The sequence below is a fragment of the Schistocerca piceifrons genome, chromosome 6 (genome assembly GCF_021461385.2).
Source record: "Schistocerca piceifrons isolate TAMUIC-IGC-003096 chromosome 6, iqSchPice1.1, whole genome shotgun sequence".
NCBI classification, from domain to species: domain Eukaryota; kingdom Metazoa; phylum Arthropoda; class Insecta; order Orthoptera; family Acrididae; genus Schistocerca; species Schistocerca piceifrons.
In genome coordinates, this window is record NC_060143.1 from 134,280,674 (window position 1) to 134,424,852 (window position 144,179).

Here is a 144,179-nt window from a genome sequence, read left to right on the forward strand (position 1 = left end):
TGACCAAGGTAGAGACAATTCTAATGACGCAGCTAGAGCACTGGCTACTGAATTTGAGACATATGCTGTTCGACCAGCTATAGCTACACCAACTTCATCAACTACTACTGCGGGAATGGACCACCTTCCACTCTCTGCTACACTACCTACATCACCTGGTAATTCAAATTGCTTTATCATTTTCTTTAACCATTTTGATGACATGGGGCCGCTTCACAGCTGTTTCTATCAGCGGTAGCCGGCCGTTGTGGCCGAGCGGTTCTAGGCGCTTCAGTCTGGAACTGCGCGACCGCTACGGTCGCAGGTTCGAATCCTGCCTCGGGCATGGATGTGTGTGATGTCCTTAGGTTGGTTAGGTTCAAGTAGTTCTAAGTTCTAGGGGACTGATGACCTCAGATGTTAAGTCCCATAGTGCTCAGAGCCATTTGAACCATTTTGTCAGCGGTATTCCTTCAATGCTTCACTGTCATCACTGGCATTCATATAAAACAGCTTTACCAGCAGTGCACATTCTTCTCAACTGTTTCCACCATCAGTCACAAATGAAGTCAAGCGACAGACGGCGAGCTGACGTCAAAACAGGAAACATTTCTCATTCTGACTGCTCACAGTGCCGTATTTTCACCTGGTGGCGGAAACTGGGACTACTATTGTTTCATCATACTCCGATTAAAGAACATCCTACGATGTTTCGGCTTCCTGCACTGTATACAAGCGGCATTGCAGCAATCGGAACACGTAATTTTAGTTATAACCACCTGTTACTAGCGCAGTCGTATACTGAAAACACAGAGGTACTTATGAATAAGCTTTTATTACGATGTAAAGTTGGACCAAGGTGCTGTTGAGCCGGTGGTCGTAAAATTTTGGGTCATCAGGTTAGCTGTAATTCTGATTTGATGCGCTACTTGCTAGACTCGAATTTAGCGCGACTGTGGTGTACATACCGTAATACCCGGCAGAGACGGCGGGGAAACTAATAACGTCTGTCGAGCAATCCAGAGCCGCTTATTGCTGCTGGACCGGTGCCCACATTTAGCGCTGCGGAGCGGTTGGTTGTCGACTCGACTCGCGCTACTAAATAGGCACCGCTCCACCACATGCTCGGAGACAGTGTGGCACTCCTATACAAAGCCCCGCTTTTTCCTCCATTTAGTTTCGTAATTTTTCAAATGCATTCCTTACTTTCCTACGTCTTAATTCCGAGACGAACAATTTTCTTGCCTAGCACTGGACTGCCACATTTAGTGGACTCTATTTTTGCAAGATGGGTCTTCTTATTTTCCATGCAACTGCGTTCTAGAAGCTGTCACATATTGTACCCCATCATCCTAAACCGTGCTGCATCGTGCCTCGAAAGAAATGTTGCGTTGCATTTCTCGAATACTTATACGTAACCAGCTATTAATTTAACCAATATAATAAGAATCAGTCTTGCACTTAACACTGGCGAAATTAGAGAACGTGCACAAAAGGTCCTTGCGCAGTTAAAATTCCGTAGTTGGCATTCTAGAATAAACTAAAACGTAGATCTACTACTCCATGTGGAGTATTTCGTTCTACAGCCGAATACGCACTGTTTTGATAGTACACAGCAGCAACCAGCTCCAGTTCCTTTTCCGCTTACTGTCGCTCATAATAGGAGAGACGTTTTGAAAGTAAGTTTCGTCATTGTGTTACACACAAAAACTTTATTGCTAGAAACAAATATACCATGGCTTCATGAACTAAACACCTTACACTGTTTTTCTACACAGTCATCACCGACACAGACATTTCTCGTAGCGTGCTATCGGTCTGAGGAAACCACTCGGGTACAGTTTGGTACCTTACTGTGCAAGGAATTGTCGCACAGCCTGTACCACCTCAGCACTGGTTTGCAAGTGACGTCCCGAGAGTGGAGAGACGACCATTTCAGCTTTTTTCCTCCACATTCTGCCTTCCTTTTCTCAACATGCGGCACGTGCGATTAACCCTTTGACAAATGACTTCGCCATACAAGGTCAGTACGCGTTTGTGAATAAAGGACACACTATTCCCACGGGCCCTTTCGTGCCGGATAACAGCACGCACTTCCATTGGTGACCAAGTTGTCAGTACACCTCTCTCTACCAACGTGACGTGTACTCGAATAATCTCGGACACGCTGGTGTGCTGGAACACTCTCTTCTTAGGCGCTCTGCACGTGCCTACTTCTCCTCCTCCACTGCTCCTGCTTCCATCAGTGAACCAGGAACGTCTGTGGGTTCATATAGCGCTTCTTTGTGTCACCTGCCGTACCATATTCTCTTTCAAAAACAACGACGGATCCCATGTTCGGAACGTCCGTCGTAAAAGAATAAAACAAAATACCATTGCTGACAGCAGCATATAATATGATGACATTAGAACTATAATATAAGGGAGCAAAATGAGAAAAAAGACCTGTCAGTTTCGTGAACAGAGATAACATAATATATTTAAAAAAAGCCTGATTAATTGCAGATGACAAACAGCAGATAAACTGCAGCTGTATAGCAAATGTCAAACAGTCATATAGACATCAGTATACGTTACAAAGGCTGTTTTTTCTATTAATAATTTTACTAACTTTACTACTATAATCTCAAAGATTATATATTATCATGTAAAACTGCTTTACATGGTATTTGAAACAGACTAAATGAATCCACTGATGTTGAAAATTGACCGAAACATATTTGCGCGGTAAACAAAAAGTATGTGTGTTCGTTCAAGGTAGAACCATACGCCCAAAATCATGTATTACGAAGTAAGCCCGGACAAAAAGATAGCTTCAGCCACAAGATAAATATTTAATCATCCTATTTTACACATGGTTGAAGCACGTGCCGATGTAGATGTTTTTTATGGCAGTGTCGAGTGTTTGTGGTATGTGAACTCCTCCAGCAAGCTCTTACAATTTTTTTCGTTCTTGCTCGGCGCGACAGCGAATTCGTTTGGCCCGCTTCTCCGTAACGACGCTTGGCACGTCTTCTTTCTTGTGGACATTGACAAATCTATACACATCATGAGCGTCACATCCACTCACGACCTACTCGTCTTATTATTTCCACCAGAGAGTGCGTACAAGAGAGCGTAAAGAATGTCGATCATATGTGACTTTTAGTTATCCAAAGAACTTTAGGATATAATTCTACTTCAGTATTTACATTTATATTTTGGTCCTTTGTCAAAGACAATAAAATAAAATGCACACATCGCCGAACACGAAAAAATGCAGTCTACATAAGTATTCAGTATGAGTCGCCTACAAAGGAAGAAATCATGTCCCACACGATTTGTCGCTGCCAAGCAACATAGCTCGATTAAACTTGGACCATACACAGAAAGAACTGCTATATTATAGCACAAAAGGTAACTGAAAAATATATGCACGGAGACGAACCGAAATGAAATTCAAATGGCTCTGAGCACTATGGGACTTAACATCTGAGTTCATCAGTCCCCTAGACGTAGAACTACTTAAACTTAATTAACATAAGGACATCACAGACATCCATGCCCGAGGCAGGATTCGAGCCTGCGACCGTAGCAGCCGCGTGGTTCCGGACCGAAGCGCCTAGACCCGCTCGACCACAGCGGCCGGCCGAACCGAAATGACACTTTTATTCAAAGACAATAATTACTCTGAAGCCATCGCAGTTCATGATGGTTCCATGGACATTACAAACGATAGGACGTCGTTGTTAATCGGATGTTTCATAACCACTGACGGCAATGCATACTCTGTAACGTGCTTCCCTGGTAGCCGCAAGGTTGGTAGGGAGTTACTGTGGTAGGGCATTCCATACCTCCACCAGTGAGGCTGGCAGCTGCTTGTTGGTCATTGATGCATGTGGACGTGCAACAGTACGTCTCCCCAACGCTCCAACACTTAGTCGACGGGATTTAACTCAAGGAAACTGGCAGGCCAGTCACTCGCCGAACATCGTCCCGTTGCAAGCGCTCTAGTAGTCAATATGTTGTTTCAGCTGGGTGCAGCACACGTGGAGATACTTGTGGACTCTCTTCAATACCAAAGCCATTATCAAGGCTAGAGGCAGTGTTAAACGGCAGTAGTGTGACGTCTCCTGGGCGAGAATAATTATTATTTGTCCGTCGAGCTTACAATGCTAGATATAACGATGCAGAGTGCCCTTACAGTGGCGCGGTTTAAACCGTAATGGCGGGATTCTGTCATCTTGCCTCCAAATCTTAGCACATTACACAGATATTTTTCCGTAAATCATTATGTCACTGCAGTCGTTTTGACAGTGGTGAATGGCCTGAGGACTTTCTGGCACAGTAATGATTCCATTACCGAAAAAAACAAGGGACCAATAAATGCAGCGAGCACAGGACACTCAGCCTCATTTCACATGCAGCCAAAGTGATGTTAAGAATAATTAATAAAAGACTTGAAAAAGTAATGGAGGAGAATCTTCGCGAGGAGCAGTTTGGCTTTAGACGGAATACGGGCACCAGAGATGCAATAGGGCTCCTACGAATCTTGGGAGAAAGGTTTATTGAAAAAGGAAGAGACCTATATATGTGCTTCATCGATCTAGAAAAGGCATTTGACAATGTGGTTTGGGACAAGCTGGCGACTATAATGAGGGAAAAATAGAGTGGACTGGAAAACCAGAAGACTTGTAAACTCATTACATCTTAATCAAAAAGTTTCAATTAAAGTGAGAGGAGAAAGTACAAACTGGATAGGACCAGGAAAAGGAGTAAGACAAGGATGCTGTCTATCACCCACACTTTTCAACCCCTACTTGGTAAATATGATTGACCAATGCTCATTAGATGACAAAGGCGTAGAAATTGGAGGAAGAAGAGTAGGGTGTTTCAAGTTTGCTGAAGACATGGTCCTTCTAGCCACAGGGGAAAAAGAATTACAGGATTTGGTGGACACCATTGAAACTAACGGAAAAAAATTTGGAATGAAAATTAACACAAATAAAACAAAAGTATTGGCCCTAGGAGGAAATAAGGAAATAAAAATTATGCTGAATGGAGAAATACTAGAACATGTGCAAAATTTTAAGTATCTTGGAAGCAGGATAGACACCGACTGGAAGAGCACCACTGAAATTAAAACAAGGATAGCAATGGCAAAAGAGGCGTTTTATAAGAAAAGGAGAATCTTCTGCAGCGGTCTGGAAAGAGAACTCAGGAAGAGACTCGTAAAATGTCGTGTGTGGAGTGTTCTTCTATATGGCGCTGAAACATGGACTATGAGGAAGAAAGACAGAGAAAGGCTAGAGGCTTTTGAGATCTGGACATGGCGGAGGATGAATGAATAAGTTGGATGGACAGAGTAAAAAATGAAGAGGTATTGAGAAGAGTGGGAGAGAAAAGACGGTTACTAGATGTAATACAGAGAAGAAAAAGAAATTGGTTTGGATATATATTAAGAAAGAATGACGGGCCGATCAAAACAGTTTTAGAAGGTTACGTAGAAGGGAAAAGGAAGCGAGGAAGGAAGAGATACTGGATGATATGATGGACGGTACAACATGCAGCAGCCTTAAGAAGGAAGCAATGGATCGCATAAAATGGAGAGGCAAAGGTCCTGCTAATATAGCAGATAACTGGTGATGATAAGTCGTCTTCTCTGGAACGTTCGCATACACTTAAGGAAAGTTTACTTGCCAGTTAAAAATACTGCTTTTGATATCTATGTTGATGAAACTATCTGTGTTTAGACATTAAAGCCCCTGAGTGAACTATCATTTGCCGAAAATCTTGTTTTCATGTCTTGAACCGCTCAGGGAATAAAAGTGACTTCACATCTTACGTGAATTACCCAGTAGAACTGAAGACTGAGCCTAATCGACTGAAACTGGCCATCATCAATAATACGTGAAATCAAACACTGATGTACCGATTTTTAATATAAGTTACACAAGTACGTCAGTGAAACTTAGTAATTCAAAATGTACTTTGCCATAGATTGGCACAAAAAAAAGTGCTGTGTGTATGTAACTGTTGAGAGAGGTACATCTACATCGACATTACGCTAGTCACCGTACGATGCGTGACGGAGGGAACCAAACACAACTACTAGTCATTTCCTTTACTCTTCCACTCTCAAATAGAGCGAAGGAAAAAGGACTATCTATATGCCTCCATATGAGCCCTAATTTATCTTATCTTTGTGATCCTTACGCGAAATGTACGTTGGCAGCAGTAGAGTCGTTCTGCGGTAAGCTTCAAATACCGGTTCTGTAAATTTTGTCCATAGGGTTTGTCAAAAAGAACGTCGCTTTCCCTCCACGGATTCCCATCTGAATTCCCGAAGCATCTCCGTAACACTTACGTGTTGTTCGATCAAATGGCTCTGAGCACTATGGGACTTAACATCTGAGGTCATCAGTCCCCTACAACTTAGAACTACTTAAACCTAACTAACCTAAGGACATCACACACGTCCATACACGAGGCAGGATTCGAACCTGCGACCATAGTGGTCATGCAGTTCCAGACTGAAGCGCCTAGAACCGCTCGGCCACCCCGGCCGGTTTCTTCGAATCTACCGGTAAGAAATGTAGCAGCCCGCCTCTGAATTGTTTCGATGTGTTCCTTCAATCCGGACTGGTACGGATCCCAAAAACTCTAGCAGTACTCAAGAACGGGTTGCATCAGCGTCCTACATGCGGTCACCTTTACAGATGGACCACTCTTTTCTAAAATTCTCCCAATTAACCGAAGTCGCACATTCTCCTTCCCTATCACACTTCTCACATACCCGTTCCATTTTATAACTCTTTGTAACGTTACACCCAGGTATTTAAACGACATGACTATGTCAGCTAGTAATACTCTAACGGAACAATACAGGTTTGTTCTTCCTACCGGGCCGCATTAACTTACTGTTTTCCACATTTAGAGCCAGCTGCCATTCATCTCATCAACTAGAAATTTTGTCTAAGTCGTGTTGTGTCTTCCTACAGTTACTTCGACATCTTACCGTACACCATAGAATCACCAGTGAAAGAAAACACAGATTGCTGCCTACCCTGTCCGCTAAACCATTTATGCATCTAAAGAACAACAGCGGCAGTATCGCTCTTCCCTCGAGCAGTCCAGCGATACCCTTGTCTCTGATGAACATTCGCCGTCGAGGACAACAACCTGGTTCAAATGGTTCAAATGGCTCTGAGCACTATGGGACTTAACATCTAAGGTCATCAGTCCCCTAGAACTTAGAACTACTTAAACCTAACTAACCTAAGGACATCACACACATCCATGACCGAGGCAGGATTCGAACCTGCGACCGTAGCGGTCGCTCCGTTTCAGACTGAGGCGCCTAGTACCGATCGGCCACTCCGGCCGGCCAACATACTGGGTTCTAATACTTAAGAAGTCTTCGAGCCACTCTCATGTCTGTAAGCGTATTCCATATGCTCGTAACTTCGTCAACAGCCTGCAATAGGAACCGTGTCAAACGCCATCCGGAACTCTATAAATATGGCATCTGCCTGTTGCGCTTCACCGCTAATTCGCAATATATCATGTGAGGAAAGGCAAAGCTGGGTTTTGCATAAGCCACGCTTTCCAAAACCATGCTGATTCGTGGACATAAGCTTCTCAGTCTCAAGGAAGTTCATTATCTTCGAAGTGAGAATATTTCAATAATTCAGCGGCAAACTGCAGTTAGGGATACTGGTCTGTAATTTTGCGCGTCCGTTCTTTTACCCTTCTTATAAGAGTCGAGGGGCATGAAAGGGAGGGAGAGAGACAGGGTTGTAGCATCTCCCCGGTGTTATTCAATCTGTATATTGTGCAAGCAGTAAAGGAAACAAAAGAAAAATTCGGAGTAGGTATTAAAATCCATGCAGAAGAAATAAAAACTTTGAGGTTCGCCGATGACATTGTAATTCTGTCAGAGACAGCAAATGACTTGGAAGTGCAGTTGAATGGAATGGACAGTGTCTTGAAAGGAGGATTTAAGACGAACATCAACAAAAGCAATACAAATGCATAGTCTAATTAAGTCGGGTGATGCTGAGGGAATTAGTTTAGGAAATGAAACACTTAAAGTAGTAAAGGGGTATTGCTATTTGGGGGCAAAATAACTGATCATGGTCAAAGTAGGATATAAAATGTAGATTGGCATGGCAAGGAAAGCGTTTCTGAAGAAGAGAAATTTGTTAACATTTAATATAGATTTAAGCGTCAGGAAGTCGTTTCTGAAAGTATTTGTATGGAGTGTAGCCATGTATGGAACTGAAACATGGACAATAAATAGTTTGGATAAGAAGAGAATAGAAGCTTTCGAAATGTGGTGCTAGAGAAGAATGCTGAAGATTAGATGGGTAGATCACATAACTAATTAGGAGGTATTGAATAGAATTGGGGAGAACTGGAGTTTGTGGCACAACTTGACTACAAGAAGGCATCGTTTGGTTGGACATGTTCTTAGGCATCAATGGATCACCAATTTAATACTGGAGGGCAGCGTAGAGGATAAAAATCGTAGAGACCAAGAGATGAATACACTAAGCAGATTCAGAAGGATGTAGGCTGCAGTACGTACTGGGAGATGAAGCAGCTTGCACAGGATACAATAGCATGGAAAGCTGCATTAAACCAGTCTCAGGACTGAAGAGCACAACAACAATAACATACGCTGGAGTCACCTGAGATATATCCCAGTAGCTTGGGACTTTTTGCTGGACGAGAGAGTCACGATACATGAAAATTAGCTAAGGGGCCAATGCTGTAGAGTGCTTTTTCTAAAGGCGTCCTGAGACCAACGTTTCACACACCTATTTTAGTAGGGGTGTATTATTTCAAGACACACAAAATTTTTTGCCTTATATCAACGACGGATCAATAAACATGAAAAATTGTAATATAAATATCCAAAACAGGAGCTGTTAATTTTAGTTGTTGTGTTGAGATGGAAAGATTGTCATCAGATTGTATATCACAACACCAAATCCATATAGTGATTTACTAACGACTACTAATGGTTTGCATTGTGATATAGGAATACTATTCTTTATAACTGACACCATTTCAATAAATTAGTCATATCTGTAAAACTAAAAGCCTGAAACGGTGTTCTCGAGAGATCGCTTGATGTGATAAATGTAGACAGTTTGCTAGTTTGAAGTCAGAGTGACGAACAGGAGATAGGAATGGTAGGAAATTAAGTCTCCAAAGACTGCGTTCTTGGGCTGAAATGTTAAAGTTGACGGAGAAACGTAATTCAGAGCTTGAAAAGGTTCTGTAAATTTTAATAAGCTCCAGGTCATGAAAGATGTTAGCAGCAGTGGATAATGAGACATGTCAGCAATTGCATGAAGACCAGTTGGAGCGAAGGTTTCCTATCTTCATGCCAGCAACGTGTATTTTTAAATATTGCTTTCACGACGTAGAATTTGGGAGTTCCGTTTGTACTGTCTCTTATGAAAGCAAACGTCTCTAATTCTTTCGTAGCCTGCTGTGAACGTGCTAATTGTATATCTCGCCTGAATTTAGTGCTTATCTAGGTGGTCTTGGGGAATGCCTGTTATGGATAGATACGTTCATCTTCTAACTTTTACGGCTCACTGGTTTTGACCGCCGGATAGTCATACCCCCTCGCCCTCCTCTTCATTTCTTCCCTGGCTAATTGTTCAAATCTTTCTGTAATTTCCGGTACGTATTAGTTACCTTTTCATCTTTTATTACCGCGCCTACCCACAATTCCTCGCTACGACAATCGATGTCCAAAAATTACATGTCCGAAACGAGAGAGACTGCTTTGCTTCAGCAACACGTGCTCGTGACAGAGATGAACGGCATCAGCTAGGCCGTTGTCCGGTGCAGCATCTGCGTCGCTGAAGCATGGCCTCAGTGGAATGTCATGTTAATGACAGCTGACAAATGTCATGTCGCATTGCCATTCGCCGGAAGATAATTGGAGGCACGGAGACAGCGCTCTGTGGCTGGTCAAAGATCCAAAATGAAAAGAGGCTCTAAATTATAGTGGATGTTTAAAGAATAAGTGCCACCTGACAACAGACCGCTGAAAATTAAATAACTGTGAAACAAAAGCACAAAAGCTAAAAGATAACCGGAGGTATTCCGTGAACACAGCGTGCATTCTTTTGAAACGGTCTGCATTATGAATTGGTTTAGGCACAAATGATGTAATTTTTTAAGAAGATTAAGTGAGTAATGAAAAATATGAGAAATTTCAAGAAAAAGTGGTAGATTAACAGGACATCTGAATATATAGTTTGCCCATGGGAGGGGCAATAGTGTTCATACGTGGTAGGGGAAGAGATTTATTATTTTATTCTCTCTCGCTATAATGGCCATACAAAGAGGAAAATGAAGACTGGAGTTAAATTCATTTCGATGATGAAGTCATTAGAAAAAAAGCACAAACTCGTTTTGAGAGAAGATAGGGAAGGAAATCGGCTGTGTCTTTTCAGTGGAACTATCTCAGAATTCGCCTTAAATGTTTTTGAGGAACTCTAACATGGATGGTTAGATGGGGGATTACCGAATACGATTCCTACGTTTTGTCAGCGTGCAACTTTGCTTGATTCGGCGATACAGTGTTGATTAAAGTCTTTGCGAATTTCATTCCGTGTACTGAGTTAGACAGCAACTACACCTCGCACACAGACGCGTGAACAACATACGCAGATCTCACCATTAGAGAGAGGGCCCGCAGTTGGGCTCAAAGAAGCCGTTTGCAGTAATGGGCGAATCGCTTGACATCTGCATAGGAGCGACGTCACTCTTTGCAGGAATGGGTGAACCATGGACGAACGCATCCTCAAGAACGAAGCGGTCGACTTGGAGACGACAGAACGTGAGGAAAGAGAGGCAGGATACATCATCGCCATCATCATCTTCATCATCATCATCGTCGTCGTCATCTTCGATCCGAGGTGTAATTGGTGCTGCAGTGATCACAAAGACCGTCCATAAGCGGCTCACAGCAAGGGGGTTGACATTAAAGCCCCCATCGCGCCGGCCACCATTGATCTGTGCGCACCGATAAAGCCGTCTGCAGCGGTGCCTGGTGCATTCGGCCTGGCATATGATTGATTGAAGTAGAACTGTCTTCATTGATGAGTCCCTCTTTGAACTGATCCCCGATGACGAGCAAAGATGTGTCTAGCGACGCCCCAGACAGTGGTGGGAGACCAACCTTACTGTCACTCCCCATGCAGCCCGACAACCAGGAGTAATGGTCTGGACCCTCTTCGGTTGTCATCTACGGTATCCTCACACCACAGCGCTACGTCAACTATACGCTAAGCTCTTGTTGTTCTTCTTGGGAAGTTCACCGGATCTCACCCCAGTTGAGTGTTTCGAGCATTATGGGCAGGGTTATCCAACCAGTTCGGGATCCTGACAATTTACCACACCAGTTCGACAGATTTTGGCACGAGATCTCTCTTTTAATCAATGCCAAGCCGAATAACTTCTTGTATAAGGGCCACTGACTTGCTGAATTTGTGAAGCACTTTCACGTGAATAAATCATGCAATTTTTCTGAAATTGTAGTCATTTGTTTATCTGTACATGTACATCACATCTACTGATTTCCGTCCCATTCGGATAAATCCTTCGTTGTACGACCTTTTTACTTTTCTCAGTGTATTTGCGTGCAACAATTATTACTCTGAAATGGTAAAATCGTCTTTTTCGATAGCAAAGTTTTTTTATTGACATATGGCCAATTACGATTCCTCATATTCCATGAGATACAAAATATCTGGTAACGACAGCACGCTAATTTGAACTGCAGTATCGTGAGCAATATTTTTCTGTCTCTGATACTGCAGTTCACACTGATTTGCTATATGTAGCCAAATATTGATATGTGAGGATGGTGCACTACGATTTGAGTTTGGCTATATATTGATGAAAGTACTTTGCCTTCGAGACGGAAGAAAATTTATTACTAATCCTTACTCTTAGCACATAAACTGTTATAGTAAATTTATTTGCTAGTACTTTAATCTATTTGAAACATCCAGAACTGGTTTTTAGTGCTGGAGCTGTTCTGAAACTGTTATCGCAGTGAAAACTCATTGTGCTTTGGAAACCTTGGCTATACTACGAAAGTTGACGGAACGTTGACTGTAATATTCAGTAGCCTTCTTTGGTAATGTGGCTGCAGTAACATGCAACATACGCCCGTAATGTCTGCCAACCTTGATCCGTAGCATCTTCGTAGACAGTTGCACATATGGTCTGTAGTATCATTACCATAAATGCAGTTTATATATCCTGTCACTCCAAAAAGTACAGAGTCTGGATTAATAGAAAATAAACATTAGTATTATGCTTTTAACGCTTCAGTTGTTCTACACAGTATCATCCCAACCCACCTGAGTTCGACGCACAGAACGTTGATACAGGTACTTAAAAGTATCAGAAAAGTCCTTCTTTGGGGTGTTGTTCAATATTGGCTGGAATGCCGGTTATGGCGTCAAAGCATGGATCCTTCATGTGAAATCCTACACTTCGTCGTTTTGTGGTAGGTTCATTTTGATAACTGTAATCTCGTCACCCCCCCCCCCCCCCCCCCCGCCCCGCTCCTTCTTCATGATGATTATTTCCAGAAAAAAATTATCCGCGTTTTTCATTTCATTCAAGTGGCATCAACAATCCACGATTCGAGATGGTTCAAATCGCTCCAAGCACTATGGGACTTAACATCTGAGGTCATCAGTCCCCTAGACTTAGAAATATTTCAACCTAACTAACCTAAGGACATCACACACATCCATGCCCGAAGCAGGATTCGAACCTGCGACCGTAGCAGCAGCGCGGTTCCAGACTGTAGCGCCTAGTACCGATCGGAGAATGTCTTGAGTACCTGATTTTGAGACGTTCATTTCGTTGCACCAGTGTGGTTTGTGCCACCAACGTTGACACGCTATGGCCGCACGTCCACTACCTAAGACTGCCTGTTCACAACTGATCGGTCGAACGTACTGGACCGCTTACCGTTGTTAGTTCAAGCTGCCACCGCAGCTACTGCGCTGACGTTGCCTGTTTTTTAGTGCTGCCATGTGTTCTTTGAATCTAATCTCAAATGATCTGTCTGTCTGACCTATGTAGAAGCAGTCACAATCCAAACATTCAATTTTGTACACGTCTGTGTGATGAAGTGGGTTTCGTGTGCTAATGTTGTGGGCTAACTTCCTTCCAATCTTGTTGTCTGTGGTAAAGGGTATGCTTATGCCTTTTCGTTTGAAGACATTCAAAAAATCATAACACAACACACACAAATGTCATACTAACAAATGTAAATCCACCTGATGATGGAGGTTTAAACCTTTGAAACGCGTCGTGGAGATAAATAGTGACAGTAACAGTAAACTTGTTGTTTCATTTAATGTTAAATTTTATTTTAAATTGTTGTTAAGGATGTCTTGATTTGTGCGTTTTCCTACGGCTAAACCCTGGTATAACCAAATCCTTTTTGTTAGGTGGCGAAGTGCTAATGAAAAATTATTGGAAGTTCACTTGTGTTTACAATTTTGCTACCACATTTTTTTCCTGACTTCTTCCACTCCCTCTTGTTTTTTCTGGTTCTTCTTCTTTCACTACTATCATCAATACAGCCAATCACCTCCAACACCAGCACCGGTTCTTCTTCTTTCACTACTATCATCAATACAGGAATAATACCATACAGAAGACATTGCGCATCACATGGCACTCCTCCCATCTACGTTACGAACAACAGCTTTAGCTCTCTTTTACTGCCCCATCTGACTTAACACCCACCCACCCCCTCCACCCTGCCCCTCACATCAAGAAAATAGACATCGAAGTACATCACATAATGCAAAGTATTTCGGGCGTGCTTAAGGTCTCCCACCTTGTGACTAACAGTCCTATGTCATATACCTCCACCATACCTGCGACGACAGCAAGAACTTCTTACAAAATGGAGAAAAATTCTAAGTAACCAACGACTATGTTTTCATCATTTTTCCGATTACATAAATATCAAAAGACTCCGTTTTAGAAAACCACAGTTCACGGAAACCATAAGCCTAGAAATCAACAATTTTGACGTTGTGCAACACTGGAAGAGAACCTGAAAAGACACGTTTACTGCGGATTTCAAGAAATTCCATGTTATTTTACCTCCTAAGAAAATCTTAAACACATCTCCGAAGTGGGTCTGTGGAGCATAAAGACAGACAACCCAGAACATAGGGCAGAAATGTTCATTAGGAACTTACACGGGACATTTTGAAGACTTCCTAAATACGGTATAAATTTTACATAAAGTAATGCTAAAGGCAAGCGGCCATTGTTATAATACGCAATATGAGGGCGAGTCAAATGAAAACCTTAAATTTGAAATAACAAATCGAAATTTCGCTCCGTTATCCTGTAAGTTGGCAAGCGTGCTACAAACAGCGTGCAGAATGGCCTGTAGGTGGCAGCATAGTGCTGATGCACACGTATCGCCGCAGTATCATTATAAAGATGGCCGCCCCACTTACGACTAGCAGCAAGGTAGAACAGCGTTCTGTTATTCGGTTTTTGCATAGTGAAAGTGTGAAACGTATTGAAATTCATCGACGAATGAAGGTTCAGTACGGTGATGCATGTTTGTCACAGCAGCAAGTCTACGAATAGAGTAAGAAGTTTGCAAATGGTGTGACGTCAGTGAAAGATGCTCCTCGTCCAGGTCAGGCACAACGAGTTGTGACTCCACAGAACATTACAGCAGTTGAAGCCATAGTGAAGGAAAACTGCCGAGTGACACTGAATGACATTGCAACATGTTTACAGCTGAGTCATAGGTCAGCACAGCACATTGTGCATGATGTGCTCCAGTTTCACAAAGTGTATGCAAGATGTGTGCCATGGGATCCTATTCCTGAAATGAGAGAACGATGTGTTGATGCTTGTGAAGAACTTCTTCGGCGCTGTGAACGAGAAGGTGATGGCTTCCTTGCAAGAACCATTACTGGGGACAAAACCTGGGTTCACTTCCACCAACCGGAAACGTAGAGAGCGAGCGAGGAATGGCGCCATTCCTCATCACCAAAATCAAAGAAGTTTCGAACAGAACCATCAGCAGGGAAGATTATGTTGACCCTCTTTTGGGACGCAAAAGGCGTCATTTTGGAGCATTACATGCCTAAAGGGACCTCTGTCACCATTGCATCATACACAGATCTCCTAAAAAAATCATCTGCGGCCTGCAATCAAATTAAAGTGACGTGGATTGCTGTCAGCAGGTGTCCTTTTGCGACATAACGATGCAAGGCCACACACTGCCGATACAACAGTTGCAACAATCACAGACCTGCATTTTGAGTGTCTTCCTCATCCACCATACTCACCAGACCTTGCCCCAAGTGATTTTCATATGTTTGGACCACTCAAAGATGCAATGGGAGGAAAGAAGTTCCGTTCTTATGAAGAGGTACGCCAAGCGGTGCATGACTGGTTGCGCGGACTACCCAAAGAAATTTTTTTCTAAAGGAATTTATGCACTTTGTAAGCGCTGGAGGACTTGCATTGAGCGTGGCGGAGATTATGTTGAAAAGTGATACAGCTTTGTAGCACTTCTGCACAATAACGAATATTTAAAAAATTATTTAAGGTTTTCATTTGACTCACCCTCGTAGTTCTGCGTACAGGGCGACTGGGTCGCAACGGTAGAACACCATGAAAGGAATTACTTTATTGCTTATTTGACGCGTTTCGGAATTTATCCATCATCGGAAATCTACAAAAAAAAAAAAAACAAAAAAAAAAAACATATACAAAAATATTCTACAAAACATAGTAATGGATGGCTGTAGCATTCCACTATAAATCAAACGCATGTTATAAACTACAATACACCTACCCATGGGCTATTGCTGCACGTAGATATACGTTTCCCGTCGCAGATGATTGTACATGAAACAACGATTCTCAAACCACTGAAAAGATTTTGCAGAGTGCCAACAGACGAAATGTTTTTGCCACTAGGTGACATTACAGAACATGAAGTGCTGCCAAGGCGCAACAACTACAGTATATTTATTACACCTTGTGTCTAACTGCTGTGAGCCAAATTATAATAAAATAAATGTTTTCGTTATACAAATGGCAGAGACATTACAGTGATTAAAAGTTTGAAAAACGTATCACGTGGTGCCACACATCGTCAGAAGCTACAACAACTGTGCAATATGAGAAGTGACTTATTCTTAAAATACGCAGTATGAGGACGGACATATGCCATGAGTTTTAATATAAGCAGTAAGAAAGGCGAAAGAGAAAACAGTATTTTCGTTAAAAGTAGGGCAGACAGTCTGTCACAAGGTATATTAAATGTACAGTAGTTGTTGCGCCGTGGCGCCGCTATGCATTTTGTAATGCCAACTATTGTCGTAGAATTGTACCAACTTTCCATTACCCTCATCATAGAAGACAGCCGCCAGTACTTTCCGCCAATTCTCTACGCTGGCCTACAGCTCGTTGTCTGTACCAAAATGTTGTCTTCGTAGCTAGCAGTTCATGTGAACAGAGATGGAACTCAGAGAGAGAGAGAATTACGGGCTGTATTGTGGGGAATCAGACATTTCCAATTGACAACGAAGCAGGAGCATCTTGATTGCCCCTGAAGAATGCGGCTGAGAATTGTCTTGAAGAAGAAACCGCGTGACAGTTATGTAATGTTGGCTGCATAGCATCAGGCGAAATTTCTCACCAGGCCCTCGTACTTGGCGGGAGACACTATTTTCTAGACATCTTTACGCGCACAGTGTGAGCTCATAAATGAAAAGAGCGACGTGATGCTATCTAGGGTCATACTAGAGACACTGCCCAACACATCTGCTCAAAGCTACATCGGATTTTCATAGTAGTTTCCATTTCGAAAACGATCGGAACTACTTTCTAGACACCCCTCGTAATTTGGGTCACATATACGAGGGCTGTCCAGAAAGTAAATTACGATCGGTCGCGAAACGGAAACCACGGTGAAAACCAGAAACATTTTATTTGCAACAGTTAGGTACACCTTCTACCTACTTCTCTACATAGTCGCCGGGCCAACTTCGAGTTTTTTCGTAGTGTTGTATCAACTTTCCAATATCCTCGTCATAGAAAGCAGCCGCCTGTGCTTTCGGCCAGGTCTGCAGCTCGTTGTCTGTCGAAAAATTTTTTTTTCATGGCCAGAGGTTTTTGTGAGCAGAAATGAGACTCAGGGGGAGCCAATTACGGACTGTATTGTGGGTGATCAAACACTTCTCATCGGAAACGCTGCAGGAGCGTCTTCATTGCCCCTGCAGTGTGTGGCCGGGAATTGGCTTGAAGATGGAACTGCTCGATAGTTGTGTTATTTGGGGTGCATGACAGGCGAAATCTCTAACCGGGCCCTCATGCTTGGCGGGAGACGCTATTCCCTACGCATCTTTACGTGCTCACTGTTCACTCAAAACTGAAAAGAGCGACGCGACACGATTGACGGGTGTACTAGAGACACTGACCAACACATCTGTGCGAAGCTTTACCGGATTTTCCCAGTGGTTTCCATTTCGCGGCCGATCGTAACTTGCTTTCTGGACAGCCCTCGTATCTCAATTATAGTGGATGGTGTAGCCATCCAGTACTACGTTTCATAAGACTTTTGTATCCGACTTTTTTATACATAGATGATGCACAAATTTCGAAACCTGTCATTCCTCGCCTGATGTTTGACTTTTACCATTGCGACCCAGTCAGCTTGTTCGTATTTCCTAAATACGATCCATAGTTCAGTTAACTATATTTGTAACCTAGATGTTTCTTTGGAATATTATTCTCAGTTGTGTTCGTTAATGAGACAGCCGGTAATCATATAAAAGAATTCTCGGTCTTCTGAAAATCCGGCGACCACGATACGGCGAGATTTCTACCTCGTGCGGAATCGACATACAAGAGTGAACGAGAAGAAGCTGTCGGTTTGGTGTGAAGTGTGGGCGAGGACAGAGAGCGGCGGCAGACGTCGGTCACGGCGCAGCGCCTGCCAGCTTTGGCAGCAGCGCCGCCTCGCGCCGTTTCGCCCCAGTTGTCGGCACGTGACGGAATGCGACTACAACCGCCTTCCAACTGGCAAATACTTGCACTAGCAGCGGCGGCGGTGGACTCAGCATCGTCCTCCGGCTCGCGTGACGCGGTCGCCTCTGTTACCTTCAGAACCACGGGCGGAGTTGCCTGAGGCAGTCCGACGTTGTCCAAGATCGAGGACTTCGTGTACAGAGCCATTAATTCACCGGTCCTTAGCTACAAATTTCAGCTGGAAAATCTGACGGCCCGTCAGCGATTGACTGTATCTCGCAGCAGCAGGCGGATAGGTAGGCAGAATAGCATACCCGATACCACAAATAACGTTCTAGAAAATAAGACTATTGCAAATATTCCATTCGCTTTCAAAGCTCTATATTTTCCCAAGTATTCCATGTACAAATGTGATTGATCTGCCACTCTTCCTTACATACTCCAAATCGGTTATACGTAGATGTAATGTTAATGATATTTTCCTGTCTTTGCTTTTTGGAAAATAAATATATCTTTTATTAAAGCATATTACAAGAAACGAAGTAACCTTCGTGGACTTTAAAAAAGCATATGACTGTATCCATCGACCTTTAATGTTAAAGATCTTAAGCAATTTGGGGCTCTATACAGAATTAATAAAACTCATAGAACTCATATTAACTATTAAAAACAGTCTTGATCAGGATTTATTTATCAAGGTGACCGGTTTCGACCACTACTGTGGTCATCTTCAGACTTACAAGTTGTATACAAAGCTTTAATTAGAGGGCTACATACATTAAAAAAATACATAAAGTTATAGAGCTATAAAACGATGAATTACCATTGAGTAGGAACCTCTTTCTGTTGGAGAATCACTACTGGAGAAACCAGTGCACGTCTTACTATATATAATGGAGGCTCCACCCACTTCTGACTGCATGATGTCATTACTAAACAATGAGTTACAAGTCGAATTACAATTTAAATTTTTTTTAGTTAAAAGAACATTGTCAAGAATTAAAAATAAATACACACTAAACTTAGCTTATTAAACAGCTATTGTCAATTGAGAAGCGTTAAAAAATTTTAAATATGTAGGAAAAATGAACTTCGGTTTGGTAGTACATGGGTTGCCCTCTCAAGGCCTGTTAGTGAACCATTTGGAACCACTGGTTGCCATGGTGAAGTTGGACGCCGTTGCAAAGATGAGGTACCAGGCTTCTTTCCACTGAAGTTGTTGTAAAGTCGATAGTCGAACTTGTGGTTGCCATGGTGAAGACAAACACCAGTGCAAAGATGTGGCAGCAGGTTTCTTTCCAACGAAGTTGTTGTTGCAAAGTGGAATGGCGAAGACTGTCGCGTTAGACGATGTATTATTGAGCAGCAACATGTCTTTATTGCAACGATTTTCAATGAGTAAGCTGCAATAATCTGTAGCTGACATTTATACTACATGCTGCACAAATACGATACGAAGTAGTTGTCCATATATATGAAATATCGTCTATGAAGTTGGTATCTAAATTACATGTGACAATTTTTAAAGGCATTGCTATTCCTCAAGTTATGTGCCAGTCTTATAAGCAAATAAAAATAATGAAAAAGGAAGGAATTTAAAATTATAAAATTATGAGCCATAGTGTCAAAAATAAAAGGATGTGAATTAGCAATGTGCAGTCTAAAAGCATATAAAAATTCACCTTAATCAACACTATATCAAAAGGCAAGTACAGGGAGGAACTCTCTGAGCCATTCATCATAGAAGCAGGTTTAAGACAAGGAAATTGCTTGGCACCCCTGCTGTTCAGCTGTGCTTTAGAATACATTATGAGGGAATGGTACAAGACTAAACCAAAGAACATCCAAATTGGAAGACCCAAAGGCAACATAGGTTTAAATTGTCTAGGATTTGCTGATGAACTTGCTCTCTTGTGCAACAGTATTCAGAAAACGAAACAACAAGTTATATCGCTACAGGAAATAGCACAGAAAATTGGTCTTGGAATATCCTTTGAAAAAACAGTCATCATGTTAACTGACCCACCACCCATAAACAAAATTGCCACAGGAAACCGAGAAATCAAAATTGTAGATAAATTTAAATATCTTGGAGAGATCATAACATATAACGTCAACGAAAATCCAACATGGCATAACAGAATAAACAAATTGACTACAGCACAATACACACTACTGGCCATTAAAATTGCTACACCGAGAAGAAGTGCAGATGATAAACGGGTCTGCCGGCCGAAGTGGCCGCGCGGTTCTAGGCGCTGCAGTCTGGAACCGCGAGACCGCTACGGTCGCAGGTTCGAATCCTGCCTCGGGCATGGATGTGTGTGATGTCCTTAGGTTAGTTAGGTTTAAGTAGTTCTAAGTTCTAGGGGACTGATGAGCTCAGAAGTTAAGTCCCATAGTGCTCAGAGCCATTTGAACCAAGATAAACGGGTATTCATTGCACAAATATATTTTTTTAGAACTGAAATGTGATTACATTTTCTCGCAATTTGGGTGCATAGATCCTGAGAAATCAGTACCCAGAATAACCACCTCCGGCCGTAATAACGGCCTTGATACGCCTGGGCATTGAGTCAAACAGAGCTTGGATGGCGGGTACAGGTACAGCTGCCCATGCAGCTTCATCACGATACCACAGTTAAGGCTACGGGTCGTAACACATCTGAAATGTAACATCCACTGTTCAAAGTGCCGTCAGTGCGAACAAGAGGTGACCGAGACGTGTAACCAATGGCACTCCATACCATCACGCCGGGTGGTACACCAGTATGGCGATGACGCATACACGCTTCCAATGTGCGTTCACCGCGATGTCACCAAACACGGATGCGACCATCATAATGCTGTAAACAGAACCTGGATTCATCCGAAAAAAGGACGTTTTGCTATTCGCGCACGCAGGTTCGTCATTGAGTACACCATCGCAGGCGCTCCTGTCTGTGATGCAGCGTCAAGAGTAACCGCAGCCATGGTCACCGAACTGTTCGTGCAGATGGTTGTTGTATTGCAAACGTCCCCATATGTTGACTCAGGGATCGAGACGTGGCTGCACGATCCGTTACATCCATGTGAATAAGATGCCTGTCATCTCGAGTGCTAGTGATACGAGGCCGTTGGGATCCAGCACGGCGTTCCGTATTGCCCTCCTGAACCCACCGATTCCATATTCTGCAAACAGTCATTGGATCCCGACCAACGCGAACAGCAATGTCGCGATACGATAAACCGTAATCCGACCTTTATCGAAGCCGGAAACGTGATGGTACGCATTTCTCCTCCTTACACGAGGCATCACAACAACGTTTCACCAGGCAACGCCGGTCAACTGCTGTTTGTGTATGAGAAATCGGTTGGAAACTTTCCTCATGTCAGCACGTTGTAGGTGTTGCCACCGGCGCCAATCTTGTGTGAATACTCTGAAAAGCTAATCATTTGTGTATCACAGCATCTTCTTCCTGTCGGTTAAATTTCGCTTCTGTAGCACGTTATCTTCGTGGTGTAGCAATTTTAATGGCCAGTAGTGTATCACCAAGAACATCTACAACAAAAAGAGCATGTCAATAGCAACAAAATTAAAAAACTACAAAACAGCCACCCAACCAGAAATAACATACACAATTGAAACCATCTTCAAAATATCTAACACAGCACAAATAGACAAAATACTCAAAATAGAGAGAAGAATCATCAGAACGTGCATCAACAAATCGTGATGGACACTGGAGAGTAGCAACAAATAAAACAGTCTACAGGGAAATAGAACCGATAGTGAGTGCAAACAGGAAGAAACGCGTTTCATTTTTCGGTCATCTAATCAGAACACCATAGAACAGGATCATCATGAGAATAATCGAAAAATTGTGGAATAGTAAGTGCAACATTAGCTGTATTACAGAAATCAAGGAAGATATGGATGAGCTACAGATTACATTGGAAGACTTAAGGAATAAAACTGGCAAAATCAGGAAACTCACAGACAAACAAACCAGACTGCAAACGAGAATCAACAAACAGACAATAGAGTGATTTCCGATGAAGAAAGAAGGATGAAATCCGAGAGATTGAAGAGGAAACTGAAAAATTGTTTGTATAAAAGAGGCTAAAGTGGTCCACTGAAGGCCATAAAATGTAAATAATAATAAATTATAAAGCCCTACATGGCTAGGCCTTCCAATTTCCGGTCATCTGTAGCTTATAAGTCAAGCTGTATGGCTTACGCCACAAACCTCGTGTCACCTAGTGGCTAGATTGTCAGCTTATGTTGCACTGGTCACCGTAACTAGCCAGTGTCATCTTGACATGCGTCGGAGTAACATGAATCCATGTTCCTCGCATGTAGCTCTTGTTCGTAATTTGATAGGTATTTTTGTATAACTTTCTTGCAAGTATCTGGAATATTTATGTAATGACTTTTCCAATTACCAATCTCTCTCCACTCTGTTATTTGAGGTTTTATAACTTTTTCAGATTATCTGATGATGATTAGCCTGTATCTAAACGCATCATTAAAAAATGTATTCCTTTATATTTTTCGTAGTGTCCACATTAGCAGTGTTTCAACGGTTAAAAATGTGGCTGATGCATGATCAGAGTTGTAAACTCAACAAGTTTGCATTTTGCGCCCTTCAGATATTCTATGAGCACCCCCCCTCCCCCCCCCCCCCCTCCAGGTCAAACGACACATATCCAAGCGATAGTCAAGCTCGTGACATACCTTACGTAGCAACATTCTGCCAGTGGTTGTAACACGAGCACTGATACGTTATTTAAGGTATTTCCGTGTTCTCTGGCAGTGAGGTTACGTAACCAAGGTCCTTAATGTAGCACAAAGGAAACAGTCACAAGACTTTACGTCGGGCGGCCTGGGGGGCCAAGGGAGCAGAGCCACATCACATTCACCGATTCGGAGGTTCGCCGTTTAGGTAAGACTGATGCTCCAGTGAAGGTTTGTTCCACATCGTTTGAAGATTAAGTTCTTGGAATAAGTTGTGGAAATAATCACAACATATCAAGGCAAGAGGTACCCTTCACAGTCATCTCACAGAAGAGAAACGAATCATACTGCTTCTTCTGTGACACTGAACAGTAAACATTACCTGTCAGTGAAACTCGTTCATGCGCCACAATTTCATGAGGGTTTTCAGTGGTGCACACTCTCACACGTCCACAGCTCGTGGTCTAGTGCTGCCTCTGGATCACGGGGCCCCGGGTTCCATTCCAGGTAGGGGATTTCCTCTGCCCGGGGACTGGGTGTCGTGGTGTCCTCCTAATTTCATCATCATCATTCGTGACAGTGGCTAGATTGGATTGCGAAAAAAAACTGGACTGTGTAAAAATTGAGACTTTGTACAGACGCTGATGACGGCGCAGTTAGACATCCCACAAACCAATCATCATCATCATCATCAACACTCTCACACTGTGGCTATTAACTTTTCCACATAAATGGAACGACTTACATTTCTCAAACAAGCAAAAACTCTAACCTTGCTTTATCGCCTTTTTGTCGAGGCACTTCATTCGTAAGGTCAACGATCGGCAAAATGGAAACGAATATATCATATATAGTAGCCCTGAACGTAGCCTAAGACTTCATGTCTTCAATGTGTCGATTACTAGTCGCAATACTTTAAATAGAATTTTTTACAATAGCAAACAGTAAAAATTCAATATCACTGATATCATGACACAGTCCTTTACCCATCTGTGTACACTGATGTAATCAGTCGGAACGTTATGACCATCTAACTTTGGAACGGGTAACAAGCGGCGCGCGTTGTGGCAAGGAGGCAATGAGGCTTTCGTAGGTCCGTGAGGCAGCTGGCACCACATCTGCACACACAACTCACCGAATTCTCATAAATTCATGAGAGGGGCCGATGTCTTCTGACGCCACGTTCAATCACATCCAAAATATGTACAATCTGGTTCAGATCTGGAGAGCTGCGGGGTGGGGGGAGTGGGGGGGGGGCAGCACATCAATTACAACTCGGCAGTGTGTTCCTCGACACTCCTGCCCTTGTGACAAGGCTCATTATCTTGTTGAAAAATGTCGCTGCCGTTGGCAAACATGCTGGTCATGAAGGGGTGTACGTGGTGTGCGACCTGTGCATGACACTCTTTGGCCGTCGTGGTGCCTTGCTCGAGCTGCATTGAACCCATCGATGCCCATGTAAATATTCTCCAGAGCATAATGGAGCCGCGGCCAGGTCTCCGTCCTGCAGCACTGGGTCAAGGATCCTTTCCACTGTAAAACGATAGATTCGCGCACTCCCATCGGCGTGCTGAAGAAGGTATCTGGATTCACCAGACCATGCAATACTCTGCCGCTGCACCATCATCCAGTGCCGTTGGTCACGAGCCCATTCCAATGGCATTTGACAATGTCATGGTGTTAACGCACCACGCATGGGTCGTCCGCTGCAGAGGATCGTCGTTATTGAGATGTGCTGTTGTGACAGGAAGCAGCAGGGTCATAATTGCCAAACATACACACCTTGTGTTAAACAATGTTTATTAGCTTGCACAATTCAAATACAATAAAATCCATCAATTTAAGAAGCAAAAAATTTTTTCTTAAACCCCTGTTGAAATCGGCATAACAAATGCATAAAACAGTAAGAAAATTTCTGTTGGTGTAATTACTTAATACACTCGAGACTTGCCAAACTCTGAACCCGCAAGACTATCCTGTACAATGAATTCTCTTTTGCAATATAAATTCATAGCAAGGTAAAACATTAAGGCGTAACATAATGCACACAAGTAACAATAAGGGAAAGGACTTGAACGCACGGTAGTGAAGACACTGGACACACGAACTTCTGACTAAGGGATAACCCAGTTGACGCCAGTACAGGTAGGCGTTAATTAAATAACAAACAATTGGCACCTAAGCATTCCCTGAGGACATACGCAAATGAAGCCCTCCTTTATAAAAATTAAACCTCACAATTAGGGTACAAGGTAAAAATATGATAAAAATGGCTGATATGGGAATACAGAATTAATAAGGGAGAGCCTCCAGCAATCTGATCGGGCATTAATTACAGAGTGACCCAGTTTTACTAGTTTAAATTCATATTTCGAGCGAAAGCTGCATCCGCCAAGGTGGCGGAGGAACGAGCTACAAAGTTGAACGACCTGACAGAGCCAGGAACAAAGAGAACAGCAATACTCCAGAACGAGACCGAGACAGAAGGCCAGGAACCTGGAGCCCGGTCTAACGAAACACAGTTCCACTGACAACGGCCAAATCGTCAAGCCCCGGTGCCACGTCCCCTGGTACCGAACGAAATACACTGTGGTCCGCGCAACTGAATCGTAAAACATCTACAACAGCACACTTGAAATTGCACATTCATGTTACATAAAAGAATAAAACATAACATTCAAACAGGAAGGCCCATAAATTTTTTTAAACTCAAACCTTAAGAATTCTTTTAAACACTGCAATACACGCGTAAATAAGATTATTACATGAAACATAATAGCTACAGCTGAGTATTATCTTCCATGGAATAGTATTTCGTTATTCGTTAATTAAGGTGCAAATTTTGGTACTTAATCACCAAGGTTATCACAATTTTAGATATGCCATCACTCAATAATGAGAAGCTCACCGGGTGTCATTGCGTCAAGCTGCAGATCCGTCATCAAATGATCTAGATGGAAAGCCCAATCCCGAGCCCCTTTACCATGTCACGTGCCATATAGCTTTGACATATCAGACTCGTCAGTGAAGACAACATTAGTTAACCAATAACAAACATATATAAGCACACAATTGCACCTGTTAAAATGGAACACACACCATATGCCCAGGAGAGCGGTTAATGCCAGGCGACGCTTCGATAAGCTCTTCTTCTCAACATGCACTGCGTGGCGAGAAAAGCCAAACACCACGCCTCGTGCCGGAACTGAAAGCCTTTCCGCCGTCTCCAGCCGCAGCACTCCGGTAATACCACGAGTAGTTAGCATGCGTACCAAGTAAGGGCCAATCTCGCGACCGTGTTGTAACCGCAACCGACAGAGCACACAATGAGAGCTGCTGCCTCGACGCTGCAGTCTTAAACAGCTGAACCTGCGATGAACAACCGACTCGCGGCCGCCCAAAGTGACATCGATGGCAAAGATGATACTACAAGAAATGCGTACTGGCGCCAGCCGCGCAACGTATCAGTTGGGAGTGTCTGGTGCACTGTATGTTCAGACAAACGTGTACTCTGCTCAGCATTAAAGTCTGATGTTAGTTCCGTCACAGTTCACCGCCGGTCATGTTTTACCAGTCTGATCAGTTTATGACGTCCAACCATGTAATGAGGGGTGGCCTCTCAAACCCACGAAGTCTGGACGTGGTTTCACCATGATTTCGCCACATGCTGAAGACATTCACCACAGCACTCTTCCAACACCCGACAGTTCGTGTAGTTTCCAAGATGCTCATTCCGAGCCTCCGGGCCATCACAATCTGCCCTCGATCAAACTCAGATAAATCGGACACCTTCCCGATTCTACAAAGGGATAGCACGCTCAGTGATACTACAAGCACCGTACGTGTGTCTGACTAACAGTCACTCCTCGTCAGGTGACGCTGTTATTGCCTGGAATGGTCGGTGGAAACAATGTACTGGTTGATCAATGTATCTTAAACGGCTGAAGATGCTGCTGCTCATAATATTCGATATTGGTATCCTAAGGAAAGACCAGGGAGACTGCACGTTGATGCAAGTGAAAGATCTTTCAGTTAACATCGTTGTCTGTCAAGTGAAATAGCTAAATTTATACAAATGCTATGATGAAGTTTCGCCGAACTCCAAGCAAAGAGCCGGTCTCAATAACGACTCACTCAAAGCTGTTCAAGTGCGTGCGTGGAGCCAACGGATTCTCGAGCGCTGCAAGCTATGTCCCTACAGGTTTTTCCCCGCTACAGCGGTTGAAAATACACAAAATTGTTTAAAAACGTGGAAGACTTCACGGGAACGTCTCCCCATTCAACTCCAACTTTAACAAACCTCTTAGAGGGTGGGGTTACAGAAACTCGAGACGCTGTCACTGTCAACACTGTTGCTGTCCTAAGAGGGATGCAGAACATCTGATAATCATCCCTACGAAAATACTCTAACGATCCGGCGAGGGGTAGAATAATATCTCATTATGGCCTTAATATACAGAATGAAGCGAAATTCGCGCACTCGGGATTCGCAGCGCGACTCCTCACATGCCAGCGCTAAAAGAAAATGTCTGTCACAAAATTTCGTCCGGCGAGTACGTCCGGCAGAAATAGGACGATAAAGAGTGGCAATCTGGCAACACTTAACCACATGTATAGTAACAAGCTCTGTCGACACACTAAAGTTGTGTTGTACAGTTGGTGCAATGGATAGAGTTTTGTGTTAGCATCCAGCAGGTCGAGGGTTCGATCATGGATGCAAGAATATGTTTTGTTATTTGGTAAATGTAGTCCAAGTGGTACGGTATCTGGTATCAGCAACGATTGCAGCGGGTCCTCTGGGAAACATTTGCACTTACATACAACAATCGTAGAAATGGAATATTTGTCAGCTTTGAAACATACCCTTTCCACGTCATGGGCTCGAATTTATTCACACCACTTCCTCTACTAGAAGTGAAACCTGTTTTCTTTGTACCCTCCTCTAATTGTCACATAGATTAGTGCCAACTATTATTCTTGCCTCGTTCAGGTCCATTACATTTCGTTTGAGCCTTACGTTACCAGAAGGACTAGCAACGTGCTTTGCCAATAATGTCCGAACTCGGTTACTACTTGTATGTGTTATCACCATGGTCCCATTAATTGTTTCAAACGTGTATTTCTTATTTGTCTAACCACATATGTGTTGAATTCAGCGTTGTAAATTTAGGGTACATGTGACATAAGAAACGGTGTATATTACAGTATGAAAAGTCAGAATGAAATTAGCAAATAAAAAAAATGCACCCCATCCCAAGATTGAACCTTCGACCTCCTGAATGCTAACCCAAAACTCCACCCACTGCACCAACCGTGCAGCACGATTAACAATACGCTGTCAGTTAACATATATGTTGTTACAGTGTTGCCAGATTGCCACTCTTTAACGTCCTATTTCTGCCGGATATACTCGCCAGACGAAATTTTATGACAGACTTTTTTTTTATCACTGGCATGTGAAGACTCGCGCTGCGAAGCATGAGTGCGCGAATTTCACTTCACCCTGTACACACTGAAGCGCCAAAGAAACTGGTACAGGCCTGCGTATTCAAATTCAGAGATATGTAACCAGGCAGAACATGGCGCTGCGGTGGCAACGTCTATTTAAGACAAGTGCCTCGCGCGGTTATATCGGTTACTGCAGCTGCAATGGCGGGTTATCAAGACGTAAGTGAATTTGAACGTGGTGCTGTAGTCGGCGCAAGAGAGCACCGTGATATCAGGAATCCGGTAAAACATCAAATCTGCGACATCGCTGTGACCGGAAAAAGATCCTGCAACAAGGGGACGAACGACGACTGAAGATTATCGTTCAACGTGACAGAAGTGCAACCCTTCCGCAAATTGCTGAAGGTTTCAATTCTGGGGGATCAAAAAGTTTCAGCGTGCAAACCATTAAATGAACTATCATCGATACGCACTTTCGGAGCCGAAGGCCCACTCGTGTAGCCTTGCTGACTGGACGACAGAAAGCTTTACGCCTCGCTTGGGCCCATCAACTCCGACATTGGACTGTTGATGACCGACAATATGTTGCCAGTCCGGACGAGTCTAGTTTCAAATTGTATCAAGCGGACGGACGTGATCGTGATGGAGATACCCTCACGAATCCATGGACCCTGCATGTCAGTAGGCACTGTTCAAGCTGGTGGAGGCTCTGTAATGATGTGGGGCGTGTGCAGTTGGAGTGATATGGGACCCCTGATACGTCTCGATACGATTCTGACGGATGACACGTCTGACTACCTGCATCCATTTATATCCATTGTGCATTCCGACGGACTTGGGCAATTCCAGCGGAACAAAGTGACCCCCATGCGTCCAGAGTTGCTACAGAGTGTCTCCAGAGAACTGTTTTCTGAGTTTAAACACTTCCGCTGGCCACCAAACTCCCGAGAAATGAGCAATACTGACCATATCTGAGAAGCGTTGCAACGTGCTGTTGAGAAGAGATTTACACCCCCTCGTACTCTTACGGATTTATGGACAGCGCTGCAGGATTCATAGTGTCACTGCCCTCGAGCACTACTCCAGACATAACTAGAGGCCATGCCGCGTCGTGTTGCTGCACGTCTGCATGCTCGCGGGGGCACTACACGATATTAGGCAGGTGTACCAGTGTGTTTGGCTCTTCAGTGTAAAAATTGTTTTGCTGTGATAAGAATAGCCGGCCGTGTGGCCGAGCGGTTCTAGGCGTTACAGTCTGGAACCGCGCGACCGCTACGGTCGCAGCTTCGAATCCTGCCTCGGGCATGCATGTGTGTGATATCCTTAGGTTAGTTAGGTTTAAGTAGTTCTAAGTTCTAGGGGACTGACGACCTCAGCAGATAAGTCCCATAGTGCTCAGAGACATTTGAACCATTTTTTGATAAGAATACATACCAATTCAATCGAGAGATGTACAATAAAAAATTTCCGTGTTACGTATTGAAAATATGCAAAGTTTCATAAATACATTGTAATTGTTTGCCAGATAGCCATGAGCTTGAAGAATACAATTTGCAACGATTGGCCTCTATGTTCAAATGGTTCAAATGGCTCTGAGCACTATGGGACTCAACTTCTGAGGTCATCAGTCCCATTGAATTTAGAACTACTTAAACCTAACTAACCTAAGGACATCACACACACCCATGCCCGAGGCAGGATTCGAACCTGCCACCGTACTGCCTCTAGGGATTATCAGTCACGAACATTTCTTTGCTTTCACAGTAGATCATGCTGCAAACGCACAGGGCAAGACTACCTAAATCTAAACAAGTTCTACACAGAGTACTTGCAGAGCAACATATTACTGAGCTTTACATATACGAGTACATACACGAAGAAAGTTTAAGATCTGTTAGCTGATCGCCAATTTGATTTCCTGAAAGGCAAACGCACCAGTCAGGCAATTCTGATGTTGTGCTTGGTAAAGGAAGCAAGAAGAAGAATCAAAACATCTTTGTAGGTTCATTTGACCTAGAAAAAGTATTCGACAATGTAAAGTGGTACAAGATGTTCGAAATTCTGAGACGAATATGACTAAGCACAGGGAAAAACGTGTATTATACTGCATCTTACGAGAAGACGTTTTCCTTCTGCTGTTAGGTAATATCGCCCCCTTGATCATTTTCGCGCTGCCTCTGTCACATCACATAATAGTTTATCTTTCGCTAATTTACATGGAGAAAGCTCCACCTCATGACACATGACGTGATCAACTTCTTAATGATGGATTTTAAGACGTTGAGCAAGTCAAGTGTAGTTTCGTAAATACTTGACATTGTCGGCTAGAGAGCAATTAATTAATTCAGTGTAAAGAAATCTTCTGATATGAATTATTTTACAGCCTTGATTGCGTCTATGCACACTAGATTACTAGTTTAGATAGAACTAAGGTGCCACCTTCAGGTCCACTGAGTACGGGTCATGAAATTAAGCAGTGCAATAAACCGAACATATGTTTTCGTACCGTCCGCAGCTCACGGTCGTGCGGTAGCGTTCTCGCTTCCCGCGTTCGGGTTCCCGGGTTCGATTCCCGGTGGGGTCAGGGATTTTTCTCTGCCTCGTGATGACTGGGTGTTGTGTGATGTCCTTAGGTTAGTTAGTTTTAAGTAGTTCTAAGTTCTAGGGGACTGATGACCATAGATGTTAAGTCCCATAGTGCTCAGAGCCATTTGAACCATTTTTTTTTTTTTTTGTTTTCGTAGCAGCCCCATGGCCTCATAATAAAAAGTGCGCACAATACTAAAAATATAGGTGTGTCTAGGGCTAAACACACGTTTTACATTAGATCAATGTGTTGGTATGTCAACAGACAAAAGAGATCACTTAAAATCGTTCATTTTTACTCATGCAGCTCTGTTAAAGGACATAATTTTGGTCGGTTGACTCAGGTTACGTTACACACAAAGAAGATAGTAAAATGAAATGCAACCCAAAAGCCCGATATAACTTGCTAGTTTTAGAAATGTATCCCTTACTACACTATCCTAGAAATTTCCTAGTCGTACCTAAATTATTTCGTTTCCTACTTGGATGAAAGTATCTTTTATGAACCTAGCAAAAATATTGTCGGTTTTAAAGAAGAGAAAACGTCTTACGGTTCGTTATTCACTGCAATGCAGCTGGTTTATTGTTATTCCCTCTCCAGAGGTCTATTTTAACAATAACGACGTTCTTTGCTGCGTCTGCGTTGATAGCTATCTGCTGCTGCAATAATGTCTGCGTCTGGAGTTGGACCATGGCAGATGGTGGTCGACCACTGTGACGAATATCTTTCACTCTTAACTTCTTCCTCCAATCACGCCTCAGTTCCCGTAGCAACAGGAGGTTTCGACATGAGAGTTTCAAACACTGTATATCTGCACACATGGTGAACACGTCTGCTCCCCAGTTTATTTTTTCGGATAATGTACGTGTATTCAGTATTTCTTCGCCAACGAAAGTTGCGAATTGCCCTTATATATTCGTTCGTAACGTCAGTCTGTTGCTAACGCGCTCGTCATCAACTTAATCGACAGCATCTTCCGCTGTCCTGCAACATTGTTGCGAACGTCACAACCAATACGCTCTAGTCACAGATTACAGTCTCACGCCATTCAAAGCATCTATGACATGAGCCAGACTTCTCACCACGTCCTTTTACTAACAGATTTTCTTCACACACTCCAGATCTTAATTATAGATATTTGTCTCATTTAATAATGGAACAGTCCGCCATAATTTTAACGATGATTCACACTGAATCTCGTTTCCACAGTCCCAAATCGACTCCATTCTGCAAAACACTTTCAGTGGCTATTCACATCTTTCAAAATAGCTCCCGAGTCATATTAAGTCTCCGCTTCTAAATCACGCCCAACTGGATAAGTGTTTTCGAAATTAGCACGCGCAGTTTCACTCCCGCGGTCACACGCCAGTGCGGCTGTCCACAATCCCTTGTCTTAACAAGACAATTTTCCGCTTTAGCAAAATCTTAAGGCTGTTATTAGTGTGTATAACTGGACCATCGCATTAGACTAAATACAGAGCAGATCTTATTCCATCACCTGTTAATTCAGTTTTAACAGAAATTTACACCAATACAGACAATAAGTAAAATAAGATTTTATGATCTGCTACCGAATTTGTACCAACACTGAAAATACTCCATAAAAATAAGAAAAAAGAATAAAATACATATTCAGACAACATGTTAATTGAACAGGAATGTACTTAAAAACACCCCCCCGTCATAGTCTTTGAATTAACATAACCATCTAGAATACCGTTACAAAAAATGATGCTGTGACGACATTCTTGTGTTATAAAGGCTAATATCCACTATTGCTCATAAGTTGATAAATGTTTCTTTTCTGTAGTCTGCTGACGTTTTGTTTCTTTAGTTCCTGGTTTCATGTGACTTCTTTAATGTTTTTGTTACCTCACATAAATCAGGTTGTGTATCTAGGGGCAACGTATATTTGATAAACAACTACACGACGATTGTAATTTTCATTATTTTCAATCAGATTACGAAAGATCTGTTGCTGATCTTCCGTGTCATGCGCACTCAAATTCTTGATACACATGTTTATTTTACTATTCTGGAATTTTTAATTACATATGTCTTTTGTATTTTCATTCACACCTGCACGATGTATGTCATTCTCATATCTCATATATAATGTCAGTTAATGGCAGTGGTTTCGTAAACTTTAAACACCACGGCTCGTTCGAAAATGTGAGATATTTATGTCAGATTTTGTTTATAGCTGTATGACGTGCTCTGGATGATATTACTTTGGCTATATAAGATAATTATATAGTTTGCATAACATTTATAAAGTATAAACTTTATGATACTTAAATGAAGTGCTCAAAAAAGAATGGCAGCACCCACTTGACTTGCATGTTTTTGATCGTTAATCTCTTTCTTAAAACTCTTTTGTCTACGGGAAATCCCTACTACATCCACATGTGTAATAAAGAATTTATCTGATTTCTCAGCGCAGTATAGTAGAGTACATTGTGCGTCTATTCTTGAACAGAACGGTAAGCGGAGGGTAATTTCAAGCGTTCATGGTGTGTACGTTTTCACTTCAGGACGGGAAGAGTTGTCAGCACAGGACCTTACCCGCAGCATTGGCGTACACTATAGCGAAGTTGAAGATCTGCCTCTAGTGGTCGACAGCACCCAACCTGACCAGCTGGTGATCACATACAAGAAAAGGCTCTTTGCAACTATAAGGGCTCTATCGATTCCGACAGTTATCAACCATTTCCAGACGATCAGTTTGACCTCTGTTACATGTTTACGAAAAACAGTACTAGTCCCTTTCTTCCCAGCGGCATCCTGATGCGTGATGGAAATGAGCGTATGGCGTCAGTGGCCTGGAATTCCCAGGCAGGTAGTTCGTCCTCCAAGTGCAGGTCTTACTGAGTTCGACGCCACATTGGGCGACCTGCGTGTCGACAATGTGGATGAATTGATGATAAGGGCAGCGTAATACCTAGTCCCTGAGGGGAGAAAATCTCCCTCCCTAACCGGGAATCGACTCCGGGCCCCCGTGCGTGGCAATCCAACGCGCTGACATTCAGCTAATGGGGCGGACGATGGGTGATGAAGGGGTGTAAGAGAATATCAGAAATGTATCCTAGACTAATGGCGTCAGCTTCTGTTTATGGAATGTGGAGAATTCGACTGATGCCCAATGACAGTCCCTATACTGCAAGATAGTGGTGACGATAAAATAATTGAGCAATTTGCGACTGATCTATTGACATCTGTTATCTTAATATAACAAATTCCGGAAACAAATATCTGACAATTTTATGCCGCAGAAAATATTCCTGCTTCAGTTACACACCCTGCCTCAGCAGGTTTTCTAGATACAGTTAACAATGACGTGACCGCCATGTAATGCAGAAAGCTGCCTTCACTGCTCTGTAATGTTGCTTCTCACACGTACAGGGTGACCCAGAAGGAATGGTCAATATTCTGGGATATAACATGAAATATCATTCCAAGCAAAAAAGTCTAGTAACCTGCACACTTTAAGATCTATGATAACTTGTTCATTTTCACTACTGTGAAAAATTTCTTTTCTTATGAACAAGTACTCGTCGCTCTTATGGTATGCATTTTAGAACCCATATTTACTAGCCGATTTTTTTCTTGTTTTGATCCATACTGCATCCTCGCAAAATATGGTAATCAAAGAGTCTTTTATAAATGATAGAGCGCAGCAATCAGTCGTCCTTTTTCTGCAGGTTTTATTACGCAAATCCAGAATTCGGCTAGTGCCTAGCCATTATAAATGCACTATTTTTTAAGCTCTATGCATGTTAGTTCCCTGTTGTTCGAGAATCAGGCACAGTTCAAAGTTCTTTGAATACCACAGCAGTATTCAAAGAACTGTGACTGGCGCCCTAACAACAGGGAACTAACATGCATCCAGCTTAAAAAATAGTGCATTGATAATGGCTAGGCACTAGTCGAAATCTGGGTTTGGGTAATAAAACCTGCCAAAAAAGGCAACTGACTGCTGTACCCTATCATTTATAAATTACGCAACAGTCGCTGAGTGCACCCACTTTCATGATGGAAAGTAACCTGATGAAACTTTTTAATGGGAGGGATCTGTTTCGCGGTATCGAAGAAGAAGAAGTGATCATAGCTCTTCATGTATTCATTTTAGAATCCGTGATTATTAGACTTTGTTGCTTCAAATGATTGTTCCTGTCACATTACTGAGTATTGTGTGTTCCTCCTGGGACACTCCCTCTATCTTCAGCCTCGGCTTGCAGCCATCCATTGCATATCTTTCCTCTTCACAATCAGTTTACAGCATTCTCTTTTGGGAATTAGTATACACAAGAGGATAATTTTAATTATCTGCAAAAGTGACCACATTAGCATTGGGTAAGCATAGCGCAAGTGAAAGATAGCGAAACGAGGTCTCCTAATGGGTTTTTATAATTGTCTTAAAGCAGATACATAGTTATAAATTTGTAGTTCCTCTCTAAAGAAATAACTAGCGGCTAATGATCATAGACAAGACGCAAGTAATATCTTCCGAAATGAGTAAAAATGGTTGACCTTAGGAGAAGCATTATGGTTCGGCTACTAGCTGCGAATACGCAGTAAAATGGCAGACGTGTTCAGTTCACAAAAACTCTCTAATCTCTAGAGCAGCGTCAACTTGACACTCTTGGAGCCCACAACAGATCAGTAGAATGCAGCCTGGTGCAGTACGTGCTGCGAGGTGGGACGCCTACTGACAGAAGTCGACGCGTTTAATGTAAGACGAGGACCCACCGTCCGTGGTGTTTTTATTTTATTTTATTTCACGAACGCCTCACGTGTGATGGTGGACGTTTGAGTGTTTTGACTCCTTGAGGTAAGTTTTACAATCTTCTTATGAGAGCAGTGTTTCGCGGAACGCATTTTTGAGCTTTTATATAGAACAGAAAACCGTTTACTTCTACCAGTTATTACTGATAAGTGATAAAACTAATGTTGTATAGTCACGCTGTTTTCTACTCTCAATTTTTAGTTTTTACGATATACTCCGTCCTAACAGTCTCGGAAGATCCTACCGATACTGGCCGACCTCTGGGTCATTCTCAGCCTATAGGCGTAACTGGATGCGGATATGGAGGGAGGTGTGGTCGGCTCACCACTCTCCCGGCCGTTGTCGGCTTTCGTCACCGGAGCCTCTACTTCTCAATCAAGTAGCTCTTCATTTTGCGTCACAACAACTGTGCGCACCTCTCTTGCCAACAGCGCTCGGCAGACACGAGGGTCACCCATCCAAGTGCTATCCAAGCCCGACAGCGCTTAATTAAGGTGATCTGACGGGAACCGGTGTTACCACTGCGGTAATGCCGTTGGCGTTCTTACGATATGTCTACCACAATGTCCCATATGTTTCCTATTGTATGCTAGTTTAGACAGTAAACTTTGAATGCTGTTGAATATCTGGCATCTTTGTTCACACTGTAAAAATTTAATTTTTACTAGCCAACCTCCAGTGGTCACCAGATAGCAGCACCACTCCATCTGGCGAGTTTGAAACTCACGTTCTTGTCTGTAACCTCATGCTTGCTCATGTAACACTGATCTTATACTTAACAGGCTACTGTTGAGGTTTCCTCTCGTTTAATAATTGTAAGTTTCGTTACTTTCCTTATCACTAATTAACTCCTGTTCAGGTATTACGTTTGTCTTTGTGACGTATCACAGAGCTGAAGATAACGGACTGTCCTAAATTCTTCATAAGTAGGTTATAAAAATGTTGCGGTAAAGACTTTACAATTGATGCGTGGTTAGATAAATAATATAATAAACGATCTTTAGTAGAACTTCATATATCAGGTCGTAATAAAGGGCACACTATCTGGATCGCTTTATTAACAACGCCAATACACCAATAATGTTTTCTCATCGTCGCTTATTGGATATTATATCGCTGTGCTCTTGTCTTTGTCTTTTGTATGACCACATAGTTTCGCATCATCTTTCATCTCATGAGGCTAAACGGACCTCATCCCAAATGTGACTCTGGCCGATACTGAGCATCGACCCATGGTCCTACGCGGGCCCCAAACTAAGATCAACCCCCCATATTAAGCAGGTTGTGAAACAGCTTAAATAATTATACAATGAAGGCTTTCACGACCGGTGTTACAGCTGCCGATAGTTCTTCCGGGTTGTATGGCCGTGGTCCATGGAACTCTTCTATCAGTCGGCAAGACTCAGCACAACCAGGAGCACCTCCGAGGAGCCTTGGACGAAACGTCAACAATAGAAGAGTTCCATGGACCACGGCCATTTAGCCCGGAAGAATTGTCGGCAGCTTAAATAATTTCCGAACAACAGAAGCACGTTATGAAGGGATAGGTTTTGTACGTTGTTCTTATCTAAGGTAGTGGCGTGAACTACGGGCCATCGACATTATAACCACATACTCATAATTTTATTAGAAAGAAAATTTTGGAAATTTGTGGTAAGTTCCTATGGGACCAAACTGCTGAGGTCATCGGTTCCTAGGCCGACCGGAGTGGCCGAGCGGTTCTAGGCGCTTCAGTCTGCAGCAACACCGAGCGGTTTTATTAGAAAGGGTTTTCATTTGCATGCATTGTTTGACCTACACTAGCAGCTCCCGTTAAACTGTGTGACTAATTGTTGGTATTATAACGTGTTGATCCACAGGTTATTATCTAAAGTAAATCTGATAATACATAGTTCGTTAGTACGGACTACGTTGGGCTACGTTATTATGTACCGTGTAATCGGATTTCGTGCAGCTAATTTCACACTATTACGAAGCTTCTCTGAACTATGTGATAGTTAATCCTATTTCCACGATGGAGACTTCAATAAAATTACGTAGCTTAATTAGCCGTACTAACAATACAGTCAATAATTTGCAATTATTTATGTAAATTTTATTACCAACTACTTAGAAATTTGATTGTGAAATATTTTAAAGATATCGTAAATACCAAACCCTAATAGTGCGAAAGTATTAGATAAAGGATTTAATGTCGTAAAGATGGCATTCATCTAACTGCACGTCGGAGTAACGCAGTTATTCTTTCCCGAACTGTAGTCAGTGTGTTCGTTAGAAGAATAAGAAGACCAAGAACAAAATATTAACATTATGATGGGATTATGCGTATTAGTTCTGGTTTGGTACGTTTTGCATCTCATGATATCACTGTCATTGTTACATTAAAAATCCTTGAATGAAAATTAGAAACTTGGAATTCGACCAAATTTACAGCTTGTAGGAAAATCTTGTGTGATGACGTTCTAATTGCAGTTGAAACAAGTGACTACATATGTTAAAACGTTCATTCTTACGGCTTTTTGGTCTTTTTTCAGTATGATACTTCTGGCTGGATGCTACGAGTCAGCATTATTTAATAAACCGAAGATTCAACATACACAGACATCCACATGTAATAAAAAACACCGGCACATATTACCAACTCAATAAAAGAAACACTGAGCTATTAGGCCCACCGTCCGCCGTGCCTTCCTCTGTCATATAGCGTCACCAATGACGCCACATGCAGTATCGGTTCTCCCGGCTGTTGTCGGTTTTCCTGATCTTGGAGGCGCTACATCTCATTCGTATGCTTCCTCGATTGGCGTCTCGAGGATGAATCAACGCCACCAAGGAAAAATTCCTGGAAGTATAGGGAAGTGAACATATCTCCTCCGAATGGCGGTGAGGCGCACTTAGTACTCACAAGGGAACCTCCCCATCCCCCCCCCCCTCAGATTTAGCTATTTCCCCAAAGCTATGATCTGTCCTTTCGTTCATTGACGTCTCTGTTCACTGTAATAAGTTTAGTGTCTGTGTTTTGCGACTGCACCGCAAAAACCGTGCGATTAGTAGAAGAAAGGACGTGCCTCTCCAATGGGAACCGAAAACATTTGATCGCAAGGTTATAGGTCAAACCGATTCCTCCACAGGTAAACACGTCTGATATATTCTATACGACACTGGTGACGGCATGTGCGTCACATGATAGGAATAAGTTGTCGACCCACCTAACTTGTACACTTCGCGAATGCGTAAAAAAGATTCTTCTACTTTGCCCGATTTAGGTTTTCTTGTGGATGTGATAATCAGTCCCAAAAAAGTGTTGAAAACATAAGAGTTTGTCAGATAATAATTGTCTGAAAATAAAAAAATTAAACTTTTCACTCGAGGGAAGACTTGAACGAAGGACCTCTCGTTCCACAGCTTCTCACGCTAACCACGGGACCACGGCGCTCCTGAGCTCAGACTATTCTTAATGTTGCCTATCTTGCCATGGACTAATCAGTTTGTGTATTTTGCTTATTTTTTTCATAGTTCCACACAACTTCTTCCTGTTTTCTCGATTGATCTGTTTTCAGTTTCTCAAGGCCTATCCACTGTGCCAACTTATAACTAAATCTGATGAGGGGGGGTGCGATGGGGAGGTTCCCTTGTTAGCTCCGGAGGTGGACACTGTAAGAAGAAAAAATGGATAATAGGTTGCTTCATCTACAAGTAAGCTTTGCCGGCGTAATATTTGACCCTTCTCCCCCCCCCCCCCCCCCCCCGAAATAGAACACATTTTGAGCACTGTAGATGGTGTAAACTTGTACTAGTGTGTGGTCATGTCACCAGAGCTCACGCAAATCCTGACACTGAATTGGTGTATTTGCTCCAATCGGTTGCATGGAGCCAGCGCATTAGATGCATCGACGTGGGGACGCGACAGAATTGGTGAGACTAAACCGTGAATGAAGTTATCCGATACTTTGCTGCATGAACTGTCCAACGTGAACTATGAATCATATACCATTCGCGATCATGTAACACGGTGTAGGAACAGTGGTCGTGAAAAGAACCAAACGGACAGTCAGACAGAGGAAAGTATCCCATCTTGTCAGTGACAATCGGTTTCAGGAACGTGCCAGGAATTGTTCTCTCTGAGTGCTGGACCATCACAGCCACTTTCCGAATGAATAAAATGTGAAATGAGTTGCATACAAAGGACATTCTAAACTTCACATTAAGTAGTAAGAAACACAGAAACTGGATATTAGTTGAATTTAAGAGTGTAGAGAGGAAGTGTGACAATTTGTGAATGACACTGTGTAATGTATTAGCTTTCGGTCACATTTTCTTACGGTCTATTGCCAAATCGTACAATAGTACTGATAACATTAAACTTGGTCAAATACTTCAATGATATTACATGTACCGGGTAATTAACAACGTGATGGGACTGCCTTTGATATATGAAATTTGATATCCTATAAGCGACTGTGAGAATAATCCTTTTGTAAGGTCTCACTTTCTAAATTCTGTATGATAAATCGGCTTCAGTCAAACAGCTTTTCTGAAAAACACGAATAAATTCAAAGCAATACCTGTAGAAATTGCACTCGTGGCAGAGGGATAGCGTCTTTGACTATCAAAAACGTCCTCGGTGAAGTTCGAGCCCAAGCCACAGCTTAAACTTCGAATAAAAATCTCCAGCAGTGGCTGCTGAAGGACTTCCGGCTTAAGGAGCCACTCTGGTTCTGCCAACGGCCGTTGGGGTTGGTAGCTGCCCCAACAACGCGGAAAAATTAGCCGTGGGTAACATCATGATGATAAGGAAGGCAGTAGAAACCACTGCACTAAATACACATAAAGTGTATCCGTAGCCTGTAGTTGCAAAAAAAGTCATGATATTCTCTGAACTGGCAAAAAAATCATGGACTAGTCTCCCATTCGGTTCTCAAGGTGCGACTGCCAAGCGTTTTGGTAAGAATGATAAAAGAATTTAATAACCACCGAAAGAGCAGCGTGCTACAAGCCGAGCCGTGGAATGTCGTAAGTTCGAACGTGGTAATGAAACTATAAAACTGAAATGTGAAGGTCAATCCAGATATAGTGGGGGATCAGTGAAGTGTGAGGATACTGGCCAGAAGAATATAGGGTAATGTCAACAGCAGCTTATTATGGTATAATGAGAGTAGGATTTTTTATGAATAGGAAGCTATAACAGAAGTCAGTTCTGTCAACGGTATAGTGATAAGGTTGTTCTCACCAGAATCGACAGCAAACCAAAGCCAACAACAATAGCTCAGGCATACATGCCGACCTCACAGGTAGAAGACGAAGAGATAGAGTATATGAGGACATTGAACAGGTAAAAAAATAAGTAAGGGAAGTCTAATAACCGAAAGGGATACAAACGGAGTTGTAGAAAAGAAAACAGAAGAAAGAACATTCGGAGGATATGGAATCGACAGTAGGAATGATAAAAGAGAAAGATTCAGTCCTGCAATAAATATCAGTTAGCAATAGCGATTACACTTGTAACCTCCCCACTATATTTGTTTCTGCGTGAAATTTAGCATAACGTTACCTCCCACTCTATAAAAGTCTACGTATTACCTGAACTATGTACTCACAAACTGTTATCCAACTAAAACTCGTATGTAAACCTTTGACAAAAAAGAACCTAATTTAAATTGAACTCTAAGTGGTCTGAATACAACTTGTCTTTGTATTAAACGTGCAAGTGAAGTGAAACAGTTACCGGGCCCTGATAAAAATTCCCACTTACCTCGCGTCTTGACTGCATTGTTCCAGATTTCTCGGAAGCTCAACACCAAACAGCAAGCAGGCAGCGGCTAAGCTAGACTTATTTTCCAAATAAAATTTCCAAACGATATTCAAACTGTTGGGTACCATATGGTGCAATATACTAAATGCGTAATATATTACATGTAGAATGGAATATGTATTCAAAAAGATAGTGTAAAACTTCGTGTGATATTGATATAACATCGGCCTAAACAATACTATGCTTAACAAATTGAACAGTTATTTTAAAAGGGTACAATGTTAACAGAGAATTTCTATAAAAATCAAATCAATATTAATCAGTTGAAATCGTAATGCATGATTCAGGGAAGGGGAGGGGGTGGGGGGTGGGGGGGTGGGGCGTGTTTCCCTTCTCTCAGCTCTGAGCAAGTGAACAAAGTTAACTAGCTGCCATTAAACATTTCTACAAATTATGTGCGCTGTGCTGCATGCTGCAGTCTTACCTCAAACTTATTCTCTTAAAAAAAAGTTACATTATTCAAAATTTCTATTCCTTTCACTTTTCATTTCATATTCATCCTTGCTTTCTTTTACAATAAATCCTTCTTTATCCAGCAGATAGCACCATAAGTCAGCACAGCACTAGTGAACACGTCCATCACCTACACACTTCAGCTAAGAGCGTATCAGACTGCCCAGAAGCATAGACTGTATCACGGCAAGACGAAAGATTGTGTAACAATAACGTAACTTGGTCTATCTCTGACGTGCACACCGATAACATACAAAAACGAAAATGACATGACCACCTTGTACACTGTTCAAAACGCACTAAAAGGTATGGCACAATTGGAATAAAAAAATTAAAAACAAACGGTCAAAGGTTTCGTGAAATCATTTATCTAAAATTGAGAAATAAAATAGATTAGAGATATTTGACGCACGTCTGGATGATGCTCCAAGTCATGTACACCAAATGAGGTGCCGAATGAGAATTTAAAATTCGAAGTTTAACTTAGATTCTTTGAATTTTAAACAGAACTAGAAGATATTTGCTTTGTCGATACTGTAGGCCAGGCAGTGTGCTGTTGCATGGCCTTGAGGTACTAGTGCCACGATTAATTACTTGCGTAGAAATAGTTAACTCTGTCGGTAAAATATTTAACCGACTGACTTTCGATAGCAATAATATTTCAATACCGCACTTCAGCAGACAGTACAGTCCAGATAATTCATCAATAGGCATCGCATTTGCTGTATATGATTTCGAGCATCATTCAAAGGCACGTCAAATGTTTCTCTAACCTGTTTTATTTATTACTTTTAGACATATAATTTAACAAAACATTTGACCTTCTGCAATCTTTTTTTTAGTTTTCAAATTTTATTCAGACAGTGTGAAATATAATATCTTTAAATATCTGTCGATATTCTATTATTATTAAGAGTATATAGATCAAGAGAACGGTGAGGAGTTTCAGTTAATGCTGCGAGTTGGTATTAATTTTATTACTACAACATATGTCGATTTCAGACTCATCGACTGGCTTTGAAATTTCTATGAATAACATTCTGTATTTTTTCCTAAAATGATTAAGGTGTTTTAGTTACCCCTGATTACCTTCAATCAATTAAATCTTCTTTTGCGAAACTAGATCTTACGCTGGTCGAACTAATAACACATTTTCTCACTTCCCAACCTTCGTTAGGCTATGAAGGTTCTGACAAAAATCCAATCTGTAATTTTTTGGGAGTCTTGTTTCTGATCCTCTCAAACATCTACCCAAAAAAACCATCGTACAATATGCGTTATATTAGTATGTGCCAAGCAAGATCGTAAGAGATGGAAAAGAGCCACCGTGGTACAACAAACCGAGTTAGAAAACTGCTGCGGAAGCAAAGGGAACTTCACAGCAAACATAAACATAGCCAAAGCCTTGCAGACAAACAAAAATTACGCGAAGCGAAATGTAGCGTGAGGAGGGCTATGCGAGACGCGTTCAATGAATTCGAAAGTAAAGTTCTGTGGCAGAAAATCCTAAGAAATTCTGGTCTTATGTCAAAGCGGTAGGTGGATCAAAAACAAAATGTCCAGACACTCTGTGACCAAAATGGTACTGAAACAGAGGATGACAGACTAAAGGCCGAAATACTAAACGTCTTTTTCCAAAGCTGTTTCACAGAGGAAGACTGCACTGTAGCTCCTTCTCTAGATTGTCGTACAGATGACAAAATGGTAGATATCGAAATAGACGACAGAGGGATAGAGAAACAATTAAAATCGTCAAAAGAGGAAAGGCCGCTGGACCTGATGGGATACCAGTTCGATTTTACACAGAGTACGCGAAGGAACTTGCCCCCCTTCTTGCAGCGGTGTACCGTAGGTCTCTAGAAGAGCGTAGCGTTCCAAAGGATTGGAAAAGGGCACAGGTCATCCCCGTTTTCAAGAATGGACGTCGAACAGATGTGCAGAACTATAGACCTGTATCTCTAACGTCTATCGGTTGTAGAATTTTGGAACACGTGTTATGTTCGAGTATAATGACTTTTCCGGAGACTAGAAATCTACTCTGTAGGAATCAGCATGGGTTTCGAAAAAGACGGTCGTGTGAAACCCAGCTGGCGCTATTCGTCCACGAGACTCAGAGGGCCATAGACACGGGTTCCCAGGTAGATGCCATGTTTCTTAACTTCCGCAAGGCGTTCGATACAGTTCCCCACAGTCGTTTAATGAACAAAGTAAGAGCATATGGACTATCAGGCCAATTGTGTGATTGGATTGAAGAGTTCCTAGATAACAGAACGCAGCATGTCATTCTCAATGGAGAGAAGTTTTCGAAGTAAGAGTGATTTCAGGTGTGCCGCAGGGGAGTGTCATAGGACCGTTGCTATTCACAATATACATAAATGACCTTGTGGATGACATCGGAAGCTCACTGAGGCTTTTTGCAGACGATGCTGTGGTGTATCGAGAGGTTGTAACAATGGAAAATTGTAGTGAAATGCAGGAGGATCTGCAGCGAATTGACGCATGGTGCAGGGAATGGCAATTGAATCTCAATGTAGACAAGTGTAATGTGCTGCGAATACATAGAAAGATAGATCCCTTATCATTTAGCTACAAAATAGCAGGTCAGCAACTGTAAGCAGTTAATTCCATAAATTATCTGGGAGTACGCATTGGGAGTGATTGGTCGTCGGTAAAGCAGATGCCAGACTGAGATTTATTGGAAGAATCCTAAGGAAATGCAATTCGAAAACAAAGGAAGTAGGTTACAGTACGCTTGTTCGCGCACAGCTTGAATACTGCTCAGCAGTGTGGGATCCGTACCAGGTAGGGTTGATAGAAGAGATAGAGAAGATCCAACGGAGAGCAGCGCGCTTCGTTACAGGATCATTTAGTAATCGCGAAAGCGTTACGGAGATGATAGATAAACTCAAGTGGAAGACTCTGCAGGAGAGACGCTCAGTAGCTCGGTACGGGCTTTTGTTGAAGTTTCGAGAACGTACCTTCTCCGAAGAGTCAAGCAGTACATTGCTCCCTCCTACGTATATCTCGCGAAGAGACCATGAGGATAAAATCAGAGAGATTAGAGCCCACACAGAAGCATACCGACAATTCTTCTTTCCACGAACAATATGAGACTGGAATAGAAGGGAGAACCGATAGAGGTACTAAGAGTACCCTTCGCCAGACACCGTCAGGTGGCTTGCAGAGTATGGATGTAGATGTAGATGTAGGTACAGGAAGTTTTCAGCTGGGAAGCATCGTGGTCGGCCAGAGATTCCGAAACAAAGTACGAATTATAAGGCATACCCAGGGGCAGATGTGGACTAGGATTAGTAATGTGAGAATACACCGTAGTTTAATAGTAGAGAAGAACCAGTGTTGAAAGAAGTGGAATATCACTGTATTGAGGAACGATGAGATGTGTTTGAAGTTGGCTATGGTTGTCGATACTACCGTAACGAATACCACAGTAGGCAATTCAGTTTCAGAGGAACTGACATCTCGAAAGAGAGCAGTCACACATGATCAAAACACAAACGAAGGTACAAGGAAAAGAGAAGAAGTACTTCAACTAATTGACTAAAGAAGGAAGGACCAAGATGTTATGATAAAAACGACAATTGTGCAATGTAACCCACCAAGGAATCAAATAAATAGAAGTATAAGGAAGCGAAAGCAAAATGACTGCGATAAAAATGTGAAACAAACGAAAAGAAATGCTCATCCGGAGGGCTCATTCAGCGAGTAAAAGAGTCAAAACAATCTACGGTGAAATTAAAAGAAAGGACGGAAGCTTTAAGAGGGCAACAGCAACAGCACAGGGGAGAGAGAAGGTAGGTGAAAAGCGTACACTGGAGGCCTCTACGAGGAGAGCGAACAGTCCGATACGTGTAAAAGAGGAAATTAGTAGATTATTCGACATGAGGCGTCCAGTATCAGCATCATAGTTTAACTGACCTCTGAAAGGCTTAAGATCAAGTAAGATAGAAGGCATAGATAATACCCTTCGAAATTTCTAAAATCGTTCGAGATTATTCAGGTTGGTGTGTACAATGTAGGAGACTGGATACACAACATCAGAGTTTGGGAAAAATATCTACGTAATGTTGTAGGCAGCAAGGGCAGACAAGTGCGAAAGGCACTATCATCTTAACAGCTCATGCATCCAAGCTGCTAAGGGGAACAACATACAGAATAACTTGAAAAGTTGAGGAGATGTCGATCACTTTTGCTTTAGAAAAGATTAAGTAGTTAAAGGACAGTTCGGGCCGTTACGTTTTGCAACGTAAGCAAGGCTTAAGAAAATGGCTCTAACCACTATGGGACTTTGCATCCGAGGTCATCAGTCCCCTAGACTTAGAACTGCTTAAACCTAACTAACCTAAGGACATCACACACTTCATGCCCGAGGCAGGATTCGAGCCTGCAACCGTAGCAGCAGCGCGGTTCCGGATTTGAAGCGCCTAGAAGCGCTCGGCCAAGGCTTAAGAAAAATCAAGACGCACTCATAGGATTTGTCGATCTAGCGAAAGTGTTCGACAATATACACTCCTGGAAATGGAAAAAAGAACACATTGACACCGGTGTGTCAGACCCACCATACTTGCTCCGGACACTGCGAGAGCGCTGTACAAGCAATGATCACACGCACGGCGCAGCGGACACACCAGGAACCGCGGTGTTGGCCGTCGAATGGCGCTAGCTGCGCAGCATTTGTGCACCGCCGCCGTCAGTGTCAGCCAGTTTGCCGTGGCATACAGAGCTCCATCGCAGTCTCTAACACTGGTAGCATGCCGCGACAGCGTGGACGTGAACCGTATGTGCAGTTGACGGACTTTGAGCGAGGGCGTATAGTGGGCATGCGGGAGGCCGGGTGGACGTACCGCCGAATTGCTCAACACGTGGAGCGTGAGGTCTCCACAGTATATCGATGTTGTCGCCAGTGGTCGGCGGAAGGTGCACGTGCCCGTCGACCTGGGACCGGACCGCAGCGACGCACGGATGCACGCCAAGACCGTAGGATCCTACGCAGTTCCGTAGGGGACCGCACCGCCACTTCCCAGCAAATTAGGGACACTGTTGCTCCTGGGGTATCGGCGAGGACCATTCGCAACCGTCTCCATGAAGCTGGGCTACGGTCCCGCACACCGTTAGGCCGTCTTACGCTCACGCCCCAACATCGTGCAGCCCGCCTCCAGTGGTGTCGCGACAGGCGTGAATGGAGGGACGAATGGAGACGTGTCGTCTTCAGCGATGAGAGTCGCTTCTGCCTTGGTGCCAATGATGGTCGTATGCGTGTTTGGCGCCGTGCAGGTGAGCGCCACAATCAGGACTGCATACGACCGAGGCACACAGGGCCAACACCCGGCATCATGGTGTGGGGAGCGATCTCCTACACTGGCCGTACACCACTGGTGATCGTCGGGGGGACACTGAATAGTGCACGGTACATCCAAACCGTCATCGAACCCATCGTTCTACCATTCCTAGACCGGCAAGGGAACTTGCTGTTCCAACAGGACAATGCACGTCCGCATGTATCCCGTGCCACCCAACGTGCTCTAGAAGGTGTAAGTCAACTACCCTGGCCAGCAAGATCTCCGGATCTGTTCCCCATTGAGCATGTTTGGGATTGGATGAAGCGTCGTCTCACGCGGTCTGCACGTCCAGCACGAACGCTGGTCCAACTGGGGCGCCAGGTGGAAACGGCATGGCAAGCCGTTCCACAGGACTACATCCAGCATCTCTACGATCGTCTCCATGGGAGAATAGCAGCCTGCATTGCTGCGAAAGGTGGATATACACTTTACTAGTGCCGACATTGTGCATGCTGTGTTGCCTGTGTCTATGTGCCTGTGGTTCTGTCAGTGTGATCATGTGATGTATCTGACCCCAGGAATGTGTCAATAAAGTTTCCCCTTCCTGGGACAATGAATTCACGGTGTTCTTATTTCAATTTCCAGGAGTGTAAATTAATGTAAGATATTTTAAATATTGAGAAAAAGAGGAGTAAACTATAGGGAATTACAGGTATATATACAATATGTACAAGAACTAAGAACAATAGTAAGACTGGACGACTAACCACTAAGTGCTTGAATTAAACAGGGTAAGACAGGAATGCAGTCTCTCACTCCTACTGCTCATGTTACACATCGAGGAAACAGTGATAAGAGGAGGGTTCAAGGATGGAATTTAAATTCAGGGTGAAAGGAGGAACTAACTTCCTAGGAAGTCCACAGAAAGAAAGAGAGTGGAGTTAAGTTAACAAAAACTGAGGACCTAGGGTTCAATTGCTACTCTGAAGTCAAGCAGTTGGTACAAGAGAGGAATTCGTGGCGGGTCTCATCTAAACTTTCATAAGACTCATGACTAAAAACAATCAGGAATATTCAGGCGAGGCTAGTATTTTAATAAGCTCATAAAATTGCTGAATTTTCTTATCACATTTGATCGCAATGCAGGGTAAATAACTGAAAGGGACAATTTTTTACTACACAGAAAACAAACCACACTTAGTAGCACTTCACCCTCACAGAAGCATTTCTTACTAATTAGCCATTCAATGCCGCTATTCATTCAAAGGTAACACCAAGAAACAACATTCCTCATCCATTTATGCACGGGACTCATTGTTACAATCTCAACAACCTATCACCATTTTACGTCACGTACTCCCTATTATAGTTCCTTACACGTTTTCAATATTTGTTAAACGGGTCCTCCACGTCCGCCTGCTCGTAAATACGACTTTCAGTCAACGCAATGGGGACAATAATGTTGCGTACTGTCCTACTCCCCTGATAGACTCTTCCATCGATATTACAGTTATATGTTTTTTTTTTTCTCGGCATAACGTTTTACGATAAATATTGTATAGAATATTTCATGAGCAAGTTTACATCAATAACGTTTAAGTCACGCAGAAATATTCACAAAATTTTGTTGTACACAAGTAAACATTTACACAAAAAATGAAAGCTAAGATAATGGTAGCGAAAAATTGTCACAATGGTCTATCAAACTTTCTTATGAAACTACATCTTATTTTCCAATGAAATCACAAATATGTTTTCGGATTACGAGTTTCGACAGTCTCAGGTCTAAAAGTAAAAATAAAACGTTCATACGACATAAATGTCACATGTGAAAAAAATAGTATTAGAAAATAAAGAGATAGACTCATCAAATTCTCGTATCCAGTGGTCACCAAAGTACAAGTTTTGTGCTACATTTTATATAACAGAATCAAAAACTAAAAATATAGAGAGCGTTTTTATAGAAAGTCGCCAGTCCTCAGACGGCCGCCATTTTTCTTTCCCAGACAGCCCAGGGGATGTACAACGAGATAGCGTCACAGCGTGAAACACAGTCACATACCGGCTGTAACAAAACATCGTTCTGACAAGTGACACCAAAACAGCGCTTCTGCTTTGTTATTTTGTACCTGGATAAAGCGAATACCATTTCTGTACGGTTATTCATGTCATGTAGAGTATTGAACAGTTAGTTGTGAAGCAATGTATACATTGGACGTACATCAAGAATAGTGACACGGTAGCCATTAATTACAGTTTTCTTGACATTCTCGAAATAATGAGAATCGACCACATAAAGATTTTTTTTTTATTTCGTATGTTCTGAACATAGTTTTCACTGCTGAGATTTTCTTCGTCCAAGCTAGTAGCCTCTAAACTTTGAATATATTTATTTCGTCCCCGTTTAACATGTTTTCAATGAGTCATTGTGGACATAACAACTTTCACTTATGCTGGAGAAATCCAGAAAACGTATATCTGAACTGACGTTTAGGAAAAGAAAAATATAAAAAAATCTGAAAAACAGTTTCTCACTAGCTCATTTTACAGATGTTCTTCAATGATACAGCAGCAGTAACCCAAGTAATTTATTATCCACATTACACACACTAGCAAATTATCAGTTGTCAGATTTGTGTTGCTTCACCAATAATTTGTGTTTTGGTGTCAATAAACAACAAATAAAAATTCAAACCGTAAATAAAATATATGCAGTATGTATAAATTGGGTGCATTACTACGGACATATCTCACAAGACGAAAATCAATTTTTTTGACATTAAATAATTTCTAGGAGAGTTGAAGGAAGAGGTAACTGTAAAAGAAAATGTTGAACTGACCAAGGTTTGAACCCAAGTAGTCAAGCTGTGCACAATGTAGTTTCTAATACATGTACGTAAACGTGGCATTTTTACGAGACTCGATGTGTTAGGCAATATATGAACAATTTCAGTGCTTGTGGGCTACTAATATCATAGTATGATAAGTGTGGGTTTTTTTTATTTGATGTTATGCTAGAACCATAGAAATTGTACAATGCAACACTTAGCAGTCTTAAAACAATAGTGGATATAACGAAAAGTTATTGGTTAGACATTACTATCTACACATCACAGCACAAAGAACGTACTCCACACTGAAGCGAATTATTTGTTGATTTTCACAAGCCGCCTATATAATTTTCATCATTTTGCCTCTTTCTTCATTTATGGGAAATATAAGATGCATATAGCCACCATCGCTATATTTTTACTGTTAATATTGTAACTATATGGACTGCTCATCATTGTCCTAAAAATTACGTAAAGCGTTTTATATGCATTTACCAAATGCCTCATCACTCAAAATTTGGGCTACAAAACTTGATATTTAATGCTACAATCATTGGCGCATATTCGATTTGGAATGCTATTCTTTCTTCGATGTTAAACTATCTAAAATAAACTGACAATGAACACACAAAATGCACCAAAACCTAATGTATTTCTTCCTGTAAACATTTATGCGACGAAATAATTGTTGGGAGCGTTAAAAGCGGACTACAGTGGTATCGCGCTTTATAGTTCAGCCACGGTAAAGGCAAGACAGGAGAAAAACATGGCGTCCTGAGCTCTTATGCGGTCAGTGTGGGTACCAACATTGGCCACCATCTCTCTCTTTTCTCTCTCCCTCCCCCTCCCTGCCACCTTTCCCTCTCTCTACCTCTCTCTTTCTCTATCTCTCTCTCCCCCCCTCTTTCTCTCTCTCTCTGTTTCGATGAGCTATTGATGTGTGACAGCTTGGAATAATACTTAGAAAGTGTAATTTGTTTGCAAACATACACTTTTTTAATTGGAACAATGTCTGTTGACATTAATAAACTAAAAGTAGGGCAAATTTGCTTCTCAGCGGTGCTTTTCGCGGGATACTATCGCGATTCGTTTACGAGATATAGTATTTTGAAAAGAGCCCACAACGACACTTGTAAAATACCTGTGGTATAAAGAACAACGCAAGTGCATACACTAGCATTGTATTTTCTGGCCAGTAACGAGACAACTCAGCACAGTCTGGTAAGGCACTACAACTGCACTCGAGCTAGCATTTCAGCGAAGATGTCCTTGTAGACAACATCTTTCAGCTTTCCCCATAGAAAAAAGTCTATAGGCGTCAAATGAGAGGAACGGGCCTGTGAAAACACAGGCCCTCTGTGTCCAATCCAACGATCTGGAAACAATTCGTGAAAGCGTCTTTCAGCTTTCGCCACATAAAAAGCCTACAGGTGTCAAGCCGGGAAACGGGCCGGCCATTGTACTGGTCCTCAGAACCCAATCCAACGATTTGGAAACAGTTATTTAAGACATGCTGTGCACTATGTGCTGGACAGCTGCCATGTTGGTACCATAGGTTCCTCCTAATCTGCTGAGGAACGTCTTCTAGCATCCGTGGAAGATGGTCTGTTAGGAGGCTGCCATATTTGAGTTAAGTGTTCCGTCTGTGAGGAACGGGGCTGTGTGCTGATGGTTCATTATCTCACACCACACTCCACCTGACGAACGCAACAGAGATTGCCAACAGACCAATAATGTGTGTTCACGGTTTACATGACCATGACTCGTAAATGTGGCTTCATCACTAAACATGATAATTGATAGATCTGGGGTATCTTGTCTTAATGGCCATGTACAGGAGTAAACAAGATTCTTGTAATCGTTTCCATGCAGCTGTTGATAGAGAGCGATGTGATAGGGATGAAATAAGGAGTATGCGTAGGACACTTTCCCAACTCGTGCCACTTCCTCGTGGGATTGCGCGAAAACTAACGTGCAGGTTAACAGCAACAGCAGCAAGAACACTAATTTCCCCCTGTTCTGTCGTCACTTGTTTCCTTCTGTCACTTTGTCTAGGTGTTAACACTACCACTTTCGTAAGCGGCTGATGGGGTTGATAAATAATTGCCGAGATATCTAGTCGCATACACCGTACAAGAACGAAGTGCATTCTTTCTACACTCTCCATGCATACGATCATATCGGCATTTTCGACATTGGTAAATCCCATCGTCCACTCACGACCTACTGCTTGAACTGTCAACACTAACTGACAAGCAAATTGCAATGACTCAAGGGACACACAAACAGACTGTTGGAAACCATTTTTTTCCGAATCATCAGTCTTTGGTTTGATGCGGCCCGCATCGAATTCCTCTCCTGTGCCAACCTTTTCATTTCATCTCAGAGTAGCAATTGGCAACGGCCTTGCCGCAGTGGCTCCACCGGTCCCCGTGAGATCACCGAAGTTAAGCGCTGTCGGGCGCGGCCGGCGCTTAGATGGGTGACCATCCAGCCGCCATGCGCTGTTGCCATTTTTCGGGGTGCACTCAGCCTCGTGATGCCAATTGAGGAGCTACTCGACCGAATAGTAGCGGCTCCGGTCAAAGAAAACCATCATAACGACCGGGAGAGCGGTGTGCTGACCCCACGCCCCTCCTATCCGCATCCTCACCTGAGGATGATACGGCGGTCGGATGGTCCCGATGGGCCGCTTGCAGCCTGAAGACGGAGTGCTTTGGAGTGCTTCAGAGTAGCAATTGCAACCTACATCCATAATTATATGCTGGATGTATTCCAATCTCTACAGTTTTTACCCTCTACAGCCCCATCTAGTACAATGGTAGTTAATCCCCTTATTCCTTAACAGATATCCTATCATCCCGTCCCTTCTTCTTTTCAGTGTTTCCCACACGCTTCTTTCCTCGCCGATTCTGCGGAGACCCGTTTCTTTCCTTATCCTATCAATCCCCCTAATTTTCAACATTCGTCTGTAGCACCAAATCTCAAAGGCTTCGATTCTCTCCTGTTCCGATTTTCCCACAGTCAATGTTTCACTACCATACAATTCTTTGCTCCAAACGTACATTCTCAGAAATTTCTTCCTCAAAGTAAGGTTCAAAATGGTACAAATGGCTCTGAGCACTATGGGACTCAACTGCTGAGGTCATTAGTCCCCTAGAACTTAGAACTAGTTAAACCTAACTAATCTAAGGACATCACGAACATCCATGCCCGAGGCAGTATTCGAACCTGCGACCGTAGCGGTCTTGCGGTTCCAGACTGCAGCGTCTTTAACCCCACGGCCACTTCGGCCGGCTCAAAGTAAGGCCTATGTTTTATTCTATATAACTTCTCTTGGCCAGGAATGCCCTTTTTGTCAGTGCTAGTCTGTTTTTGATGTCCTTGCTCCGTCCCTCATAGGTTATTTTGCTGCCCAGATAGCAGAATTCCTTGACTTCATGTACTTCGCGATCATCGATCCTGATCTACTTCGTACCCCCGTGATACTTCTCATAACCCAGTCTTTATTTGATTTACTCTCAGTCCATATTATGTGCTCCGTCTGTTCACTCCAGTCAATGGATCCTTTAATTCTTCTGCACTTTCACTGATAATAACTATGTCATCACCAAATCTTTCATTGATATCCTTTCACCGCAAATTTTGATGCCATTCGTCAACTTTTCTTGTATTTCCCTCATTGCTTCTTCGATCTTTAGACTGAACAGTAGGAGCGAAAGCCTGCATCCCTGTCAACACACTTATTAACCAGGGCACTTCGTTCATGGTCTTCCAGCCTTATTGTTGCCTCTTGATTCTTGTACATATTGTATATTATCTCTTTTCCCTAGAGCTTCCACCAATCTTTCTTAGAATTTCGAACATCTTGCACCGTTTTACATTGTTGAACGCTTTTTCCAGGTCGACAGATCCGATTAATGTGTCTTGATTTTTCTTCACTCTTGCTTCCATTATCAACTTCAACGTCAGAACTTCCTCTCTAGTGCCTTTACCTTCCCTAAACCCAAACTTGTCATCATCTAACACATCCTCAGTTTTCTTTTCCGGAACCAATGACGACTGAAAACAATCGTTGAACGTCACACAAGCATAACCCTTCCGCAAATGGCTCCAGATTTCAATGCTAGGCCATCAACAAGGGTCAGCGCGCGAATCATTAAACGAAACATTGTCGATATGGGCTTTCGAAGCCGAAAGACCACTCGTGTACCTTCATGACTGCACAACACAAAGCTTTACGCCTCGCCTGAGCCCATAAACACCGATAATGGACTGTTGATGACTGGAAACATGTTGCCTGGTCGGACGAGTCTCATTTCAAATTGCGTAGATCGGATGTAGTGTACGGTTAGGGAGACAACTTCGTCAATCCTTGGACTCTGCGTGTCAGCAGAGGAATATTCAAGCTGGTGGAGGCTCTGTAATGGCGTGGGGCATGTGCAGTTGAAGTGATATGGGGCCGCTGACAGTTCTTTATAATGATACACTATGTGACAGTTCCGTCAAACATCGAGAATTGTCACTGCCTAAGATTTGATAGCAGTAACGTACATGAAACACTGTGTGCTATGTTATATGACATATTTCAAGTCCACTCGTATTACTATAGAAATGCATAATGTAAGTAAACTTATATTACTGCTATATATGTAGAGTTATCATTTTGTAGAAGTCGAAGCATATACAATTGTTTGTTGCTCTGTATCAGATTTCACAGGCGTGGATTAGAAATCTCAAAACCAACTTTGGCAAATACAACATTTCTAGTGCAGCTCAGTGTTTAGAAGATGTCTTTTAATACTGTATTATTGATGGGGCGGAATACTCTTTTGAATTGTTGAGTCAGTAGATTACCGAATTGTTTATTTCAAATGGTTGAGAGGAAAGGTTCTTGTATTCGAATGTTCTCTGGTGCTATACACTACTGGCCATTAAATTTGCTACACCAAGAAGAAATGCAAATGATAAACGGGTATTCATTGGACAAATATGTTATACTACAACTGACATGTGGTTACATTTTCAAGCAATTTGGGTGCATAGATCCTGAGAAATCAGTACCCAGAACAACCACCTCTGGCCGTAATAACGGTCTTGATACGCCTGGCCGTTCAGTCAAACAGAGCTTGGATGGCGTGTACAGGTACAGCTCCCCATGCAGCTTCAACACAATACCACAGTTCATCAAGAGTAGTGACTGGCGTATTGTGACGAGCCAGTTCCTCGGCCACCATTGACCAGACGTTTTCAATTGGTGAGAGATCTGGAGAATGTGCTTGCCAGGGCAGCAGTCGAACATCTTCTGTATCCAGAAAGGCCCGTACAGGACCTACAACATGCGGTCGTTCATTATCCTACTGAAATGTAGGGTTTCGCAGGGATCGAATGAACGGTAGAGCCACGGGTCGTAACACATCTGAAATGTGACGTCCACTGTTCAAAGTGCCGTCAATGCGAACAAGAGGTGACCGAGACGTGTAACCAATGGCACCCCATACCATCACGCCGGGTGATACGCCAGTATGGCGATGACGAATACACGCTTCCAATGTGCATTCATCGCGATGTCGTCAAACACGGATGCGACCATCATAATGATGTAAACAAAACCTGGATTCATCCGAAAAATGACGTTTTGCCATTCGTGCGAACAGGTTCGTCGTCGAGTACATTACCGCGGCCGCTTCTGTCTGTGATGCAGCGTCAAGGATAACCGCAGCCATGGTCTCTCCGAGCTAATAGTCCATGCTACTGCAAACGTCGTCGAACTGTTGGTGCAGATGGTTGTTGTCTTGCAAACGTCCCCATCTGTTGATTCAGGGATCGAGACGTGTGGCTGCACAATCCGTTACAGCCATGCGGATAAGATACCTGTCATCTCGACTGCTAGTAATACGAGGCCGTTGGGATCCAGCACGGCGTTCCGTATTACCCTGCTGAACCCACCTATTCCATATTCTGCCAACAGTCATTGTGTCTTGACCAACGTGAGCAGCAATGTCGCGATACGATAAACCGCAATCGAGATAGGCTACAACCTGACCTTTATCAAAGTCGGAAACATGATGGTACGCATTTCCCTTCCTTACACGAGGCATCACAACAACGTTTCACCAGGCAACCCTGGTCAACTGGTTTTTGCGTATGAGAAATCGGTTGGAAACTTTCCTCATGTCAGCACGTTGTAGGTGTCGCCACCGGCGTCAACCTTGTATGAATGCTCTGAATAGCTCATCACTTGTATAACACAGCATCTTCTTCCTGTCGGTTAAATTTCGCGTCTGTAGTACGTCATCTTCGTCGTGTAGCAATTTTAATGGCCATTAGTGTAATTAATTATTTCATGAAATGAAGATTAATTACAAACCCGCACTTGCAGAACCACCAGACAAACATTACCCCCACATCCAAAGCCTGCGCTATGCGAGTGCTATGTGCCAGGCTCACTGATACGTACAGTACCATTGTTGTCACGATATATTGTATCTATACCAAAAATTTTATTTTGATGATATTATAGCTGTAGCCGAAACTTGTCACATGGAATAATAGATACATTGTGATCAAGACCAGTCCTGTATGTAAAAATTATCACCTTTCGCTGTAAGGATCTGTCGTATGTAGGATATGAAAATCAATTTATGGATAGTGAATGCTAGAAGAATTGTAAGGAGATGAGACAATATTTTTTGGAAGACGATTGCTATTACTTTTTTTAATACATGGCACGCAGCCCTGTTTAAGTGTCTTTTATTATAACTACCGGTTTCGGGTACACGCTCATCATAGGATGTGCATGAATCAAAACAAAGCACGAAAAAATAGAAATGAATAAAATCTAAACCGTTGTACGTAGGTGGTATAAATTAATACTTCATATATACATCAAATATTAATCATATGTCATATCGTTATCAATACGGCAATTCATATAATTCCTGCCCCATATGAACTACTAAACCTCCAGTCTGGAGCCGCGCTGCTGCTACGGTCGCAGGTTCGAATCCTGCCTCGGGCATGGATGTGTGTGATGTCCTTAGGTTAGTTAGGTTTAATTAGTTCTAAGTTCTAGGGGACTGATGACCACAGCCGTTGAGTCCCATAGTGCTCAGAGCCATTTGAACCATTTGAACTACTAAACATCTACAGAACAAAACAGATATCCTTGCAGTAAAGAGGGTGAGTTGAGTTTGAGATCATAGTCATAACTGATTGTCAGCTAAGTGTAAATATGTCAAAGACTATCCAACAGTAGATGCCTGTAGTGAAAAATAAACCAAAACACAGTTATAAATAACGGTTCTTCCTATATTCAGTTTTAAAAGTTACTACAATATGTTATGTAGAACATTGACTGTAGACATAAGAGCGGAAAAATGTTTCACAATAAAATTATAGGCCACCTCTACAAGTGTTTAATGAAAAGGAGAAATGATAAACTCTCAGAACTAATGTAAGATAAATATAAAATATCGTTGAGGTGTACATAATGAATAAGGAAGGTGTCAGTGTTGGCACTGCAAGAAAGAAAAGTAATTACACCTAAGTCACGTAACAAGTGAAATTGGACACACCACCTTTTGTGCAGGGATACCTATTCGGTTCTGCAGATGTTAACCAGTTCAGATCGAGCAGTAATATTATGGATTTCCACATCGATTTTATATGCTATGCGCTTGAATTTGATCTTTTGTAAGTTTTAATTTATACCATCTGTGTATGACTGACTAGATATTGTGCGTTTTCGGCTTCATGCCTTGGTTTGAATCGTACAGATATCGATGATGTCGCAAACCTAAACTGGGAATTTTGAGCAGCTACTATTCCTTTTCATTGTGGGACCCTGACGACATAGAGCAAGTAATTACGTTAGGGGAGGTCCGAAGATGAGCAGCATATATCGTCAAGTGTTTACATAGTTGTTCTGGGAGCTTCGTCTAACTCGTATATTATATGCGAGAAACGAAACATTGTGCATCAAGAAGAGGCCTAATCTAATGTTCAAATTAATAAGGCATTATTTCCAACAAAATTCAAGACATTTATTAAATCCTCCCCCGCTCATCTCCGGAAGTGACCACGACGGGAAATATCAGAGAAACTCTGACGCTCACTAGCAGTTGTTTTTTCTGTGCACTGTTCGCTATTAGAAAGGGAAAAGGGGGAGAATGATGGGGAAATACTCTCGCCTCGGACCGAGGAGTCATTTTTAAGTGCATTTGCAAATTTAGGTGTAAATGACGGCACTCAAAACTGGTTAAATGGCTCTAAGCACTATCGAACTTAACATCTGAGGTCAATCAGTCCCCTAGGCCTAGAACTACTTAAACCTAACTAACCTAAGTACATCACACACATCCATGCCCGAGGCAGGATTGGAACCTGTGACCGTAGCAGCAGTGCGGATCCGGACGGAAGCGCCTAGAACCGCTCGGCCACAGCGGCCGGCATAGATGATGGCACTCCTCTGTATTACACCAAACGTGTTCACTCTTTCCTGTTTGATATATCGCTACATGAACCATGGACCTTGCCGTTGGTGGGGAGGCTTGCGTGCCTCAGCGATACAGATAGCCGTACCGTAGGTGCAACCACAACGGAGGGGTATCTGTTGAGAGGCCAGACAAACGTGTGGTTCCTGAAGAGGGGCAGCCTTTTCAGTAGTTGCAAGGGCAACAGTCTGGATGATTGACTGATCTGGCCTTGTAACAATAACCAAAACGGCCTTGCTGTGCTGGTACTGCGAACGGCTGAAAGCAAGGGGAAACTACAGCCGTAATTTTTCCCGAGGGCATGCAGCTTTACTGTATGATTACATGATGATGGCGTCCTCTTGGGTAAAATATTTCGGAGGTAAAATAGTCCCCCATTCGGATCTCCGGGCGGGGACTACTCAAGAGGATGTCGTTATCGGGAGAAAGAAAACTGGCGTTCTACGGATCGGAGCGTGGAATGTCAGATCCCTTAATCGGGCAGGTAGGTTAGAAAATTTAAAAAGGGAAATGGATAGGTTGAAGTTAGATATAGTGGGAATTAGTGAAGTTCGGTGGCAGGAGGAACAAGACTTCTGGTCAGGTGACTACAGGGTTATAAACACAAAATCAAATAGGGGGAATGCAGGAGTAGGTTTAATAATGAATAGGAAAATAGGAAAGCGGGTAAGCTACTACAAACAGCGTAGTGAACGCATTATTGTGGCCAAGATAGATACGAAGCCCACGCCTACTACAGTAGTACAAGTTTATATGCCAACTAGCTCTGCAGATGACGAAGAAATTGAAGAAATGTATGACGAAATAAAAGAAATTATTCAGATTGTGAAGGGAGACGAAAATTTAATAGTCATGGGTGACTGGAATTCGAGTGTAGGAAAAGGGAGAGAAGGAAACATAGTAGGTGAATATGGATTGGGGGACAGAAATGAAAGAGGAAGCCGCCTTGTAGAATTTTGCACAGAGCACAACATAATCATAACTAACACTTGGTTTAAGAATCATGAAAGAAGGTTGTATACATGGAAGAACCCTGGAGATACTAAATGGTATCAGATAGATTATATAATGGTAAGACAGAGATTTAGGAACCAGGTTTTAAATTGTAAGACATTTCCAGGGGCAGATGTGGACTCTGACCACAATCTATTGGTTATGACCTGTAGATTAAAACTGAAGAAACTGCAAAAAGGTGGGAATTTAAGGAGATGGGACCTGGATAAACTGAAAGAACCAGAGGTTGTACAGAGATTTAGGGAGAGCATAAGGGAGCAATTGACAGGAATGGGGGAAATAAATACAGTAGAAGAAGAATGGGTAGCTTTGAGGGATGAAATAGTGAAGGCAGCAGAGGATCAAATAGGTAAAAAGAAGAGGGCTAGTAGAAACCCTTGGGTAACAGAAGAAATATTTTAATTGATGAAAGGAGAAAATATAAAAATGCAGTAAGTGAAACAGGCAAAAAGGAATACAAACGTATCAAAAATGAGATCGACAGGAAGTGCAAAATGGCTAAGCAGGGATGGCTAGAGGACAAATGTAAGGATGTAGAGGCTTATCTCACTAGGGGTAAGATAGATACCGCCTATAGGAAAATTAAAGAGACCTTTGGAGATAGGAGAACGACTGGTATGAACATCAAGAGCTCAGATGGAAACCCAGTTCCAAGCAAAGAAGGGAAAGCAGAAAGGTGGAAGGAGTATATAGAGGGTCTATACAAGGGCGATGTACTTGAGGACAATATTATGGAAATGGAAGAGGATGTAGATGAAGATGAAATGGGAGATACGATACTGCGTGAAGAGTTTGACAGAGCACTGAAAGACCTGAGCGAAACAAGGCCCCCGGAGTAGACAATATTCCGTTGGAACTACTGACGGCCGTGGGAGAGCCAGTCCTGACAAAACTCTACCATCTGGTGAGCAAGATGTATGAAACAGGCGAAATACCCTCAGACTTCAAGAAGAATATAATAATTCCAATCCCAAAGAAAGCAGGTGTTGACAGATGTGAAAATTACCGAACTAACAGCTTAATAAGTCACAGCTGCAAAATACTAACACGAATTCTTTACAGACGAATGGAAAAACTAGTAGAAGCCAACCTCGGGGAAGATCAGTTTGGATTCCGTAGAAACACTGGAACACGTGAGGCAATACTGACCTTACGACTTATCTTAGAAGAAAGATTAAGGAAAGGCAAACCTACGTTTCTAGCATTTGTAGACTTAGAGAAAGCTTTTGACAATGTTGACTGGAATACTCTCTTTCAAATTCTGAAGGTGGCAGGGGTAAAACACAGGGAGCGAAAGGCTATTTACAATTTGTACAGAAACCAGATGGCAGATATAAGAGTCGAGGGACATGAAAGGGAAGCAGTGGTTGGGAAGGGAGTAAGACAAGGTTGTAGCCTCTCCCCGATGTTGTTCAATCTGTATATTGAGCAAGCAGTAAAGGAAACAAAAGAAAAATTCGGGGTAGGTATTAAAATTCATGGAGAAGAAATAAAAACTTTGAGGTTCGCCGATGACATTGTAATTCTGTCAGAGACAGCAAAGGACTTGGAAGAGCAGTTGAATGGAATGGACAGTGTCTTGAAAGGAGGATATAAGATGAACATCAACAAAAGCAAAACAAGGATAATGGAATGTAGTCTAATTAAGTCGGGTGATGCTGAGGGAATTAGATTAGGAAATGAGGCACTTAAAGTAGTAAAGGAGTTTTGCTATTTGGGGAGCAAAATAACTGATGATGGTTGAAGTAGAGAGGATATAAAATGTAGGCTGGCAATGGCAAGGAAAGCGTTTCTGAAGAAGAGAAATTTGTTAACATCCAGTATTGATTTAAGTGTCAGGAAGTCATTTCTGAAAGTATACGTATGGAGTGTAGCCATGTATGAAAGTGAAACATGGACGATAAATAGTTTGGACAAGAAGAGAATAGAAGCTTTCGAAATGTGGTGCTACAGAAGAATGCTGAAGATTAGATGGGTAGATCACATAACTAATGAGGAAGTATTGAATAGGATTGGGGAGAAGAGAAGTTTGTGGCACAACTTGACCAGAAGAAGGGATCGGTTGGTAGGACATGTTCTGAGGCATCAAGGGATCACCAATTTAGTATTGGAGGGCAGCGTGGAGGGTAAAAATCGTAGAGGGAGACCAAGAGATGAATACACTAAGCAGATTCAGAAGGATGTAGGTTGCAGTAGGTACTGGGAGATGAAAAAGCTTGCACAGGATAGAGTGGCATGGAGAGCTGCATCAAACCAGTCTCAGGACTGAAGACCACAACAACAACACATATCGCTACATAAATCCGGTTAACCTTAGTGTATTTAATGCCTCACGTATTCTCAGAGAAGTGATCAATTGGTTAAACGTTCTACGAGAGTAATCCCAAAAGTAAGGTCTCCTATTTCTTATAAGTACATAGACCTGTTTATTTCTACAATAGTTTACATCAGTTTACAGGTTGAACATTTAGCTCTTTTTCGACATAACTGTGGCAGTTTTTGTATGCCCATGTCATACAACCTCGCCGCCATACTGTTTAGAAAGTTATGAACCTCTTCTTTCACCTCGTCGTCGGAGCTGAATCGATGGGACCACAATTAACACTGACAGGAAATGTGAGACTCTGAAAAATCTCAAACGGGCAATTCAGAACCGGAGAGGAGGAATGCCGAGCAAGGGCGTACACATTCTCCATGACAGCGCTCGCCCACACAACGCTCGGCAAACCCTTGCTCTCCTGCAACAGTTTCAGTGGAACATTATCACCCACCCAACCTATAGTCCTGACTTGGCGTCCAATGACTATCACCTGTTCCCTTTGTTAAAATAACGTTTGGCCAGAAAGCGGTTCAGCTCCAAGGACGAGGTGAAAGAAGAGGTTCATAACTTTCTGAACAGCATGGCGGCGAACTGGTATGACATGGGCATACAAAAACTGTCACAGCTTCTACAAAAATGCATCGACATAAATGGCAATTATGTCGAATAGCAGCTAAATATTCAAGCTGTAAACTGATGTAAACCATTATATAAATAAACAAGTCTATGTAGTTATAAAAAAAATAGGAGACCTTACTTTTGGGATTAACCTCGTAGAAGCATCCGAAAAACAAAATGTTCAATCTAGAAAAATCTACTAATCAGTCTATTTCCACTCCACTTCGCAGTCGAAATTCCGAGGTTGATTTCTGCTCTTTCAGTTTACAGCAGGTTCCAGGCAATATTAAGCTATCCATTCAGTTTGTCCTTACAGTGTTACCTACGCCCGCATACGACGTGTGTGTATGTATGTGTGTGTGTGTGTGTGTGTGTGTGTATGTGTGTGTGTGTGTGTGTGTGTAATGTTTGTTTTGTAAATTTAACACACACTGAAATTGTTCAACTGATAATTTACAATAGGTGTCAAGGAAAGATTAACAACTGCTGTTGTCGAATGTACTTTCCTCTCTGACGCATGATTTGTAGAAGACCTTTAACGCAGTGCACGCACAATGGTTGGCTACGGACGTTGATATAAGCCTGGACAGCCTCAGAGTAATCGATTCACATAAAAACTATGTTCGAAGAACTCCTACTGAGAGCAATCTGCTACCATTGTACATTCTCAGACTACCAATGAAGCGAATGTAAGTTAATTAAGGGTAACGGTAGACCGAATAAGGAAGTACCGATTATCCTCCGGGCAAAGAAAAGCAGCGCTCCAGCAGGAACCTAGAAGTTCTTTTCAGGGATTCGTGCAATTAGTCTGCCTCTTTTATTCCATTCAGTTGCAGGAAATTCATTTAAGAGCAGTAATCCTATTTCGAGCAAATAAAGTAGCACATGGCTTACACGCTTTCCAACGCAGTTGTTTTAATTTAGTATCATTGAGACATACATTTTATTGACACGTCGTGTTCTACGTGATGAACCGTATATCAGTCAATCAGAACAGAAAGTTACTGTTAGTTATTACACAAGCAAATTCCACCCCGACCGGTATTTTCAGCAATCCTGGTTATTGTAATCCGTGGTCATATTCGGCACATTATTTTGTGGCACCTGGCAAACGATAATACAGACTGTCACATATCAACAGTTCATATCATTAGGTAGTTGGTGCCTGTTTTTTACTTTTCTGCAAATTGCCAAATTCATAACGTTCGACTATTGTTCTAAATGTGGGACTACTATGTCACATGCCCGTTTCCTATAGATCCCATAAACTTTAAAGAAGCCAGTTTTTTCTTAAGTTTTCTTCAGATTTCAAGAATGAAAATTCTTTTCGCCAGTCTGTAGTATATCAATTTCAGAATGTGTCCGGAAGATTTTTAATAATCTCTCCAAGAAAGTGCCAAGATTTCATCATAAGCTGATATAATTCTACAGTTTTCCCTTTATCCAAAGATCTGCTATAAAGACCAGGTCAAATAATCTCTTTAGATATTTCTTTTCTTCTTTTTTATGCCCTCGGATACTGATCCTCTACCAGTTATAAAAGTTTTCGATACGTGTAACGCTTACGCTTTGATTGCGATGTGGGCTGTCGATTTACCGCATTAATTTTTTGTTTTATCTTTCAGGTAACTCTGTAAACTTTTTGATACTGATTCTTTCTTTGCTTACTTCACTGTTTATTTATAAAGACTGGATGATTCTCGATAGTATTTCAATGTAAGTACCTCAGATATTTTGCAGAACTAACTTTCTACATTTTATCCACGAAATTAGCTTACAGTTTCCTCCAGTGTTCTGAGATTGTACGTATGATATTAAGACTCTAGTGTTACTGTTATTATATTTATAGCCATTACTATATACTTGCTTAGTATCCACTGGTTCGCTCGCGGTTGTGTAGTAATCATCATCATCATCATTTAAGACTGATTATGCCTTTCAGCGTTCAGTCTGGAGCATAGCCCCCCTTATAAAATTCCTCCATGATCCCCCATTCAGTGCTAACATTGGTACCTCTTCTGATGTTAAACCTATTACTTCAAAATCATTCTTAACCGAATCCCGGTACCTTCTCCTTGATCTGCCCCGACTCCTCCTACCCTCTACTGCTGAACCCATGAGTCTCTTGGGAAACCTTGCTTCTCCCATGCGTGTAACATGACCCCACCATCTAACCCTGTTCGCCCTGACTGCTACATCTATAGAGTTCATTCCCAGTTTTTCTTTGATTTCCTCATTGTGGACACCCTCCTGCCATTGTTCCCATCTACTAGTACCTGCAATCATCCTAGCTACTTTAATATCCGTAACCTCAACCTTGTTGATAAGGTAACCTGAATCCACCCAGCTTTCGCTCCCATACAACAGAGTTGGTCGAAAGATTGAACGGTGCACAGATAACTTAGTGTTGGTACTGACTTCCTTCTTGCAGAAGAGAGTAGATCGTAGCTGAGCGCTCACTGCATTAGCTTTGCTACACCTCGCTTCCAGTTCTTTCACTGTGTTGCCATCCTGTGAGAATATGCATCCTAAGTACTAGAAACCGTCCACCGTTCTAACTTTGTTCCTCCTATTTGGCACTCAATCCGTTTATATTTCTGTAGTAATTACAACAAAAATAATTTTTTATACGTATATTAGGTCTATTGAAAAATTAATGTACTAAATAGCAGTTTCTTTTTCTATGCAGTTCTGGAAAAACCGATTTATCATGGTGACTATTAAATAGCCATCTGTGATTTATTTCCATTTGAAATAGGATGTTGCTGTTATTCCTGCATTATGAGTTCTTGTGGTGATATTCCCACTGCAACTTTCTTTTCCTAACAAGTTTCCGAGGTATTTTCGAGGTACTTTGTATGTAGTTTACCACGCGACATCCTCAGATAAAATGGTGTTTGTCGATAGCGTCCTTAGCGTCTTAGTTTCTTAATTTTGTTGCCTCTGTTCGAAACCTGATTATTGATTATATTAATTAAGCTGATTATTATTTATATTAATTTTATTTTGTTTTTGTTGTTTTCATTTGTCTACCCACGTCGGTAGAAGGTTACTGTACAAATGTTTCTTATCAAATTGGGGGACACAAGGCCGTTATCCGATTTTAAAATTACAACTTGATTTCACAATAAGTGTCACACATTTATTATATAGGGTATTGGTAAATTCCCTTTACAAACTTCTAGGACTTGTAGAGGGGAGCGAGTACATCATATTTTGAGCAGGAATCTATGTCCGGAAACGTACAGTTTTCGTTTTACGACTGTACAATTCAGATGTTTAACTCATCCACACCTACTTGAACAATTGAGTCAGGAGTGATGTGGTCAAATTATGGACAGTGCGAAAGGAAACATAATGAAACATCTGTTTACCATTTTTTCCAATGCCTGTGCGTCTCTGATACAGTAAACATGGTTCGGTACACGTTTTCGGAATACACAGACGTGCTCCTTCCGTGTGGGGAAACTCGATGTAACGGAATAGCTGTTAGTCGGCGGGATATCACGAACGCCATCGCAGAAACTCTTTTCCCAAGCAGCGGCTCCTCATTATGAGGAGGCAGGACTGTGGTGCTCCACGCAACGCCGGACGCCCAAATTCTCACAGTGACATCATGTTACCGTCTGACGTAGTACACGTCATCCTGTCTACCCAACTGCATACCAGGACAAGCCACTCTAGGACTTCTCTCTTTCCCTCAGCATACGTGGTTATGTGTTTATGTTATGTTATGGTTTGCAATCTTTGTACATTCTCGTGTTCTGATATTTCATTCTAATATCAATTCTTATATTAATTCTTCTATTTTAGTCATATTTTTATTCTTCAGGAAGATTTGGTACGTTGATACCGATCGTAGAAACATATGAAACACAGATATTCTGAACACCCGGAGCACCGCGCGAAAGCAGGTTTGCGGTAGTGACATTTCTTCGTATTAATCTCACTCGGGAAAGAAACATCGTTAACACTGGTGAAGGCGTCGAGCGTTAGCGATACTTTCACGGAGAACTATGCATAACTGATCAGTTTCCCGAAAACTGGCGCTTGCAATTGATTATGAATCAAGGACAATTACAGGAATTCCAACGAAAAGAATTTCAAATTATTATTGAGCCGTGCTCCGGCTCGTCTTGGTACCATCTACAGGTTGGCATCGTGTATTGCGATTGTCATCTCTCGTTTTATTAGTCTGTTCAATAGCGCCTCTACGTTTGCTCGCCTTGTCTGTCCGTCAGGGGCAGCAGCAGAGCTTATCGATAGCAAGTACTGCGGTACTATCTTTGGAGCGACCTCTAGTATTTCCGGGGCGTCGTGTGCCAGGCAGTTTGCTGAGGACGGAGGAGCAGTGAGGTCCCACAGCGCCAGTAGTCGCCGGGACAGCTGGCGATTCCCACTGAAATGTGGGCCATAGGGAAGGCAGGAAAAGGTGTGGACGGGGCCTAATCAGTTACCGTTGGACTGAAATTTCGTTTAACAAAGTCTTTTTATGAATATATAGAGAAATATATGTAAATTTCCCAGTTTTTTGGTGTATCAGGGTTTGACATTGACATCTGAAAACATCATGGCCATCTATCCCTGTTTTACCGTGTATCATACTGCAGTGGTTCTCTGTGTTGGCATGCAATGAAGTGTGCTCCGATCATCTGCTCATAAAATTCACCCGTCATGATCGAGTATCAGCCAACATAGCTTTAAACTGACAATGCCCGAGGGATTTACATTTCCACCGCGAACGAAACGCGTAACTGAGTAGGATACCTTGGAAGCCGGCCGAAGTGGCCGAGCGGTTCTAGGCGCTGCAGTCTGCAACCGCGCGACCGCTACTGTCGCAGGTTCGAATCCAGCCTCTGGCATGGATGTGTGTGATGTCCTTACGTTAGTTAGGTTTAAATAGTTCTAGGTTCTTGGGGACTGATGACCTCAGAAGTTAAGTCCCATAGTGCTCAGAGCAATTTGAACCATTTTTGACACCTTCAAAAAATCTTAATTTCAGTATAAATTGTTAGAAAGCAATAAACATTTTCTCCAGTATTGGAAAACATGAATGAGACAGAAGCAAGCACTTACTCCGTCACTAAAACTCTAGCGGTTTGTATCAAAATCTTTCAGTGGCAAGGACGTAGCACCCATAACTGCCGTTAGATCGGTAGTCTTTCATTACTTCACATCAGATCCGCATTGCAGTTTGACTGGCGTAGTAGTACTTCTAACGAATTTGCTTATTACACACGTATTGGCTTCCACAGCAGAAGTCTAACAAGGGGAACGTGAATCCATGTCTAGGGGCCTATTGTTAGTGTCTTCCTGCACTACTTGCTGAATAAAGAAATTGGGCGGCTAGTGACCTTTGTGACAGAGATGTTCAGTACTACGAAACTTGGCCGCGCTTCAGAAAATGCATTTCAAACAGCAGTTCGTTTGGTGGACGTAACTCTGTGTAACGGAGTAAAGTAATAATCTGTTAATAACGAAAGAAGTATCATTTGTATAAACCAGACATAAATAATCAAATGAAGGAAAATTTGACACTATTTTAAGCCTTTCATACCTAAATTTTTCTAGGGGAAGGAGAACTTTTCTTAGTTCTGTAATGCTCTTACGTGTCTTTTTAATGATTTTAAATGTAAGATTTATACAAATGTATGTAACCTCTCATCATCTACTTTGTAAGCTTAGCTTCGTTTTATGGACTAAAATAACTAATTTTGAAATATTCGCTGTTGTAATAAATAAACTAACCATTCAACAGTTAACATGCGATATAGCAATTTATAAATATATAAAGCAACATATGTAAATTTCCCAGTTTTTTTGTGTATTAGGGATTGACATTGGCGTCCGAAAACATCATGACCATCTATCCCTGTTTTACCGTGTATCATATTGCGGTGGTTCTCTGTGTTGGCATGTGATGATGTGTGCTCTGATCATTTGTTTATAAATTTCACCCGTCATGATCGAGTATCAGCCCACATAGCTTTTAACTAACAATGACCAAGGGATTTCCATTTCATTTCCACCGTGAACGAAACGCGTAACTGAGTATAACAGCTTCAAAAAAACCTTAATTTCAGTATAAATTGTTAGAAAGCAATAAACATTTTCTCCAGTATTGGAAAACATGAATGAGACAGAAGCAAGTACTTACTCCGTCACTAAAACACTAGCGGTATTGTATCAAAATCTTTCAGCAGCAGGGACGTAGCACACATAACTGCCGTTAGATCGGTAGTCTTTCATTACTTCACATCAGAACCGCATTGCAGTTTGACAGACGTAGTAGCACTTCTAAAGAATTTGCTTATTATACACGTATTGGCTTCCGCCGTAGAAGTCTAACAAGGGGAACGTGAATCCATGTCTCGGTTCCTATTGTGTCTTCCTGTAGTACTTGCAGGATAAAGAAATTGGGCGGCTAGTGAGAGACAGAGATGTTCAGTACTACGAAACTTGGCCGCTGTCCAGAAAATGCATTTCAAACAGCATTTCGCTTTTGTGGACGTAATTCCGTGTAATAAAGTAAAGTAATACTCTGTTGATAACGAAAGAAGTATTATTTGTCTAAATCAGACATAAATAATTAAATGAAGGAAATTTTTACACTATTTTAAGCCTTTCATACCTAAATTATTCTTGGGGAAGGAAAATTTTTCTTTTTTCTGTAATGCTCTTAAGTGGTTTTTTAGTGATTTTAGATGTAAGTTTTTATAAATGTATGTATCCCCTCGTCATCTACTTCGTACACTTAGCTTCGTTTTAAGGACTAGAATAACTAATTTCGAAACATTTGCTGTTGTAATAAATACAATAACCATTCAATAATTAACATGCGATATATCAATAATAATATTCAATTATGCAATAGAATATAACCAACCAACCACTTACGTGTATTCTGAAGGTCACCAGCTGCTGCACACTGCTACATTAATTTGTTGAAATTTTTAAGTGAAGCCCGATAGTTGGCAGCCCTTATACGTGATAAAAAAACAAACATTCACAAATTTCTACATGACATTGAAAATGAGAAGGAATATTTCTGTTCCAACTAAGAGACAGCAAAATTTAATGTACACAATGATAGCCAAAAATGAAAGTGTTGAGAAACATTGGATCTTCAAATGTTTTAGTGAATCCCAGTTTCGTTTTCGATAAAAAGATTCAGTATTCTTATAGAATCTTTATCGGTTATGATATAGATACGTGATATATTTTTAGATACTACGTGTACGCAAAAAATCAAGCACCAAATGTGTAATGCACCTGTGCAATAACATTTTGAATCGTAACACGTACTGCTTCATTTATATGTTTGCTGCCGTGAATATCTCTCATCATTTGCATTATGCGGCTGTATTACATCCCCTTTCACGTAAGGATGCCACAAACAGTAAGCTTCAGAAAACGCAAATTCTGCTCACTTCCTACTGATTTCTATACAATATCCAAGCCACGAAAACAAACTGCAGATACTAAGATTTATAGAGCAGTTATTTATTTGGATTATGACACAGTTTGTGTTTCCTTCTTACTTGTCTTCCAGTTTTACAAATTAATTTACTGAACTATTAAGAGCAATGCGCTACTGAAAATTCTATGACTTCTGCCCGCTGTCACACAATGTGTAAATGAAAACTAAGTAAAGGCCTTGCTGCAAAAATAGCCACCCACCAGTTAAATCAAGTAATAATTTTTTTCGTCTGCAGTCTTTCGTTAATTGCTGTTTCTGTTTGTCTACTCCAGATCACTGGAAGTAAAATGTTGAAATGAAAATAAAAATGTGTTCAATCGTAATTACCGTTTTTGCATACTCAGTTCAAACTAACGTTGAAGTTCACAAATACAATGTGGTGATCAACGTATACCACTCACACCTAATCTGTTGGACAACATCATGCAACCATGACATGTACCGCTATTATTTCCCCCTTTGGCTGTTCCAGTTCGGAATATTTCTTGAGAAGAATGGTTGCTGTAAGATTTTGTGTCAGCTCGAACCAAATTTTTTACCTTCATGGTTTATCCGCGAAATATACGGAGTAGCAAGCAACATACTGGTTGACTCAGGTGAAGAGAAGCTAAGCTAAATCTAAAATATATCACACCTGTCTGTCATAACCTCGTAATGATGTTGGAATCATTTTTAAAATTTCACACACACCATTTTAAAAAGCAGAAAAAAGTTACTTATGTAAAAATAAATTTTTAATATAACACGTGTTTAAATCGCACTAAAAAGTCTAAAATAATTTCTCCCAGGCCCATACGGATTCCTAAACCCATACATATACACTCCTGGAAATTGAAAGAAGAACACCGTGAATTCATTGTCCTAGGAAGGGGAAACTTTATTGACACATTCCTGGGGTCAGATACATCACATGATCACACTGACAGAACCACAGGCACATAGACACAGGCAACACAGCATGCACAATGTCGGCACTAGTACAGTGTATATCCACCTTTCGCAGCAATGCAGGCTGCTATTCTCCCATGGAGACGATCGTAGAGATGCTGGATGTAGTCCTGTGGAACGGCTTGCCATGCCATTTCCACCTGGCGCCCCAGTTGGACCAGCGTTCGTGCTGGACGTGCAGACCGCGTGAGACGACGCTTCATCCAGTCCCAAACATGCTCAATGGGGGACAGATCCGGAGATCTTGCTGGCCAGGGTAGTTGACTTACACCTTCTAGAGCACGTTGGGTGGCACGGGATACATGCGGACGTGCATTATCCTGTTGGAACAGCAAGTTCCATTGCCGGTCTAGGAATGGTAGAACGATGGGTTCGATGACGATTTGGATGTACCGTGCACTATTCAGTGTCCCCTCGACGATCACCAGTGGTGTACGGCCAGTGTAGGAGATCGCTTCCCACACCATGATGCCGGCTGTTGGCCCTGTGTGCCTCGGTCGTATGCAGTCCTGATTGTGGCGCTCACCTGCACGGCGCCAAACACGCATACGACCATCATTGGCACCAAGGCAGAAGCGACTCTAATCGCTGAAGACGACACGTCTCCATTCGTCCCTCCATTCACGCCTGTCGTGACACCACTGGAGGCGGCCTGCACGATGTTGGGGCGTGAGCGGAAGACGGCCTAACGGTGTGCGGGACGGTAGGCCAGCTTCATGGAGACGGTTGCGAATGGTCCTCGCCGATACCCCAGGAGCAACAGTGTCCCTAATTTGCTGGGAAGTGGCGGTGCGGTCCCCTACGGCACTGCGTAGGATCCTACGATCTTGGCGTGCATCCGTGCGTCGCTGCGGTCCGGTCGCAGGTCGACGGGCACGTGCACCTTCCGCCGACCACTGGCGACAACATCGATGTACTGTGAAGACCTTACGCCCCACGTGTTGAGCAATTCGGCGGTACGTCCACCCGGCCTCCCGCATGCCCACTATACGCCCTCGCTCAAAGTCCGTCAACTGCACATACGGTTCCCGTCCACGCTGTCGTGGCATGCTACCAGTGTTAAAGACTGCGATGGAGCTCCGTATGCCACGGCAAACTGGCTGACACTGACGGCGGCGGAGCACAAATGCTGCGCAGCTAGCGCCATTCGACGGCCAACACCGCGGTTCCTGGTGTGTCCGCTGTGCCGTGCGTGTGATCGTTGCTTGTACAGCCCTCTAGCAGTGTCCGGAGCAAGTATGGTGGGTCTGACACACCGGTGTCAATGTGTTCTTTTTTCCATTTCCAGGAGTGTATTTGTGAAAATTTGTGAATGAAAATACTTGTATGATACAAACGAAATATGGAGGGCGATTGCAAAACATAATTAATGCATCAATAGTTCACCACCTGACTATTATCTGTTACTTGCGCCCACGTTATTCGTTATAAATTTTACAAGAATTTTCAAAGCTATAAAAAACTCACAGTCAAAAATTTTAAGAACTGTCTGTACGGGGTTAGAAATCTGTATGGGGCTAGGAGAAATTATTTTATCGGTATTTTCTCCGATTTAAAATTTCTTGTACTAAAAATTAATTTTTTATTTAAATAGTTATTCTGTCCTAGTGTAGTCAATCTTGTATGTGTGCATTGTGATATTTCACAACGATAATGATGAATGACATGTTTACTTAGTCGCCTCTGCACAGAACCCTGAAAAAGGCGACTTGCAACAGTGGCCGAAACTTCGGACAATTTCATATACTGACAATGCGATCAACAGCCCAGAAGAATTTTACTGACAAGTTGACTACTTTCTATCAAGATGATACCCTACCACATGCGAAATAACCAAGTTTTCTAACCAAACTTTCAAATACACCGGAAAATTATGCACTAAAACATTTATGTATAAACGTTTTTTGTGATATTTTTTCACACTATGCTTAAAAGAGTTCTTTTTAATTTGTAAACTAGCTGCAGCTACGACTAAAATGTTATATGTTGGAATTTGCTTTCGAAATCCGTGAACATGTTATTGATGCTATTAAAATATCAGTCTGAAAACAATCTAACTAAATCCAAAACAAACAAACTCACTCACTCACCCTCACACACACACACACACACACACACACACACACACACACACACACACACACACACACCAGCGCTTATACACCTTATCACTCACAAAAATCAAATGTGCAGTTGCTTTGTTCTATTGTAACCTTCCGTCTCTTTCTTTTCTTTGCAGGAATCCTGACGTTTGAGCATCGCTAAGCAAAACTACAACCACCCTCCCCCATCATCAAAACACAGAACGCAAGAGAGTGTCGTGTATCTTAAAACAAAGGGAGAGTTTATTTGAAAAATTACACTATTCGAAAGGCTTCAAATTTATGTTAGAATATTGTCTGTGTAGTCTGTAATATTCAGCTGCTTCGGTTTTGTTCCTTATCTTCAGTTTCAGTCATTTTTGTATTTGAAAATCACAAGACAGTAAATACCTATACACAGAAAATACGTGGTACTACTTTCGGGAAATGGTTTCATTTTTCTCCATGTCAAGTTGCGTGGTGATTGGGAATCAAAAATAGTTCCGATTTAATAATATTAAAATGATTTAGTTAGTGACGGTTTGGTAGGAGAACGTTACTATGGAGAGGAACTTCGGGCATTACCTACAGGTGCGTAGGTGTTTGACGCCTTTCGTCAGTGTCGGTAACGTACAGTAGACGTAGTCATGGGAGTGCGGGAGCGGTTGTGACGCTGGACAGTGTGACCTAGAGGTTGCTATGGAGAACGTCACGACAGACGGAACGTGGGGGCCGCTGAGCACGTGGGAGATACCGTCGAATGACAGCAGCTACAGTTACTCCATGTGGACCGACACGTCGGACCTCTGGACGGACGCCACCGACGTCCCGTCCACGGTGAACGTTACCACGACGGACGACTACGAGACGACTACCATGGAGTGCACCAACGACTATTGCATCCCGGACGTCGAGTACTGGGAGATGGTGTACCAACACATCTACCCGAAGGACTACGAGTGGGGACTCATAGCGATGCACTCCGTGGTGTTCGTGGCGGGGCTGGTGGGGAACGCGCTGGTTTGCCTCGCCGTGTACCGCAACCACGCCATGCGCACCGTCACCAACTACTTCATCGTCAACCTCGCCGTCGCCGACTTCATGGTGATCCTCATCTGCCTGCCCCCCACAGTGCTGTGGGACGTCACGGAGACCTGGTTCATGGGCACTGGGCTCTGCAAGGTCATCCTCTACCTGCAGGTACGTGACCGCGAGCTACGACTGTTTCTGCTGCTCTCTGTCTTTTGTATTATTATCATTATTATTAATATTATTACTATTACGTACTGCCCCGTTCATTTCTACATGGTATGGACATAATGATAACAGTTAGCACTAAATTAATTCTGTCATCCAAGAATCCATTGAAATAATCTGCAAGTATTTAGTATAACTATCTTCTGCAATTGCCAATTGTTCACGAGCCTCTTGTCGACCCCTGTTTACGAGTCTGGTTATTTCGACATTGGCCTCTACTATGCACACATTAAAAACAGTTCAGCATCTTGGTCCGAGAGTACCGGAACCTGTACAGAAAATTGGAATGGCGATCAACATAATTTCCGCCCTTTTTATTGCTCATGAAAACCACGTATTGTATGTTTTACCACCGCACAGTGAGACCTACAGAGGTGGTGGTCCATATTGTTGTACACAACGGTACCTCTAATAACCAATAACACGTCATCTTGCATTGATGCATGCCTGTGTTCGTCGTGGCATACTATCCACAAGTTCACCACGTCGTCCATAAACAGCCCTTTTCAATATATCCCAGGCATGTTCGATATGGTATGTGAGGTAACGGCAGAGTTGGGCGCCCTGGGAATATTCTATGTTCGGAGTTGAGGCGGCCGCACTGGACGCTCGTCAAAGCCGGGACCCGGCAGCAAACACGTTAGCCGGACGAGAGATGAGGGGGGAAGCACCAGCGTGTGATCCAGCCGCCTGGCCGGGAATTCCACTGTGACGAGGACGGTGCTTTGCGACAGTGGAGGAAACACGCTGGGAGTGCCAAAGATGGCGTACTTTGTGAAACCTTGTTGTTGTTGTTGTTGTGGTCTTCAGTCCTGAGACTGGTTTGATGCAGCTCTCCATGCTACCCTCTCCTGTGCAAGTTTCTTCATCTCCCAGTACCTACTGCAACCTACATCCATCTGAATCTGCTTAGTGTATTCATCTCTTGGTCTCCTCTACGAGTTTTCCCCTCACGCTGCCCGCCAATGCTAAATTTGTGACCCTTGATTCCTCACAACATGTCCTACCAACCGGTCCCTTCTTCTCGTCAAATTGTGCCACAAATTCCTCTTCCCCCCAATTCTATTCAATACCTCCTCGTTAGTTATGTGATCTACCCGTCTAATCTTCAGCATTCTTCTGTAGCACCACATACTCGATGTTAACAAATTTCTCTTCTTCAGAAACGCTTTCCTTGCCATTGCCAGTCTACATTTTATATCTTCTCTACTTCGACCATCATCAGTTATTTTGCTCCCCAAATAGCAAAACTCCTTTACTACTTTAAGTGTCTCATTTCCTAATCTAATTCCGTCACCATCACCCGACTTAATTCGACTACATTCCATTATCCTCGTTTTGCTTTTGTTGATGTTCATCTTATATCCAAGACACTGTCCATTCCATTCAACTGCCCTTCCAAGTCCTTTGCTGTCTCTGACAGAATCACAATGTCATCGGTGAACCTCAAAGTTTTTATTTCTTCTTCTTTTTAATACCTACTCCGAATTTTTCTTTTGTTTCCTTTACTGCTTGCTCAATATACAGATTGAATAACATTGGGGAGAGGCAACAACCCTGTCTCACTCCCTTCCCAACCACTGCTTTCCTTTCATGCCCCTCGACTCTTATAACTGCCATCTGGTTTCTGTACAAATTGTAAATAGCCTTTCGCTCCCTGTATTTTACCCCTGCCACTTTCAGAATTTGAAAGAGAGTATTCCAATCAACATTGTCAAAAGCTTTCTCTAAGTCTACAAATACTAGAAATGCAGGTTTGTCTTTCCTTAATCTTTCTTCTAAGATAAGTCGTAAGGTCAGTATTGCTTCAGGTGTTCCAATATTTCTACGGAATCCAAACTGATCTTCCCCGATGTCGGCTTCTACCACTTTTCCCATTCGTCTGTAAAGAATTCTTGTTAGTATTTTGCAGCTGTGACTTATTAAACTGATAGTTCGGTAATTTTCACATCTATCAACACATGCTTTCTTTGGGATTGGAATTATTATATTCTTCTTGAAGTCTGAGGGTATTTCGCCTGTCTCATACATCTTGCTCACCAGATGGTAGAGTTTTGTCACGACTGGCTCTCCCAAGGCCGTCAGTAGTTCTAATGGAATGTTGTCTACTCCCGGGGCCTTGTTTCGGCTCAGGTCTTTCAGTGCTCTGTGAAACTCTTCACGCAATATCGTATCTCCCATTTCATCTTCATCTACATTCTCTTCTATTTCTATAATATTGTCGTCAAGTACATCGCCCTTGTATAGACTCTCCATATACTACTTCCATCTTTCTGCTTTCGCTTGTTTGGTTAGAACTGCGTTTCCATCTGAGCTCTTGATATTCATACAAGTGGTTCTCTTTTCTCCAAAGGTCGCTTTAATTTTCCTGTAGGCAGTATCTATCTTAACCCTAGTGAGATAAGCCTCTACATCCCTACATTTGTCCTCTAGCCATCCCTGCTTAGCCATTTGGCACTTCCTGTCGATCTCATTTTTGAGACGTTTGTATTCCTTTTTGCCTGCTTCATTTACTGCATTTTTATATTTTCTCCATTCATCAATTAAATTCAATATACCTTCTGTTACCCAAGGATTTCTACTAGACCTCGTATTTTTACCTACTTGATTCTCTGCTGCCTTCACTACTTCATCCCTCAGAGCTACCCATTCTTCTTCTACTGTACTTCTTTCCCCCACTGCTATCAATTGTTCCCTTATGCTCTCCCTGAATCTCTGAACAATGGTTTAGCCAGTTTATCCAGGTCCCATCTCCTTAAATTCCCACCTTTTTGCAGTTTCTTCAATTTTAATCTGCAGTTCATAACCAATAGATTGTGGTCAGAGTCCACATCTGCCTCTGGAAATGTCTTACAATTTAAAACCTGGTTCTTAAATCTCTGTCTTACCATTATATAATCTATCTGATACCTTTTAGTATCTCTGGGATTCTTCCATGTATACAACCTTCTTTTATGATTCTTGAACCAAGTGTTAGCTATGATTAAGTTATGCTCTGTGCAAAATTCTACCAGACGGCTTCCTCTTTCATTTCTTACCCCCAATCCATATTCACCTACTATGTTTCCTTCTCTCACTTTTCCTACACTCGAATTCCAGTCACCCATGACTATTAAATTTTCGTCTCCCTTCACTACCTGAATAATTTATTTTATCTCATCATACATTTCATCAATTTCTTCGTCATCTGCAGAGCTAGTTGGCATATAAACTTGTACTACTGTACTAGGCGTGGGCTTCGTGTCTATCTTGGCCACAATAATGCGTTCACTATGCTGTTTGTAGTAGCTTACCCGCACGCCTATTTTTTTATTCATTATTAAACCTACTCCTGCATTACCTCTATTTGATTTTGTATTTATAACCCTGTATTCACCTGACCAAAAGTCTTGTTCCTCCTGCCACCGAACTTCACTAATTCCCACTATAAATAAATTTAACCTATCCATTTCCCTTTTTAAATTTTCTAACCTACCTGCTCGATTAAGGGATCTAACATTCCACGCTCCGATCCGTAGAATGGCAGTTTTCCTTCTCCTGATAGCAATGTCCTCTTGAGTAGTCTCCGCCCGGAGATCAGAATGGGGGACTATTTTACCTCCGAAATATTTTTCCCAACAGGACGCCGTTATCATTTAACCATACAGTAAAGCTGCATGCCCTCGGGAAAAATTACGGCTGTAGTTTCCCCTTGCTTTCAGCCGTTCGCAGTACCAGCACAGCAAGGCCGTTTTGGTTATTGTTACAAGGCCAGATCAGTCAGTCATCCAGATTGTTGCCCCTGCAACTACTGAAAAGGCTGCTGCCCCTCTTCAGGAACCACGCGTTTGTCTGGCCTCTCAACAGATACCCCTCCGTTGTGGTTGTACTTACGGTACAGCCATCTGTATCGCTGAGGCACGCAAGCCTCCCCACCAACGGCAAGCTCCATGGTTCATGGGGGGTGTGAAACCTTAAAGGCAGACATTTCACAGTTCGAATAGAAATTAATAGTAGCCAGATGAATCATGACACCTCAAAAAGAAACATGTACATTACCATTATTTGCACGACGATTCTGATGGTGTAATCAGATTTTCAATATCTTTATTAGTTTAGAGTTTAGTATCTGACAGTAAATTACACAAGTAACATCCAGCAACGAATTTCCAAAATATAAACGCTTCATCCGATTTTGTCGATCGCTGTGTCTTTAGAAAGCTATTAGTGTAGACCTAAATTGGTGTGAATTACAGGTGTGTAACGCGAATAGTACATGAGTTATTGGAGGTCAAAGTGGCCGATTACTATCGATCGCATCAGGCCGTAAGTACTCCACAGTTACACGATAAAACTGTGGCAGCATGCTTATAAACATATTTATATATCTATGTCTTTGTTTATATACGACGTATGCTATTCATGAAGAAACTGGTCAAATATTTACTGTGTTTTAGAAAGCACAGAGACATTAGTCTCCTGGCCTACCTTTTGCTTCTTTTCATTTGATATATGTTTATTCAATTGTTTATCTATTTAATAATGTGTGTTAGAGCGCGTTTATGGTCCAGCCACAGGAATATATATTTAATTTCAAGTATTTAAATGTGTTTCATTTAGTTGTGTGGGTGCGTTGGCTTGAAGACATAGCGCGAGCGCTCTAGCCAATCACAGCGCTCGTGAATGGGGAGACTGGATGGAAGCGACGGCTGGTCTCGGGTCCTCCCTCGGGATTGTGTGTGTTTGTCCTTAGGCTAATTTAGGTTAAGTAGTGTGTAAGCTTAGGGACTGATGACCTTAGTAGTTAAGTCCCATAAGGTTTCACACACATTTGAACATTTGATGGAAGCGAGTTTCCGGAGAGGACACGGGACAGTTCGGCACGCGACCCAGGGGATCCCAGGACGCGACGGCTCGACGGACGCACAGTCCCGGGAAAGATTTGGAGTGGAGCAGTTTGCGCGTGATCGCGAGAGATAGAGTTACTTCGGAGTGCCGATTTGTGTGCTTGTGAGATTCCCGTGGCTTCTGCAGTGAAGACGAAGTACGCGTTTGGAAGTGAATATCTCTCGAGCTATGTTTTTGTTCATAACCAACTTTCGTGAAGCAGGAATCTACTGTTTCCCTGTGATTGAACTCGTATTTTATTTAATTGCTGGACCATCGACACCAGTAAGAGTGTAACCTCCCCACAAAATTCATTCACATTTAGTGTATGCTCAAAACAGAAAAATTCCTAAACCTCTCAACGGTAAAAAATATAATTATGTCGTTCACATTCAGTGTAACGTCCCAACAAAAAATAAATTCAGTAACCTGGTAATATACAATGTAACTAACCTCTCAATTAAATTGTCGCTCACTTATAATTTTTCAATAATTGACTGTGAATATAACCTGGTAAATTTTGGACGTCGGCTGTGCTGCGTCATGGCCCTGAAAGATCATTCCGAATAAAAAAGAAAAATTCTTACCTCAATGAAGTCGCCGGATAACGCATATATATCTGCTCTTACAATAAATTTTTTGGCACAGCCCTGTGCAATGCTGGCCGATAGATTTGTCATTTATAAAAGGAAACAACTGATTTTTCTTTTACAATAATCGCGATGATCATGGATTGGAGAAATTAGTAAATTCTTTAAATTGAAATGAATGGTTGTTAAAAGTTACTTTTTATGAGAAAGATTATTATTAGGATATTTTTAAAACATTTACATGGGACTTGAGATAACAATACTACATATGCGCGAGGCTGCTTTTTACCTTATACAATAACGCTGATCGCTGCACCACGACCGGCCCAGCCAACACGATGCACCAGACCAGACTGCTCGCTAGCAACAACTTACTGCTACAGCTACACAGTTCCTACTGCAGTCAACACTGCTCTCTGGCCTGAGATTCTCTTATACGTTGCATATCGCAGGCAGCGCGTGAGCAATACATCGAAATTACATCTGCTCGGACCTCTTACATAACTCTCCACTTGGGGGGGGGGGGGGGCAAAAATTTGGCAGCGATGATGAGTCAATTGGACTTGCCATGAGCAACGAATTTTTCTAAAATCTATTTAGTTACTAAGTCTACAGTCACAGAGTATATACATTATTGATAAGTGCAGAACATATTAAGTAATGAAATAGAATGCACACGCACTGAGTACAGAATATATCAAGAAATGACAAAAAGTATACGCAATGAGTACAAAAGATATTAACAAATGACAAAGTGCACACGCACTGTATAAGTCTTTAGTACTTTTACATAACATATCATGAAGTGAAATAAAGTGCACACGCACTGAATACAAAATATATTAACAAATGACATAAAGTGCACACGCACTGTATAAGTCTTAAGTATTTTTAGGACAACTGATCTTATTAACAAATGAATTACAGTGCACACGTACTGTAAAAACCTTTAGCATTTTACAAGAACTGATTACCCTAAAAATGAAATAAAGTGCACACATACTGCAGAAGTTTTTAGCCTATTTACAACATATCATGGAGTCAAATAAAGTGCACACGCACTGTAAAAGTCTTTAGCATATTTAGGACAACTGATCTTGTTAACAAATGAAATAAAGTGCACACGCACTGTAAAAATCTTTAGCATTTTACAAGAACTAGGAAAGGAATGGGAAGGATTGCATCAAGGTTGTAGCACAGTACGTTGCACGTAGTTGCACCGAAAGTCCATATCTTTCTACAGATGCACAACACCAATTGAGGCAATCTGAAGTTCTCTTCCCTGCAGTATTAATCAGTGTAGCCCAGACACTGAAATGTTGTAGTAATATTCAATGTTTTCATTTTGGTAGTACATTAGGTACACCAAACAGTAGGACCATAATAACATCCCCATCATTCAAGGTGGTGGACAGCTTGATATGTCAACACCACTTTCTTGCAGAATCCATACTCTTACATCAACGTAGAATTAGTGCAAAAACCAAATATAGTGCTCCATGATCACGAGGATGGACAGGACAAACGGATATTGCAGTAATTTCTGGTAATTAGGTCACAAGGTGAAGGACATTAAGTCTTATGCTAGTCATCATTGAGAATTACACTAGTCTATCAACCGATTTGAGTAATTATTGGCATTCATTGTCTATTTACACAGCATTTAAGTAGTATGTATGGAGTATTACAGAACATTATTCATAAGTCATCTCAATATAGTAATTATTGGCACTCATTGGCCAGGTACAAAGCATTGTTTTATGCATTATTCAGAAGTCATCATTCAAAATGAGTTAATTATTGGCATAGCATTTATACACAATTCACCTAATTATAGTAATCATTGGCATTCATTGACCAGTTACTAAACATGTACCAAGTATTGAATATTACAAAACACTATTCATCTGATTGCGGTAATTATTGGCACTCATTTGCCAGTTACAAAGTATCCATATAGTTTTACAAAACATTATTCACTATTATTCACAAGTCATCATTCAAAACAGGAGTTACTGGGTGTAGTATCAAGCTACTGGTGTTTATATATGATATCATGTAAGTGATGTAAGACTTATTTAAAATGATTTATGCACTGTTACAAAACATCATTCATAGCTCATCACATTATGGTAATCATTGGCATAGCATTTATGCATTATTACAAAACATCATTCAGTATTACTCAGAACTCATCATTCAAGTGACATAGGACATATTTAAAATGTAACACACTGTAACTATTACTCAAGGTCTGTAGTCCAATAATATATAGATATAATGGAATCAGTATATCTGAGAAATTTGCATTATATTTAGAACTAGAAATATATCTTAAACTGGTAGCATTATTTGATTGTATACCAGTAAAAGCTGAGACTGGTAATAAATTTTTTTGTGCTAGCAGTGCATGGCGTTGGGATCGATAATTAATTGCTGGGGCATGAAAATATTTTCTTTTGACTTATTGCTGGAAATAAGGATTAATAACGTCATTCATCATGAGTCAGCTGTAGCAAGGTTATGAAACAAGTAGAGTATATGTGATCGCATTCATGAATGATACACACAAATAAGTAAAAAAATGCAAGTACTAGAACAGGTTTAATGACTAACTGCTTATAACACATTAATTTCATGAATAGCTTCTCCTGGAAAAAATACAAAATCGATTATTGAGCTGGAAGAAGAAACGCATATTATGCTGAAAAGTAGTGAACTTCGAATTCACAGGTAATGAAACGTGTACTCAATATGTATGTACTCTAGCTGTCCTTTCCAAAACATTCAGTCATTATACCATTCGACATAAGACATACTGTCAAAACGAACTGCAGCAAATATTTAAATAACTACATAGCATCTCTTAACCAATAGTAAATATATAAACGTCATCATTATCATCACCTGCAAAGAAAAACTTCATTATTCATATTAGCATATTCTTCATATAACTATTCATCATCATTTATTATCATCTGGAAAAAATAGTCACTTTACTATTCATATTCATATTACCATTTACTTCATACAACTATTCTTAGTACGGAGTTTCTTACTTCTAGCATATTTCATCACTAAAATTAACATGTGTAGTTCTGTCTGACAGCTTGCTCAATCACCTCGTATTCTGAAAGAAAAATAATTAGTCAAGACTGCTATCATACGATGTGTATAGTATATTCTGGTTAATGCTTGTTAATTCTGATCCATTTACCCTTCATGACAAGATATTGCATTTTCTTTCGTTCATTCCGAAGGTGAAATTTCCATTTCATAGTAATCCACTGTGGTTTGTTTAATTTATTTCTTTTACACGTTATTGCTTTCTGAAAATGATGAATAAGGATTAATATCTTGCATTTAAATCATATACTCATTAAATAAAAACTTGTTTCTAGTGATATAATTAAGCATACAGCATAGCATGACAGAAAACGTATTATGTCAAAAAATAGACAGTTTTCAAGTGGAAAAATGTACAGAGTATCATAATGTAGTGGCAAAAAGTGTAGAATAGTTAAGATATTGAGGTATCATAAGAAAAAAAATGTCAAAGTCAACTGGTGTATGTTATATCTTTAAGATTACATAGTGCAAACAGACAAAAATTCTACTTTCGATAGGAAAACAATCATACATACACAAAAAATGGAAAATGTGCACGGTCTGATATATAACGACAAGAAAAGCGACCTGCTAACCTTACCTTGCCGGGCATTTGCCAAGAAAAAATGTGATAATCATCAGTAAATGTTCATATAAATATAATTGCATAAGTGGTCATATGAAAATCAGGAAATGGCATTACAGTGTGATAAATCGTACAGTATGTTCATTCAATAAAGGGGTTAATATTGGAGACGTGGTGATTGGCCTTGCTTTTTCTGGTTCTCAAAGTTTCGACGTGTACTACATTGGTGTGAGGAATGCTGCGAATTCGATATGGACCTGCGTATAGAAGCTCAAATTTACTGCATCTACTCTTTCCTCAGTTGGATAAATAGTGTGTACGTACTAATATCTTCTGTCCAACGTGAAAGTTACGGCGTGTACAAACCTGTTTTTGCTGTCTTCTCCGGCGCTCTGCGGCACGTTTGATGTTGTTCAGCGCAATGTCAATTATTTCATGGTGGCGTAGTCGACGAGATGTAGGAAAAGATACTAGTTCTTTAATTTTGTCGGGTGCTTCAACATTTTTCAATATAACAGTCGGAGATAGCATAGTAGATTCATATGGTATGGAGTTAATTACTTCCTGGAATGTGAGCGTGTGTGTGTCCCAATCAATTTGTTTTTTATGGCAGTATATTCTACATAGTTTACCAATTTCTTTCATTAGTCGTTCACAAGGGTTCGAAGAAGCGTGATACTTGGATATATAGATCGGAGAAATGTTTCTAACTCGTAACATACGTGTCCATATAGCAGATCGAAACTGTGGTCCATTGTCGGAAATTACCTTCAATACATGCATTCGAAATAGATTTAGCAGTAGCTTTGCGTAACGGAGTGAAGGTAACAAATTTCGAAGTGAGTTCAACAGCGACAAAAATGTATCAAAAACCTCTATAAGTTCTGGGAATCGGACCAAAAAAGTCTACAGTAGCCATGTATCTCAATTTAATGGGTACAATGGGATGTAACGGAGGAATATGTGAAGTCGTGTCTGATTTAGCTTTCTGGCAGATTTTACATGACGCTAAAACTCCTCGAATACGTTTCTCCATGTTCGCAAAATAACAGTTCTGTCTCAGTATAAGAAAACATTTTCTGGCTCCGTAATGTGCGTAACTTAAATGAGTATACCAAATTAATTTGTTAACAAGCTTGTTAGGAATACATAATACTCAATTGTTGCTGTCAGGGTGAGAGCGGAAACAGAATGTTATTGCGTACATTGTAGTGGTTTCTGATGATAACATTATTCCTGTCTTGCCAAAGGCGTTTAATTTCTTTCCATACGTTGTCTTTGCTCTGCTCTTGTGCTATGTCTCGTAATGATCCCGAAATAAAATTTTCGAATACGACTTGCTGAATATATATGACGCTAGAATTTGCTTGGCAGAAGTTGGTTGCGATGTCTTGCTGATTGTTGCTGAGAGAACGGGATAGTGCGTCTGCTACAATATTTTGTGTACCGGGAATGTGAACAATTGTAAAATTAAATTCCTGTAAATAAAGTTTCCATCTGCTTAATCTGTCATGTGAAAATTTTGCTGAAAGTAAAAACTGGATAGCTCTATGATCTGTGTAAACGGTCGCATGTCTTCCATAAAGAAAATGCCTAAATCTCGTAAATGCCCATACAACACATAATGTTTCAAGTTCTGTAACAGAATAATTGCGTTCAGCAGGTGACAGAATGCGACTCGCAAAGGCGATGTTTTTAATTACCGTAGTACCGTCTTCTTCAGTATCCTGAAACATGTGTACGCCTAAAGCGGTGTTAGAACTGTCGGTGGCCATGGAAAAATTTCTAGTAAGATCTGGGTGTGATAAAAGTGTGCATTCAACAAAGCTTGTTTCAGATTGACAAATTCAGACTGTGCTTGGCTATCCCACGACCAAATAGCGTTTTTACCCGTCAGCTGGCACAATCTAGGGGTGACTAAAGCAGAGTAATGAATAAATTTACGGAAAAAGTTAATTAAACCCAAAAAGCTGCGTAGTTGTTTCTTCGTCGTAGGAACAGTGATGTCACGTAAAGCTTGAAGTTTTTCCGGGTCAGGCGCAATGCCTTCTGCAGAAATTACATGTCCAAGAAATTTTATGGAAGTTTTACCAAAGTTCGATTTGCTAAGATTAACTGTGAGTCCTTGTGCACGAAAAGTTTGTAACACTTGTTCAAGAATCAGATTGTGTTCAGACCAGTTAGCTTCTGCAATAAGAATGTCGTCTACATACGTTGTGATTCTGTCTTTTAATTCCTTCGGAAGTATAGTATTCAAACCGCGAATAAATGCTGCTGCAGAAATTGTTAAACCGAACGGTAATTTGCAAAATTGATAACAGTCACCAAAACAGAGAAATGCTGTGTACTTTCTGCAGTTCGGATGGAGCTGAATTTGCCAAAATCCCGATTTCAAATCTAATGTGTAATAAATAGCAGTACCATGAAATTTCTGTAGAAGTTCTTCTAGTGTCTGTGGGCGATCTGTTTCATTAATAATAATGTCACTGATTTGACGCGAATCAAGTACGAGGCGAACTGATCCATCCTTTTTCTTAACGATATGGAGCGGGTTTATGTACAGACTAACTGCCGGTTCAATAATTCCTTGGTCTAGCATAGCTTGTAATTCTTTCTTAACTTGTTCTCTGTGAATATATGGAATAGGATAATGTTTGGCTTTAAATGTGTCGTGCTGTTTAACTTGAAATTCATACATAAATCCGGACATAGTACCAGGGACGTTGTCAAAAACTGGAGCTTGCTGTAAAAGAATATTTCGTAGTTGAGTACGTTCATTGTCTGTATTTGCACTGCTCTGTTTAACTTTATCAGAAATAATTTGCATATCGTCATAGTCGGCTTCGTCTGGTGTATTATAGTTGTGTACGTACGTATCTGTGAACAATGTCAAATGACAGTCTATGTTACGCGATGTAGAAATGACCTCTGTTCGATTAATTGCCAGTTCGTCTGCAGATAAAGCGTGCTGAAATTCTAATGCCAGTTGTACATTTTCATCCTTTAACATTAAATAGGAATTTTGAAAGTCAATAACTGCGTCGTGTTGTACCAAAAAACTCGTACCTAAAATAACGTCTGTTGTCAATAACGGAACAATCCAAAAATTTGAGTGGAACATATGACCTGCAATACAAAATGATAAGTGTGTCTGTAATTTTACATCTACTCCTTTACTAGATATTGCTCCTTTTAGTTTTGCCTAATGGTAACGTAGGATAGGTATTCTCTTTGTTACATTCGTTGAAAGTCTCTTCGTTTATGACTGACATAGGTGATCCAGAATCGATTACTGCTGAAAATTTGGATGATCCAATCTTTACTTCAATGACAGGGTGGAAAATGGTTTTTTGAATAACAGGTTTTTCATGCAAAAGAGTGTCTCGGATGTCATCAAAAGTAATAACATTTTCGTGAACAAGAGTCTGCGTGTCAAAAGTATTGCTTACGTTGCTGAAAGATTCAGTGTGTACTGTATCTAGTCAAATTCTATCTGACGCGCTGTTATTTGCAGGAAAATGCTGTGGCATTTCGACTATTTGTACTGTCCTGTTACTTCGTCCTGACGTATTAAGTTTGGGATGATACCTACTGTCTGGTTCATTCATGATATTCTGTTGTTGTGGTTGATTATGCTGCTGGTAAGACCGACTGTTATTAAACGTACGCTGAAAATTGTGCTCATTACTTTTACGTCTGTCATGATAGTCATTTCTATACGGCGCGTTGCGATAGGAATTGAAATGATGGGTTTTCTGTACGTACTGATTTCCTTGTTGCTGTGGATTACTGTTTGGTGGAGCCGACGCTATACGTGTAGGCGGCGAAACATTAAAGCTTGGTTGACCTTGCAGACTTTATTGTTGGTTAGGTATGCGTACCGGCTGGTTTTGTTGCTGTTGTGAGGAAAAACCTCTATTGTTGCCAAAATGCGTCTGCGATAGCTGAAAATTTTGTACATACTGATGATTAAAATTTTGTCTGTTATTAAAATTACGCTGGTAGTTCTTGTCATTTCGGGACACTCTAATGAAAACTGTCACTTTCAGGTAGAACTTGTCGTATCAGGTTTTCTTTACTCATTCTTAATCCTAGATAGATCGATAGTTGAAGAGCTGTTTTGATAGATATAAAGGATAGTAAAAGAGAAGGCAGCACTGCAGAAAACTAAAGAGGAAACAGCACTACTACGGCTCGGGGCCCTGTGCACGCTACGGCACATATTCATCAAAGCGTAATGAATCCCCTGAGGTCAGTAACGCGCTGCAAATAAATTTTAGTTTCTGCGTTACAGGCAATGCCAGTGATAATTCAAAAGCAAATTGTTGTATCCAGTCAAATTCTAGTTTATGCATTACAGGCCAAAGTGGTGAAAATACAAAAGAAAATTGTCGTATCCAGTCCAAAACGTGAATCTGTGTTCTGTCATTTTTAAATAACTTAAATTTTCTCACGGATAGAAAGTGCTTGTAATCAAAATTGTCTTCTCTGAATGCCTGAACTGGTTCAGGATTGTATGATAATCCATTTGTCAATGACTGTTCGGAATCTAACTCACGTACTCTCTGTAAATTACCTAAATTACACTGGCTGTGTGAGTCCGACAAATGTTCGGAGAATGGCGTATGCTGTGATGTGGTAAAGGCTGAAATATTTTTCATCTCCGTCACTTCTTGCTGTAAAGATGACAATTTTCTACGTAATGTATTATTGGACGAACCTGTCTCACTGATCGTCTGCTGTAAAATTTGGAATTCGGGTGTGTGATTAAACGTAACTGGTGACGTATCGTCTGATTTGGTGGCATTATTCTTTTCGATAACATCAATACGACTGGCCAATTCATCATATTTTTCAGTCAGTGCTTTTACCTGATCATCGTTCTTAGTATCACAAGAATTAATTTGTTTTTTGTATTTTACGTGTGGTTTTGTTCAATTTCTTAACGTCTGCTTTAATGGCATCGGGATCCTGTATTAATTCCAACTTTTCAAGTCTGTTGGTCATTGTCTGAAAGTCTACTCTGTGTGTGTCTGTTTTTGTTTTAAGATCAGAGATTTCATCGTGTAATTCGGTGTTCAACCGTTTGATTTCGTCTGATACAGTAGCAATGTTGTTGTCTACGTATGTTTTTGCGTTCGTAAAAATTTGACGCTTATCTTCCTGTCTCTGTGCAGTAATTGTTTCCATAACTTGTTTCTTCACTTTGTTCTGTTCCTGTGCAAATTTACGGTAACGCGTTTCACTGTTTTGTAGGTGGTGATAAAAACGTTCGTCAATTTGGCTGTTCTGTTGGTCAAATTTCGTGTCTACTTTCGCATCCTGTGTGCGTGAAAGTTCTGGTGACATTAATTTAAACTCGTCGCGTAACTGTGTTGCGTTTTCAGAACATTGTTTAGCGACTGCATTAATTTCATCTCTAAGTAATTTGGTTGTGCCTGCATGTGTGTTACTTAATTCTTGTGCGACGGATCTAATTTCTTCACTACTGTTCCTAGCACAAGCCTTAATTTCCTCACGTAATTGTTCTTTAGTATCATGACATTGCACGGCAACGGCTGTAATCTGTTCACTAAGCTGTTTGAAATTACTGTCTTGTTTTTCATTCAACTGTTTGGAATTGTTGTCTAGTTTTTCATTAAGTTGTTTGTAATTGTTGTCTTGTTTTTCATTCGACTTTTTGAGATTTTCATTATGTTGTTGTTTGAGATTTTCATTAAGTTACTGTTTGAGATTTTCATTAAGTTGTAGCAATAATGCCATAACTCGATCCATGTCAATATTAGCTGCTGTATTCTCTGTGCTGTGTGATGGTGTATGTGCATTTGTCACGTTTTGTGTACCGGTAACCATTTGGTCATTGTCTGATTCACAAAAAGGTTTGCCAATCGGATGTGCACTGTTCGTCACTACATCGGAATCAAATAAACCTGATGTGTTTTGTGAACATTGTTCACCTTCGTTAGAATCATTTATCTGTTCACTGTGTAAATTTTGCAAATCAGGTGTGTTAAACTGGGCAGCGTTCATTGTAACGGAACGTGCCGCGTCATCAATTGTTAAATTTACTGTGGACATAATTGAATTTGTTAGCTCATCATTAGGATTACAATCATTACTGGTGGTCGGTACGCACTGATTATCTGTAATTGGAGGATTATCATCAAGATACTGAGTGTCGCTAATATGATCGGTCAAATTATTCGAGTCAGCTTTTTCACTCATTGCACATCGCGATGTACTGTTAAGTCTTTCGCGGCATTTTCACAAATCAAAATTAACCACAAATTCAAACAAAGACAAAGCAAAATTGGAACAAATACAATTACAACAAAGAGTAATAAATTGCCGATGATCTGTGAAAGAAAGAATGACAAGTTAGTAAATGCGTTGCGCCAGATGCAAACTACATTTAAGTAAATAAGAGCAGATATGTAACTGACTACTTCTCAGAAATTCACAAAGAAATACGATCCTGGCCGGTTGTCGCCAAGTGTAACCTCCCCACAAAAATTCATTCAAATTTAGTGTATCCTCAAAACAGAAAAATTCCTAAACCTCTCAACGGTAAAAAATATAATTATGTCGTTCACATTCAGTGTAACGTCCCAACAAAAAATTAATTCAGTAACCTGGTAATATACAATGTAACTAACCTCTCAATTAAATTGTCTCTCACTTATAATTTTTCAATAATTGACTGTGAATTTAACCTAGTAAATTTTGGACGTCAGCAGTGCTGCGTCATGGCCCTGAAAGATCATTCCGAATAAAAAAGGAAAATTCTTACCTCAATGAAGTCGCCGGATAACGCATATATATCTGCTCTTACAATAAATTTTTTTGGCACAGCCCTGTGCAATGCTGGCCGATAGATTTGTCATTTATAAAAGGAAACAACTGATTTTTCTTTTACAATAATCTGGAAGATCATGGATTGGAGAAATTAGTAAATTCTTTAAATTGAAATGACTGGTTGTTAAAAGTTACTTTTTATGAGAAAGATTATTATTAGGATATTTTTAAAACATTTACATGGGACTTGAGATAACAATACTACATATGCGCGAGGCTGCTTTTTACCTTATACAATAACGCTCAGGCTCTGGCATCGCTGCACCACGACCGGCCCAGCCAACACGATGCACCAGACCAGACTGCTCGCTAGCAACAACTTACTGTTACAGCTACACAGTTCCTACTGCAGTCAACACTGCTCTCTGGCCTGAGATTCTATTATACGTTGCATATCGGAGGCAGCGCGTGAGCAACACATCGAAATTACATCTGCTCGGACCTCTTACAAGAGCTTTGCAGAAATATACCGCATTCTCAAAAGTACTTCTGTTATCGTACCCATCATTTAAAGTCGTTAAGATAGTACCTGCAGATTTTATTTAATTGCAATCTTTCATTTGTAAACGTCTATGTTACGTTCAAAATTCGCAATTGCCGAGTAATAGGAACTTCGACCATTCGATTCATGTGTATATTCATATTGTATACTGTAGACTCCGCAGTATTTGGCCTGTAATGCGGCAGCTACTTATCGCAGCCCCTAGACAACGAAACCAGCGAAAACTTAGGTGCCGGCCGGGGTGGCCGAGCGGTTCTAGGCCCTACAGTCTGGAACCGCGCGACCGCTACGGTCGCAGGTTCGACTTCTGCCTCGGGCATGGATGTGTGTGCTGTCCTTAGGTTCGTTAGGTTTAAGTAGTTCTAAGTTCTAGGGGACTGATGAGCTCAGAAGTTAAGTCCCATAGTGCTCAGAGCCATTTTTTAAAACTTATAATGTTGCAAGTCTGAGTCGGCGGGTGCGTAGTGATTGGAAAGCCCGCAGGTTCATGTCTGGAGAACATGCTGGCCACTCTAGTCGAGCGATGTCGTTTTCGTGAAGGAAGTCATTCACAATATGTGCACGATGGGAGCGCGAATTAGGGCACTTTACGTGCCACTGTCATTACCTCCCTTTCCTGTTCCAGTCGCGTATGTTCGCGGGAAGAACGACTGCCGGAAACCCTCCGTGCGCGCTCGAATCTCTCCAATTTTACATTCGTGATCTCCTCGGTAGGTGTAAGTAGGGCGAAGCAATATATTCGATACCTCATCCAGAAACGCACCCTCTCGAAACCTGGACAGCAAGCTACACCGCGATGCAGAGCGCCTCTCTTGCAGAGTCTGCCACTTGAGTTTGCTAAACATCTCCGTAACGCTTACCAAATAACCCTGTGACGAAACGCGCCGCTCTTCTTTGGATCTTCTCTATCTCCTCCGCCAACCCGACCTCGTACGGATCCAACACTGATGAGCAATACTCAAGTATAGTTCGAACGAGTGTTTTGTAAGCCACCTCCTTTGTTTATCGACTACATTTTCTAAGGACTCTCCCAGTGAATCTCAACGTGGTACCCGCCTTACCAACAATTAATTTTATATGATCCTTCCACTTCAAATCCTTCCGCTCGCACACTCCCAGATATTTTACAGAAGTAACTGCTACCAGTGTTTGTTCCACTATCATATAATCATACAGCAAAGGATCCTTCTTTCTATGTATTCACAGTACATTACATTTGTCTACGTAAAGGGTCAGTTACCACTCCCTGCACCAAGTGCCTATTCGTTCTAGATCTTCCTGCATTTCGTTGCAATTTTCTAATGTTGCAACTTCTCTGTATACTACATTATCATCCGTGAAAAACCGCATGGAACTTCCGACACTATCTACTAGGTCATTTATATCTGTTGTGAAAAGCAATAGTCCCATAATACTCCCCTGTGGCACGCCAGAAGTTACTTTAACGTCTGTAGACGTCTCTCCATTGATAACAACATGCTGTGTTCTGTTTGCTAAAAATTCTTCAATCCAGCCACTCAGCTGGTCTGACATTCCGTAGGCTCTTACTTTGTTTATCAGGCGACAGTGCGGAACCGTATCGAACGCCTTCCGAAAGTCAAGGAAAATGGCATCTGCTTGGGAGCCTGTATCTAATACTTTATGGGTCTCATGAACAAATAAAGCTAGTTGGGTCTCACACGATCGCTGTTTCCGGAATTCATGTTGATTCCTATAGTGTAGATTCTGGGTTTCCACAAACGATATGATAAGCGAGCAAAAAACATGTTCTAAAATTCTACAACAGATCGACGTCAGAGATATAGGTCTATAGTTTTGCGCATTTGCTCGACGACCCTTCTTGAAGACTGGGACTAACTGTGCTCTTTTCCAATCATTTGGAACCTTCCGTTCCTCTAGAGACTTGCGGTACACGGCTGTTAGAAGGGGGGCAAGTTCTTTCGCGTACTCTGTGTAGAATCGAATTGGTATCCCGTCAGGTCCAGTGGACTTTCCTCTTTTGAGTGATTTCAGTTGCTTTTCTATTCCTTGGACACTTATTTCGATGTCAGCGATTTTTTTGTTTGTGCGAGGATTTAGAGAAGGAACTGCAGTGCTGTCTTCCTCTGTGAAACAGCTTTGGAAAAGGGTGTATATTATTTCAGCTTTACGCGTGTCATCCTCTGTTTCAATGCCATCATCATCCCAGAGTGTCTGGATATGTTGTTTCGAGCCACTTATTAATTTAACGTAAGACCAGAACTTCCTAGGATTTTCTGTCAAGTCGGTACATAGAATTTTACTTTCGAATTCACTGAACGCTTCATGCATAGCCCTCCTTACGCTAACTTTGACATCGTTTAGCTTCTGTTTGTCTGAGAGGTTTTGCTGCGTTTAAACTTGCAGTGAAGCTCTCTTTGCTTTCGCAGTAGTTTCCTAAATTCGTTGTTGAACCACGGTGGATTTTTCCCGTCCCTCACAGTTTTACTCGGCACGTACCTGTCTAAAACGCATTTTACTATTGCCTTGAACTTTTTCCATAAACACTCAACATTGTCAGTGTCGGAACAGCAATTTTCGTTTTGATCTGTTAGCTAGTCTGCAATCTGCCTTCTATTACTCTTGCTAAACAGATAAACCTTCCTCCCTTTTTTTTTCCTATTTACTTCCATATTCAGGGATGCTGCAACGGTCTTATGATCACTGATTCTCTGTTCTGCGCTTACAGAGTCGAAAAGTTCGGGTCTGTTTGTTACCAGTAGGTCCAAGATGTTATCTCCACGAGTCGGTTCTCTGTTTAATTGCTCGAGGTAATTTTCGGATAGTGCACTCAGTATAATGTCACTCGATGCTCTGTCCCTACCACCCGTCCTAAACATCTGAGTGTCCCAGTCTATATCTGGTAAATTGAAATCTCCACCTAAGACTATAACATGCTGCCAATTATTTCGGTCTTAGAACTTGGCGTTGTTTCTACCGGATCGTTTGGTGTAATTAATGTCTCCGGCTACTAATGCTTGATGAGTTTCGCTGTAAAATAGTGCTTCATCTTCTGAAGTTCCCTTCCTTGCAGCAGCTCAATATTTGTTAGCCTGTTACCCCCTTTTTCACGTGGTATAGCATTAATATTATTACGTAATATCATATACTATTATTACTAGTTGAATAAAGTACCGTGAAATTAAATGAGTAGATGATAAGGATGAAATCAGATATACACTCCTGGAAATTGAAATAAGAACACCGTGAATTCATTGACCCAGGAAGGGGAAACTTTATTGACACATTCCTGGGGTCAGATACATTACATGATCACACTGACAGAACCACAGGCACATAGACATAGGCAACAGAGCATGCACAATGTCGGCACTAGTACAGTGTATATCCACCTTTCGCAGCAATGCAGGCTGCTATTCTCCCATGGAGACGATCGTAGAGATGCTGGATGTAGTCCTGTGGAACGGCTTGCCATGCCATTTCCACCTGGCGCCTCAGTTGGACCAGCGTTCGTGCTGGACGTGCAGACCGCGTGAGACGACGCTTCATCCAGTCCCAAACATGCTCAATGGGGGACAGATCCAGAGATCTTGCTGGCCAGGGTAGTTGACTTACACCTTCTAGAGCACGTTGGGTGGCACAGGATACATGCGGACGTGCATTGTCCTGTTGGAACAGCAAGTTCCCTTGCCGGTCTAGGAATGGTAGAACGATGGGCTCGATGACGGTTTGGATGTACCGTGCACTATTCAGTGTCCCCTCGACGATCACCATTGGTGTACGGCCAGTGTAGGAGATCGCTCCCCACACCATGATGCCGGGTGTTGGCCCTGTGTGCCTCGGTCGTATGCAGTCCTGATTGTGGCGCCCACCTGCACGGCGCCAAACACGCATACGACCATCATTGGCACCAAGGCAGAAGCGACTCTCATCGGTGAAGACGACACGTCTCCATTCGTCCCTCCATTCACGCCTGTCGCGACACCACTGGAGGCGGGCTGCACGATGTTGGGGCGTGAGCGGAAGACGGCCTAACGGTGTGCGGGACCGTAGCCCAGCTTCATGGAGACGGTTGCGAATGGTCCTCGCCGATACCCCAGGAGCAACAGTGTCCCTAATTTGCTGGGAAGTGGTGGTGCGGTCCCCTACGGCACTGCGTAGGATCCTACGGTCTTGGCGTGCATCCGTGCGTCGCTGCGGTCCGGTCCCAGGTCGACGGGCACGTGCACCTTCCGCTGACCACTGGCGACAACATCGATGTACTGTGGAGACCTCACGCCCCACGTGTTGAGCAATTCGGCGGTACGTCCACCCGGTCTCCCGCATGCCCACTATACACCCTCGCTCAAAGTCCGTCAACTGCACATACGGTTCACGTCCACGCTGTCGCGGCATGCTACCAGTGTTAAAGACTGCGATGGAGCTCCGTATGCCACGGCAAACTGGCTGACACTGACGGCGGCGGTGCACAAATGCTGCGCAGCTAGCGCCATTCGACGGCCAACACCGCGGTTCCTGGTGTGTCCGCTGTGCCGTGCGTGTGATCATTGCTTGTACAGCCCTCTCGCAGTGTCCGGAGCAAGTATGGTGGGTCTGACACACCGGTGTCAATGTGTTCTTTTTTCCATTTCCAGGAGTGTAATTACGTAAAATGATATCAGTGAAAGAGCAGTCAGACATGGTGCTCCTTCAGTGTGCTCGGAAATCAAAAGCGTGAGTATTATTGGAAATTATAATCTGTGTCATGCCTCGAATCATGTCCAGGCAGCTGAGAGGTTAAGGTGACTGCTGCAAGAAAGCAGGATGTCTGGACCCATGTCCCTGCCACGAAACACTCATTGCTATTATTAATTGCAATCTGTGTAGCCTCTTAGCTGCTCACATAGGAATATGCTATGAAATTTCTTTCCATGACGTTCTTTCAGTTCTTAATATTTAAAAAAAATCTGTTCTTTTGTGATCCTGTTACATGACCAATCCAATTTATTACATGCCCAATACAATTTTGTCTTGGGCTCAGTGTCAGATTCCTTAAATTGGTCTTATATAACAGTGCTCTTATGAATTCACCATTTTCCACAGACAGGGCCTTTCACTCTTTTCAAAAATTTTACTTAATAACTTTTTCTCAAATGCCTAATCAGCATTTACGATGTTTACGTGTATATGTTAAAATTGGATAGATTATTATCCATTGTTGTTAATGTTGCATCCGCTACTGTATTACTTTCGTAAAAAAGAAAACAAACCACCTCCAGTCACAAATCATGATTTTTGTTTCAATTCACGATGCTCTTTCCAGGCCTGTGGGGCTTATCGCCAAGTGATCGATCAATCTACATCATAAAAAAAAAACAGATTGCCGCTGTTCCCCAGATCTTGTTCCCACTTGTTGTTGAGTTTCTTGTTTCCCCTTATTTTCCAACATTCGCAAGCAAGATGAGCACAGCGGTATCTATATCCTTGTTAAAATGCTGAACCACATTACAAAATACGTTGTCTGGTAACTGAATAATAACGTTTGTCTGTCCTTTTTCTATACATACACAATTTTCTTTTGAGCCCGTATTTGATTCCATACCCGTACTAGCCATGTGCGTTTACGCATCGACTATTGAACGACGCAGATATACAAATATAGGCAATTTTGATATCATATAAATTTGACTGACGTAAATGCTTGATATCAAAACAACAACAATGCCACATGTAGCTGGAAAACTGGAAATTTGTGGTACGTTGTGCTGCACTCTCTGTATACGTTCAGTGTATCCTGTTAGTCCTATGTGGTAGGGGTCCCACACATTTGAGCGGTATTCTAGAACCGGTGACAAGAGTGAACTGTAAGCAATTTCTTTTGTCGATTGACTGCACTTCCCCAGTACTCTGGCAATAAACTGAAGTCTACCATCTGCTTTATCCACGACTGAGCCCATGTGATCATTCCGAAGTGTTACACCCAAGCACTTGTGTAAGTTGGCCGTTTCCAACCACATCTACTCGTTGACATTATAGTCGTAAAATACTACGTTTCCTTCGTCTTCTGAAGTGCACGATTTTATATTCCTGAACATTTAAAGCAACTTGCCGATCTTTGCATCACTTTGAAATCCTTTCAAGATCTATTTATGCAACTTCTTTCAGACAGTGCTTCATTATAGATAACTGCATCATCTGCTATTAATACTATCTGCAAGATCACTATTATATAACATGTGCGGCAAGGGTCCCAGCACACTACCCTGGGGCACCCCTGGAACTGCTTATATATCTGATAATAACTCCAAGATAACATGCTATGTCTTCCCTACCAAAAGTACTCAATCTAGTCATACATTTCATTTGGTATCCCGTATGATAGTAGTTTTGAGAATAAGCGTAGCGAAATGATTTTCGGAAATAAAGAAATACTGCATCTACCTGACTGCCTTGCCTATTTGTGACTGAAGAAAATTTGTTTTCCTTTTATCATCAATCGTAAATTTGTTTTGATGTAACTCAGTTTCTGTCAGTTGACAACTGTCCCATTCATTTCTGCATATTTGCCAGATCCATATTCTTCGACAATTTCCCTTTTGTGTCCATATTTAGCCCTGGCCCTTCTGTTATTTCGCTCGACATTCCTTCAACCACTCTTTTCAGAAACGACTTATGGCGTAATGGTGCACATTTTCGTTTTTCTTCGAGATATTTTTGTTCTTTAAACACTTATGGATATAATACCTTCTTTCGTTTACAGTTCTAATTTAGTTCCATCTTTTACGTTATTTGATATGCTCGCTGATTTTTAGATCGTTTACCTGTTTATATATTTCAGTTTGGTCATATAGTTTATCATTATCTTTGACAGTGTGGGTGAGTACAAGTATTTTGTTTGATTCTCATTTAACTAGAAATCAGATCCTTCGATTAACTACTGTGTCAGATTTAACTTCTTTTTTCGCTTGTAAAACAACTACATCATTAGTACTATTTTATGGTCCCTTTTAGCTGTCTGCGCCAGGTATCTTTTTGTGTGTTTCTAATACGAGTGTGAAGGCAAGTACGAGGAGATTTGGTGTGATATCATTGATGGAACTTGGCGTTCAGCTGTTTTTCATTAACATGCTCTTATTGGATAACCCATTCAGCTGCGCACTTGCTGGTATTTAACTCACTTGATCGATTTACAAATCATATAACGCTACCGACACAGTGATTTAAGCAACGTGATCCAGAATATAATCACATAGAAAGTTAACAGTGCTCCTGTACACATAGCTTATGCCAGTTTTTATTTGCACCTAATATGAACGCCCAACATCCAGTAACTAAAATCTAATCGCTCCCGTACGCATAGTTTATGCCAGCTCTTGTGCACCCAATATGAACATACAGTAACAATAACTTAAACCGGCATTGAACTCCAATTACTATAAGACTTGCCGTCACATCGGATACACGTAAGAACTATCATATTTTGTCCTTACAGAAGCACTACTGATTTTCGATGTGGCTACATTTTGGATCACTTCACTGCTTAAACAACGAATTATTCATCAAAAAAATCGAACATTAATCATGACTCTACCGAATCGCTTGCTCGCCTCGCCTCTAAGACTGCGGTCACAGTGGTACTAATTTTTTTCGCCAGTGTTGTACAATAAGATAGGCCAAGTGCATCCGACAGCCTTGTTCAGTTGTCGGCAGAACTGTGGCCTAAATCCTTGTGTAGGTACTCAGACTTTCAAGAAAGGCTGGATGCAAAAGAAGACGACGAACTCATATTCATAAAATTTATATTACTCGAGGAATATACATGGAGTGGTTTACATTACATCTCTTCACACAATGCCAGACACATTGATGGTAGAAAAAACAGCCCGTGCATTGATGTAAACGTGATAAATAGCTAACTTAACGACTCGCCAATATAATCCTCAGTCGCACCAGGGATCAGTAAACCAATCCAAAATAATAGTCACAGAGTGGTCACATTCACAGTAAGGTATAGCGGAGCAATGTCTAATTGACAGTTTTCGGCGAGGCACCGCACTAACATTATTTTTGTTGTTGTTATTAGAGGTTTCACGAACGTATGTTAGAATTAGATTGATAAGCCTTAACTTTGTCCGTTGTTGTAAGAGTTGCTTCCATGACAGTCTAACTTTCGTAGAAAAGAAAACAAACCGCCTTCAGTTGCAAATCGTGATTTTTAATTGAATACAAGATGCGTTTCTGGTCCTGAGGGCTTATCTTCAGGTGTTTATTCAACCTACATCACAAAAACGGCAGGTTATTACTGTTGCTCGGATCTGTTTCCCACTTTTGGTTGAGTATCTAGTAGGTCCTGCTGTTCCAAACTTCGCAATTCCAAGTTGAGGACAGCAGAACATATTTCCCTACTAAAAAGCCGAACCAGATTATAAAATACGTTGTTTGTTAACTGAGTAATCACTTCTGCTTTTTCTTCTTCTACACTTACAAAATTTTCATTTGAGCCTGTATTCGATTCTATACCAATACTAGTCATATTCGTTTACTATTATACTTAAGACCTAACACTCCTAAAGGACGCAGATATATAAATAAAGGCCTCCTCGGTGTCATGCAAATCTAATTCACCTAAATAACTGACACAAAACAACATCAATCCCACATGTAACTTATAGCTCGTTTTCAAAAAAAAAAAAAAAAATGTCGCAGACTGATCAAACATCCACTCAGCGGAAAATTACGTTAACTAAATCGTTGTCTTCGTCTTCTTACACCGTCTCTCAGTGGCCCATGCAATCTGTGAGAGCGACGATCGTAGGTTATTTACCTCACTGCCCAAATACAGAGATGAACCAGTATCCACTTACTCGTGAAGGCAGATTGATATTGACATTTAAAAAAGACAATAGCTTACGTATGCTCATCTAAATTTTGTACCAAGTAATGTATGGTCTAATATCTAGCAACCACTAATTTAGAGGCAATGACTTTTTTTTAACAGAATAATTGTGACGCAAGTTCTTTTACTTGTCTAAAGACGGAATTCACATTGACAATGATAAGTAGATATTAACTAAGCTAAGAAGTGTGCAAATCAGTTGTATTTATCAAATTATACCTGTTTTCAGTCAATAGTAAGGCAAGCTGTAGCAAATAATTTTTCTTTTTTGCTTATGAACATCGAAACACTTTTTTAAAATGCTATCCCCAATATACAATAGTACCGTCTTGTTTGCTAAAAATGCTTTCACATCAACAAGCTTATTGTAACCCATTCGCTACTGAAAAGGAACGTGGCTATTAGTTGGCCGAAGAAAACAAAACAGATATTATTTCCGCAGACGCCCATATGACATTGGAAATGTCGCCAGATAAAATCAGTTACAATTAAACTACGCGCAAGTCACCGTACTTGATAAAATAGGCCGCCTTCGGCCGACATCGGCGGTCAATCCAGACGTCCGATTCTGGAACCACTGTCCCCGCAGCCCGCATAGCGTACCTCCGAATGCACAGTTTGGCCTCAGCATCTGGCAGTTGTAATTCTACCGTAATCGTGAACTGCAACCATGTTCCTTTGTTCTCGTATCCACGTTGTTCACGAGCTTTTACTCAAAATTATATGACAACCTCTTCCCGTGGAGTGTGAGAGCCAACACTGTCGCTATGAAATGAATATTCATAACATTATTTCGAAGGTGGCTTGCGTCTGGACGACCCCTCCTGCTGTTCACCCACCGTGCGCTATTCGCAGCCTCGCAGCTGAGGAGCCGGCGAAGATTAAGACGCCGGCTCAGGACGTCACAGCAGTAATAACTGAGGCAGTTCCCAGGGAGAGCCGGGTGATCTTCATAACCAGTCTGAACTACAGAGCGTGCAGCAGAAGACGGAACGCTGACGTCACACATTCAACTGGGAATGTTCAGCCTAAAGGTACTACAACCACGAGGATAACATAGTAAAATAAAAATGGTTCAAATGGCTCTGAGCACTATGGGACTCAACTTCTGAGGTCATTAGTCCCCTAGAACTTAGAACTAGTTAAACCTAACTAACCTAAGGACATCACAGACATCCATGCCCGAGGCAGGATTCGAACCTGCGACCGTAGCGGTCTTGCGGTTCCAGACTGCAGCGCCTTTAACCGCACGGCCACTTCGGCCGGCAGTAAAATAAAACTATGAGTCTCTCGAAAGTGAGGGCCGACTGGCTAGAAAAGATCCACATGCATACATATTGCTTTTTTTGGTTTCATAAACTCATTTCATCCGCCACCGTGGGGAGCAGGCTGTCTACTGCCATTATTTCATTCTTTAAGTAACATGACTACCAATACTTGCAGTAATATTCTCAATAATTACAGAAGATTAAAATAATAAAGAACTGGCACTCAAAAAATGTGTTAACGAATATTTCGTGATTCAAAGGCATTTTACTGTAGGTAAATGAGTAGCTACTTCTGCTAGTTGAAAATATACACATGCGTAGGTCTGTGCGAATAGTTATAGCTGGTGTAGCTTTTCTGCTGTGCTGACTTGTCCAAAGAGAGTTCTTACTTTTGCATCACATTAAAATCTTTAGCTTTTTAAACCTGACTATGTACATAATGTAATTTTATACTTGATAGTTGCTTTATGTAACCATTAACTGAACTGCATATGAAGTTGCTGTGTTTAAAGAACCAACGTGTATTATCATGTACATTACATGTAACTTTTATGAGCACAACGCATACGTAGTCTCAACACGTAGAGCTTCAACGAAAACACTTACATAGCCACTGAAGTGAATAATATCAGAACTTACATCAATCCAATTATTGTTTCACTGAATGCAATCTGAACGGGCAATCACTGTTCCCTTAGTTCATAAAACAATGTTCAAGTTTGACAATAATAACCACTGGAAGTACCTGTACGACAACACATAAACAGGCAGTTGTGATGCAATTGCATCTCGCTGAAACACCATGAAAGAAATCACGCTGCTTTTGCCGTTACAAAAATACAACTTGGATAGTGCAATGCAAGTGACAACCCGATCCTACGCTTTAAAATGCGAGTCCGAATTGCTGTTTTGAAACTTTCAAATTTCAAGTGGGTTGTGGAGCTCAATTTCGAATAGCTTGAAAATTAATTTCACTTAAGTTTTATATTCGTTTGCAGAAATTCTTTGATATGAACCAATATTTGTCACTGGACATTGTTATTTGCAAACAGTTGAAACATGGAAATCAACAGAAAGTTTATGCAATTAACCTTTAGACAAAACTCTTATTAAAATTAGTTCTTTAAACAAATTTACATTCAGTGCTTTGAAAGAAAAAGGGGCTAATAAACATATGGTAATTTCTTGAGTTCAAACATTTATGAAGTATTTGAAACAACAGTAACAAGTCAAACAATGTCAGTGGCGAAATTTACACACCAAAACTGAAAACATTCTTTAAACACGACATCCCACTTTCTGCAATGCTAATGCACACGGCAAATTACATTCTGCAATACATGACAAGCTGCAGCAACAGCTTTCCGAAATCAAGCCTCTGCGCTAATACATACGCATACATCAGCCAAAGCTAGATGCAGAAGTTTTTCCGTGGACTGATTATTGACGACAATATAAACTTTGGAATCCAGAGATTCTTTTTTGTACATGTACTTAGGAAAAATGTTTACTGTGCCAAATGTCACAAACAAAACTGGCCCTTCTTATAACGTAATAACCTTACACTTGACGGGTTTTTTGCGGGAGACTGGAAAAGAAAACCTTGCTTTGATCTAACAGAGACCCTAATATGATAAGGTTAATGCAACAAATTTTGCTATTCCAGAGCGTCGTTCACAGCTGGTTGACGTTGAGATATCAGCAGTGCCTAAGTGTTGAGAAGTACCTTACGCATAGGTTCCACGATTTTAATCTTGTTTACTTACTAGTTTATATAGGTAGCTTTTTAATATCACATAATTTCATAGCGTACCCTCCATAATTAACATCTGTTAATTTTGAAGATTAATTCACACAGAAAATTTAAAGTACTTTCTCTACAGTGTAACGTCTATAATCCCTGTTTCTACGATACAGTTCCATGTTTCATAATGATGAGCACAATGTTCAGTAATAGTAGTGGAAGAAGTAGCTTTATTCATCTGCTTATAACGTAAATTGAGCGGTCCGAAAGTTAAAACTATATAATGGTTTAAGTGTAGAGTAATCCAAAATGAATAAAAAACAGCTTTGTGTATTGCACTGACACAAATTGTCAGTAATACATACAGTGATTATTTACATACTCGATATGAAAGTAGCAAATAAATAGAATGTCCTTGACGGAGCGAACGCAACACACGTAGCTCTTCTTGTTTCAGCACTCTGGAGCTGAAGAAAAAACTTCAGAGTGTCATTCACGCGTGCTACATTAAGACTGACGTGTGTGTTATTTGTGGAGAGAGAAACTGGAGGTCGTGAATGGAAGTTTAGTTATGCAGGGGACAGAAAGGGAGGACTGTAGTAGTAGAAAGAATAGATTTCTGTGCAGAATTCTGGTTCAGAAAGTGAGCTGGCTAAATTTACCGTGGGTAATTTTGTGGAGAATGAGAGGGGGGAGAGAGATGTGTATGTTTAGGTACTGACGCGGCAGCGGCCCTGGTTGGGTAAGAGACAGACACGATGGGAATTTACTCATAATGTTTACCGCATGTACAGGATTTCTAAAAGAGATCTGGGAATCTGAAGAGTGTTCTAAATGAAATTAACTGGAAACGGATACAAGAAAGGAGACGAAAGTAGGTGTGAAATACAGTCTGAGAGCATCACGTTAGCAGCGCGCTAGCCGGCCGGGATGGCCGAGCGGTTCTAGGTGCTTCAGTCTGGAACCACGCGACCGCTACGGTCGCAGGTTCGAATCCTGCCTCGGGCATGGATGTGTGTTACATCCTTAGTTAGGTTTAAGTAGTTCTAAGTTCTAGGGGACTGACGGCCTTAGAAGTTAAGTCCCATTGTGCTCAGAGCCATTCGTGGGTAACGGTAAAATTTGAGATGACTGGAAAGCAAAACAAAGTTGGCAAAGGCAAGAAGAAATGGGATAAGGTTTTTTTGATTGTAGATGACGGTTAGTAGATTTAGTCTACTGCAGGCTTCTTATCAGATAGAAAGTGGTTTTTCTCAGTAGTCACAGGCATTTATTGTAGTGCCTGGATAAGTTTGATAGGATGGTAGTGCACACTGAAGTGGAAATCGAGAAGGCGTAATTGACTGGTAGTTTGTCTTATGACCATTTTTTGCGTTTTGACGGAATTATTCTTAGGTGCCACAGATTGTATTATTTTGAAGGACCCACAAAATTACTGCTCTTTTGTATGTTCCTGAAGCACTCTCCTACATCACAACTCTTCGAATTGAATTCCACTGTTTGCAACTTCAGCAGTAGCATAATTGGAATTTGTAACACTAGTTCTTCAAAGACTGAGAAACAAGCCGCTTCATTGGGTGTACGATGATGTCCACTAGCTTCAAACACCGAGTTGCAATGGAATGAAAATAGCGCGTAAAAAGCTCCCATGTAAATTTCAAATCATTATCCTTTTCTACTGAAAGAAGAAATAGAGGAAGATTGGAATTTAATGCGTCATCAATGAAAGAATAATTGCTGACAGAACTCTAGTTCGCTAAGACAAAAATCAGTCTATCTTTTTCACAACAATCCTAGCATTTGAAGTAACCGATAAAAGGAAATAACAGAAAATCTAAATCTCAATTACTAGATTTGAATAAACGCGAGCCATGTCTAATTCGGATTTTTCAAATAAATACAGGGTCTGTAAAAACTATTTGACAATACTCAGAGCACTGTTACCGCTTTGCATCTGTTTAGTTTCTTGGGTAAGGAGGCCATCACGAATTACATAAGGTTCGATAAATGAGTTTCCTCTCGAAGGCCGTACAGTTCGGAAGCTGCACGTCAATCATGAAAAATCGCTGTGAGCATTGATGCAATTATCCTACTGACGCATAAGGTTGATGATACCCGTTTGGTTAACACCGTGTCCTGGTGCATGAGAAGTCTGTAACCGACTGTTGCACATCCCTCGTACGACAGGACTCGCCGGTGTTTCAAGGACTTTTTAAGGGCCCTAAGGCGTGATAATCGCATGGGGAGGGATTGGGACTTTGGAGCGGGTGCTTGAGTGTTTCCCACTTGGGTTGGCGTAACTTGTGCGTTAAGACATTTGCGATATGGGACGTGCGTTATCATCAGGTAGTAGCCTCCTTTGGTGCACCATTCCACAGCCCTGGTCTTCGACAGACGTGCTGCAACACTCGCGCTCATTCACCGAGATGTCTACCGGTATCACACTGGACTCGCATTCGGGAGGACGACGGCTCAATCCCGCGTCCGGCCATCCTGATTTAGGTTTTCCGTGATTTCCTTGAATCGATCCAGGCAAATGCCGGTTTGGTCCCTTTGAAAGGGCACGGCCGAATTCCTTCCCCGTCCTTCCCTAATCCGACGAGACTGATGACCTCGCCGTCTGGGCTCCTTCCCCAAATAACCCAACCTTCTACCGGTGTTTGTCCTTCGGCATGCATGAAAAGAATAACAGCACGCTAGCCGGCCGGGATGGCCGAGCGGTTCTAGGCGCTTCAGTCTGGAATCCTGCCTCGTGCATGGATGTGTGTTACGTCCTTAGTTAGGTTTAAGTAGTTCTAAGTTCTAGGGGACTGACGGCCTTAGAAGTTAAGTCCCATTGTGCTCAGAGCCATTTGAACCATTTGAACAGCACTCTAGTCCTGTTTGGGCGCATTTGGTAATATCTTTGCTGTTGTTCAAGTTTCCGCATTTAATGCACGTATTTCGGAAAGACAGGAATGCCACATTAATCCCTTTCCTGCACATCGGTGCTAATCACCGGCATCGGCGTCGCGCCTCGTTGCATATAAGCTGCAGCAATGCCCTCAAACGCAAACTTACTGGTTGCCCCCCTTTATGTTGGCTGGAGCAATATTCTTCAGAATACTCTAGGTTCATTGATAATTCGACTCAACCTCATGAGACACCACTTTCGGACGGCAACAACGTGTTGTTATTTCAGTAATTATACGAGTCAAATTTACAGAGAACTTGGCATTGCAGTCGTTTTGGCCTGGATTCCAGTATTCATCTGGATGGAAAGGGCGTCATAAAACCGTTATATCCTCTTCTGAGGCAAGCTGGCACATAGCTGTAATTGGTCCTTGATATCGTACATATTGGCAATATCACGTAGTTGACTTGACATCCGAGCTGAATCGACACACGTTCTGTTGGGGACAGTGTGGTATCATGTATCGATACCATCCCACAGGCATCAAAGTTGGCAACGGAATTTCAAGTTTCCGTCAGACGCCAATAGCGGTCATGTGGTATCTGGTGGAGCCAGGCTCTGTACCATGAGCGCCCTCTGCCGCCGCAGTATGAAATGATTGGCGGCAACCAGGCAGCTCACCTACACTGGGAGCTTTTTCACCACATGATGTCACACACATGCCACCTAGTTGCAGCTCCGACACCTTCGTCCACGCTTCAGTTCAGAGAGCCTCATCGTTGTTGCAGTTGTATGAGCTGAACTCTGTTTCTTACTGAATTATTTGAAATGAATCTTCGTACACTTGGAGAAATACAAGTAAATCTCCTGTTTGGTCTGCTAACGTGTTTACTAATAGTTTCTGCTCCTGTCCAGCTTTCCTAAGACAACAGTCGCCACTGCACTCTGTAGCCCACCTCTGCTGACAGTTGTTTATGTACAAAGTCTACAGAACAGAAAAAATCTGGTGATCTTGTTGGAAATGGGGGTACATCAACATCATACAGACTTCATGAAGACATCTACCATGTGTGAACAACCACTATCGTGTTGAAAAATGGCGCCGGTTTGCTTTCGCATGAGAAGTAACACATGATAACGTCGGATGTCCGTGACGTACCGTTGTAACGTCAGAGTTCTCTTAATCACCATCAGCCGTCACACAGAACGACCCCAAACAGAGCCGTTTGTGTTGTAATGTTAGGTAAAGCCTACGAATGGTCGGTAATTCCCTAATCCAGCTGCCCGTAGTCTCTGACCAAGGGTGCCAAGTGACACAGAATAATGCAGAGGGGCGCGGATGGCAGGAGCGGATGTGAAAGGGTTAAGATGTGCTTGGTGCACAATATAGCGATTCTCCTTTGTGGCGGGCACGCTTGGTCGACCGGAATCTTGACGACTATGACTTCCCTCAACTGCATACTGCACGATTTGATCATCTACCCAAATGAAGATCCACAATGAGGCCACTTTCCTATTCTTTCAGATGCTTAAACGCTGTCCAACGCGAGTACGCGGCATCTTCGTGCCCACCAGAGGGATCACTCGGTATCTCATGCTGTTCACAGCACTTGTATACCCCAGCAGACCTGGTAACAGCACTAAACATCAACAGCATTAAGGCACTGGGGTCTGCAGTTCTATATGACACAGAGAATTGCAACTCTAATCATTTACATATCAGCCGATGCTGTGCACGAGTAAGACGTTACGTTGACTTTCTACCGTGTCTTCTAGGTGTTTCACTTTTCTTGTCAGGCTATGTATTTGATGATCTTTAGATAAAGAAAATCAGATATACATTAAATAATACTTGAACCATTTCTAAGCATTTTAAATGCTTTTTGAAACTGATTATTTCAGACTTTTTTTACATTTTGATATACTATATTAAAATTGACTTTAGAAAACGCACCAAAACAATGAGGCACTGCTGGACATATCTCTGATTTTGTACTCCGGTATACTATGACAACGCGAGTCGTGTACGCAGCGTTCACCATATCATGTTGAAAACTTACGAGTTCCTATAGCATATCTCTTTAATTTTACTTTACGTCAAATGACAGTCAAAAAGCAAGTTTTCTGCAAATACAGGTGTTTCAAAAAAGATTCATCTGATAGGTGAAAACAGAAAACTGGGATGTATTTTAACTTACACTACACATGAACGCACATGCAACATTGGAGTGCTTTTCACAATTACGTTTAGGAACAAAGTTTTCATTGATCTTCTCAAACGTTGAATCTGCCCTCTTCCGACAACGTGACGATAGTCAAATTCGTCCCAAACTTTGTGACCATGCCTGGAGTTAATTCATTCACTGACGATGCGACGTCGCACTTCACACTAAGGTGTTAGAAGGTGAAGCAATAGACTGAAATTTTCGTGAACCAAGACCCTAAATCACGTATCATGAGGTCAGGCGACCACGTAGGCCATTGTTGCAATGACAAATCCTTGCGCCTTTTACGACGGTTGAGCCATCGTTGAGGCAACAGATTCATAAGACACTGCCACTGTCTTACAGTACATACAAGCTCACCTGTTGAAACGGAGAACGCAGTACCCGCATTGCCAGATTGGAGAATGGACGTGCGAGCGAGCTAGCAGCAGCACAGTGACGTCTTCCAGCAATAATACAAACCAGCAACTTACAATTGGCGCTAAGTACGATGCATAGGTTAAAATCCGCCTGAAGTTTCTATCTACTTTCATGTAGACGATATAGTCCTGCAAAATCAGATAAATCTTTTTGAAGCAAAGTGAAAGTTAAGATTTGAACGTAAGTTTTTCCTTTTTATATTGTGGTTTCAGAGTTAATGGTCAGGATGAAAGGCATGTTCCAGCGATTTTTCGTAGAAGAACTGAAACGAATTGTGCAGAGTGATCATAAAGTTTCGCTCCATTTCCCCTTTTTTTACTATGTGGTTTAAGAATTATTGGCCTCCATGCAAAGCGTGTTTCTACTATTATACCTAGACGAACGAAAACGAATTGTACAAGGTGATTATGATGTTTCGATCCATTTTACAAAACAATGGATACATTTGCATAATATACATCAACATTTATCGGCAATCTTTGGATACATTTTCATCACACTTCGTCTGCAGCTCGTGGTCGTGCGGTAGCGTTCTCGCTTCCCACGCCCGGGTTCCCGGGTTCGATTCCCGGCGGGGTCAGGAATTTTCTCTGCCTCGTGATGACTGGGTGTTGTGTGCTGTCGTTAGGTTAGTTAGGTTTAAGTAGGTCTAAGTTCTAGGGGACTGATGACCATAGATGTTAAGTCCCATAGTGCTCAGAGCCATCGCACTTCAACGTGACCTCAGTACATTTCGAAGCATTGCTCCCATCCTTGAGGAGAAGACCTGAATACATTCTGAAGTGAAATAGCTGCCTCTGGCTCTAGATAGCGTATTAGATCCTCTTCATGCTTTACCTTTGTTTTGTATATCCTTGCATCCTTGGCTTTACGTAAACCTAAGTGAAGAAGTCCCAGAGTGTCAAATTAGGAGAACGCTATGGCCACAATCCAGCTGAACTCTGTCTATCCATTTGTTGGCTTTTTAGGTACTCCCCTGTCATGAGAGCAAGATGAAGGGGTGCTCCAACCTTTTGGAACACAGAAATGTCGGAAATGCCTTCTTGCTTAAGCTGTGGATCCAGCAGTTATTCTAGCATATCAAATTAAGTGTTTCCTGTAACTATATCTTCTGCAAAAATGAAGTAACCATACGCTGTAAGTTTGGTGAATTTATACCACACATTGACTTTTGGTGCGTCTATTTGCCATTCAGTGGTAAAGTGTGGTGGCTCGTTACCCCATATGCCTCAGTTACATTCGTTAACTTTTCCACAGATCTGAAGTGTGGATGTGGTCTGTGGATGTGAACTGTGGCCGCATCAATAAACTAAGTGATATCCAAGAGATGTTCGTTGTGTGCAGCTCCTGTAAAACCGTAACACGCATTGTCTTCGTGTTCTAATTTGTGACGCACCTGAATATTGTACGCTTTTTTCGTTAACTTCAAGCGCAAACTTTCAAAATAGTGGATTTTGGCACATCTAACTTTTGCTTAAACAACGAGATGATACATTCCTTTGATTGCTCCTCTGATTCTCTGAACTTTGTCTTGTGGTACAGAAGGTCACCCGAGCGTGATTCATTTCCAACGTTACTAGTTCTTTAAAACATATTTGCAAGTAGGAGGGTGTTAGGTCTTGTTGGTGCTGGCATGTGAAATTTCATACTGAGACAGCATGGTTTTCTGATTCAGGCATTCGTCTTGATTTTCATAGGAAAAGAAGACAAAAGCCCTGGTTATTACAGGAATGGAATACAATATGTATTATATAAAATTATTCATTTTTTTCTTGGAAACGGATCGAGACTTTATGATCACCCTGTATAATACATGTCAGCTATTTTTCTTCGCGAGTAGGACGTCATTTTTGCAAAGTACTTTTAATCCAGAGAGCCTCCGGGACGGCCTCCGCCACGTGACGCATTACAGTCATAGCGTTAACTCTTCGTGCGACACCATCAGCGGGAGCACCCTGGCACTTGTCGTCTCCCACGGCCCACGACCGCCGACGTCTGCAGCCTTTGCAGCGTGACGTGTCGCTCGTCACGCATTTAACCCTCCATCCATCACGGCGACGACAGATGCGCTCCTCTGGAGCTGAACGAGACGCGGCGAAACCCAATTTATTCGCTGTCAGATGCACGCAGATACCAGCCGGCTACGTCTCGTTGCCAGAGGCGGAACACATAATTGGTGGATAGACGTAGAGGGAGGGAGGAATGGGGAGGCACTTTGCATGTTATCTTGCTGTCACTGTTGCGACCTGTAACTGAAGCTGTCAGAAGACACATTCTCCGTCTTACTTTCCCTGTATCTCTCATTCTCTCTTGCTACGAGAATAATTTAAAGCTTTTGTGCACAAAACAAAAGCGTCCAGAAAAATATTTCAAGCGCCTTAAGGTAGGCAACCCAACTTACTTCCTCTGCACCACGCACCGAAGATGCTCCAATTATAGGCTGAGCAACACAATTAAAGGTTCACTTTTTCTAAACCCTGTAACTGCCTACCATTGCTACGCAGAAGTTCGAAATTTGGGCCAAAAGTGCCTACAGCATGCCTCTGTAATGGTAAAAAAAAGCGTGGCACCTTGTGACGATTCCCTAGGGCTTGGGTACGCTTCAAAAAAATGGCTCTGAGCACTATGGGACTTAACTTCTGAGGTCATCAGTCGCCTAGAACTTAGAACTACTTAACCTACTAACCTGAGGACGTCACACACATCCATGCCCGAGGCAGGATTCGAACCTGCGACCGTAGCAGTCCCGCGGTTCCGGACGGCAGGGCCAGAACCGCTCGGCCTCCCCGGCCGGCGTCTACGCTTCAAACAGCGAGGTGTCGACACATCTGAAGAAGACGGCCACAGAGGTGAGGCCCATGCAGGGTGTAAGGTGGGTTAATGATGTCACACTGGCACCATATTTCGCCACAATTCTGCCCAGCGGCGTCGTCACACGATCGGAAGGTCTTCAGATCCCTTCTTACCCACATTTCATCCCATCTTTTGAAGCCTCTGCGATGGTGGTCAGAACCGCTATGCCCAGCGTTGATATCACGCGGTTTTCTCATGAATGGCTGACGGAAATATTTCAGACACACCGTCGCTCAGTGTCGACAAGTAAGGGTTCCGGCGGTGACATAAAGGGCGTCAACTAAACCACCCATTCCCTTGGGACATTGATTCCCATACATTTCGCCGTCGAAAACGACAGTACGCTCCCACCCACCCGTGACGGTTCAGCCCATCTCTAAGGACTTCGTAGGCCAGTGACTTCACTGAACTTTAGGGGCTGTTCAAAACCTTCGGCGGAATTTGAACGTAATCCGAAGCATCCAAAGGCACTTAGCTTTTTTTTTTCAGACCTCCTCTTTCACTCCCTCCTGTAATGCGATAAAGAGGGGAAAGGGGGAGTTGGGACATTGACACAGGTGTGAATAAAACGGGGCAGTGTCCTTTTGTATGAGTTATGCCCCTGACAGGCAGCTGGGGGCGGAGGCACCCAGGCACCCTGCAGCCTTGTGTATCGCTTATTATCCAGTCATCTGCTCCGTATGAAAGGGAAATGGCTCAGCAAAATTAAAGTTCTTGACTTGCTTCTAAAACATCTTTCTCCGTTTAGAGACATCCTGTCTTACGATTTTCACCATGAAAATCGCTCCAGCAGGTTATAGGGATAGTTGGTATGCAGCACATCTGGTTAACAGACCCTGTTACCTCGGTGACATCTCGTTGTCCCAGGGCTGGCGAATACTAAAGGACACCTATAGTCGCCAAGAAATGTCCTAAAATATTATGTATTCAACAATAGTTATTCCCAATTATTAAAATATTCCACCTATTATGCAGTCGCGAAATGGATTTCACATAAAAGCACAGCGTTTCGTCCCCAACTGCTGAGGACTATCTCAAGGGGATCGTTGTTTCTCGATTGTCCGATTCAAACCTGGCTCGCCACTGACCTTCGCAGATCGGGACAAAACACTGGGTTTTAATGTGAAATCAATCTGACCACGCCACAGCAGCCCAGAATAATTTAAGTGTGACGTTTACGGCCGTGAAAGCTTACATTTTAGAAAAGCTGTTCCAGATGACGTGATCTATCAGCGCTAGAAGCTTAATGCAAAGACTTTGAATCACCCTGCATGAGACAGAGACAGAGTGAGACACAGAGTGCGAAAAAGACAGAGTGAGACACAGAGTGCGAAAAAGACAGCGAGAGAACGCATTCTCTATCGACGGCAGCTTTCCGGGAGGGATTGTCTGGAGGCAGTATGCAGAAGTGCGCGTGAACGCACACCTGGATGCAGCCTAACCACTCCTGAGGTCACAAATAGCCAGAATGGGGAATTTGACATGTACCGCACGGCATTTGACAGTTGTAATTCAAGAGCAGACGTCGCAGTTTGGAATGAGCTCTATTGTAATACTCAAAGGCGGGAGCCTAGCGTCCCGTAGGTAGAAATGCAGATTGCTGCCACATCATATTTGAATGGCTGCCAAAACTGATTGATACATAGCGCCAGTTCTGTGTCGACGTGGTTTTTTTTTTTTTCCCCCAACAGGAAACGTTGACGTGGCAGTCACGACAGCGTCGGTTATCCGTGATTGATGACGGAGACCAGTGTTCTGTCTGGTGTAAACGGTATACGAGCTCGAGTGAACTGCGTTCGGTCACGGTCGGTTCGCATTCGCTAGTATTCACATGTTTCTCGGTGGTTGTCGGTATTTTAGCGAATCATTAAAGGAAGTTCGTGGCGCCCTCGCTTCAGTGCCAGCACTACGAAAAGCTTTCGTCTGTGTCTTGTCTACTTTTGTTGTTGCTAGTTGCTTGCATGACCAGAACAACTATGTATTATTGGTGCTTCTGGGATTAACAGAAGCACAGTATCGATACCGAAGGAAAAAAAATATTGATTTGTGGAAAGCTGGCGAAGAACTGCAAGATTCCGCTGGGGACGTGAGAAAGACGATAAATTCATTAGATGCTTGCATAAGGCGGGAATTAAGTGAATGAGCGAGAACTGCGTTTTTTTTATCAAAAAAGCAAAAGCACAGTAAATTTCCTTGAAAATAAGCTAGTGGGATTATGCATATATTATGCTGGCTTAAACTACGATTACACTAAAAATCTGCTCATTGCTGTTGCTTACACTCGTAGTGCCAGTAATTTCGTGCTGATGTATCACGCTTATTTTAGAGATTTATTTTTGATCATACATAACAATAGTTTATGGAATATCCGGCTATATGAATATCTTACTGCAAAGAGTAACTAGTCTCAAGTGTATAAATTTCCATTTTTGATTATTATAATTCTGAGTGCATCAACGTGCTATTTACTGCAAAAGGGAGTCTGCGCGATAAGACGGCTCTGATAATATCAATTTTCAGTTTACTGGAATTAAGGAACTAGTCCGGCACATGTTTTTGAAAGGAAGAAACATACAGTGTATGACGTTGTTGAACTCAAAAACCGATAACAAGTTTTCCATTGCTCAAATGAACGTGGATTCTTTTATAGACCATAGTTTCTGGTGGCCTACATTCTATAAAAGAACCTACTTGAGCGATGATCCTTATGGAAAGCCGTTCCTAGATAGTTGAAAAGGATTCTCACTGCTTCAAAGTACCGTGAGATTACCTTTTCAGCTGAAAATCCACATAGTGTTACGTGCAACATAAATACTGCTTCCTTGATGACGTATACTTTTAGTCTGAGAACATTTGAGAAGCCCTTCAAAAAAAGCGTACATATCTCTGCTGCCTACAGCCACGAAATCCGTGATGTGAGAAAATCTTTGGTCTATATCTCTCAACACAAGATTCCATTTTGGAATTATATTCACATATTGGCCGACAACAATGGCGTTTCGTAATGGTTCAAATCAAATGGCGCTGAGCACTATGGGACTTAACATCTTCTAAGGTCATCAGTCCCCTAGAACTTAGAACTACTTAAACCTAAATAACCTAAGGACATCACACACATCCATACCCGAGGCATGACTGAAGCGCCTAGAACTGCTCGGTCACGCCGGCCGACGTCTCGTAATGTAGGTGAAGATAACTGAGTAATGCAACCGTGAATAACGTAAAATATTATTCAAACATGTATACAAACAATGTTTATTACAGTAAAAGTCATTTATATGTAGAATTCAGTTTTAAAACAAGTAACTTAAATTAATTTAAAAATCCAGTTTACCGCATAAAGGAACAATTCTAAAACCAAGACAGTCGTTCCCGTCTTTCCCTTTACGTCATACTTGACTTCTATACGTATATGATAAGGAAGTACAACGAAATATACTTACATCAAGAAGCCAGAAATTCATCTCAGGAAAATCGGTTTTATTCAGTTTTTTGTCTGTATTACGAAAGTAGGAAATGTGGACATGTGGCCTTTCTGCAGCAAGCGGTTCATGTGCTCTCTATCAGACTCACATGCCCTCTAACAAACTCTATAACAGACTTTATCAAGTAGCCTATGCGGCAATGCGTATTTAAATTCACATTTCATTAATCATTTTATTGGGATTACCTCTCTTACGCGTACTTTAGTGAAAATCTTGAAGTGCTTCCCATATTTCACTGCAGACTATCTCAGATATAGCAGCTATTGAATCCGAAACAGATACTAATGTAAATGTCTTCAGGTGCTAATATTCTAAGTGTAAATGTTAAGCTTTCTTCAGGTTTGTTGGTCGTCAGTAATTTGTGTTTTTAGCTAGCGCAGGCCTCGCCTACAGGGGAACAGCGACCGTTAGAAATTAAAATTTTGAAGCAGCCGCAAGTCGCATGTAACGTCCCCTTATATCGACATGTTACACTTGACCAGTGCGAGCATCTTCAGAAATGACGTAGCCGTGAGCCGCACGTTACAGATATCTTGCTGTGTATAGCGCGGCCGTCACACATTTCTGTCTTTATGCATGACAGTGGCGCTATGCACAGCTCTATATTTGTAACGATTGGCCGTCGGCTACGATGTTAATAAAGTTCTTCCCATTGGCAGTCTACATTATGTAGCCATCCTATTTCGACCTTCATCAATGGTTTTACTGCCCAAACCTCAAAACTCTCCTTTTACACTTAGTGTCTTGCTTCCTGACCTAATTCCCTCAAATTCGTCTGATTTAATTCGGCTACATTCCATTTCGCTCGTCTAGGATTTGTTGGTGCTCATTTTATATCCTCCTTCCAAGACACTGTCAGTTCCGTACAGGTGATCATCCATGTCCTTCGCTGTCTCTTACAGAAAGGGGATTACATCGGTAAACCATAAAAATTTTATTTTTCTCCCTGAACTTAAATACATCCTCCAAACATTTCTTTGTAAATTGTCGAATCAAAACACCTTTTAGCCGTCCATGTTTTCAATCGTTGTTTTATTTGAGCCACCAGTTTTGGCGCTACATTAAGCTTCAGGCTCCCTGACCGATGTGAAGGGAGAATCCCAGCTCTGGTCCGCTAAAAACAGGGGCCAGCATTAAGTGACTGGTATCCGTAGATTTTTGACACTGCGATCGAACAGACTGAAGAGATCGAAGGGATCGCTGTGTCAAAATTCTACGGATACCAGTCACTTAATGCTGGCCCCTGTTTTTAGCGGACCAGTGCTGGGATTCTCCCTACTACCGCATACATAGCACCGACACTGGTTGCTCAAATAACATAGCAATTGGAAAACTGGAAATTTAGATAGCCGAAAGGTGTTTTGATTCAACGTTTCGTATTGAGCAGCCGAGATCCCGCAACCATCTGCATCAAAATGCACTTACAGACAGTTTTCATTGGTTTTCTTTACTGATTCCTCAACGTACAGAATTCATAACAGTGGGTATAGGCTACAAACCTGTCTCATTCCATTTCCAGGCATTGCTTCCCTATCGTGCCCATCGACTCTTACAACTACTGTCTGATTTCTGAACACGTTGCATTTAATCTGTCGCTCCCTATATTTTACCCCTGCAATCTTCACAATTTCAAAGAGTGTATTCCAGTTGACATTTTCAAAAGCTTTCTCCAAATCTACAAGCGCTATAAGCGTAGGTTTGCTTTCCCTTTACCTATATTCTTATCATCCCCACCGACTGCAAGTCGCCGGCGTCAAATTGAAAGACCGTCACCTGGTGAACGGTATGCCCGACGGAGGGCCCTAGCCATACGATTATATAAATAAAAACCTATGTTCTAACCTAAGTCGTAGCATCAGTGCTGCCTCGCGCGTCCCCGCATTTCTCTGCAGTCCAAAACGACCTTACCTTGGATCGATTTCTACCAGTTTTTCCATTATTCTGTGAATAACTTATGTTCGTTCAGCACCTGTTTTCTTTAAAACTGGAGTTATTACAATCATCTTGATATTTGAGAATATTTCCACTATGCCATACATCTTGCACACTAGGTGGTACACTAGTGTCAGGGTTACGTCGTCCAAAAAAGTGCAAAATGCAAATTACACGCCAAATAATCCTTTGTGTTTTTCAAACTTTTGTATAGTGGCTTAAACTGTATAATGTTTTATCCTCTCTATCGATTATTAGCATCAAAAAGTAATAACGCAGCATTCATAGATTTTGGTCATCTCGGTATCCTCTCCCGTTCCTTCCAGTGTAAATGCTTATTCACAGATGCAAGCGAATGGCAGTTCCGCCTACGTATGGTCGACAAATGCTCGTTCTTATGTGTTTGCTTCCATTCGGTCCGGTGTAAACCAGATTTTACATCAAAATATTCCTGACCAACTTCTCAAACTTTTTCGTTGGTTTTCAGGTTTCCCTTGTATACTATAGAAAGCTCTACAGAACAAAGTGAACGTAAACAATATGTTCCGGAGAACAAGATCCTATAACAAGTTATACATACCAACCTTCAGGGAAAAGACAAATGTAGAGACTGAGGACCAGATAATGTAATTGGAATAGGCATACCTAAACCGGAACGTTGACAGCCAGAAAAAGATCACGTAGGGATGCTACTCGCGTGGCACTTGTTTATATTGGTTTGCCTGCTGGTACCTGCAACAAAAAAGGACCCCAATAAATCTCTACGTATATCATAAAGTGTTTATCTTCAAAGAGTGAAAGTGAAATAAATAGAACGTCCGTACGTAACTGTAAATTCTATAATGGTTTGATGCAGCCCGACTCGAATTCTTCTCTTGTGGTAGTCTCTTCATGTCAGAACAGAACTGTAACCTTAAGTCCAGAATTATTTGCTGGATAGCCGGCCGCGGTAGTCTCGCGGTTCTAGGCGCTCAGTCCGGAACCGCGCGACTGCTACGGTCGCAGGTTCGAATCCTGCCTCGGGCACGGGTGTGTGTGATGTCCTTAGGTTAGTTAGGTTTAAGTAGTTCTAAGTTCTAGGGGACTGATGACCACAGATGTTAAGTCCCATAGTGCTCAGAGCCATTTGCTGGATATATTCCAGTTTCTGTTTTTGCCACCTACAGTTCCGTCTAGTACTAGGAAGTTTATTCCCTGACGCCTGAATTCATGTTCTATAATGCTATTCCTCCTTCTTGTCAGTGTTTTCCGTGTGTTTTCTTCGTCGATTCTGCTGATAGCATTCTCATTCTTTATCGATCCACCTGATTTTCGGCATTCTTCTGCAGCACTACATCTCAAACGCTTCAATTCTCTCTTGTTCCGGTTTTTCCACTGTCCATGATCCACTACCATGCGATGTTGAGCTACACAAGCAGGTTCTCAGAAATTTCTTCCTCAAATTAAGGCCTATGTTTGGTGGCACTAGACTTCTCTGGGCCAGGAATTCTCTCTTTGCTGGTGGTAGTCTGCTCTTTATGTCCTCCTCACTTCGTCAATCATGGGTTATTTTGCTACCAAGGTACTTGAGCTCCTTAATTCCTCTACTTTGAACACCAATTTTGATATTAAGTTTCCCGCTGTTCTCATGTCTGCTGCTTCTTATTGCTTTCTGTCTTTTTCCTATTTACTCTCAATCCATATTCTGTACTCATTAGACTGTTCATTCCGTTCTCTAGATGCTGTAATTCTTCTTCACTTTCACTGACGACAGTAACGTCTTCAGAGAATCTTTCCTTCCATTTTTTCACTTTTCACCTTGAATTTTAATCCCGCCCTTAAACCTTTCTTTAATTTCCGTTATTGCTTCTTCATTGCATAGCTTCAACAGTCGGAGAATAAGGCTCTCTCTCTCTCTTTTATTGAGTCATCAGTCTTCTGACTGGTTTGATGCGGCCCGCCACGAATTCCTCTCCTCTGCCAACCTGTTTATCTCAGCGTAGGACTTGCAGCCTACGCTCTCTGTTATTTGCTGGATGTATTCCAGTCTCTCTCTTCCTCTACAGTTTTTGTCCTCTACAGCTCCGTCTAGTACCAAGGAAGTTATTCCCTGATGTCTTAACAGATGTCCTATCATCCTGTCCCTTCTTCTTGTCAATGTTCAAATTTTTCCACATATTCCACCCTTTTTAATCCGAACAGTTCGTTCTTGGTCATTTAATCTCATTGTACCCTCTTTGTTCTGGCGCATATTGTATATTACTCGTCTTTCTCTATAGCTTAATGAATAGCACTAGCGATCTGATGTAACAGATGGCACTGCCAAGAAACTGTATGTGTTTCATGCATCCGTTGAGTTGATGTTTTGCTCAGTCGTGGCTCTTACGTAATTAAAATTACTTCGTGTATGTCTGACTTCCTGACATTTTCCGTTGCTCTGTGTTTCAAAATATTTGAAAAGAAGTATACAGCCTAACTCCAGGAGGCATCAATTTGATAATTATTCAATTCCGTGGAGATGCTGATGGCATTATGGATATTAACTGATGAAGCTTCCATTTCATCCTGAACAGATGACCTTCATTAACGTCAGTATGAGGTGTGACGACCAAGGGCAGGAAAACACTCTTGTATTCATCGCGACATGGAAGTAAACAGCCTACGAACCCCACCTTGAGGAATTTCTTGCCATGGCTGAAACACCAGCAGGCCCATCAAAACTTCCTCGAGGCTTTTGCTGTGTGAATTTCTCTACAATCATCCAGCTGCATTATGTCATTTAGCACTCTGGTCCTCAAGGGCATGACAACAGGGATTATTACCATTTGTGCCATTTACTTACGAGCACTCACGCTATTTTCAAAAACTGCAAAGTAATTACTGTTTCCTGCATCCGTATCGATGTGGAGCATGAGTGTGCTTGGTAGCGTAACAAATGAGTTAATGTGTTAAATATCTCATTTTAAGCATGTAAGCGAGAAAAACTTTAGAAAGAGTTCCGAATTATACTTAAGGTTTGTTAGAAGTTGATAAGTGTTCTCATTATCAAATGGACTAATATAGTTTTGGTAATTTGCGACCCATTTTAAGTAAAAGCTAGTTTTTCACGCATCTCAGTGTTTACGACATTTGCTGAATTACGTGTCGTACAGTGACATTATTTTGCACGAACAAGTTATAAAAGTTGTTAGGATGGCCTCGATTATCGACTCACATAATTTAATATGCCTTTGCATGTTCTTAAACAAATGTAACGTTTGTTGAGGAAACAAACAGCAACACATCGTTCAACGTCTTTCTGTGATTCGGGAACAGTGTAAGGCTGATTTTTGCTAACAGGATCCGCAAGCTATCCCATATGAGAACATCAACTGCAGACTAAACAGGACCCAACCAGGCCACAGCACCTCCGTCCATCACAACGCTCATCCAGGCAAGCCATGGCGTTATTCACTCTATAGGTCGTATAAATGCCCTACTGAAAGTACGTGATACGCGGCTGTTGCATCATCTATTTGCAGCGCTCACTGTTCATTATGCCATAAAAGAAAATGATGGAGGTTCGCCTACTTAACATTAGACAAGAAATACCACTTTGGTGCCTGCAGAGGGGACTCATTGTCGTTGCTGTTGATTAGCAGGAATGCGTGACTTCTGTGCAGTTACATATCCTTCAAGATGAGACCACATATTGTCAAAGTAAAACCAATCGCTTAGTTCTTACCATCTACCGTTACTGATGATCTGAGCCACTCAGAGAAACTTACACGGATTCCACTGCTTTCAGGTAGCAACTCATGAAGGGTAGGAGTTCTGGGCACCCTATCTACATGGAATTCAAAAGATATGAATCTTGCACCGCGACATCGTTTCTGATGTTAAGCTATCTATTGACCAGCCTTCGCTGAATCTGTCACATTTCCCGTCATCTGTAGCTTGTGAGACAGCAGCTTGATGGCTGACTTATTTTGTGAATTCTTACCATATACTCGTATTTCTGTGAATAGATTATGATCTGCGGCATAACTAGCATTTATAATGTACTGCGCGATGATGAATGTCGTGTGCTGTAACATGTAACCCATACTTCCCTCATTTAAACTGAGACGTTGTATGCAAGCAAGAACAAAAGAACATTCTTCTTTAGTACTTTCTGTGTACCTTGCTCCTCTTAACCTAGTTTTGGTTTGTTTCTTACGAGTCTGTTATCGGCTGCAGTTCTAAAGCGCTTTGGGACTATCAGTACACATACAGTTTCTCTATTCATTGGTAAAATGTTATCCACTTCACTTTTAACACCCTTTGGCCATTGCCATTGGATTCTACTGTTTTTTGTGGAAGAAAAGAAAAACGTTGTTCCACTTTTCAAATTCTACAGACGTATGACCTCTGTCAAATGGTTCAAATGGCTCTGAGCACAATGGGACTTAACATCTGAGGTCATCAATCACCTAGAACTACTTAAACCTAACTAACCTAAGGACATCACACACATCCATGCCCGAGCCAGGATTCGAACCTGCGACCGTAGCAGTCGCGCGGTTCCAGACTGAAGCGCCTAAAACCGCTCGGCCACAGCGGCCGGCTGACCTCTGACATTCCCGATTAAATCATATTTGAACTTTCTCAGTCAACAAATATTTTTCAGTTTTTGCGCTGTTTTGGAGTAGGATTTAGACTTACCAACTCCTGTAAATCTTCATACACATCAGTTGTGACCAGACGAAACTACTTCCGTCCGCCCATAACAGTGGCCGCACGGGGTAGCCGCCCGGTCTTAGGGCGACTTGTCACGGTCCGCGCCGCTCCCCCCGTCGGAGGTGTGTGTATTGTCCTTAGCGTAAGTCGGGTTAAGTTAGATTAATTAGTGTGTAATCCTAGGGATCGATGACCTCAGCAGTTTGGTCCCACAGTCCTTAACACAAAATTTCCAGTTTCATTAACAGTGGCTTAATTGATTGCTGTGAGAGAAGGCTCATAAAACTACAACACATGAAACACTTTTTTACCACCTAATTGTTGTACAGTATACAACTGTCATTGGCTAGCAAAGCATCACTTGCTGCACTTCTTAACAAACTGTTCTCTTGCAGTACAAAATGCAACATTTACGAAAACACGTATTATAAGAAACTTTAACAAGTGTCATTGCCCCACAAGATGATGATGACTGCAGTAGCTGAGGACGAACTGGGGTGGACACTTGTGTGCTCGACACTACGTTTATCTCAATGTGAAGACGCTACTATACTGAGAGGGAGGCGTGGTCTTCTGGAGTGCCCCATATTGATTGTTTCGGGTTGCTGCAGGCCCTCGGTAATGCCTGTGGTATCGGCTAGCGTTACCGACTTTTGTGAGGCACCAAGATCTCTGCGCTCTTCATCAGGACGTGAGCATGATGATGCATAGACTTCAGTCATTTCCTTTGAATAGCTCTTCCTTTTTTTCAAACCAGTCTTGATGTTCTTTCTGATATTTATTCGGTATGTGCCTTACAATAAAGCCTGCATCTGAATTTCCTTTTCTCCCTGCTGTTTTGAATCATACGTTCAGATTTTAGTTCTATTTGGTCTCCCTTTTTCTTCTCACTTCTGGTAACTTCCAACAACCGTACTCTTGTTCATGCTGTGGCAGAGTCTGTCGGCAACATAAGTTGAACGGATGTTACAACAGACCTGAAAATCACTGTTCTAATTATGAGTTTCAAAGAAGCGACAACACCAGCCAAAAATGATTTGCTCATGTTATAATAATACTACAACCATTTTTTTTTAATTTTCTTTGAATATATTAGAGTTGTTTTGCTATCCCCAATATTTCCTTACAAAAAGAAAAAAAAGGCTAAAAGACAACTTGTCAGCAACGCATAGAATGCTTGTCCTTTGGGAAAAATGCAGCACTTACGAGGGCAGTAGTTTATCGCATTCCTCCACGTCTCATTAAGTAGGAGAGCTATTTGCTTACTACAGAGCTCTTTCCATCCCACTCAATATCTCACTGCATAATAGTACACGGTACAAGAGCAGCAAGCTGCAGTCAAGCAGAATAAACTGTAGCACAAATATTGCCGGCAGCTCGTCCTGCATCGAATACGCCGCCCTGGCTCTGCAGAGAGCGGAATATACAGAAGCAATAAAGCAGCGCTGAATCGGCGATGGCACTGCTCAATATTTTATTACGACTTGGAAAAAGTGCAGTGGCACAAGGATTTGTAGGGGCATAAAAACTGTTTCCGGCAGCAAATTCCTGACGCTATTGAGTATTTGTTCACTGTGTGAAATTGTCTACGCGAATTGAGAGAGCTCACCATATCTAAACGTATACCTCACTACTGACAGAGGAATCTCCCCCTCCTTTTTCTAGTTTCCCATTTGCGAAGGACGCGTGGGATGAACGATTGTTGGTGGGCCTCCGATTGAGCTCTAATTTCTTTGATTTGCTCGTTGTGGCCGCTACGGGAGATTTATATGGGCGGAAGCTATGTGTTATTAAACTCTTCTTGGAACGAGAGCTCTCAGGGTTTTAGCACTATGCTTCTCTCTGACGCACAACGACTCTCTTGTAGTCAGGCGGCGGGGTTTGCTTGAGCAACGCTCTCGCACTTGCCAAACGAACCTATGACGAAATGTTCTAAGTTGGATCTTTTCTATCTATCAAACTTACAATAGGTCACAGAGAGGACAGGTACGTAAGAATTAGTTCAAGTGTTATGTAAGTTATACTATTTGATCAGACGTATCTGGACACTAATATAGGCAATGTCCACCCTTCGCCTTTATAACGGCTTACTACGGGCACTTTCAGTGAGGTGCCTGACTGCTGAGAAATGGCAGCTCATTCTTGGTCGGAAGAGGAGTCTACGTTCTAACTCATATCAAAGGTGTTGCACTAGGTTCAGATTGTGAATTCGGGTCCCTGGGAAGGCCAGTCCATTTCAGAATGTTATTGTCCACATTGTATCGCCTCACAGACGTTGCTTTGTGGTAGGGTGCATTGCGATGCTCGTATAATTATCGTAGTATTTTAGGCAGTAAACAATGCCGTAAAAAATGTTCAGAACCTTTTTCACTTAGCGTTTTCTTAAGTCCAATAATGAAACCACTGCCTAATCACGAAATACGGGAACACCATCTCCAATCTTGGCAGTACATGTGATGGCAGGTAACATTCTCCAGCCAGCAGTCAAATCCAAACGATTCCCTCGGATTGGCACAAGGCACAGTGTGATTCGTCACTCCAAATCGTTACTTTAGAAAATTTTTGGTGACATTTCTGGGAAACAGCGATCTTGTAAGCTGTATTAAATAAGTGAAGTAACAGTCTATATCGCGATGGTTACTTTATTTAACATGGCCGCTTTCGGCCTAGTCTTAGATCGTCTTCAGAATAGCACCATCAGCTGCAGTTGACGATGCCCAGAAAAGTCAGTAGACCTCAGTCGCTGAAACTTCTACAGTTTGTGGACATCGTCAACTCCAGCTGATGGTGCTATTCTGAAGACGGTCTAAGACTAGGCCGAAAGCGGTCATGTTAAATAAAGTAACCATCGCGATCTAGACTGTTTTTTTTTCTCTCACTTTACGTTACTTTCCAGTGGCATCTCTCTTTAGACCAAGTCAGGCATCGCTTAGCACTGACTTTAGAAATGTGTGGTCTATGAGGAGCTCGCCTACCATCGTATCCCACTCTTTTCCATTCCTTACGCACAGTCATTGTGCCAGCTGCACTACTGGTAGCACTTTGGAGCTCACGAGTGATTCCTTCCGCGGATTCCATGCGATTTCTTACAACCACCCTGTGCAACAGTCGACGGCCCCTTCCAGTCATTGCTTTACCTGCTATTGTTCCTTTGAGTTTTCACTTCACAGTCACATCACCAATAGTCGACGTGGGCACCCTCAGAAGTGCTGAAACCTCCCTGATGAGTTTGTAACTCAGGTGACATCCAACGTTCGAACTGACTGAGCTCTCCTGGCCTACCCTTTCTGTTTTTACAGCTTCTCTTCTGAGAACACAATAATCCCCGTCTCGTGCCGATCATCTTGCATTTAGCCACAGTTTTCTGGCGTTACAACGTTCCTGCAAACAGCAGCATCGTCCGTGATCAGACTCACGAGGCATACGATGGAATCAATCAGATAATTTATACATATCGTATCCATCCTCTTAGTGGGTGCCGGCACGGCAGCTGAGCGTGTTCGGTCAGAGAGTTACTGCCCTCTGTAATAAAAAAACTGGGTGAACAAATCAACGATGAACTTGAACGGGTGTCATGGGACGTCCGCCCCGAACAAAGGCAACGAACAATAACGAACAAAATAAGATCAACAGAAAAAAATAAAGGAGTAGCCCGTGTTCGATTCCCGACCATGTCGGTGTTTTTCTCCGCACGTGGACGGGGTGTCGTGTTGTCCTCATCGTCATTTCATCATTCTCAACACGCAAGGCGCGTAGTGGTGGGAACTCCCGACCGTCAGTGCGTACAATCATTTCATTTCATTCATTCTGTGAGCACTGACAGAATTGTAAATAACCGTAATGTAATAGTTACCAGAAATACTAACTACAGAATAGTATTAATAGACATTAGAAATGAAAACAGAAACAGGACTCATGTGTAACTCCACTAAAAATGTCAGCTCTTTCTCCAAGTAAATAACAGAATTCCTACATGAGCCAAGATTAGTTGAATATAATACGTATGAATGCCAGTTACGCGAGTAGTGTCAGTTTCCCTACATCATATACTACATTGATGAGCATAGAAGAAATTAATTACTTTGTGGCACTCATATTTTTCGGCAGAAGTAGTGAACGAACATCTTGTGCCAATGACGTCACGCTTCTTGAATTTTGGTCAGTCCAGTCCAATAGACTTTATATCGGTACACACGATTTCGTTAGGTAGTAATTTGTATTCATATCTCTTGGTAGTTTATATGTAGGCTCAAAAATTTTGTTATGCACGTTTTTTTTTAATTTTGAGGTTTATTCTGTGCCTCAGTTCCCTGGGGTTTATTTTCTAGTTTGGCTTCTGTCTGAGGACATGCAGGCATCACTGATGTCCCTGAGCTTCTTAAGTGGACAAACTTGTAGTTCATCTACAGTTCCATCACACGTAGTGACCTCTCAGAGCACTGGCTTACAAGAGTACTTCATGATTTTGGATTTGTTCTTATTAAATGATGTCATCTTCCTTTCAGCTGTTAGAAGATCATTTTACGATTGCAATTACGGCATTTATCCATTTCCAAACATAAGACAGTGACATATAAGTTAACCTAAACCGATATATCGTCTCCAGCCACCAGACTCACTAGAATGAGATTTTCAGTCTGCAGCGGAGTGTGCGCTGATATGAAACTTCCTGGCAGATTAAAACAGTCTGCCGAACCGAGACTCGAACTCGGGACCTTTGCCTTTCGCGGGCAAGTGCTCTACCATCTGAGCTACCCAATCACGGCTCATTCCCCGTCCTCACAGCTTTACTTCAGCCAGTACCTCATCTCCTACTTTCCAAACTTCACAGAAGCTCTCCTGCGAACCTAGCAGAACTAGCACTCCTGGAAGAAACGATATTGTGGAGACATGGCTTAGCCACAGCCTGGGGGATGTTTCCAGAATTAGATTTTCACTCTGCAGCGGGGTGTGCGCTGATATGAAACTTCCTGGCAGATTAAAACTGTGTGCCAGAGCGAGACTCGAACTCGGGACCTTTGCCTTTCGCGGGCAAGTGCTCTACCATCTGAGCTACTCAAGAACGACTGACGCCCCGTCCTCACAGCTTTACTCCCGCCAGTACCTCGTCTCCTTCTTTCCAAACTTCACAGAAGCTCTCCTGCGAACCTAGCAGAACTAGCACTCCTGGAAGAAACGATGTTGCGGAGACATGGCTTAGCCACAGCCTGGGGGATACAAGCAACGCAAAATTCGTTATCCTCAGAAAGCAACCACACGAAGGACCCTAAATTCAACATAACTACGTACTCTACACTTACCTAGGCCATGTTCAAAATTATGTCCGTGTAGGATAAGACAGTAACGTGCTCGACGTCTTAACGCATCCAGAATGTTGCAGGCTGCGTTCATCTCATTCTGCACAGCTGCACCGTCGTTTCCATTTCGCTGCTGCAATTGTGATACATTCTCAGTTCCAACACCGTACGCACGTTCCTTGAGATGGCTCCAACGGTAGAAGTCCAGGTGTTTCAGATCCAGAGATCTGTCGGGTCAAGGAATTGGCCTTCACGTCCTATCCATTTATCGGGATAAGCAGTACTGAGATATTCTCTTGCCTCCTGACTGAAATACGCAGGGGTACCGTCGTGAATAAGCCACAAGTTGTTTCATTTAACGAGTAGGACATCATGAAGTAGACCATCCAGTTCATGCTCCAAAAATTGTCGTTACAATCTGGTAGTCAGGCGTTGCGAAATAAGATGCGTTCTGACTGACTGTACACGATACTGCACCAAATGCTCACTGCAAAACGATGTTTATATCCTCGTTCTGTAGTTACGCGAGGATTCTCAAACGACCGCACTTGCATGTTATAAGCGTTCATGATAACCGCACGGATAAAGCTGCTCTCACCAGTATACCCGACGACCGAACAGTGGCTCACCAGCATGGCGTTCCATTATCCACTGGCATTAATTCTGACGTCTAGGATAGTCTGGAGGTGTCAGCTTCTCTACTTTCCGCAGGTGAAATGGGCGGAATTCCTGTCTACGAAACTGGCGTCATACAGGTCACTGAAGAACTCTTACAATGGCACTTACACAGCGGGTACTTAGGATCTTCTACGATTTCCGGTATGTTCTCTACACCCACTTCATTTTATATTACGTCACATAGTTCAATGAAAATGCCGAGGACATTTCAGTGACAAGAGGCTTATTAGCAACAAAGAAATGCAAGTACCTTGTCACCAGAATTTCATCGCCAGAGATAATTTGTGTATGAGAAACACTACAGTAAATCAATTTGTGAGTACTTTACAGTTCACTTTGGAATCGTATAATTCCAATGAACTTTAAGTATCAAAATGCCGATACATTTATTCATTACCGCTGATAACCTCTGCGTTGAGAGGTTGTAGGCTCCTACTTCATTGCAGTGATGATGCTATTCGGAATTTACAGAAGCTATTCGTACTTATTTCTGAGCCTCTTCAGCATAGAAATTGCTTCAAGCACCATTCAAGTGACAAAAACGTAGTGATTAGGCGGTTTAGTGGCTGAAAACATCGCTAAGTGATTCTCCAAGGAATTTCTAACACATATGCGTGTCGAATCAAATGCGTATTGCGAAGTATAGGTTTAACCTTGGATTAACCTGATGATGTCGAGTATAAAGGTGATCAAACTAGTAACTCTAGTGGGACTTTAAAACCAGCTGAGAGAACTGAACCGGAATTAGAAGATCATAAAGAAATGTGTCATACCTTCCTCACCATATTCATTAGACCGTATACGTTTACTTATCCCTGTATCTCTTTCCCAACATCGTCTTCCTTAGAACATCCCTTAACAGCTCAGTGAATGTAATTTCCGAAGACTCCACCCTGGAAGCTTTGTTTTGAATGTTCTCATTTCGCTTCTGTATAACAATGTTTGAATAGCATTACTCATGTCCCTGTGTTATGGTTCTTTTCCTTGCTTTTCTTTTCAGGAATTTTAATATCTCACTGAGTTTATTGCTGTTCATTCTTTTTTGTATAGTCTTTGTATCTGGATTTGGAGATAAATTATGTGCTTAAAGTCACGCAACTGTTTTAAGATAACGTATTATACTAGTAGCTACAGAATACACCCGATCTTCGCTTTGAAAGAGTGTTATTTTTTAATTTTAGATAACGGTCGCGACACTTTAAATAAGATTTTTTTCCGTAATCTGCTCCTTTGACAGAACAACAAACTGATGCCGAATACTTCCTTTACCGCCTAACGAGATGTACTCTAACATCTTTGCCTGCAAAAAGCTAATATTCGACCAGATGACACCAGAGTGACCCATAAGTCAATTAACGTTGTTGGTAGTTAATTTTCTCGGTCGTCAATAAGGAATAAATGGCACACGAGGAACAAAAACCTCTGATCTAGTTTCTTTACTCAAGATAGGGGAATCAGGATGAAATGACAACGAATTCGTATGGGCGACTAATTCTTCAATTTATTTGGGCTCCTTCACAACTTGAGAAGCATTTAATTAGTTCCCTCGCTGTTTCTTACGTTACAAGGAGAAGGAGTACTTTGAGGTTTGCCTCACCCATTTCCAGAGCTCTTGTTTAATTACGTGCACTTCATTGTGTGTTCCCTCAGTTTGCAGAGAGATACCAGCGAACGTTTAAACAATTCAGGGCCCAATTTCCAAATTTGCAGTAATGTCCCAGACAGCGAGATATTAATTAGTCATTTATCAGAACAGACGAAGTTACTTGCTAACATGTCCACTTTATGGCTGCAGCGTGTGTCTTAGGCAAGTGGGAGGGAAATCACTTAGATATCAAAGTACTGCAACTTCACAATTTTCGTTTACTTTTTATTTCGGTTTTAGTTACCATTTTTCCCAATGTTCATTAGGTAAGGCACATGAAGGATACAAGGCGATGACAAGGCTTTGTGCAGATCACAATTATGAAATCGCATTTACCGAAAAGTAGCATTCACAGAAATATATTATATCAGAAAGTCACAGTTTAGCCCATTCGTACGAAGTATATAGTCGTATACCTAATTTGAGTATTCAAGGAAAACAGTCTGAACGCATTGTCGAAATTTCGTGACAAGATTCCGCTGTAACGAAAAACGCCTTTCTTTTGATGATGTCCATCCCAAATCCTGTATCATGTAAGTGACACTATCTACCCTATTTCTCGATAGCACAAAACGTGCAGCTCTTCTTTGAACTCTCTCGATATACTCCGTTAATCCTATCTGGTAAGGATCCCACACCGCGCTGTAGTACTCCAAAAGAGGACGGAGAAGCGTAGTGTAGGCAGTCTCTTTCGTAGATCGGTTGCATCTTCTAAGAATTCTGCCAATAAAACGTAGTCTTTGGTTCACTTTCCCCAGAAACTTTCTGCGTGTTCGTTCCAATTTAAGTTGTCCGTAATTGTAATTCGTAGGTATTTAGTTAATAGTCCCCCATTCGGATCTCCGGGCGGGGTCTACTCAGGAGACCGTCGTTATCAGGAAGTCGCAGGTTGCAGTAAGTACTGGGAGATGAAGAAGCTTGCACAAGATAGGGTAGCATGGAGAGCTGCATCAAACCGGTCTCAGGACTGAAGAACACAACAACAGGTATTTAGTTGAATTTACGGCCTTTAGATTTGACTGATTTATCGTTGACCGAAGTATAACTGACTCCATATAGCACTTATGTGGATGATCTAACAGGTTTCATCGTTTAGGGTCAATTACCAAATTTTACACCACACAGACATCTTTTCTAAACTGTTTTGCAATTTGTTTTTATCTTCCTATGACTTTATTAGACGATAAGCGACAGCATCAACTGCAAACATCCTAAGACGGCTACTTAGATCGTCTCGTAAATCGTTTACATAGATAAGGAAGAGCACAGGACATATAACACTACGTTGGGAAACGCCAGAAAACACTTCTGTTTTGCTCGATGACTTTCCGGTAGTTACTACGAACTGTGAACTCCCTGATAGGAAATCACGAATGTAGTCACATAACTGAGACGGTAATTCATGAGCAGGCAATTTGACTACAAGCCCTTTGTGAGGTACAGTATCAAAAGCCTACTCGAAATCTGGCGATAAATCAATTTGAAATCCCTTGTCAATAACACTTAACACTTCGTGTGAGTGAAGAGCTAATTGTGTTCCACAAGAACTTTCTAAATGCCTGTTGACTGTATGACAATAGACCGTTCTCTTCGAGGTAATTCATAATGTTCGAACTCAATATACGTCCAAAAATTCTGCAGCATATCGACATTAATTATATGGGCCTGTATTTTATTGGATTACTCCTACTCCCTTTCTTGAATACTGGTGTGAGCTGTACAGCTTTCCAGTCTTTGGGTACGGATCTTTCGTCGAGCGATCGGTTATATATGATTATTAAGTATACAACGGAATGAACCTAACTGGTATCCACTCTGTACCGGAAGACTAGCTTCATTAAGTGATTTAAGTTTCTTCACTATTCCGATGATAGCTACTTCTAAGGTACTCATGTTGGCAGCTGTCCTTGATTCGAATTGTGGAATATTTACTTCTTCTTCTTTGGAGAAGGAATTTCAAAAGGTTGTAACTCTGCTTTAGCAGCACTATCGCGCAGAGAAGGCATTGATTGTACACTCCCGGAAATGGAAAAAAGAACACATTGACACCGGTGTGTCAGACCCACCATACTTGCTCCGGACACTGCGAGAGGGCTGTACAAGCAATGATCACACGCACGGCACAGCGGACACACCAGGAACCGCGGTGTTGGCCGTCGAATGGCGCTAGCTGCGCAGCATTTGTGCATCGCCGCCGTCAGTGTCAGCCAGTTTGCTGTGGCATACGGAGCTCCATCGCAGTCTTTAACACTGGTAGCATGCCGCGACAGCGTGGACGTGAACCGTATGCGCAGTTGACGGACTTTGAGCGAGGGCGTATAGTGGGCATGCGGGAGGCCGGGTGGACGTACCGCCGAATTGCTCAACACGTGGGGCGTGAGGTCTCCACAGTACATCGATGTTGTCGCCAGTGGTCGGCGGAAGGTGCACGTGCCCGTCGACCTGGGACCGGACCGCAGCGACGCACGGATGCACGCCAAGACCGTAGGATCCTACGCAGTGCCGTAGGGGACCGCACCGCCACTTCCCAGCAAATTAGGGACACTGTTGCTCCTGGGGTATCGGCGAGGACCATTCGCAACCGTCTCCATGAAGCTGGGCTACGGTCCCGCACACCGTTAGGCCGTCTTCCGCTCACGCCCCAACATCGTGCAGCCCGCCTCCAGTGGTGTCGCGACAGGCGTGAATGGAGGGACGAATGGAGACGTGTCGTCTTCAGCGATGAGAGTCGCTTCTGCCTTGGTGCCAATGATGGTCGTATGCGTGTTTGGCGCCGTGCAGGTGAGCGCCACAATCAGGACTGCATACGACCGAGGCACACAGGGCCAACACCCGGCATCATGGTGTGGGGAGCGATCTCCTACACTGGCCGTACACCACTGGTGATCGTCGAGGGGACACTGAATAGTGCACGGTACATCCAAACCGTCATCGAACCCATCGTTCTACCATTCCTAGACCGGCAAGGGAACTTGCTGTTCCAACAGGACAATGCACGTCCGCATGTATCCCGTGCCACCCAACGTGCTCTAGAAGGTGTAAGTCAACTACCCTAGCCAGCAAGATCTCCGGATCTGTCCCCCATTGAGCATGTTTGGGACTGGATGAAGCGTCGTCTCACGCGGTCTGCACGTCCAGCACGAACGCTGGTCCAACTGAGGCGCCAGGTGGAAATGGCATGGCAAGCCGTTCCACAGGACTACATCCAGCATCTCTACGATCGTCTCCATGGGAGAATAGCAGCCTGCATTGCTGCGAAAGGTGGATATACACTGTACTAGTGCCGACATTGTGCATGCTCTGTTGCCTGTGTCTATGTGCCTGTGGTTCTGTCAGTGTGATCATGTGATGTATCTGACCCCAGGAATGTGTCAATAAAGTTTCCCCTTCCTGGGACAATGAATTCACGGTGTTCTTATTTCAATTTCCAGGAGTGTATCTTGTCGCTAGCATACTTTACATACGACCAGAATGTCTTGTGGATTTTCTGCCAGGTTTCGAGACAAAGTTTTGCTGTGGGAACTATCATAAGCGTCTGGCAATGAAGTCCGCGCTAAATTTCGATGTTATGTAAAAGATCTCAAATCTTGGAGATTTTGTGTTCGTTTAAATTTTTCTAGTTTTTCGTTGTTTCTGCAACAATGTTCTGAGCCTCTTGTGTACCAAGGGGTATCAGCTCTGTAATTTATTAATTTATTTTGAGTAAATCTCTCAATTGCGGTCGATACTATTTCTTTGAATTCAAGCCACATCTGGTCTACACTTACATTATTAGTTTGGAAGGAGTGGAAATTGTCAGTCAGGGAGGCGCCTAGTGAATTTATTGTATACGGAAGAGATTCGGAGACTGGCCAGCGGAGGATCTCACCACCATGGAGGTGGTTTACTGACACACGAGTCACGTATTGAGTAGAGGAGCGCGGTCTTGCTGAAAGATGGCATCTGTATATTCTCTTGTGAGAGTTAAATCAATACCATGATGTCTGTGACGTATTGTTATGACAGAATTTCCTGAAATACTACCAGAGGTGATCCGAAGTCATACCTTATGCTAACCCACACCATGTTACTGGGGATAGGGTGTGTCCATCCAAAACACTGGTGGAACGTGTCCTCACCACGCAGCACAGCCACACACGCTGATGGTTATGTGAGGTAGTGCATAACCGAGATACACCGCTAAAGCTCGTACGTCGCCACACTTCAGCAGTCAATACTTCCCGATATGGTACCGCTCCAGATGCAACCGTCTGTGTTGACACCCTAAGAATGGTACAGTGATTCAGTAGCCTGGCGTCTGCGAATCTCCAGCCAATGGTGCGGATGATACGAGGTATGTACAGAGTCAATTACTCGTCCCCTTATGGAGACGCAGATGTAAAGGGATTATGATATTCTCGGAGAAAAATGCTACAATACTCTCTTGGAATGGTCAGACTTGGTCTAAGAGGACTGTGAGACGCCATGTGTTGTTTCCGAGTTCCCATTCAGTTTAACATTTGGTCACTGTCACTTCGATAGAGAAGCTGGCAATATTGAAATCCTTTCAACATCTGTAAACTGCTGAAATCAGTTACGATCAGTGACTTTTTAACTTCATTCTGCAGATTTAATTTACGAGACGCTTCAAAAGCTATGTCCTTAGGTCGGCAGATATCTCCGTTTGAAAATGTGAGAGCCTGTTTTCTCAAAAAGACCAATAAACGCTTCACTCCATGCCTGTTAATTATGGAGGAAGGACATGAAATTTAAAAAAAAAAAAAATTCACGACATTTACATTTACATATGGTAAGGAAGAGTCGAGGGGCATGAGTGGAAAGCAGTGGGTAGGAAGGGAGTAAGACAGGGTTGCAGCCTATCCCCGATGTTATTCAGTATGTGTATTGAGCAAGCAGTAAAGGAAACAAAAAAAAAATACGGAGTAGGATTTAAAACCCATGGAGAAGAAATAAAAACTTTGAAGTTAGCCGATGACACTGTAATTCTGTCGGAGACAGCAAAGGACCTGTAAGAGCAGTGTCTTGAAAGGATGATATGAGAGGAACATCAACAAAGGAAAAACGAGGATAATGGAATGTAGTCGAATTAAGTCGGATGATGCTGAGGGAATTAGATTAGGGAATGAGACACTTAAAGTAGTAAAGGAGTTTTGCTATTTGGGGAGCAAAGTAACTGATGAAGATCCAAATAGAGAGGATATAAAATGTAGATTGGTAATGGCAAGGAAAGTGATTCTGTAGAAGAGAAATTTGTTAACATTGAGTATAGATATAAGTGTCAGGAAGTCTTCTCTGAAAGTATTTATATGGAGTATACTATGGAAGTGAAAAATGGATGATAAATAGTTTGGACAAGAAGAGAATATAAGCTTTCGAAATATAGTGCTACAGAAGAATGCCGAAGATTAGATAAGTAGATCACATAACAAATGAGGAGCAATTGAACAGAATTGGGGAGAAGAGAAATTTGTGGCACATCTTGACTAGAAGATGGGATCGGTTGGTAGGACTTGTTCTGAGGCATCAAGGGATCAGCAATTTAGTATTGAAGGGCAGCGTGGAGGGTAAAAATGGTAAAGGGAGGCAAAGAGATGCATATATTAAGCAGATTTAGAAGCTTGCACAGGATAGAGCAGCATGGAGGGCTGCATCAAACCAGTTTCTGGACTTAAGACCACCACCACAACAACAACATGGCTTCTACAAACATTGGTGATTGGATCAGCATAAAAGACAAATTACGGGGTGTTCCAAGAGGAAGGAAATAATTTTAAAATGTTATTTGACAGATATACCGTGTGTGGCTAAAAATCTGATGAGAAACTGTTTTCGATATTTCGTGACTCCGTAATCACAACAGGAAAGGGATTTCTGTGTCATTGTTGACGACTGATATTTACAGCATGTCCTCTGAATGGCACAATACTCGACAGCCGAGGTCAGTAGTACTAGTATGCTTCTGCGTTGGCGCTCGACCATGGGAGTACCAATTTTGAATCCTGGTGACGCATAAAGTTTTCGGCGTCACTATTAGGTCCAAAAGAGCGCCAGATATTGCGTAAATTTCCTGATCACCTGACTTGGCGCCAAAGTCTTGTTTTACATTAAAAGTCTCTGTGCAGTATCCCATTGGTTAAAAATATGTGATGTTAATGACAATCTGTCTTTCGGAAGGTGACTAAAGCTCGGCAATGCAGTGATGCTGTTCCAGGGAGTGTACTGTTTACCGAGATGGGGCTTCACTCGCTCCTTTCCCCTTCATCCATATCATCACAAACACTAAACGGTATGAGAACTTATCAGATCTATCTACACGTCACAGGCACACCCTTCACATTTCATAAAGCGTTGGAGGAAGCTAGTGGCAGGTCACCTCTACTAGGCGTTCGCGTAGAAGCGGAATACAGGGGTCGCCCAGGTGCTGTCGAATCATCAATACGGGGCTGACTAATCAGCTGATTAGTCAGCTATCGAGGGCGGGAAAGGAAGAGAGAGGAGACGGGTGGGCTACGTTTCTAACGGTAGTTTTCGTCATAAATCATTTTCAGAGGCGAAATAAACAATAACTGACAAACGATCCTAGTACCACCTGGTGATTGAGTCCTGTCTCTTTCGATTTGAGAGCCGCTTTGCTACCGATCACCGTAACTTGCTCTTTTTAATACTTATAAAATTTCTTGCGGAAGTATTATTTTGCCTATCCTGTATATGTTAATCACAAATTGGCAGAAGAAAGAAAAAAGTTTTGTATTTGCTTGCATTTATATTTTCCATGAATGCACACAAACATCGTTGTGAGGCTGTATTACGTACTGCACACGTTTTGACTGGCCCTGGCGCTCAAGTATTGTTAGCGGTGGTAGTATTAAGCCCCAATTCTTGGAATACTATCTGTACAACTGCCTCTATAGAAAGATACCAAACGTTCCAACTCCGTTCTTCCTAAAAAAAAAAAAAAAAATAAAAAAAAAATACCCAGGTAAGTTGGCCAGGTGCGAGCAGCTCTCGCGCTCTGAGAGCTCTGTACAAGCTCAGTTATGTGTGCAAACAGCTCATTTATTCTGAGAATCGAGAATCTCTACGGTTCGACATTGATCCTGGAAAGATATCGTTCCGAGCAATTACAAGACTTTCGAGAATGTTTTTATGTTCCAAGTATGAACTCGGATTACAAGTGACAAAAGAAATACTTTTGTCTTGTGATATAATTACAAATTAACAATGTTCTGATTTTTTTCTTTACTTTTACTGTGAAACCTTGCTTCTTGCCAAATTTCATGACTCTAGGCCAATGAGAAGCATCCTATAGGTTTGGACGAGTGAGTTTGTGAATATCAAAATTTGTGGCACAAACGACCTTTCTTCTGAATGCATTGCCTTAGAAGCTTCAATTTTTAACACAACCAAGGGACAGTAGGGCTTAGTAAGTGACATGAGTTTCAAATTGATATGTCTACCTCATCGTGAAAAAAAGGTTTTTTTAACAGACAGACAGACAGAAAGACAACAGTCTGATCTACTGAGTGAAGTACAGAATGCTTTTGGAAATAAAAAAATCTAAGACGTCTGACACAAATTCTGATCACAGTTCTCAGTCTTGAAGTGATGATACCATAAGCCTTTTTATTACTGACTGATAACTAGGAACAAACAGTAAAAGTACGAAAGGAAGAATAAAAACATGGTAACGTAGACCACCTAATTACGTATACAATTTGTAGGTAGTAAAAATGCGAAAACTGATATTTCTCCCCTGAAACAGTCTGTGCTATTGAACCAACCTCCACACACTGATTGGTGAAATAGAATATTAATTTTGTTTTATATGTGCTCATAAATTTTAATATCCGTTTAATGACAAAGCCGATAATTAAAAATTGATAACGATTTGGCAGCGTTCCCACATCCTGTCTTCTACCCAGTTCGTTCCTCCCGAAACCATGACTCGATTAACAAACAGACTCGTGATCACTCTCATGGCCGAAACAGACGACTTCCATATAAATTATTCTGTGAAATGTAGCTACAAACTAAACAGAACTAATTGTAAGGTAGCTAAATACTTTGCTTCCCGTGCGGGCTAATTTCGCACAACAGACAATGCCATATATTCTAACTAGTGCCGTAACTAGACTAACTAGCCTCCAGGGCAAACTTCGAATAGTAGCAAGCGTCTACGTATTAAGCAGAGGTAATCCTAACGAAACTGTTGTAAAACTCACTCCAATCGGCAACGTCAGTTTTCTCTCAGATATCTCCTTCATTCCTTTCCCCTGTTCTGAACCCACCTACGTTATTCTTCCACTTCCTCCTCATTTCTTTCACCATGCCTCAGTTTTGTCATACATCACAAACCTGCGCCTTCCCCCCTCCCCTCCTATCATTTCACCCACAGAAACTGCACCAAGTCGTATCCTAACCACGCCGCTGATTCTCACTTCATGATGCACCATTATCATTTAAGTTTTCTATCGCTTCTTCTGTTTATCAGTTTTCCCAGTGCTGTCACAAATGTTTCACAATCTATTACAGGCTTCAAGGGGTTCTAGGAAGGAATTACAACTGGAGCCCACGGATCATGGATTTACTTGAATCTTTCTACACTTTTCGTAGTGCATTAGGACAACATAATGTGCAAACAGTAACGCTTACTACTTGGCTATGACGAGAAAATCACAAGAGAAGTTCTACACATCATTGATGTACCGGTGTGTTGGAACTCTGAGGACGAGATTGCTGCGGTCATGTAGTTGGTGTTCAAATTCCGTAATCGGTGATTCGATGTATCGAGTGCTGCTCATGTTTCTTTTTTTTAAATTTATATTTCAGACAACGCTAGTCAAGTTATTCGACACGTATTGCATTCGAAATGTAATATGATGAAGAGACATACGTATTTGCATGAACTTTTATTGAATTTCCAATGTTATTTAGTTGACTGTTGATTTTTATTATCAAACAAAATATTAAATTTATAATTATTATAACTATCAACAAGATAACGACGAAATGCATAAATTTTTCCTGAAAATGTGTGCCTGTCGACACTTGCGAAATCCCTTATACCTGCAATCGAGTAAGGTACCGAGAACCGCTTTGCACCTGGACGCTTCGATCTGCAGACACAGGTTTCAAGAGCGATGGACAGTGATTGCTGAGTCCCGATGCAAGCCGAGTTGCTGACACCTCTCTCTCAGCTCCAGGCTGTTATGGGTTCGGTTGCACAGCTTGAGGCCGTAGTATATGGGCATCACTGTTGTGGGTCAGCTGTGGGAATCCAGCGGACGTCCAGCACGACCCATGAGTTCGCCGATCAATCAGTTCCGATGACCAACCCAGTTCCTGCTCGTACTGAGGTAGACCCCTCACCCTGATCGAGTGGGAGGTCGCCATGGGGCGTGGCAGGCTGTGAAAGACTTCCCAGGGGGCCAAACCTAAGGCCTTTCTGGTTAGTCTGACAAACAGTTTCTGGGAGCTGTTTGTGGTTGATACTGTCCATCAGCCAGATGCAGTCGCTTGTTCAGTTTCAGAGGAAACCTCTCATCCTGCAAGATCCAGGTGGTCACAGAGGGTAGGATTGTTGGTAGTTGGGAGCTCCAATGATATTTGCATTATCAGGCCCTTAGGGACATGGTTGCCAAGGAGGGAAAGAAAGCCATTGTATGGTCCCTGCTCATTATGAGGGAGGTCATTCCAGACGTTGAATGGGTCCTTCTGGATACCACGAAGGGTGCAGCCAACTGTAGGTACTGGTTCACGTCGGTACCAATGATGTGTGTCGCTTTGGATCGGCCTCGAGCATCTATCAGAAGTGTTGATGGCTGCTTGCGAAATGAAAACTGAGTTCACCAATTGCAGCACAGTCGGCAGGACCGATTGCTTACTTCTGGAACAGAGCCTAGTGCAGGGTCTGAATCAGAGTCTCAGACGGTTCTGCGACCGAGTAGGCTGCAAATTCATCGACTCGCGCCATAGGGGAATTCCGGTTTCCGCTAAATAGGTCAGGAATCCATTATACGCAGGAGGTGGCTAAAGAGTAGCAAGGGCTATGCGACGTGGGCTGGGCGGTTTTTTTAGGTTAGATGGTCTCGTGGAAACACAAAAAGGGCTTCAATCTTAGAGGGTACAGGTCGAACACAGGAACAACGTAGACCTAGGAACCATCGGTATAACAGTTGTAAATTGTCTAACCTGTGTTGCAAAATTGCCATAGTTCCAAGTACTAATAGAAAGCACTGATGCTCAAATAGGCGCTGAGAAATGGCTAACCGGAGATAAGTATAGCCGAAATTTTTGTGAAGGACGTGACAGTGTTCAGAAAGGGTAGGCTTTTAGAAGTAGTTTATCTTGTAGCGAAATTGAAGTAGACAGTTGTTGTGAGTTAGTATGGATGGAGGTCATTCTTGGCCACCGGAATAAAATAACAATGGGATCTTTCTATTAACTTCCCAACTCAGACGATACAACTGCCGAAAGATTCAAAACCAACTTGAGTCTAATTTTAACCACTTACTTGACTCATACAGTTATAATTGATGGTTACTTCAATTTACCCTCGATATGCTGGAGAAAATACATGTTTAAATCCGGAGGTACGCATAAAACATCATCCAAAATTGTGTTAAATGCTTTCCCTGAAAATTATTTCGAGAAGTTAGTTCATGAGCCAACTCCAATAGTAAATTGATATGAAAACACACGTGGCCTCTGAGCAATAAATACTCCTTAGCAAATAACGAGCATCGAAGCGGATACGAAATTAGTAAACGTAAGGTTGTTGCAGAGAGACTGATTACCGTAGCTCTCAAACCAAAAATATATCTATTCAAAAAAAGCAGATAAAAATTCACTTTGCGCCTCCCTGAGAGACAATATCCACTTCTTCCAAATAAACAATTTAAGTGTCGACCAAATGTCAAAGAAATAATATCGACAGTAACTGAGAGATTTATACCAAATAAACTAACAAACGACGGAGCTGATCCCAAATGACACACACACCAGGTCAGAACATTGATGCAACTAACGTAAAATCTCCAAGTTTTGCGACCTTTTACAGAAGCTCGGAATTTACGCGGATTCCACTGCGAGATGCATACGGTTTCGATTCCTGGCCTCGGTACAAGTTTTCAGTCTCCGCTTCATTCTATATAAACACATCAAAAACAGTTTTGCATCTCCTCCGTTCCGAGAGTTTCGAAACCTGTACAGAAAATTGGAATAGAGACCTACATAAACTTCATTTGCGCCCTTTCTATTGCTCACTCGTTGCTTTACTTTATACGAGATCATGTCTGTATGAGACCAGTAAAGTCTCTGGAATTGTGTAACATCATGTTAATTGTGTTATTATAGAATATGCAGAACTGGAGGAAAACATACGGTGTGGTGTAGAGATTAGTTGATGACGAGACATGAGAATTTGCTCAAGGAACTGAATCAGACAGCAAAACACTGGTACAAATCCAATGAACGAAGAGAGTTACTTACAGCTGTTATCATTGATGGGAAAAACTAAAATGATGGAAAATACGACGTGTCCTCATGAATGACGTACAGCAACACCAGAAGTTTTCACAGTCTCAGGCACTTGGGAATATTTTACCTGAAACATATAAAACAATTTGCAAAGTTTTACATAGGGAGCACTTGCGGGTAAGAAAATGCACTTACAATCATGCTGCATTATTTTTTTTATTTTAATATAACCCAAATGTTAAGGACGAAAGTAACTTTCACATTATGGTGACACTGCCACGTAACATACCTTGATGAAATTCGTGCCATACACGAACTGCTACGCTGTAGTACTTAAGGTAACTCAAAGAAAAATGCAATGAGACGAACAGATATGACACTTTCGTTCAAACACAATAGTTACACTGAAGTCACTCAGATTCATGATGGTCTCTTGGATGTTACAAACGGAGGGACATGGTCATTAATGTGGTATGTGATCACCAAGCACAGTCATGCATGCTTTGCAACGTGCTGCCGCGCTGGCCACAATATTGGTAACGAGTTCTTGTGGCAGGACGCTCCGCTCCTCCACTAGCGCGATTGGCAAATGTTGGATGGTCGTTGAAATGGAAATGAGCGTTTGGTGTCACTCGCCGGGAGGCCCCTTGCGGGGCAGGTCCGGCCACCGTGGTGCAGGTCGTATTACATTCGACGCCACATTGGGCGACCTGCGCGCCAGATAGGGATTAAATGATGATGAAGACAACACCCAGTCCCTGAGCGGAGAAAATTCCCCGACCCAGCCAGGAATCGAACCCGGGCCCGTAGGACGACAATCGGTCACTTTGAACACTCAGCTATCGGGGCGGAGTGGATGGTCGTTGAAGCATGTGGACATGTTGTAATACATCTTCCCAAGGTATTATACACAATGCGATTTCAATCGGGGGAACGAGCAGACCAGCCCATTTGCCGAATATCCTCTTGTTCCAAGTACTGCTCCACTTGCGCAGTTCGATGCTCTAACTCACTGTCATCCATATAGATGAGGTCAGGGGCAAATGTATCTCTGAAAAGATGCACTTGGGGAAGAACAACAATGTCAGGATAAAGTTGACTTGTGGGTGTGCCGGCCGCGGTGGCCGTGCGGTTCTGGCGCTGCAGTCCGGAAGCGCGGGACTGCTACGGTCGCAGGTTCGAATCCTGCCTCGGGCTGACCTAAGATGTTGAGTCCCATAGTGCTCAGAGCCATTTTTGAACTTGTGGGTGTAATACGTTCAAAATTAGGAGGCCAGTACGCTCAGATAAAATTATGCCTTCCCACACGGTAGCACCAGCACTGCAAAAACGATCGCGTTTGATAATGTTGGACGTACCATCATATGGCGAGAACTGAGAACACAAGAACACCCAGTGACATTGCAGAACATGATCGTTTGGTGCCGGTCGCTGTGGCCGAGCGCCTCTAGGCGCTTCAGTCCGGAATGACGCTGCTTCTAGGGTCGCAGGCCTCGGGCATGGATGTGTGTGATGTCTTTAAGTTAGTTAAGTTTAAGTGGTTCCAAGTCTAGGGGACTGATGATTCAAAATGGCTCTGAGCACTATGGGACTTAACATCTGAGGTCATCAGTCCCCTAGAACTTAGAACTACTTAAACCGAACTAACCTAAGGACATCACACACATCCATGCCCGAGGCAGGATTCGAACCTGCGACCGTAGCAGCCGCGCGGTTCCAGACTGCAGCGCCTAGAACCGCATGACCACCGCGGTCGGCAGGGGACTGATGACCTCAGATGTTAATTCCCATAGTGCTCAGAGCCATTTGAACCATTTGAACCATTTTTATCGTTTGGTAGTCCAAGCGCTAAGGTGTGAGGAGGCACAGTGTTGCAAGGGCGTACTGAACTCCAAATCTTTGAACACATTACACTCACCGATCGACGTTATTGTGACACTGTACTCCTTGCCAATTCTGGGAGGGTGTGTATTCGGCCCTGACTTTATTTTTGTGGAAGACAATGCGCGACTGCAGGTGGAGCAGCTCTTGGAGCGAGAGTATGTTCGACACACGGATTGGCCTACCCGTTCCCCCAAGTTAAATCCCAAGGAAGACCTATGGGATGCATTGGGGAGACATATTGCACCACGGCCATATGAATCCAGCTGTTGTCAACCGCTCTACAGGATCAATGGAACGCCTTACAGCACGATCCCCTTACAAACCTTGTGGCCAACATGGGAGTACGTTGCGAGCTTGAATTGCAGTCAGCAATGATCACACACCCTATTAAGGACCGTATCCCACCCATTTTAATGTCAACAGTCCATCATGAATCGGGGTGGCTTCAGTGTAATCATTGTCTCTAGACTGGAGAGTCATTTCTGTTCATCTCGTTGGGTAGTTCTTTCAGTTGCCTTCTGTAGTGTAGCAGTTCTTTCTACGAATGCTCCAAGTTTCATTGAGCAGTGTAACTTGCTATTGGCACTCCATGTGATAAGTTAGTTCTGATCACCAGTTAACAGTGACTGAGATCACTTTCCAGGAATTCTTCTTCTTGTGTACTTCCCAACGGAGACCCCTCAAATAATTTTTCCAACATGTGCTCCAACAATTCTGAAGATGTGATGCCAAAAATTAATGTAAATATTTAGCTTTTAAATGATGGCCGGACATTTCGCACAAGATGGCAGGTAGAACCAGTTGGTCAATGTTAGATTGCTTATGGTGATCGGATTGGTCACCAGATATCTTGTGATCAAAATGAAGGATAAGCTTAAGAAAATTTCATCTGACTTTTGTAGAGTCTTGATCGCAACCACAGCCACTAAGGTTGCCTCGTAAGCTGTTGGGGTATTAGACAATCATGATGAGCAGCTGTAGGTATTTAGAACACCTCTTTTAAACGTACAGCTGCAGTGAAAGAGCTGACGTTGAACAGAGTGATGAGCACTTATTTTTACAAGAAGTATCCGAGAACCGCGCTGCTACTACGGTCGCAGGTACGAATCCTGTCTCGGGCATGGATGTGTGTGATGTCCTTAGGTTAGTTAGGTTTAAGTAGTTCTAAGCCTAGCGGACTGATGACCTCAGATGTTAAGTCCCATAGTGCTTACAGCCATTTGAACCATTTTGAAGAAGTATCCGAGCCCTACATGATGCCCAATATGAACTAGCCTACAGAGAGGCCACAGAATTAAAACAATTGGTGCGAAGCAGCTCAATGGTTAGCACAGAAGACCCACTTTCGGGACGAAAGAGGTCGAAATTCTCCTTCTGATACCCCCTTTTCTTCCGGTGTTTTCCCAAATTGGTCAAGGTATGCCGGTATAGTTCCTATGGAAAGGTCACGGCTGAAATTTTTCACTAACCTCGCTCAAACTGACCTAGTACTCCGTCTCGTCATCTTGCCATCGTTGGATTGATAAAAGGCCGCCTCACTTCTTGTAAGTCAGGGTTACACCTTATTCATTACTCATGTAATTTCCTTCGTAAACTTGATTTTGGTTGACGACATTGTGATCGTTAGTTTGAACATCTTTTTCGTGCGACTCCCACGACAGTCTACCCTGCGCAAGCCCAATCAGCTTTCCATTTGAACCTGCTCGCTGTAGTCAATCACAGAAATTCGTCTGCAAATTTTGCTCCCAACGCTTCTCTCCATTACAAAATTGACTGATTAACGTCTGAGGATGTATATTATTACTCGATCTCACCTTTAGTCAAGTTGTATTATATCTTTATTTTCTTCTCAGTTCGATTCAGTACCTCATCATCACTTATCGTAGTTATCCAGTCCGTCCCTCTAATCTTCAACATTCTTCTACAGCACCACCTTTCATAAACATCTGTTGTCTTCTTGTCTAAACTGTTCATCGGAAACGTTTCACTTCCAAACAAGGGGACACTCCAGAAAAATCCCTAGATAAAATTCCTAATAATGAAATGTATATGCAGTGTTAGTAAATTTATCTTTCTCAAGTACACTTGTTGTTTCCAGTCCGAATTTTATATCTTCTGTACACTGGCCATTGCTAATTTTTCAGCCTCCCAACCAGCAG

At 42.1% G+C, this 144,179-nt stretch overlaps 1 protein-coding gene and 1 pseudogene across 1 annotated transcript; one reads left to right on the top strand and one right to left on the bottom strand.

The window, feature by feature from the left end:
* Nucleotides 1–35,996: 35,996 nt before the first annotated feature.
* On the bottom strand, nt 35,997–36,114 carry LOC124803947 (annotated as a pseudogene).
* A 37,508-nt stretch (nt 36,115–73,622) lies between these two features.
* Nucleotides 73,623–74,243, top strand: LOC124803190 (orexin receptor type 2-like). Its single transcript, XM_047264373.1, has one exon. The coding sequence runs from the start codon at nt 73,623–73,625 to the stop codon at nt 74,241–74,243; it is 621 nt and encodes a 206-aa protein (XP_047120329.1).
* Nucleotides 74,244–144,179: the final 69,936 nt, after the last annotated feature.

Coding starts and splice junctions, on each gene's coding strand:
- LOC124803190 (XM_047264373.1), top strand. CDS start 73,623: ATGGAGAACGTCACGACAGACGGAACGTGGGGGCCGCTGAGCACGTGG.